General features: G+C 40.7%; 3 protein-coding genes and 1 pseudogene across 7 annotated transcripts; all 4 read left to right on the top strand.

The window, feature by feature from the left end:
• The first annotated feature begins 15,940 nt into the window (after positions 1-15,940).
• Positions 15,941-61,910, top strand: tncb (tenascin Cb). Of its 4 annotated transcripts, none has more exons than XM_047341094.1 (22): positions 15,941-16,355; positions 27,707-28,283; positions 29,716-30,936; positions 32,628-32,891; positions 32,981-33,096; positions 33,600-33,753; positions 38,543-38,812; positions 38,986-39,171; positions 42,938-43,027; positions 44,785-45,048; positions 49,443-49,718; positions 53,189-53,461; positions 54,685-54,807; positions 55,695-55,838; positions 56,310-56,429; positions 56,761-56,904; positions 57,640-57,770; positions 57,855-57,987; positions 58,279-58,430; positions 59,386-59,482; positions 60,762-60,923; positions 61,505-61,910. In XM_047341094.1, exons 2-22 carry the CDS (start codon positions 27,800-27,802, stop codon positions 61,735-61,737), a joined length of 5,037 nt encoding a protein of 1,678 aa, XP_047197050.1. In that variant the 5' UTR covers positions 15,941-16,355; positions 27,707-27,799; the 3' UTR covers positions 61,738-61,910. The 4 variants fall into 4 exon arrangements, with proteins under 4 accessions (XP_047197050.1, XP_047197051.1, XP_047197052.1 ...); XM_047341095.1 differs by having other exon boundaries at positions 27,761-28,283; XM_047341096.1 differs by lacking the exon at positions 53,189-53,461 and having other exon boundaries at positions 15,943-16,355; positions 61,505-61,901.
• A 3,931-nt stretch (positions 61,911-65,841) lies between these two features.
• LOC118114923 lies at positions 65,842-66,841 on the top strand (annotated as a pseudogene).
• A 2,883-nt stretch (positions 66,842-69,724) lies between these two features.
• Positions 69,725-72,131, top strand: LOC118114924 (beta-1,3-galactosyltransferase 5). The gene is given in 12 exon segments (XM_047341245.1): positions 69,725-69,741; positions 71,297-71,346; positions 71,349-71,428; positions 71,431-71,488; positions 71,491-71,520; positions 71,523-71,810; positions 71,813-71,845; positions 71,848-71,883; positions 71,886-71,921; positions 71,924-71,987; positions 71,989-72,060; positions 72,062-72,131. Coding segments are annotated over 12 exon segments (834 nt in total).
• A 7,484-nt stretch (positions 72,132-79,615) lies between these two features.
• On the top strand, positions 79,616-109,735 carry zgc:162952 (PKc_LIMK_like_unk domain-containing protein). 2 transcript variants are annotated; one of them, XM_035166807.2, is made up of 10 exons: positions 79,616-79,814; positions 82,035-82,107; positions 98,942-99,135; positions 99,607-99,728; positions 101,497-101,545; positions 102,249-102,398; positions 105,382-105,555; positions 106,050-106,133; positions 106,882-106,968; positions 107,555-109,735. In XM_035166807.2, the coding sequence occupies exons 2-10, from the start codon at positions 82,077-82,079 to the stop codon at positions 107,657-107,659; spliced, it is 996 nt and encodes a 331-aa protein (XP_035022698.1). In that variant the 5' UTR covers positions 79,616-79,814; positions 82,035-82,076; the 3' UTR covers positions 107,660-109,735. The 2 variants fall into 2 exon arrangements, with proteins under 2 accessions (XP_035022698.1, XP_035022699.1); XM_035166808.2 differs by lacking the exon at positions 82,035-82,107.
• The last annotated feature ends 34,444 nt before the right edge of the window (positions 109,736-144,179 follow it).

Below are 144,179 nucleotides of genomic sequence, written 5' to 3' on the forward strand. Positions count from 1 at the left end.
GTAGTGATTGAGAATGGCAGCAGGGGAAACTGGGAGCAGGAGGAAAGTCGAAGGTCTGGTGGGCGAATGGAGCATGAGAGAAATCATGAAAGGTTATTTTACCATATGATTTGAATGACAACATGGAGTCAAAGAATAACTAGGACCAGCCAACAACTAACAACCTCAGATGGCTACCAGCCTGTGCAGCTAATTTGTAAACTTTTGGGGGTTTTCAATTTTGACCAAAATAGGACACAACATACTAAGGATATGGGCATACACTGATTTGCAAATATAAATTTTACTGCCACTTTGATTACAAAGACATTTTAAGTTTGAACATAGAAATATGCAAATCAGAGGCTAGTGTGTGGCTAATTACCACCTTTCATGAAGCATCAGTCTGGTGTTTTTCCTGGAAATCACAATGACAACACACAGAATAGAGTCCTAATGGCTGGTCCTTGAAGCTGATTGAGAAAATATAATGGATGTGGAGAGCAGAGCATTGCACGGACCTCTTCACAGCTGCTAAATGTGATTTGTCCAGAGCTGCCTCTTAGGGCCACACTCTCCACGCTGTCCAGTGGACCTTCTGCTCCGTGCTGACCCGCCTGCCCTCACCTCTCACCTCTGTCCGTCGCAGCTGCCACAATGTTATGATGGACGGGCATTTTCCTCCAGAGTTAAAGGCTCCCTTCTGGTGCTCGTAGGTGATTTATTCGAGACAGATAGTAGCAAGTAACACAACGCTTTGTGAAATCTTTGTAGGTGTTCCTCGTGCTGTTTTTTTTCACAGCTTGACAGAAGCAAAAAGAAAAAAGATGGGTAAAGGGCGGTTATGTAAAGGTAGCGAATGAAAAGACGAGCCTTTCTCATACTGTGTCTGCCTCCAGCTTGACTGCTGGGTAATATAAACAGTGGAGATTAGCTATAAAAGTTAACATCCCCATGCCACAGTTTCCATTAAAAGACCTCTTTCATTGTATTTCTAACAGAAATGAGCTCATTAAAATTCATTGCACCACAGTTTCTCTCACAGACCTTGGACAGATTGTCAAAACATGGCATTTTTTAATGCTTTCACTGCTGTGGCAAATGAAGATATTGTGGAGGGATGTGGCATTGTGACATGACTGAAACAAAAACCTAATTTCATTCACACTCAGGGACCACCAACAGCCTATCAGAGCCCTGTCCCGAGGTAGGCATCAATCATGGGAGCACAGGCTGCGCTTGTCTTGTGTGCTAGCTCCTTCCAAAGCTAAAGAAAAGGCTTTGACAAGGGCCCATTATTCAGCAGCTCATCTCTTGTTGCTTACACATCACCTGTCAGCTCGTTGGTCAGCCACGTACTCAGAGGTTGCAGTTGGTCATCAGTTACAACTCCAATGTGACATCATTACAGCCGGCCCTAGGCTGTGTGTTCCTCTGTTTAACAAGGTGCTATTTGTTGTCAGTCAGGAGTGCAGGGCAGTAAGGGAGTGTGGGAAAGGTTTAAGAACAGATATATTTTGAGATGAGTTTTTTCATGTCTAGAAAACTTGAACCTCCCTGTGATTAAACCACCCTATTCGTCAATGCTTTTGGGTTGGTTAGATGGGTTGAAAAACAGTAGTGGGTTGATTTTCACATCAAAATAAGTAGACGTTTATAGAGCAACTGAACAAAAGGCCACTGCTGTAGTTTTACAAGTCAAGGCAATCTCAACACTAATCAAAATTCTACTACTACTCCTTCTAATTGGAATTATAATAACTGTTATTTAATCAAACCATATATATGCCCTTGATCCAATTATCAGCACAAGAAATATTTGTTAAGGAAAATTAAAGTAAATATTTAAATGCAACAGATGTAACGTTTGTTAAATTAAACTACCTTTCTTAGTCAGGTCAAATTGATTATAATTGAATGAACATTAGTCAGATTGTTTATTTTCACAAAATTCAGCCTTGCTTTATGAACTACAGGTTTAATCTGTTTCACTAATGTCAGTGCAGGTAATTGAACTAATATGGTTTTAAAATCTTTACTGATTTTAGTGTCTTGTTTCAATTAATGCTGCTTTCATTACTTGTAGTAATAAATATTTGTTTCCCCTTGAATGACGAGTATGTCCATTAATGTGCATAATAAAGGGAAAAAAAACATTCAAAAACAATTTTACATCGTCTTTTCACATCTGGCATTAACCACAGACACCTGTGTGGAAGATACTGGACATGGTTTTCCATGCATGGAATGGACTCACAGGTACACCTGGCTGAAAGTGCATTATAATCCAATGGGCTGTAATGAAGTCCATGTTCAAGAAGGTTGTAAAGGTTTTGTTTTAAAAAGCGACTGATTCAAGTGTGCAAATATCTTTTTCCTCTATTACAGTACAAATTAAAATATATGAGGGTTGGCCAAAGGAAATTGTTCAATAATGTCCACAAAAATAAACATAATGTGCATCTACTGCTTTGCAGCCTAACTTATTAGTTTCTTAGCACAAGTTAAATTAGAATATTCCACCACCACCATGTTTCTCCTGCTCATTTCCTTTCATACTGTACACCGCTCTGTGACTGCCATAAATATCAAATTCGGATTCATCAGTAAATAGGACATTTTTTTCCGGTCACCTACTGTGAAATGGAGATATTGCTGAGCCCACCCCAAACGTTTGGCCTTGTTTCCCCTCCTGAGATGTGGTTTAGAAACTGTTACTCGTCCTCTGAAACCACGACAAGACAGCCTTCTTTTGACAGCCCACTTGCTGAGTGGAGTCTTGCGTTCTTTATTTAGCTAATTCTATATCTGTGATGAAGTTGCTTTTCCATCTCTCAGGGAACTAAGCTTGATGTGTTCCTCCTCTGATGGTTTGGTCACTTTTGGTTTGTCGGATCTGTCTGATCACGCCCAGTGAGTGACAGCTGTTGTTTTAGGGAGAACTAGCCTGCTGAGAAATGACCAAAAGGCATCTAATAATTTGTATTGATCTCTCATCCTATTGAACTCAACACATGTATTTAGATATTTATAGTATACATTTAAAATAACTTACCCATGACATAGAGGTTTACAAATATTTAACTGAAAAGTTCTATCCAGTAAATATAATTTAATGCACAGAAATGATTTGATTTAATGCTCATCTGTATTAGTCAAACCCAGGCCCTATTGAGTTTAATGAAATATATCCAAGTGTACTTATGTGCATCTGCTTCTGTTTAGGTTAACGGTTGCCAATAGAAAAGCCTATGCCATCAATTTAGCATTAGATATGTCATCAATCAGACCTTGACATCCATCATATCAGAAATTGAACACATTGACTTGCCAATGTCTGGCGTTCATACAGGGACTGATAAAATGCATTTGAAAACAACACTGGATGTGCAAAGTATAAAATAGGTGCTTCATATCGTAAAATAGTACATTTCTCCTTGTTCTAATATAAAAGCCCAAATTCTGCTCATATAGGTCTGCTGTAACCTAGCTCGCTGTGTCGCTGCAGGATTAGTGATAAAGGCGAAGGGTTTATAAGCAGGTAGCAGCGGTCAAGGAAAACCACAAGGGAGATGGGTGTGTGTGTGTGTGTGTAACAACTAAAAAATGAAAGTGTATAGCAGCAAAGGTGGGGGAAGGGCAGGATTCAAATGGCATTTGTGATAAGGTGACATTTAGAGAAATCTCATATCAATCTCCTTTGAACGAAAAGGTTCGATCCCTGAAAAAAAAAGGTCGGGCTGTTGCTCACAAGTTGCAGTAGCAAAGGATCACACCATACTACACACCTCATTTTTTAATTTGTAGCATTTGACTGAGCGAAACATCTGATTGTGACTTATTTAGGTCATGATAAAGGATTAAGCACCTACTGCTTGAATAACATTTTTTACTACTGTGATGTTGACTAAAGAATTTAATAAAATTAAAGTAGAAAATAAGTTTTGACTTTGTTGTGATCATCACAAGCCAGTGGTCATAGTTCACTCTCCTCATTAGGGCAACAGCACTGATCAGAGTTAACAGTTGTCATGGAGAAACATGCAATCAGCTGGTGTTTCTCTCCCTTTCACCACGCGTACCCTCCCCTCACTCCCTTCCTCCGCCTGTAGACAGTACAGGCCCTGTTGTTGTCAGATAGTGATGGAGCATGTGCAGTGTGGGAAGGAGGATCTCAGCTGTTCGTCCTGGAGAACTCATCTCCCCTCCCATTCCGGTCCTAGGTGAGCTTCAATACTTCCCCCAGACCTCCCTTTCCTTTTGGCTGCCCTTACCCAAACTAAGCTCATTTGTCCCCCCCAAGAGAACCATGATCTGCCTTTTGTTCGGGCCCCAACCTCCCATTCATGTCCCCCAGGAGAGCAGACAAAAGAGGAAGAGACACTGAACCCAGGCCTGAACCCTTTGCCCAGACAGACTGCGTAAAGCGACCATAAAGAGATGCATGGCTTGAATGGAGCTTTGCTGTGATGGGGAGCCCTTTAGCTTTAACTACATAGCCTCTGTGTCTGGGGTGTTCTCAATTATTTTGTGTATCTTTACATTTCTATGACTCACAGCGTAAAACATGGTGGTTCTGAAAGCTCAATTCACTGCAACTAAAGAAAACACCAAAACAACCAAATGTGATACAAATACATGTCACACAAACAAACATCTGCAGCTTTATCTTATCAGTACATTTATAGTATAACGAAATATAGAAATAGAAAACAAATAGAAATGCCAAAGCAAGGAATCACAAGCAAATACAGCGACAATAAAAATATAGTTGACACAACCAAATAAAGCAAACACATACACGTAAAAACAAAAAATAATGAAATGTTCTGAAAGTTCAAACAATAAAACAGGAACCCTGCATGTTGAACCAAGTTATGTAAAATGTTCGCAGGTATGATCAATACTGCTGAACACCAAGCCACCATCATCAGCACTGCTCTGTGAAGTGATTCTTGTAAAATGGCCACAAATAGTTATGTTAGTGACCCCAAAAATTGCTTTCACACCCACAATCACAGGAAGAGGAGTGATGTAAAGTGGCAAATAGGATTTTCTGACCTTCACATTTATTTGTAAATGTATTACAACATAGAACTCACACACTTTATTTGAACTAATAATACACATATCTTTGTGTTGTTCTTTACCTTATTAAAACATTGTTCAAACAATTACAGTGTGAATTGGAATAAGGTGTTTCAACCCCTGAGCTAATGACATCAACTAAAGCTAACTGGATCAGGATTTAGTAAACCTGAAACCCAACTGGAGTTGTGTGTCAGAGCTATTTTGACTTATTGTTCACAAGAAGCATGTGCTGATGTGAACCAGGCCTCACAAGTTATTTCTGTTGCTCCTCTCACTTGAAGTAGGCGTCCAGCTAAGAAGACTCCAAAGACAAAGCAGAATAATCAGTGAGGTAAAAAAAGAAGCCCACTGGTTTCTTTTTTAGTGAAAGGCTTCATGCCTCTATCTGGTCTGCAGAGCGGTCTAGGAATTGCGAGCAGGTTAACATCTCTGTTCGTGAGTCACCAATACAAATATCATGGTGCATGGTGTATATGGTTTGTCCATAGCATCACACCAGGAAAGAAGTAGCTGCTCTCCACAAAAACATCACCGTCTGCCTGAAGTTTTCCAAAGAGTGGCACTCCACAGTGCTGCTGAGAAAATGTTTTGTGCACTGTTGACATAAAGGTTGTTGGGGAAAAGTAAACAGCATATCAAAATAAAAACGTTATCTCAGTGTTGAAGTACAGATAAGAAAGCATCATGATTTGGGACAGTTTATCAGAGTATCTCAGGGCTGATGCACATAGATAATAATAATAATCAAGGATAATCAGACCGATTTTTGACCCAATATGCTCCTTCCAACAATTGTGGGGGCAAACCCGAATAGACGCCAGTTGGAGCGGATATTCTGCCCAATAGTTTACAAAATAACCTTAATGCTACCAATTGAGTACTACAGAATGACAAAGAAAATCCACCTGTTGAAATCAGAGCTCAGATCTAAACCCAACAGAGAGAGACATTCACACCAGAACATGTCTGAGCTGAAGCAGCTCTGTAGGAACAATGGTCAGATCACATATTATGACAAACTGAAAATGCAGACGTTTGTCAGTCAGACATTTGAAAGACTTTAGGTGTATTGTAAATATGTGCAATAATATCTGAATTATAAAATCTAAATATTAAAACAGATATTTGTGTTTCCTTGTGTTTCTATATCTGGTTGTGTTGGTTTCTTTTTACTACCGCTGTCAAACATCAAAATGAACATGTGTCTGTCTTTTTTCAAAATCCTTCATTGTCAAACTGATGAAGCGGTTTTTCCATCTACATGTGTTATATCTATTTGCATGTGTTTTCTTAGGCTGCAGCGCGTTCAGCTCCCAGGTTCACCACAGGAAACAGTGATGAGTGTGCGAGCTCTGTGTTAGTATGCTGAGGAAGCAAGATACAGGAATTTAAATTCTTTTTGCAGCGATGCAACTTGCTCCTGATAGTAAAATATCAACTCTGGATCCTTGTTGTCAGGTTGAATCCTGCAGCTTACGCTTCTGTCATGCTTTGCGGCACAAATCACATCAAATTTAAACCGTAAGCTATATTACCGTAGGCTTTACAGCCTTGTAGGAATACTATGAACCCCCCGACATGTTAATCTACAAGGCAATACAGTCTGACATATACAGAGGCTGCTTATCTGTCTCCACCTGTTTGATGTTAAATATGAGCTTGGGTTCAGTTAGGAGGCAACGGGTGGGATCTGCCATACCGTTCTATAGGGGCTCCCTTGCACGGCTTAAAATATAAGCGATAAGGACCAAATATCAGCATATATCCGTGCTGTTACATATTATTACAAAAACCTGGTGCGGGCTGATATGTGTTCTGTGCAGTAATGGAGCATGCACGATCATAGGCAGGAAATGTAAGATGTTAAAATGAGATTACCATTAACCATTATTTCCTAAAGGTAGAGAATGCTCAAAATGGTGTTGGCATCAAAGTGTCCACCACCAACAACAAATAAATAATACCTCAGTGTGGCCTGTTCATGATACACACTGCCCTATTTTATATCACAGCAATGTAAGAGGAGACTCACCAGTTTGTACTGTATGATATTAATTCCCAGTGTAGTCAAACATATCACTGTCCGCCCGCAGGAAATTACAAACTCGATAAAAGGGAAATAATCAAAAACTGGTGAAGTAAACTCTCCTACCACACAAGCAATGGCTCATCCCACTCATCACTTAGACATTTCTTAATTAAACATTTTTAACTGGTCGCACTGATGGAAGCCTGCAGCTCTCTACTTGTGCTGATGTTCAACTTTGATGATGTCAAGTAAGAAATATGGAGCCAAAATAAATATATTTCAAATCCTCACGCCAGTCTCACAAATGCCAGTTAGAGATGGAGATTTTCCCCCTGGGTTGACAGATTTTACAGTAAATATGACATGAAATGAATATGGTATACAACGAATACAAGTTGTTTCTAACATTTGTGGACATTTCCATCTACTCAGTCAAGTGATTAAATCTGATACCAAGATTTAAACATGTATAGTTGTGAGAGCATAATTTCCACTGAGGTCCAAGTCAAGTCAAATCTATTTATATAGCATCAAATCACAAATTCACCCAGATATAAAACCATCTATCCTTATTCACCTTGGACACAGGGTCAAAAAGATTTTGATCTTGTACATTGATATTAACAAATAGTCCAGAAGTTTCTAGTTGTAAATCATCCTTTTTAAACATGTGAAATGAATATGCATGAGGAATTCATGTGGACATTTTTGTGGGCATTACTTTACAATCATTGAGCCATTGGCAATGACTTGAGAACCTTATTTGCTTTTTGTTGAAATAGTAAATATTTTTTTATTGCTAGTGATGTATTAGTTTCAAGTGTCACAGTTTTTCTCTTGGTTAGTTAAATGTGCTTTGACTTACATGCTCCACTCACTGAGGTTAAGTAGTTGTGTCAGTATATTGCTTTAGTTAGTCTCTTAAATTTATAGTTAAAATGTAATAAAATAAATTGCATCTTTCAGTGAGCTTTTGGTTTTTGTTTCATTGTAACACCAGCAAAGCAGATGCATGAGATAAGATATCTAACTTGACTAGAAGTGAATTTATGCACCATCTGTAAAATAGACATTTTTTGTTAGTGTGACACTGTCTGGTGCAGTACACTTTACCATCTTCCACACTTTCCACCTTCATTTCAGATTTCTCCTGGCTTGCCCTTGTGTAACCCTGCAAGAGGACAGAGGAGTTGAAAGATGAGATTCGTGTTCCCTGGGCTCACTTGGGTGTCCCAGTGGGTTTGTGTGCCATTGCTTCTCCCTGCCGCTCCTCTGTGAGGTCAGATCAAGAGGTCAACTCACCCAGGGGGGTCCCCAGTTCCTGCTAGACACATTCCTCTGTTTGCTTTCTGAATTCAAGATGGACAGGATAACTACTTTACCTTGGTTTTGCTAACTGTCAATTCCACTTTCCAAACAGAACAAATATTTGTCAAATCAAGTCCATGGAGTGGTTTGGATCTGATTACTTTTGTTTTATTTAAAGTCTGGTTTAGCTATCACCAGTAGAAGATTAGTTAAGTGGTTAGGTATAATTCTTAATCGACCTCAAACATCGAGTTTTCTGTGGACGAAATTGTTTAACATGTTTATTTATAGAAGGTTGGTGCTGTTCATTGGTTAAAATGGGCCACGTACATACCAGTGTTGAATAATTGTGGGGTTTGTTTATATTGCAAAGGTCTTGCAGATTACAGACAGTAAGTATGTGCACTGTCATCTTTGATGGCCGAAGCAGTTGTCGAATGTAGGTGGCAGTCAGTAACAGGGTGCCAACTGTAGCAACACAAAAGGTGGGACTGAGAATGGCTATAGGGTCAGAGGTCAGGGACCAAAGCACAGATACGAGCTCGTGACACTTTGTTGAGCACATTTACTGGCCATTTATACAGATGGGTGCAGCAGTTGTGACTGTGTGTGGTCTGTAACAGCAGCTCCTCTGCCCGAGCATTGCAGTGTGCCCTTCATCTAAATAACACATAAAGGATGACTAATGCTTCTCATGCACAAAAGTTGTCCCACCTCTTCTGTTGTTAACACCTAAAACTTGATTTTGTGATTTTGTGCATCATGTATCCTACATACTGGAGTTAGTACATAATTGACATACTGTCACCCAATGAAAATATTAGACCTAGCTCAGCTTAGTTAAACCAACTCCTGAGGGAGATATCTGTTCCCGCTAACTAGTCGCTAGCATTTTCTGCTGCTGGGCAGGTAGTGTTCTGTGGGTTCATCAAAGCTATACTGAAGACAGATGTTTTATGTCACTCATCTCACTCTTAGAAGGAAAGCAAATACTTGCATTTCACAAAATGTTGAACTATTTCTTTAAATCCAGGTCACTTGCAAGTTGCCTGATTCTACCAGGCGATCTGATGTCTAGACTACAATCCCTCATGTATTAGAGATTTTTCTTTTTACAAATTTGATGCAAATAATAACAGTATAATCAGTGGAAGCATAACCACTTGGTCTCTCTTTGTCTCCATATCTCATGAAAGCTGTCTTGGGGCCCATCTATTCCCTGAGTTATGAATTATGAATCGCTGCTAATAGGCTGCTTCTCCCTTGTTTAACTTAGTGTGGCTCCAGGCTTATCGCTGATGGCTGCTTCTTCTTGGACTGCCTACCTCAGTGCTCATCACTGTATTATTCCTCCCTTCACTGTGTTATTGTCTCATTATTGCATTACTGAGGCAGGGGCTTCAAAAGCTCCGGGAGGACAAGGTAGACTGGGTCTCTGTCCAAGTGACCTTCCCTGAGGACTTAACCCACACCGTCCCACCTTGGTGCTGCATAATGGATGAAGGACAGACATTGGGTGGGAGGGGAGGAATGGGAGCGATGGGCCCTTATTACCTTGTGATTAATTTTTAATGAGGTAAACAGGTCTTTCCAGGTCACCTGCAACCTCACACACCCATGGCAGGTGGTGTGTCTTCTCCATCGGCTGCCTTATTGCTGCCCTCTTTGACATCTTCCATGGCTGCAGGGGCTCCATAGTATAATTAGGTCTCACTGTCATTGACAGAACGTGTGTCATTTCCCACAGAGTCCCTTCTCTTTCCTTCAAGTTAGATGCCATCAATTATACAGTGGCCAGAAGACCCTATTAGCTTCGAGCAACCTTTCCCTCACTCTTCCTCTTGCTCTTGCTGCCTAAGTTTTCCAGCAGTGGGTCACTACACAATCAAGTTAACGTGTATTGTTTCATAATTAATTACGTTGCACGTAACAGCTCATAAATTTGAGTTTAAACAGGTTGTGTGGTGGAAACCTGTTTTTGAAAACATCCTGTCCTCTTGCAGCCTGTGATTCTCTTCAACATTGTGGCTGTAAAATTCAGTGCTGGTGTTCTCTCTTGTATGTTATAGTAGAATTTTTTTCATCCCAGTATATGTTAAATGACAGCAAATAAAACTGAACATTGTTATGCTCTAATGGAAATAAAAGAGACTCCTTCAAGCAGACGTCTGGTTCCAGAGCGGCAGAAATTGGATGACAGGCGAGGATGCACATACGGGGTGTCATCTGGGAAATCAAGCCCGCTCAGTTCACTTGCTCTGAAAGTCAGTGAACAGGTACGCCTTCGCATACGAGAAGGTGGAGAGCTCCCACAGCAATTCTCTGCAAAGCCTGGGGAGGCTGTGAAGGAAGGAGAGAGAAAGAGAGAGAGTGTGACAGGAAGGTGAGAAAAGGAACAGATGGAGAGATGCGGGGAATCTACATTTACAGTCATTTAAAACAGGTGCTATACATAGTACAGCTTTCAACCCATCATCTCATCTAAATGATATCATTACAGCCAGAAGTCATTAAAAAAAGATCGTTTCCCCTGGACTGTATAGATTCCCTCCCTCTCCCCAGGGAGCGGGGATGAAAATGAATTTAGGGCCCCTCAAGTCATTGAATTTGCTTTTTATCACCCGATAGCCGTGCTACATATGTGCCATTGTGCTGTATATAGGATTAGAGAGGATCTTTTCTGCCTGACTGGCTACCAGCTCTCAGCAACAAGATGAGGATCATTTCCCCTGCTGAGAAAAGCTCCACTCAGCCTAGACGAAACACTCAGCACACACACCCCACTGGTGTTCGGTATGGATATTCGCTCACATAACACCAATCTTTATCAACATGTGGGGGATTTGAGACTGGATGTATGTCCCTGAAGGCTGTTTTATATTCCTATGGCATTAAAATGACTCGCTTTGCATCATTATTTCAAAGTTTGCTCAACAAATTCCAGGTTTGCTGAGAAGCTTGTTTATGATTCATTAAGCAAAGGAGAAAACCTTCACATTTTTCAAGACCTTTATTGTTCTCCAGCACCATCACTACCTGCAAAGCCCTGTTTGATCAGTCGAAGGGGTCATATTCTGAATTAATAAGTGTCACGCCATCCTCCACACAGGCTCTCATGGTGGATCTTTTGATGCACATTTCTCTGCCCTTTGAAGCTTGTGTTTTTTTCCTCAGACTGAAGGCTGGATGGGTGCTGTGTGGAGCAGATCCTCCTGAGCTCTTTGTTCCTGTGTTTATTTGAGGAGGTTCTGTCTGTTTACATCAAATTCTTGATGTAAACAGAACGGCTGGTAATTGCAACCAGTGTACATTTGGTACCCTGAGCAAACTGCAATCTAGAGATGGTTCCCTGACACAACTGTTGGATATAGTATGTCAGGTTTCCACTTGGCGGTCCCCGTCTGAGCAGTTCAATGGTTGATTAAATGACAAAGAATTCAGTCAGTACATTGACATACATACAGTCCTGCTCACCATTATTGGCACCCAAGAAGTTTAAGTACATAATGTGGAATATCTCCTGAAAAAAACGAATCAAGTGAAACAACTTTTTTCTATAGAGAATTCGTGTTTGATACAAAAGAGCAAATGATAAACAACAATTTAAAACAATAAACAATGGGGGAATAGAAAAACTTAAAGCTTGCTGTGTCACTGATACTGGCACCCTTTGCTGTAAATCAGTATGGAAACACATTATGACTCACCTGTGGTAAATCACAAATGAGAATCACCTGTGATAAATTGTCTGTGCCCATGTGACATTAATTAGCCAATGAATGATGACTTCTGTGTTTTAAAAAGCCACCTGTTATTCCCTGTTCCTTTGTCACAATGGTGAAGACAAAGGAGCTGTCTGAGGACATCAGAAGGGCTATTATTAGCATACACAAGACCTCCAAAGGGTATAAGGCCATCTCCAAAGACCTTGGTATCCCTGTTTCAACAGTGCGTAATGTTATTAAGAAGTTTGCCAAGCATGGAACTGTCAAGAACCTCCCTGGACGTGGGGGGGAAGAGAAAAATTGATGAGAGAAGTCTTCGAAGGTTGGTGCGAATGGTGGAAAAAACACCACGTCAAACATCCAAAGACCTGAAGGCCAACCTGGAACAGTCTGGGGTCATGGTTTCAACAAGTACCATACGCCGCACACTAAACCAAACAGGGCTTTATGGGCGAAGGCCAAGGAAGACACCATTGCTGAGGAAAAGACATAAAAAGGAACGACTGATCTTTGCCTGGACAAACCGCAGTCCTTCTGGGAAAATGTTCTGTGGACAGATGAAACAAAAATAGAGCTTTTTGGCAATGCACACCAACAGTTTGTTTACAGACGGCGCAATGAAGCCTACAAGGAAAAGAACACCCTACCAACAGTTAAGCATGGTGGAGGATCCATAATGCTGTGGGGCTGCTTTGCTGCATCTGGTACTGGAGGCCTTGACCGTATCACAGGAATCATGAAATCAGAGAATTATCAAGAGATTTTAGAGCGAAATGTCCTACCCAGTGTAAGAAAACTTGGTTTGAGTCAAAGATCATGGGTCCTCCAGCAAGACAAAGACCCAAAGCACACATCCAAAAGCACGCAGGAATGGTTGAAAAGGAAAAAATGGACTGTTTTAAAATGGCCAGCAATGAGTCCTGATCTCAATCCGATTGAAAATCTTTGGGGTGAGCTGAAATCTGCTATTGGGGAAAAGAACCCTGCAAACGTTCAAGAGCTTGAACAAATTGCAAAGGAAGAGTGGGAGAAAATACCAGCTGAGAAGTGCAAGAAGCTTATAGATGGCTACAAGAAACGTTTGGAGGCTGTCATCACTGCCAAAGGGTGTGCAACCAAATATTAAAGAGGGGTGCCGTTATTGCTGCACATGATGTTTTTTCTGTTTCTTCTTTGAAATTATAATATGCAAGTTGAAAAAACAATTTTCTTTGTTAAATTACTTTGGACCTCCAATTAAAAGATCCTGATGATGTAAATTTGGTACATTTCCATTTATTTCTGAAGATATTGTACAGGTTATGCAAAAAATGAAGGGGTGCCAATAATGGTGAGCAGGACTGTATCATCTCAGTCACATCTAATTTTATGACAGCAAGAAAAACTCAAAGATACTAATCTCCTAATTCTTAAGATTTTCCATATTTGACAGCATTGGTACAGATATTTTGTCAGCTGTCACCATTCTATGCTCTTGCATTCAGTAACTGCTTTTCTATAGAATAGTTTTCACTTTGACTAAATCCAGAATTCCCAGTTCCATATCCACACACAAACGATTCACTGCATGTATTCAATGTTCTGCAGTTCACAACAGCTAATTCTGGAATAGTTGTTGTTGTCCATTTTCTTTATGTTGGCATCCAATAATTGAAACGATTGTGGCACGACTAGCGGAGATGGGCATCAGGGATGACAGTGTTGGACGACAGTGTTGGGTCATATCTCTTGAGAACAACATCTTTTTTCGCTTTCTCTGAACAAGCAACTTCTGTGACAGTTCTGTGACATGGCGTCTTTTTGGCAACAATTGTAAACATGGTGACGCTAAAGAGGAATGATGTCTCTTGGCACCACGTTCCCAATCACCTACAGAATTGCGTAAGTCAAGGCAACGATTTTTGTTTCTATCAATCTAAATCTTCAGCCATCAGGAATAGACATTAAAAGAACAAGACCTGATGTATCCTATTAAGCTGGGCAGACACTGTGAAAATTTAGAATTATAATTGTTGAATTCCAGATGACACAATGAGAAAATCGTCTGTGGGGAAACGTTAATGGTCACAATATACGTACTCACACTGTATGGTCTGATCATCATGCTGCGACATGAGGGCTCACACTGTACATATCTGTCGGCCCCTCTGTATTGTCATTGCAGATGTCAAAGTTTGTTTACTTTTACAATAAAGTAATGAGTGACCATATGTGCCATTCTGTATTCCTCTCTGGTATGTTGGTCATGTTAGGATACAAGCCTGGCCTCTATGTGTTGTGTCACCATATCCTGGTTTCACTTTTGCCATTTTGTGGATTGAGAAAAAAAGATGCTGAGTTTGGGGAATCTAAGATATAAATACGATATTTCAACTGTGCCAGGGCTTGAAGATGGCCAACAGTCAAGGTCACATGACTGCTTTGGAGCATCTGATCACTCCATGATACCCCCCATTCACTGCATGAAAAAAACTCAAATATGAATCATGTGTCTCAGAAATCGGGTCAAATCAGGCACAAATCCAACAGTGTATGTCCAGCTTTAGGCTGTGGTGAGTCTACCTGCTGTGAACAGTGTGAATGACCCTTTGCTGCTCCAAGTTGTACAAAATTGTATAAAATTTGATTGATTGATTGATTGAGGTCAACTCAGATACTATTGACCAATACATAATCCATTTCTCATGTTGGGATTGCAAAGTATGTTTATTGCTATGAAATCAGGGTATATTCCAATTCTATGGCCAAGATCCAAGAAAACTTTAAACAGTAAACTTGTTTCAGTGGAACGATACAGTTACTGGATTTACACAGGCAGAGGGTGCAAAAATATTTATCGTCAAGTTCACAAAAGCCTGCAAAATCACACCAGTAATTGCAAAAAAAAGTAAAGTCTCTATCGTCACCTGGTGGCTGGCTGCCTTTTAGGTCATAAATACAACCTCCTCCATATTAATGGATTGGACATTGGCCAAACTAAAATAGGAAAGTAAACATCCCATACATTTTTCTCAAAGATGTTTTCTGTTTAGATTTAGGTAGTTCTTATCATCCTGATATTTGTGCTCAGTTGTCCGGTATGTTTGGTTTTAATTTTGCTATAAAATTGGGTTCCAATGTCATGATTGACTGCTGAGACCAACTCGTGATAGGTCAAACACAGACATCGACAGGACCTTAATTTATCGGCTCCTTCCCCAGACTTTGGCGAGTGATGCTCCAGATGGCAGCGCTCTTATCAAGTATATTTCATCCTCATTTCTCAATAGTGGGAGGAAGTGCAGATGTGTCATCCATCTTAATATACAGTCTATGGTTTGAATAAACTGTGACCTTACTATTCAGTTCGCACTCAAGCTAACTAGCATGTTTATTGACAGCTATGACTGAGTAGAGCGAGAATGTTACTGTTAGTTGGAGTAATTCAACTAGCTCCACTGTAGCCACTATGTTAACAAACGCTAAGAATGACAGAATTTGTTCGGATGAAGTAATTACACTGATTTCGCTGCGACACATGTGACTTTTTCTAAAAACCCTAACCACAATAGAATAAACGGCCAAGTCAACATTTTTAAAACTTTATTTTTGACGTCAGTTTATATTCACTTTTTGGGATCTCACTCCCGGATTTCAATTTGTTCGTACGATATGTTAATGTTGGCCTTGGTCATATCTTGGTCACTAACTACTATCTATCCATCTTGCTTTCCATTGGCTTGGCTACTGCAATTTGCAGCAAATGGTCCAACCCCAACCCCCCACCCCATGTCTTTCTCTCAGTCACTCTCCCTCGTTTCAGCCTTGAGGCGTCCTGTTTCTTCAGCTCCTTCGCTTTCAGTCACAATGCTGTGGAGAGGGTGAATGGGTGGGGGGCATTTAAGAGAGCAGTAGGTGGGAGTGGAGTCTGACCGCATAGGGTCTACTGTTTAAGAGAAAGGGAGTTCTCTCTTTCACTCCCTCTCTCTCTCTCCCTGTCGCTCTGCGTCTCTTTATCTTTCTCTCTCACCCTCACCCTCTTTCTCTCTCCTCACTGGCTGCACATCAGCCGGCTCTCTAGGTAGACTCGAGTAAACACTCTACGAGAACAGAGAGAAGAGGGAAGATGACAGAGCTGTCAGCACTCTGAGAGATACAGACTGGTGAGAACATTTGCCAGGGCTGCCTGATAAGACTCTGCTACTGCTTCGATTTTGCAATCAGAGGAGAGCATTGTGTGTGAGGTAAGTCACCTTCTTTACCTGCATGGAATGAATGTGTTTGAATGGTGAGCAGGGGGAAATGGCTGAGTGCCTTACCTAATTAAGAGGAATGAGAAAACTGAATTGCAGAGCTTGACAAATGTTTAACTTCAACCACATTCTCTTAGCTTTTTTTCTCACTTTTATATAAGTTAATGTTAAAACTTTCAGATTTAATTTTTTTTAGTAATTTTTATGAAATGTGATGTAGGGATGCAATTAATGATTATTTCCATTATCAATGTGTCTTTTGTAGATCAACTGTTTAAGGGTAATATCTTTCAAATGTATCATTTTTTAACAATATAAATATCTGAATATAACCCCAATCAAAATGTGACAATTTTGCTTGATAATTAACACATTATTAATTAGTGAACTGTCAATTAATTGACTGTATTGATTGTGACCGTAGATGCTATATTCCCACTCCAGTGAAGAGTATGGGTGCTTAGCAAATAAAAGCAGCTTCTGTAATTCATCCTCATGTTTTACAAGAGAGGACTTCAGAGACTGGCTTAATTTTGGTCTTTACTGCATGCACCTGGGTACCAATTATGTTTTACTGTCAAAGTTTTTCCTCTTGCCGGCTATTTTCCATTTATTACCAGGGCAGTTAAAAAAAGACTAATGTCTTCAGAGATGGAAGTCTGTGATGATCTACTGAATTATTCTGCTTGCATTAGGGCTGATGCTGAGCTGATGGGTTTGCAGTGGAGAGTTAGTGTGTTAATGTGTGTGTGTGTGTGTGTGTGTGTGTGTGTGTGTGTGTGTGCGGGCTGCTTGTCTGTATAGGTCCAGCTGTACACTTTATGGTTGCCAGCAGACAGACAGTAGGCTTGTGTAACCCAGGAGACAGACAGCTGCTCGGTATTAGATGCCGCTGGTTGGTTCCTCTCCCAGATCTCCAGCATATATGTTGCTGTAAACCAGCAGCCTCACCGGCATATGTGTTACGTGCGCGCACACCCACACCCACACACACACAGACACGCGCTCACCATGTGCTTCCGAGTCTCTTATCTCCAGGTCAGCTTCATTTATTTGTCAGCTGTGTCTCATGGGGAGACGGACAGATAAACTGAAAGATAATCAGACAATTTGACAGAGATGATGTTTGATGGATTAGTAAATAAAGTGAATTCACTGACACAGGGTTTTGACAGCCTATTCTTGATTGCTGCCAATCAATTTTTTCAGATTTTAGCTTGAAATTATTTTAAGTATTAAAGAAAACCTGAGTAAACAGTGGCCTCTGTGGTCACAAGCATCAATGACATGATACGTGTCACATATGGTGTAACAGTAACACAAGTAGTGAGGACTCATAACTGACATGACTGAGTTAGTCAACTAATTAGTTATATCACATACATATGAATATATTTATCAAACATAAGCAGACTTCGAACCACATTGAGCTAAAGGTCATACCGGACCAGACAAGGCTGAAGCATGAATTTTTGGTCTTTATGTTGTTGTCACTGCTCATTTCAACTTTAATAGAAAAAGTTTGCTATTTCTGCTTTCAAAATGTGTCTTGCTTTGAAGATTTATGCCTCCTAAACTACTCTCAGGGTGAACAGAACTGCATTTAGATTTGGAGTCCCAAAATCTCAGCTGGAAGCTAATAAAATTCTTAAATGTGGGTCAGCAGAGCTTAAAGACTGGGTTAATCAGAATTTATGGCAAGTGTCATGGATTTACACTGTATCGCCCTGAAAGTGATTGATGAAACTTGTGTCCTTGTGTACATCGCAGCGTGAGAAGGTTTGGACGGAGGTAGAGAGGAGAGGGAGAGGTGGGTGTGTATGGAGACGTGAGGTGGGCTGTGACAGAGGAGACCCGCAGGATACCAGGGCATCCTGTGCTGGGTGGTATTCGTGTATGTTGAGGAGATGCAGACACAATGGAGTAGTCTGGCTGGAGCTTCACATGCACTGCAGGCATCTGAAATATCTTTTGTTTTATTATTTTTAAATTTTTCACAGCTTCGTGTTTTGCACATATGTCAAGCATGGGTTTGTGCTCACAGGACTGCCTCCTCATGAGCGCGCTACCTGACCCTAGGCAGCAGTGCAGGCTTGGTGCATTAACGTTTCATGATGCTTTGGCTGCGCATATGACTAGCCACTGATAGTGACACTCGGCATAACGATGAGTGGGAAACGTGCCTTTGTTTGGACAGCTGTTAGCTCCCAAGGCTCTGTGCCCTACAAAGCTCGCTGAGAGGGTGACTGTCTTTAACCCCACTTAGCTCCTCCACTGGTGACTGAAAGCAAACAATAATTGTGCGTATTCATGATGACCCACGCTGGGCAAGACTCAGGGGAGATGCAGAGATGTATTGGTTAAACTAAACTAATGTCAACTTTAATTCAGGCTGATCCAAACACCCATCCCTCTTCTTCCTTTTGTCCTTCTTCTTCAGCATTGGCACTGGTTTTTTGGTGACATGTCATATTGGCTCTAGATGATGTAGTGTACACTGAAATTGTTGACATAATGTATGGGTACAGCTTTCAGAAAATTTCAACTGGACTGTGTTTTTCGAAAGACGTGACCACCTGTGGTCCAGATGGTTCTCAGTATGTGAATGTAGTAAAGCCAATGGCACATACAGCACAGGGAAACTGAAGATCTATTGTTCAGAGAGGACTGTGGCACTTGTAGTTTTAGTATATTTTTACACTAAATATTTTTATACAGATATTAATGACTCTCAGAGGATGACATTCCCATCGACCTCAGCAGTAGGTTTTCTTTGTGCTCATTCTCAACATTTTAACACTCTTAACATATTAATCACTCTATGTACAAGTGATGTATTGAGAAATAGTCCAGCCTCACCGATGTGTGAGAATATCTGCAACCCTTTCCAGAAGGGATTTTACCATATTTGGAACATGGCTCATTTTACAAGAGAAGGTTTAGACTTTTTTCCAGGATGTAGCCTATAAATTCACAACATCCAATTATGGAAGACTAATCCTGTTGTGTCTAATTCCAAGATTCTTGACTGAACTTGACGGTTGGCATCACAGAGCAGTATGCTTTCATTTATCCACTAATTTAGAGTTTAAATAAATGATTAAATGACTCATACTTTACAAGTGAGCGTATTTTCCCCACAAAAGTCACCACAGTCTTTCCTGTGTCTCAGTCTGCCCCAGTCAGATTAGCCATCGCCACAGAACAAAGACCTCCCTCAAACAAATCCAGTCTTTTAAGCATCCCAGATGGTTTTTAATGCTCCTCCGATGCTAATGTGTGACGGGAAACGAGTGGATGTCTTGGAGCTGTGGGATCCGGGATGCCTTTGTATTGCCCTGCCCTCCATTGGGGCAGCCAATAGATGAACACATGTGGTAGGTACTTCATTTGAATACTTTACCTCCACCAGTAACTTCGCACATTGGAATGCATGAGCTATAATGTTCTTGGACCATGATGGGGGGCCCTTTTTGAGAGGGGCAGACAATTTAAATTGGGAAAAATGGTAAAAACTGGGGGAAGCCAATGAAGAGACGACCCTGGGGATTCGGGTCATTAGGCTCATACAAGTGTCTGAATGGAAGGCACTCCCAATTTGGACACGGAACACGCTTCAGGCTTTCATCACAGACAAGGGCAAACAGATGTCTGGGTATCACAGCCAACATGCATGCTTCCATTTCTAGTAGAGAGAAAAAAATCCTTTCCATCCTGTTTGAATGGAAATAACCAATAAAGCTCAAGTGCAAAGTGCGTAAATATGCAGCATTTGAAAGGCCTTGAAAACTCCTGAACATATTTACTCAGCATTCTCCCTTCAATGTCTTAATTTACTTTTCTAGTCCTTCAACAACTCAAACATGCCACATAGAAAGGTTGGATTTACTATCCTCTAGTTAAAAAAATATCCTACCTGGTACATAAATATAAGAATCCAGGCAACCCAGGGTCACTAAATATGTTTCTTAGTGGTGTCTTTCAGTCTGTGAACTGACTCATTCGGTCTGATAAATTTGCTCACTCCTCTTTGTTAAGTGTGCTGTTGGTGAGGTTCAGGTTCAAAAGCTCAATAGAGGTGACAATCATGCAAAATAAGCCAGCAAACACTCTGTTGGGATTGTGAGGAGACTGTGCTCTCACCTTGCAGCTCATTACCTGAGCGGGAAGGTGTTAGTTACATGGTAAGTTAAGACAAGTCCCAGAAGCGGACATCAATACCTCCGTGTAGTGTAACGACACAGGCAGTGCCCAGGGCCAATCAGATTTTTATAGTTATTGCAGTGCAGTGTAAATGCATAGGAGAGGAAGTAGGCAGAACAGAGGCCTATGAACTCACAACTGTCTGGAAAAATCAGCAGGTGGATGCGTAGTAAAGGCTGCCAAGCCTCTACACCACACAGGGGTTAGGCTAATAAACAGTAGGCCACCGGTACCCAGCATGTTAAAAACCTCATGAACAATGACTAGCATCTAACCCCTCCATCTGGACCCAGTGAGAACAGCAACGAAGGAGGGAGGCACCGCAGGGGGAGCGCCATAAAGATAATTGATGGGCCTTGCGTCGAGGAATGAGACAGGTCACAAAAAACTGAATTGAGATTTGACTGTCTGCTGTGTAACTGACCCAATGAGCACTGTCGTTCGCTCAACATTCATCTCCTCCATATCTGAGTGTCAAAGTCGGAAATTGGTTTTGGTTGAAGAAACCGAGTTCTTTGGTGCAGTATCAGTCAGACATGTCAACGCTGGCTCCAAATCTCTCTGGCGGTTCTGTGAGCGTGATAGGACTCAGCCTTGGCAGAGCACTCTCTCTGAGTACCCAGATAAAGTGTTTCTACCAGTATCTCAGATCCAGCCTCCCCGTCCGCCTTATCAGCCATGAACACACTTACCCCCACCACTCCCCCGTAATCTGTGTCATCGGATCCAGTGGGGTCACAGCTGAGAGCCAATGTGTGTAGCTCCGGTTTGATGAAACCAGTCTTCTTTTCTACCCTCAAAACCAGTGTATTCCCTATTTAATTTCTTTAACCATATGGGAAATAATGATAATACAGGAGTTGCAGTAAAAATATTGATGTGCTTTATTGATTTCACGTTATTGCCTTTTATCAGATTTGTCGAGTGTGAGTCGGGATAGAGAGCTTGTAATTGTCAGGGCAATGGAATTGAGAGCAACCTTTAGCAAAGGTATAATAACTGTACATTTATCTCATTTTGTGTTATTACCTACTTGAAACTAATCAGCCTGCCTATCTCAAATTGTCATCAGGACATCAGCAAAAATAATCCCAAATCTATTGAGAATTTCTAAGTAGTTCCATTTTGAGTAAAATATGAAAAGGCATTGTAAAACTCGTCACTGCAGACTCTACTTCCCAAGTCATTTTCTTGAAATAGGTGAAAAGAATCTGCTGATGATATTAACAAGGATTTAAAAATATTTCTGATTTCAGAAGTAATTAATTAATAAAATAAGTCCGATAATAGATTTTGGCCACTGGGGAGCTGTAGAACAATTTGTTCACACAACAATGACATATTTTTACCTCTGAAAGGGGTTGGGGGTGATGTGTGGTTATGATTTTCACTAGTGATTAATGTGTTGATTACTTTCTTGATATTTGAATAAAGTTGGTGTGTAACATAGCAGAAAATAAGCTTAAGATGGTTAGATTCACATTTACATATTTTTTGTATGAACAACTGCTGCAGATTCATTTTTTAATATGATCTATGAATCAACTCACTGACTAATGAGTTTAGCTTTTAAGCAAACTATTTGCAAATAGGTGCCTATTTACACAAGCAACAGACAGAAGAAAGCTGCCTGCTGCTGCTGCTGGAAGTGATGCCATGACAACAGTGCGAATGAACTGAAACAGCAAAGTTATAGGAAACAACCAGAGACAAAAAAATGTGATGAGATGGAGATTTTCAACAATGAATCTCTGCCACCATTTTATACTTAAAGTATATTTGTCATTATTAACATGAGAAGTTGGTTCTATTACCGAAAATGACAGAAATGACAAATTTCTGAGCTCAGATCGTTTTTTGTTTTGGCCATTCATGTCGGTGTGCGCTGACCTGCTGAACCCTAACCTGCCTGTGAAATATGCATCAGTCAAACATGGCACAACTGTAAAGACTTTCCGGAGGAGGAGGCCAAGAGGAGGCCTTTCTTCAAATTAGCCGTGTCCTAATACCATGGCGTCACCACATTTCTGCCATGCTGTAATTGAACCACATCTTGAACTCAGCCTTGTCCTCCCTGCTCACCCCTGCTCCCTAATGAAATGAGTCGCAACTAATGGCTATTCAGTCTAGATTTCAAACACTGCAACTCTTCAGCCACCAAAGCGAGCAGTTTGCTTCTTTATGCTACCGACTCTGTTTTGTGTACTTCAGCTCAACAGCGACGGCCACATTGGTCATAAAAGGCAGAAAGAGAAAAATGGCGTGTGTCTTCAGCAGAATGAGGTGATAAAAATTGAAAATCCTTTTCTCAGAAGCGGCAACAACTGCACCATTGATCATGCATCGAGCAGTAAACTCAAGCTGTGCCTTTTCCCGGGAAATTCATTCCTGTGTTTGATGATTATAACTCACAGCCATAGTGCTGTCCTCAGCAACTCGCTATCTCTCTGACCTTGGTGGAAATACACAATCCAAATCAATATTCACCTGCTCTAGCTCAGGACACACTGTATGTGTGAGGTTTCTTTCACCTTGCAGGCAAGTCGATTATAATATAAAACTTTATCAACAGATTGCAGTACCAGTGGATTTGTGACTCTCTGAGTTATGAGATTAAAGGTGCAAGTAGAAAAATTGATGTGGAAGTGAGTGTCCGTGACTAAGGCCCATTTCCTGGTCATTTCCCCCTGTTACAATGTGACAGTATCTCAAGGTGAAAAGAGCCCCAGACAATAACCCTCCATTCAGTCCTTATAGCAGCGACCCAGATTTAGATTCTGTACCAAAGAAGGCAAGCTGAGTTTTTGTCATGGGCGACCTACAAAACTAGGGAAGCTTGATAAATTCTTCAGAATTGAAAAGGGAGACTGAGAATCCTATCAGACCTGTTTAACATACAGTCCTGGGACTTGAGTTGTAGTTGTGGTCATTGAATATTTACAGCTTTTACACACCAAGTGGGGCACACTGCTTCATTATTCAGTTTGTTTGTTTTCAGACGGATGCTGCGGTGTCTGTTCACACTGCTGATTGTTCGCAAATCTTTCTTTCCATTTCAGAAGACGCCCTGACTGCATCTCCATGTTGGTCTACTTTTAAATGAACACTTTGCTGGAGCACACAGTGATGACACTTAATGGTCTTTTGTGCCTACACAAATGACATCTTCATTTTATAACATCTGTACAAATATATGCTGCTGAACTCTTGCTGAGTGATGGGTTTCTGTTGTTTGACCTGCCACATGCTAGCGTCTCTGCGTTTAGGTGAACTACAGTGATGGCTCAGTTTGCCGGCATTGGGGTCCTGGCGGAATTTGAAAGAGATTCTGACTCCTGCATAACATATATGCAATTCTCGCCAATCAGAAAGGCGGCTCATCAATCTCCCACTGAATTGAAAATAAAACTGTCCAAAAATATGGGAGACAGTAGGAGGAAAAGATAACACTGGAAAAGTAATCATCCATCCAGGTTTTATTTATTTCAATTTAACACAGACTGTCCAAGGGGAAACAAGATCAATGCTAAGTGATAGACCACTATAATGAGACAGAGCCTTCTAGCCATGTTGGACTGGTATCCAGTAGCTTATGGGGATTTGTCCTGACTGGACTGTCCTGGTTTTACTCTTATCTTGATCCTCTTGGTCCTCCTTTGTGTGAAATAAATACATTCTCTTGATTTACTCAAGGATTATGGTTTTAGACTTACACAACATGGCAGGGAAACAATAAGCACAACATCTAGGGACATGTTGGAAAGCACTTGACATTCTTGCTAGGACGGTGGGAGTTATTGCGACTTGAACTGGTCAAAAGAGGCAATGTTTTTTACATTACACTAATGGGAATATCAGGGACGTATGAAAGCCAAGACTTATATAAAGACTCTCAGGATGTCACTGTTTCTTTTGGACTTTGTACATGAAGGAGTATCACCTTTTGTTAAGGTTTGTGCATACCACTGACACACATTCATAGCTGTATGTTACACACATAATTTGCATTACTATTGATGTTGAATACTAGTTAATGAGACTTTCATCACTAGAGAAAATATAGCATTACACATTTAAAACACCCCATCTTAACGTGTTCGTTTGTTAATGACCAGTGGCCTGACTGGAACATGCCTCTGCAGCCTCCACTCAAACAAACATGTTGGGGGTCTTTTTGTTACATTCAAGTGTTTTTTGTTTTTTTGGTGCAATTTATGCCTACAATAAGATTCAAACCATTTGCTTTGTTTGATGCTCAGTTACACAAGTTGAGTTGTAGAAATTTGGGAGGTGAGGGGGATTGGGATACTGGAGACTGGAGATTGCTGTTGTAATCCTGTATCCTAACGACAACATTTGAGATTCTTTTTTCCATGACTTAGGTCTTTACTATAACCCAGTAGTTTCAGTAAAGGCTAAACTTAACCAAATCCCTAAGCATGGATGTAACAGATCAGAAAGCAATTATTTACACCATTTAGCTAAATTTTGAATGAAAAAAATAACTTGTTAATGTGTTGAATGTTAAGCCTGATTAATGATCTTGTGAATATAAAGTCAGTAGTGCATTGTATTTTATGGGTTTGGTAGGGTTGGGGTCAAGGGTTCAAGGTCAGGGGAAGGGTCAAAGTTACTAGGGTCGGCTGTCTGATTTGTTACCCCTTCCCCCACTTAAATCTCAAAGCAATAAAACGGTAGAATGATCTGAACCTTTCTGACAGGGAGAGGCCTAATCACGTTTAAAATGGACCCCAAATGGGTCTTTGAAGAATTTACAGCTCTCACTGTGTGAGGTATAAAACTTTAAGTGTCTCCCTTGTATGTCTTGAGAACAAGCTAATGTGGATCAGTTGCACCAGCAGCTTTCCCCTGGTAAAATTCTGCTCACATTTGACCACAAGACAGGCAACAAGCTTTGTTGCTGTTTGAGAAGCTAACTATAGAGCAAAACCAAGTGAGGGAATTACAAAGAAGCAGCAGTCAGACTGTATCAAGCCCATGTCTGTGTTGCCAACAACCAGTCGCATTAGCATAATGCCAGGGCCACAGGGTGGGCACGAAGGAAGTCCAAACAGAGGGATCAGCTCTGTGTTTCTCAGGGTCACACTCAGTTTCTCTTATTGTGATTGTTGTACTTCACATTAAAGATTAGTAGATGGCAGCTCAGGGGTGAAAAGGCCAAATCAAATTATTTCTCAGACTTTGTGGAAGTTTCTTTTCTTAGTTTATCTCTGAGTGAAGCAGAGTTTTGCCAGCGCCACAGATTCTCAGACAAAGCCTGCTTTGGTCTCTCGGGGTTGCCTCGCTCAGAGGTCCATGTGGAGAGCAGCCACCCTTCAAAGTGGGAAAGCCAACCATTCGCCCAAAACTAAAACCTTAACAGCAACTCAAAGCAATTTTCTGCCTATTTTGTGTTTTAATCCCTGGTTTGTGATGCTTGGTCACAGTGGTGTGACTGTGTTTGTGTGTGTGTGTGTGTATGTGTGTGCGTGCTTGTGGCTGTGTCAGTGTGACATAGAGTGTTAGCAGCTGAGTGTGGGGGGGTGGGGTCTCTTTCAGATCCCTGAGGGCCCAGATCCTCAGCTCTCCCATTAGCACTTTTACAGTCTAGCCATCATGGAGGCGCTCATCCCTTCCTGTCAAATCAGGGGGGCTGATGGTGATGGTGGTGGGGGGGTGGGGGGCTTGAAACCGTGCGATCCCTCAAAGCTGAGCTCTTGTCTGCCTGCCTAATCACACATCAGGTTGGGATGAGGCGACCAAGCATCTCTTCCTGGAATATTACCTGCTGACTGACAGACCTCCTCCCTGTTCCTGTACACGTGAACATTCCCAGCCAAGAGGGCCCTGTGTTTTCACTCATCACTGTGACTAGGTCAGGTGTGGCGACGGAAATTAAACCCCTTCATACATATTCCACCACCGGTTTGGAATATGCTATGTATGCCTGCCTGCAGTCATACATTTTCATATCTGCTTATCCAGACATTTTCATGTGGGCTGCTAAGAGCTGCTATTAACCTTTAGAGCTGCCAAGCTACACACTGGTTTTATGAGAGGTAGGAAATGATCGTTGTCAGCATCTCTGACAAGGAGGGGTAAAAGGTGCAATTATATAAACTCAGCCTGAGACAGACACTTAAAAAAACAGGCATGGACTATATGTTCTTAATCTCTCTTTTGGTTCCAGTAGTGACGTTTAATTCATGCCTTTCACCACCTTTCTGCATTTAAATAAATGGAAATCTGATTATTATAGGAACAACAAGCTTGAAGAATCAGTCCTCTCTTTCATAAATACACCTAATGTTAGATGGAACAGTCTCAGACTTTATACCGTCAACCAGTCTGTATATTTAATTCAAGACTAAGATCAAACAGCAAGGTAAAACATCTGGTTTGAAGGTTTGCTTCTATTCCACAACCTCAGCACATTTTTTTCCACCAGACCTTTTAAAAGAATCATGTCTCAGAAGGTGAGCGCAATAAGAATCATGTTACAGTACTAAAAGAAAACCCATTGGCTTATGGGAAAGCAGTGCTGACCTGCCAGTTTGCAGGTTGCAGGAAACTTTGTGCATCACACAGGTCTGTACAAACACAGATGGTGTCCGCTGGCATTAGTCTGTCAGCTACATCTGTGGTCTGGACTGTGGAGTACAGAGGAAGTTCTCCACCATACAGGTGTTGTTGGTGCCAGCCTGTCTCAACATGATTCGAAAAAGGAGGCTCCAAGGTCACATGCCGTCCTGGCAGAAATTGCTGCTCTAGTTACTCAGAGGAATTGTGAGAAGAATGCCCCCATGTCATCCACTACCCTGCTCCACTGGGAGCAGATGGGCTAAAATGGGTCCAAGACAGCAACAGGATTGGAAGTGGTCTTTTGTTAGGGGCAACAGATAAAGGTTAATTGCTTTCTAGTGGGATACTGTAATATTTCAATCCAGCTATGATCCCCTGGTGTGGATGTGTGTGTGCGTGTGGTGGAATATGTTGTTTTATCTCTACCAAATCACAAGGGCAAACTAGACAAATTAATATCCAACAGGATTCTTTGTGAATTCCTGGTAAAACTATGTGACAGTGAAATGTTCCTACAAAGTAAACAAAAAGTAAAAAATTAATCTTCCTTATTGTAGGACTCAAGACCAGGAAACCCATTTGATACCTGAAAAGACTATTCTCCCCTCCAGCTGCTTCTTTACCAGAAGACACGGAGCCAGGGTGTCATCATGTGGATGAAAGGCTTCGCTTTAGGCTGCATGACTGTGGCACTGCTGATTCAGCTTTCCACGGCCGGCCTGGTTAAGGTCATCCGCCACCGCAGAGAGACTCTGATGCCCAAGAAAACGCAGGAGAACCTCACTCTGCCCCACCCTGACCAGCCCGTAGTGTTCAACCACGTCTACAACATCAACGTCCCCACCACGTCCCTCTGCTCTGTGGATCTTGACTCGCCCGTAGGCACAGAGCTCAAACAAAAGCCAAACCCAATGGACATGCAGAACACCGAGCACATGGAGCATACTGTGGATGGCGACAATCAGATTGTTTTCACCCACCGCATTAATATCCCCAAGCAGGCATGCGGTTGCAACAACCAGCTGCCAGACATCAAGGATATCCTGAACAGGCTGGAGATGCTTGAGTCAGAGCTGTCTAGTCTGAGGGAGCAGTGCAACAGCGGGACAGGATGCTGTGGAGCTCAAGTTGCAGGTATAACTTTTACTGTATGCACTGTTGTACTGTACTTTACTAACACCAGTACTGTTCACTTTACGTGCAGTCAACTAAAGTGAAATGTATTTCTAAAGTGCTTCCAGTGAATAATGTTTGAGCATAGAAAGGTCATGAATACAAATTTCTAAAAAAGGTACAGATGCAGTACAATTTTAAAATGTTTGTATGTGACCATAGCAATGGATTTGGATCTTTTAAAGGTTCAGTGTGTAAGATTTAGGTGAAAAGGATCTATTGGTAGAAATTGAATATAATATAATCCTAGTGACGTTTTTTCACTAGTGTGTTTGATCTAAATTTTACAAATTGTTATTTTCTTTACCCTAGAATGGGCCCTTAATATATAAATACTTTATTATCATATTGGGAGCGGGTTCTCTCTGCAGAGGCAGCCATGTTTTTTTACAGCAGTCCAAACTGTTCAAACTAAACACCTTGTGAGTTTTTAGGAGAACTGAAGGCTACTACAGGTTCTCTTTCATGTTTGGAAGGGAAGGGTGAGGTGAGGGGTCTTCAGCTGAGACATGGAACTTCACCACAAGATGTCACTAACTTCTACACACTGAACCTTTAACTCATTAACCACAAATTGGCTGTATTGTATACCACTGCCATCCCTTTTTCTATGCATACATAAGTTAATAGATTTTACTACAAACCGGTAATGCAGCTATTGGCTTTCATTCATTTAATTATATAGTATGCAAATAACATGGTAAATTCCTTGAGATAATTGATCCATTACAGTACATTTTAAGTCATTGAGTGTTTATTGACAGTGGAATTATTGTCAAATTTTTATGGTATCCTGAAACGATGACACTGACTTTTTGTGAAAATGTCCTGTAATATACAACTCTGAGCTTTATTGCAAACCATGGCAAAATTCTAATTCTAATTTCACGGTGTCTAAGTTCCCTTTAGACTTGACTTGCACTGTATATAATACTCCTCTCCACATTTTCTGTCTGTCCTCATTATGGGCGGGGAATCTTTTTTCCCTATCAAGGGTCTTTATAGAACTGCGTCTCTTCAGTGACCTCTTGAAATTGTAGAACTAAGTCAGAAACTTATTTCATACATACGAAAATGCTATGACAATAAAAGTTAAAACATGCCAAAAAACTGATCTGGTCCTGTAAGTAAAACTAGACATATCAGTTACTGACCTAACTCACAAAGTGCAGCCGGAGTAGACCAAGAAGTTCCACATCTCCACTAAATTATGAATTCACCCAGTTTGAATGGCCAGTTTCTCATTCAGATCTAATTCTCATGTTTGATTGAAAAGACTGCTCCTGGTATTTTGTGATATTGCTGAGGCCAGAGCTTGTGTGATACTAGTTTGATTTTTTTTCATCACATTACAATACTTTGTAATCACTTGCCTCTTTTTACCTCCCTCAAGGTGAAGTATCCACAAAGCCCTACTGTAATGGCCGTGGGAACTGGAGCACTGACACTTGCAGTTGCACATGTGAGCCAGGATGGAAGGGTCACAACTGCACCGAACCTGAGTGCCCCAACGACTGCCAGGACCAGGGCCGCTGTGTGGACGGCAAATGTGAATGCTTTGAGGGCTTTGGTGGGGATGACTGTGTTATTGAGCTCTGCCTACTGGACTGTGGTGACTACGGCCACTGTATGGACGGCTCCTGCCTATGTGAGGAGGGCTTCCTTGGTGTGGACTGCTCCCAGACCAACTGCCTTAACAACTGTCTGGGCCGTGGGCGCTGCGTAGAGGATGAGTGTGTTTGCGATGAGCCATGGACGGGCTTCGACTGCTCCGAACTCATCTGTCCAAATGACTGCTATGACCGCGGACGCTGCATTAACGGCACCTGCTACTGTGACCAGGGCTACACTGGGGAAGACTGCGGCAATCTCACCTGTCCTGGCAACTGTAACAATCGTGGCGCATGTGTGAATGGCGAGTGTGTGTGCCAGACTGGCTACAGTGGAGAAGACTGCTCAAAGCTTACTTGTCCCGCAAATTGCAACGAGAGAGGCCATTGCTTCAATGGGAAATGCATCTGTGATCCAGGATTTGAGAGTGAAGATTGCTCCATTCTTTCATGCCCTGACAACTGTAGCAACAGGGGAAAGTGCATTAATGGAGAATGTGCATGTGACTTGGGATACCAAGGTGAGGACTGTAGCGAGCTGTCCTGCCCCAACAATTGCCAAGACCGGGGTCGTTGCATTGATGGACAGTGCATATGCAACAAGGGATACTCTGGGGAGGACTGCAGTATCAAGACCTGTCCAAAAGACTGCATGGGACGTGGAGAATGCATTGACGGCAAGTGTCAATGCTTTGCTGGCTTCACAGGTAAAGACTGCGGTGAGCTGACCTGCCCGAATGACTGCCTGGACCATGGTCGCTGCGTGAACGGACAATGCGTTTGTCATAAAGGTTTCGCTGGTGAGGACTGCAGTGAGAAGACGTGTCCCAAGAACTGTCTTGAAAGAGGTTACTGTGTGGATGGCAACTGTGTGTGTTACGAGGGTTTCGCTGGACTGGACTGCTCCACACTGACCTGTACCGGAGACTGTCAGAACCAGGGACGCTGTGAGAACGGAGTCTGTGTCTGTGACGAGGGCTTCATTGGAGAGGACTGCTCTGAGGGTAAGACAGACCATTAATACTTACTGAACTTTTTTCAACAGGTACATAGAAGTGTTTTAATGGCATTCATATAATCTATTACTCATGGGTATAGGTGTCACAAAAGTCAGATTTACCAAGTCAATACATGCTTCAATCTGTAGCAATCATTCTGAGCCAAAGATGTACATCAAGCTAATAATTACATGTTCAACATTTAATTATCCTGCAAAGTGTAATAGTAATTAATTTATTCATACTAAGAATCAAAATTCAATATTCACTCTCCTTTTAGGTTGGTTTTGGTCTCCACCACAGTGGCTCTAGCTGCTATTTGCTCCACTATGTTCATGAACTAGTTGCTAACATTCATCTGTCTGCCATCTAGTACAGACAAGTAGTGTACAGTAGGTTTAGCTGAAAACAGTTACCTGCTGCTGACAGTGAACCAAACAGTCAGTCAGTGAAATCGTTGAATCACCCTTTTCACAATACACAGTATTTCACCCAATGTTTACATAGAAATACCCATAATTGAAGCTTTTAAGTAAAACAACATAGACACCATAGACACAGCTATAAGCACATGCCAGGTTACACCCATACAAGCAATGTGTCCACACAGGAGGTGTAGCATGAGCAGCACATTAGCAGGGCAGCAGCAGCTTCACTACTCTGTGGCTGAGCCCCCTTGTGCACTTGCTAAATGGTGAGTCTTTGTGGGTACGGTCTGTAAGTGCTGTGAAACCAGGACAGGCTGTTTGTGTCTTAGGATGCGTTGAGGCACAGTATTGAATCCATTGAAAAAAGTACCCGAAATGCCTCCTGTGTAGACATGAGAAGTGATATGACATTCAGAGACATTTTTCAGAGTTCCTCTAGAAAGTTGCATATTTAGGAATTCCTATAGTGAGGTTTTTTAACATCGAAGGCAATCAAATTGACTCCATGTAACATAATATAAAATGTTATACTTTTTTGGGAAAACTCAATTTGATAGGAATCTAATAATGTGCATTGGGTTTCATATCTTATTTTTCTTCTGCCAGAAAAAACAACCATTAAACTAAGATGGCCTTGTCAGATGCCCAAATCTGACAAGGCCATCTTAGTTTAATTCATGTATAATTGTTTTCCCATTGGAAAATATATAGTAAGAACATTTTTACTTGACAGTACACATAATATCACTATTTCGCTATATGATTGGAAAATGTTTGAATTTAATGTGAATGTCAAATATTGACCGACGACTTTTGATCTCTCATTACAACTTAATATGCAGTGAAGCGGCTTGGTTTCGATTGCTCAGCTACTTTCTGCCAAATCATATGGGAAATACTGGAAAACTGCCCTTGTTCAGGGATGAGGGGAAAATCTACCCCAAGAACAGTCATAAATGTTCAAATATTTCAGACGGTGCTACAGCTCGTAGATCAAGCAATGCATGGAAATGTCTGTGAAAACACATTATTCATGTGTTCAGTATGATATCTGTTGTATGTCATTCAACTTTGTATCTATGAACATGGTTCAAGAGTTTATGTTAAATTTATGTACGAATCCCCAGCTTGAATTACCGAAAGTTGAGTTGAGTTGGGCTCATCTTCCTATTTTGAGATTTCTGACAATGCAGTACTTCGAAAAAACTTAATTACTGACATTTTTAGATGTTCAATACACATAACTTACTTTACGGTGTTTCCCCACAGTCTCACCACCCAAGGACCTAAAAGTGATAGAGGTCACCCCTGAGACAGTGGACCTGTCCTGGGAAAATGAGATGCGTGTTACCGAGTACCTGATCACCTACGCGCCCACAGCACCAGGAGGCCTGGAGCTAGACATGCGTGTGCCTGGGGATCAGAAGTTGGCCACCATTCGGGAGCTCGAACCTGGCATTGAGTACCTGATCAGTGTCTTTGCTGTTCTTAGCAACAAGAGGAGTGTTCCTGTCAGTGCAAGGGTGGCCACACGTATGTGATTCCCCTCTGTGGCGATTTACAAAATTCAATGTATTAATATAGATGAATTGTGGATAATCGTTTTGCCTTATTCCTCTCAGATCTGCCTGAGCCTGAAGGACTCAAGTTCAAGTCAGTTCGGGAGTCGTCAGTGGAGGTACAGTGGGACCCACTGGACATTCCCTTTGACGGATGGAACATCATCTTCAGGAACACAGTGAGTCCCGCCATTCATCATGTTAATGGAGCTTCTGTATTCCTGGAGGTGGCTGAACTCTAGAGCCTACCACATACTCTGTCATTATCCACATTTTTCCGATGGTAAAAACCATATATGGACCACTGCTGACTTGCCTCTTCAGATTCAGTTTTTCCCTAATGTGCGTACATGAGGATCAGGGTGATTATCCTGTGGAAAATGGTTTAACCGTGTTAGCATGTTCTGACAGCTCCAGTGACCCCATGCAACACATAGAAAATGTTACTTTGTTTAATGCTTTAGTTTCCTTTTTGAGTGCTCATAGAAACCTCTTCAAACAGTGCTACTGGAATCTGCTCAAAGCCACGCTCTGTTAAAGTGAATACCCTGTCAACTCTTAAGTCCAAACGCCACCCAGAGCGCCATTATGTATTATTTGGATGTCCACCCCCCTATTCCTCACATTATGCCAGGACTAGTCTTTGAAGTGGTTGATGACTGGTGTGTTTTGGTGCTGGCAGAAAGAGGAGGATGGTGAGATTCTTAACTCCCTTGGCCGTCCAGAGACCACCTTTGAGCAGTCGGGCCTGGGCCCTGGCCAGGAGTACGAGGTCAAACTGGAGGTGGTGAAGAACAACAAGCGTGGACCGCCTGCCTCCAAGAACGTCGTCACAAGTAAGTGTACACATTCACGCTGCTAACTGGCTTATCAATCTATTGTTTCAGACTTACTGTGATGGTTTTATTCCAGAAGGGTGAACATTTACTTAGTTTGGAGAGGGTTCTCTGACTTAACCCTTTGAAGCATTTCCTTTTTTTGAAATTCTGTGAGGAACCTGAAACAGAGACGGAAAATCCACATATATGGGGGAAGTATTTCTTACTTCCCCAAAATAAGTGGATTTTCATCCACCTGTTTTGATGTATATTGGGGTCCAAATGTCTAAGAACATTACCTCATTCACTTCAATGCCCACTGTATATGTTCAATTTACTAAACAAATAAAATATAACAAAAAGGTTTTACACTTACAGAGTTAGAAAATGGGATGTATTGATATAACAAAGTACATAATGAAGTAGAATGAAACTAAGTAGAGTACATATCTCCACCCTAGGCCCAACGGTGCCCGTACAAAACCACATATAATTATCAGTCCTCTAAATATACCTGTTTTTTTTTAACAATATCCATTAACTTTTCTCTGGGAAATTGGTAAAAATGTCAAAAAACACACATCTCACAATTTTGAAGAGAGTAATACAAAATTATTGGATCCACCCCTTTGTCCTGATCCACGCCAACATTGAATGGGTTGAATAACCACCAAACCAACAAGCAAACCAACAGGAGTGAAAACATATCCATAGGTAATAATGACATACAGCACATGAAGCTTTTCAAGTTTCCACTGAACGGATGAAACTCTTCTTCAGACTAATACAGGTGGACAATTTTGTTTTTTGGCATCTTGGTCAGAGCTCATATCCATGACTTCTGGTCCATCACATTCTGGATAAATTATTTGCTCTTTATAACAGACACAATGGTCCCTGTGTACACAGACATAATGTAGAGATAAATCCCTCTAAATCTATCACTTGGGGATTCTAGAACAGCTAAATTTCATTTGATATTTTATATCAGGAAAATTTAGTTTTGACCTTGATTTTGTATAAAAAGCAGGTTTGCAGGATAATAAACCTAAACTTTCAGACACCCAGAGCTGCAGATTGAGAATGGATTTACCAGAAATAGAGGTTATTGTGTAATAAAGTGTCACTTGCAGCTGTCAACCACAAATGCAAAAACAGGTTGTCACCTTCATACCTTGTGCAGGTTCATTGAATTCTCCATCTGGCCTATCTGTCTTGCAGCTCCCAGCAGAGTACTGTAAACAGCCTGACATGTCAAACCTGAGAGATTAGCTCATTAGATTTCACTGCATTGTTGTGATTTAGTCGGGGTAGTGAAAAGAGATATAGATTTTAAGCCCAATTGGCAAGTTATGAGATATCTCCACAGCTCTATCAGGCAATAAAGCCCAATGGATTGTAACAGTCCGAGAAACTTGGGGCTTGGGATCGATATGAAAAAGAGAAAATGGGGTTGAGTACGTGACTTCACCTGCCACATCAACCACCAAGCAATTCTTCTGTCTCTTGACTGGGGGGGGGGATGGAGTTAGAGCACAGCTCTGCTGAAGCTGTTAAATGTGTATTTTCTTTAAAAGGGCTCTGTGGCTGGCTGAAACTTAAACCTTTACTCTAACTGTGCTGGCTGTTACCCCTGGGACTCTTCTGTTTCCACAAAGCACATCCAACAAGCGCAGCTATGTTCACCATATATTCAACACTACATTTAATAAATGGCAGCTCTTTCCAGCAGTGGGTCAGGCCACTTCTTTGCTTATTTATAGTATGAGAATGGTCTGCACTGTGCCAGAATAAACAGAGGGATGTGTGGAAATAGCACGAGAGGCCTGTCATATCACCATTTTTCTTATAAACTCATAACTAAGTGTTGGACACATTATGGTGGTGTTATTTTAATTTTCCTTTGTGACTTCTGGAGTTTAGGACCACATTTAATGTATGTTCTGTTGTTATAATGTGTGGTGGTTGAATCTTACTCTTATGAGTAGCACTTACTGTTCAGCATTCTAAGGAAAATGTCCCATACACTTTAAATATTTTATGTTACCCCTTATATTGGTTAAATAATGTAGATGATGACTTTTCTATAAGAAAAGTACATTTAAATGTATTTTTGAAGAGGTAAAACTCTCATTTGATCAAAATCCAGTCAGAGAATAACTAGTAAAAATGTATGTCGATACATAATAAGTAACGTTAGATCACCATATTTCATTGGATTTTAGGATGTTTTACGGTAAATCATAGATAATACTCTTTTTTTTATATAAAAACACATAATTTGAGTACTGATTTAGTAGTGGTCAATTAATTCGATAAACAGAAATACATAGCTAACACTGCACTGAATGGCCCCTATCTAAGAACCAATTGCATCAAAGGTCAGTGCCCTCTTCATTTGTAAAATTTTATGTAAATAACATTTTATTGGAGTGAAAGACTAGTTTCGTCATGTAATCATTTCACCAAGTCAGAGGCTTTTCTTTTTTAAAATTTTTTTTTTAAAGATGGTGTGAATACTAATTTGTTTGTGGTTTCATTTTGAGGACTTAGTTACAGTGTGGCACTTCTTAACCAGTGATGCCTGTGATGCCACTGTGTTTTAGTTTATGTTCATCAGCCTCCTTATGCTCCTGTGCCCTCTCCCATCTTTATAGAGTCTCAAAGCCTATTTTCTGACTTGTTCAGGCAGCTCCTCACAGGTCATAACTGAGGAAGCTGTGACGTTCACATGTTCTTTTATAGCCTTGTTAATGCTGTTAGCCTTTCATTGAAGTCAAAGGGTGTGATCACTTCTGTTGAGGTACTGAGGTTAGAATACTGCAATACAACAAATGTAACAGTTTGTTTTTAATCATAGATGAGGTCAAATACCCGACACTTATACAAGATAATGAGATAATACAATCACTGTACATGCATGGAATGCACAAGTATGTGGAGGAGCAAGGAAATTATGTTCAATGAATAATGTGTAATGAGTAATTGATTATAGTATAATTGGGTACTAATGGAGAGCACGGGAGTAACAATAGTGGCTCAAGAACATTATGGATTATAATTACCTTGTTGCCTTTTGAAGATTAAAAATTGAAAGAGTACCAGGAAAGACACATTACAGTCTTACCTTATTTTTCATAATGTCATTATAATAATTCAAATAATGCTGTTTTAAAAGCCTTTCATATTAGTGCACTTGAGAGAGGCACTTTGTTTTCTTCAGTGTACCTGAGCTCCCTTACTACTACATGAACAAATTTCTTGACTTGAGGACATGACAATACACTCTACATGTGTGTATTGTATCGGCTCCGACACATACAAATTATGTTTGTGTATGAGGGAAACTGCAACATTACACAATACGAATAACGTATGTGGGTTATTTAGTGTGTGACGGTACTACATGTTTTACTCTTTAATTATACAGTAAGAATGAAGTATGCATCCTGCAATATAAGGTATCGACTGTTCTTTGTATTTGACTTTCATTATACAGAATGAACAAGGTTTTTCTAATAGGAAACCATTTTCTTATGTACTTGTAAAACAAGAAACGTCAAACCGGAGGAATATTTTTTATGCCTGCAATAAACGCATGTATTCACTCATACATACGAATATGTATGTGCACGTGTCAGGTGGGTTATGAGGTTCAGAGTTGTCTCTCTTATTGTCCCCCATTACACCAGCCTGCGGCGTGTACTGTGGGATTTGCATGCTGAGGGGCTAATTGTGTGAAGCGGGTCCCTCCGCTCCGCTCCCCCTCACTCCTCCCCCCTCCAGCCCAACCCACAATGTGTGGGAGGCACCAGTCAAGCAGAGGGGCTCATGAGGGCCACCGGCCTCCCAGGAGAATGGTATTGTGACATCTCCTCGGAAGACAAATCTGCGTTAAGCTCAAACATAGATTCCTCATTTTATCAGCCCTGCACAGAGGCTTGACTTTCCTGAAGTTGCTTGTGTGTGACAAATCAATTTCAGTGTCGGTGAAAAGGCGCCCTTCATGGGCACAGGGATTTGATCTATAAATAGTTTGAATAACCTCATAAATGTAAAAGCCCTGTCACATTTTTTAGTACCTGCATTATTGAAATGGTTACATTCACCCATCCATATAACACACTGGTGTTTGCCTCCACACCATACGAACCGTACTCCCTCCACTTGTGCTTCCCACCTTCATGAAATATGATCAGAATTAATTTCCATCAATTACTAGAACAAAGGAAGACCAGATGATAAGTAAACAAAAAAACTAAAATACAAACTGAGACAAAGTTTGTTTCTGACAAATCTAATCAGCTTTCATTTTCACACCATGAGCACAAACAAGATCACAATTAGGAATTGCATTAACAGATAAATATTGTCTGCCTGGACAAGAAAGAAAGAAAACAATCTGATTGATAATTCTATTTCAAAATATGTACAGAAAGGTTTCATCGTGAAAAGATGACCCTCTTTTCACGATGAAACTTTAGGGAAACTTTCTAATTTTCAAAATTCTACAAAACTATTTTCCTTGACAAGGCTCATGACTGTATGAACTGTTACATATTCATGACATATAATTTGTGATTGTTTAATAAATCATTATGTTTTCCACTGAGTTCTGCAAATATATGAATCTTCTTTAAGAGTTGATCAACTTCAAAGACTAACGCACAGGCTACCAAATGAGAATAACTTCAACAGACTTGACGGCCAAAAAAGATCAACTTTACAACGTTCATCAAATACCTTTGAGGACACCTATACGCAAATAGAAAGGCTTTAAATTGACTGTAATTTTTTGCCCTTTTAGGGATTGATGCCCCCAGTCAGGTGGACGTACGTGATGTGACAGACACCACAGCGCTGGTGACCTGGTTCCAGCCTGTAGCCCATGTTGATGGCATCAGCATCTCCTACGGGCCCAGTTCTAACCCTGCTGACCGCAGCATAGTAGAACTGTCCTCCACTGACACACAGTACCACCTGGGTGGCCTCATCCCCGACACCCAGTACGAGGTGTCTCTGACAGCTCGGATGGGAGAAAGGACCAGTATTCCTGTTTATGAAACTTTGCTCACAGGTAAGAATACCATGTGTTTGCTTTGTTTTGTTTTCAAGAAAGAAGAATAACGGATGATGATGTCCTCAAAAGCCTAGATAACTCACCCAACTGTAAATCTTGGCTTCTAAAAGGAAGTACTTAGGGTTCAGACCTAGATGAAAAATACAATTAAAGTCCATTTATGTGTGTAGACCTGGACGCTCCCAGAGACCTGCAGATGGTGGAGCTGACAGACGAAAGTATTACCCTTGAGTGGAAGAACAGTCAAGCTCAGGTGGAGAACTATCGCATCAAGTACGGACCTCTGTCTGGAGGCGATCACGGAGAGATGCTCTTTCCTCCAGGACCCAAAGAAACCACCCAGGCCAAGATCACAGGTAGTGATACACAAACACACGCACAACACATACAGTACAAAATGCAAAACTCCATCCAGGTTGGCATGCTCGCTAGCTGAATGCACAGCAAAGACATAACATCCGTCCACAGGTACAATAACCTTGAATCAGCGTTGACTTACTAAGTTTTCAAGAGCTGTCAACTACATCTCAGGTTCATTATCAGCGGATGTTTGCTCATTTGTCATGGATATCCGTACATATATATATATACACATAATGTAATTATCTTTATAGATACTCTGTTCAAAATATGAACATCTTTTATTCATACTATTTTTCCTTCCTTAGTAAGAGTTTATAAGTTGTAGACAATACTAAATAATTTACTGATAGATAATCAACAAGTTTGATCCTCTTCCAGATAAAAGTCTGTTTGGCAGGTGGTTATGATCGTCTCTTTAGCCAGATTCTCACTGTCTTGTATCTGACCTCCCAATCTATCCAGATGTTGATGAATGGATTTCAGTCCAGATGTTCTTCCAAAAAGTACATGGTCTTAAAGTCAGTTTTTCTGGGAGTCATCCTGGAAATGTGTAAACAGCAGCCAAAGGAAGTTCTCACAATCTGGCCGCCAAAAATATGAAATTGTTATTATCTTGCAATAATAATGACAACAACATCTGCAATTATTATAAATGATTTAGTAAGTGTTAATAAACTACAAATCTTAAATCAAGGATGCTAATTAGAAAGTGGTATCAAGGATTTTTTACAAGCTGGGAATCCAGAAGAAACACTGAAGTGTGACGACCATAAGACCATTAGAAGACTTAAACCATGCAAGAGGAATAATGTGGAATCCCAGTGATACCAACAAGTCACAGCGTATCTGCCACTCACTCACTGACACTGAGACTGATCATTACTTCTAACAGTTTCTGTATTTCTCTAATTAATTATGGCTCCACCTTTACATAGATTATAGGTCATATATGCCACAAAATACTCTACGAAGTCAAATGGTCCATTCGTACCTCATCATTACTGCTGCATACCCTGTCAGTTGAAAGATTTGCATCGTGTCTAACCCAATAATCACTTTACTGTGATTCACCGGCTCATAACTGTCACATAAATAAAAGAACACCTCCTCTCCCATTAGGAAAAACAATCAGGCCAACTTTCCTTAAGGTTCCCTCACCAAGAATATCCTTCTTTGTGATGCATTTTCACAAAAGTCATTAAAAGTGAGATGTTAACATGGACAACTTGAGCCCTGGTCTGTTTCATTCATCAAAGTATGAGATTTATTTTTACGAGCACTTGGAGGTCTGTGTCTCTGAGACTGATGTAGTTATAGGAAGAAGATGACAGCAAAGTCAAAGAGAACATTCCAGAGTTTAAAGTTCCTCCCACGACCATTAATAAAGGCATTTATGACTGCGTATTAGAGCCGTTGTAGGTTAAAAATAAAAAAGACTACGGAGCCGGAGAAGGAGAGGTAATGTTCCGAGTAAAAGACATAGTCATAAATTTATGAAAACAAAACCTTCTAACCTCAAATTCTCTGAGATTAAAGTCTCAGATTTATGACTTTGTGCATCAGGAAGTACAACGTACTGACAGATTCGAGGGTATCAGTGGAAACATCTACACACAATTCAAATGGGATTTATAGTTTTCTCTGAGTAACCTCTAATTTCAGGATCCCTTTATGTTTGCCTGTTGGTCTGCTTGACTCTCTTGTCCACCACACAACACACCTCTCCATAACCAGCTTCACTCAGCCTCCTGCCTCGTCAGTTTGCCAGCTCTGTCTCCACTGACCCGTCCTCCAGCCCGGCGCACAGCTCAGCCTTGTTTGGCGCCGACCTGCAAACCACCATTCCCTCTTCTCCCTCAGCCTTCGCCTGCCTGAACCATCATCATCTCCCCAATAAATCTTCACTTTATCACTTGTAACTGTGTCCTGCATTCACGTTCACCCTTTCAGACAAATATAGTAAAGCATTTACTTAGGTCTATCACAGCTGATGTTTACATGACAAAAATAATTGTTTGCTACCAAATAATAATCTTTACTATCATGGCGTGTTGTGGCCATATTGAAGAAAAAAGTTCTAAGGATAAAAAAGTAAAGTTATAATATTAATATTGTATATTGAGAAGAAAATCGTAATATTATGAGAATAAAGAGGTGAGGTAAAGGTAATCTTCTGATATTACTCCTAAAAAATGACAGACCCTAAAATTATGACTTTATTCGGAAAATCTCAGATTTTTTCCTGAAGTGGCCCAAATATTTTTTTGTACGTGTATATATATATAATTTATTTAATTTTTTGCTTATGAGGGACCTAATATAGCATGACAGCCATTAGTAATACTCTTTTATCGCATGCTACCAAGATATGTTATTATTTATCGAGGCATTTCACTAGGAGCAACATTATTCTGGTGTTTTTCCAATTTCAAAGAATCAAGGACTTTCCGGTTAACAGGGGGCCTAATTAATTTATGGCCCTGCGCTCACTCACTCACTTATTTACTCTCCATGTGACCATGCAATTAGGCCGTGGCCGGTATTGATCGCTGCTTTAATACAAAACAAATATGTCCTGCTCAGCAAAACCAATGGACTGTTTGACCGTGTACTGTACAAACTCAGAGGTTTTATTCCTTTTGTCTGCTTTGAGTCCACAATTAGCTCCTTACCACTTTGTGTCCAAATGACATGTCTGAAAAGCTCCAGAGGAAATAAAAAAAGAAACAGTGTGAGGTGTTTATTCATCTAATGCTTTGGGCTTGTGTTTGAGTTGCTCCGTGTTAAAGGGTCACTGTTTTATTCAGCCTGCTCATCTCCAGAGTGGCTCGTCTTTGTTTGGTGTTGTGAAATGTTTGCCCGTCTACAAAGCTGCCACTTTATTAGAAAACTACCCAGGGGGTGGGGGGAGTGGTGGCATTCAGGTTACCAATGGAATAACACTGTGGATTGTTTCACTGAGAGATCCTGCTCAACCAGAACAAGTGGACGCCTTTTCATCTGTCTGCACCCAAGACATTATGAACCAATGCTGTGAGGCGGATGTGTTTGTTTCTGCACCGTGCGCTGCTGCATGGCAGGATTAGACGCCATGAGAAACAACAAAAAACGCTTCCAAAAACAGGCTAACAGTGTCTTTGTTCGACCCAATTCTTTGTCCTTGGGAGGCCCGTCTCATGGAAATAAAGCACTGTGTCCATTCAGCCGATGTCCCCCTCCACTCCACACACACACCTCAGCACTTCTTTCATGCAGTTATTATCTGTAATTGCCTTCACGCTCATGATTTTATTGATAATGAGTTTCCTGGGCATTAGGTGTAATTTCATGCTGTAAGACTCTGTGTGATGACCTCTGTGGGAGTTAATAAAGGAATTAAAGGCGATCAGGCCGATAGAGGGCTTAATTGTGGAGACCAAAGGGCCACCACAGTCTGGTGTATCATAGCAAGTGGTGTTTCTGCTCTGCGACAAGGGCCCTATAGATCCATCAATGCAAATACAGCGCTGATGTTCCCCGGCGAGCACAGGCTCACCATGAAATGTAATTAGGCTGCGATCTATTATACAATCAAGCCGCATGAGAGTCTTTTTGTGATTTGCCACAGGCACCGGAGCCATTAGATGAAACAGCTGGCCACTTGACTACAGAGCCTCCCCATCGTTCATTTAGTGACACCTCAGTGGACTTGAACAAACCAAACATGACGCTGCTTTTTATTTCCGTGTCACAGTGTTTTTATTTTGTGCCATTATGCAGGCCTGAGACCTGGCACGGAGTACGGGATGGGTGTCACAGCGGTGAAGGATGAGCGGGAGAGTCTACCCACGACCACCAACGCAGTGACTGGTGAGATGCTTTCACATACTCAGTACTCATATGTGTGTGCATGTATATATACACTCTAGCTACATACATGCATGTGTATACACTTACACATGCATGTAAATATCTGTCTAATGAGAATTTAGACTGGTAATATCGCATTCTGTTGCACAATTGTAGCATAGTTTTCCTCACATTTAACAAGCTGCATCCAAACTGTGCAACTCAGCATGACAGTGAGTGTATTATCCTGGCAGCACTGACAGCTACAGTCAACTGAGCCCAGATTTATTTTCACAATTTAGTTAGACTTTTCTTTATTACATCCAAAGGTGCACAGAAATGGCTTCAGGTTTTATTGTAGAACTGCTCTGGCATCCTCTGCAAACTTGTCAGGGAAATGCTTATTGTTTAGTCATAGTTAAATGGCAATGCAGATTGACAGTGGTGGAGGTGGATTTGTATTTGACTGTTCAGAAAGGCAGCCACACATTTGAAATAAATTAGTTTGTATGGAGCTCACTGGAATTTTTCAGGTAGACACACTTTGACATATTAGGTGTTGACGCCGTCACATTTTAAGCAGGACATCATGAGTGATGGAGGCTCAGGAGGTAGAACAGGTCTTCCACGTACCAGAAGGTCGGTGGTTTGATCCCTGGTTCCTTCAGTCTGCATGCCAAAGTGCCCTTGGGCAAAACACTGAATACTTTTTGGATTCGGACAGCTGTTCCGTCAGAAGTCAAAATTACAGCATGTAGGGGTGTTGTATGAATGGGTAAATGTGACTGGACTATAAAGCACTCTGTGGTCGTTAACACTACACAAACCTTATATAAATGCAATCTATTCTCCATATTTCATAATGATGTGACAAAGTAATACGTTCCATTGGGTGTGTGAAATGTGAGAATTCCTTACACATCTGGTCCAAGCACCCATACTGTTAAATGCATGAAGTCCAGACACAGAGACAGCTAGCTTGTACCTGGTGCAGCAAGAATGTTCAACTTTGACCGAGCAGATGAGAAAGTTCACAAACATTGATGCACAGTGTTTGGATACGGAGAAGTTCTAGGATGTTTTTACATTGTTTCTATTCAATTATCACACATCAGGCTAGAAACAGTATTTATAACTCGCATCAGAAAAGTGATTTCACATCCTTTTGCAAGTTTCTTTACAGAAACGTAAAGTGACCTGTACCCATATGCATGTCTTTAACATTGTGCTTTGATGCATGACCTCCCAGAGAAGCTCATCAATCTGAGTAAGAGTTTTCAAAAGCAGCAGCTATGTCGAAATGAATGATCTATTAATGGAAAGTTGGCTGTAGAGTCCTCTTGCATTCTTCACGCTATTCTAGTCTGGAGTAAATGTAAAACTCTTCAGCACACAGTCTTTTATGTCTTATATTTTCATTAATGAAACATTGAGTTTTTGTATATTCTTTGAATCAAAGTCTTTTTCCAGTTACTTTATGTTTAGCTATTAGTATGAAACATATTTACTTGCTTTCCATGAATGTGCAGCCTCTGTCTTTTGCTGCCCCGACCAACTAACCAGTAGTTCATCTTTTTTTAAATAAAGGTGAACATTATGCAAATAGTTGCAGGAGAAGAAAACAGCTTCATAACTATGACTATTTGTTGGATTGATATTGTGCTATTGAAACGACGATGAAAGAGGAATTCATGTACAAATGTCCAGCGGCTTTAAGAAGGTTTGTCTTGGAGATGTTGCTGTGTCGTAAACAAACTCTCTTCTCCCCCTCTCCTCAGCCCTGGATGCTCCCAAGGACCTGACTGTGACGGAGGTGACAGAGACCACTATTATGCTGGAGTGGAAGCGCCCGCTGGCCAAACTCGACTCCTACAGACTGGTCCATGTCTCCGCTGACGGCCACAGGGCTGAGGAGGTGGTCCCAGGCAGCTCTGAGTCTCACACCCTGAGGGGCCTGACACCTGGCATGCTCTACACCATCAGTATCATTGCTGAGCGCAGCCGCAGGACCAGTGCTCCGGCAACCATCTCTGCGCCCACAGGTCAGCACTGAAAACACCCACACACCTTCCATTGTTAAAAGCAATTTGACTGATTTAGCGCTATTGCCTTGCTTGACATTTATAGAGTGAGAAAACGTACATATACAGTCAAACTGACATTTCAAATACCTTGCTCTGTATTACCCAGATAAGATTTCTTTTAGAAGCTATTTTGCAGGATCTCAACACCTCCCTCGTTTTAGAGTATTGAGTCTTCTAAACTACAAAACCTTGTATTTTCGCACTTACCTGAAGTGATAGTCATAGCGATAGTTTAAACCATGGAAACTGTCCTGGTTACTTTAACTCAAAGCCATGATCCTTATAAGAACTGAAAGTTTATTTATCCAGAGCGCTTTGTAGAAAGAGAGGCTGCAGTTTATATATTTTAAAGCTGCACCAATATCTTTACATGAGTCAGATTACTACACACAACCAGAGAGCTGGTAAAACTTTGCCTTTGACTGTATTAGGAGCTAAGCTGAGAGTTGGCATGTGGGATATTCAGTATCTGTGAAATGTGTCAGAGGTGGAGGCTCCCTGAATGCAGCTCACTGTTTCCATGAGCCATGAGAATAAGAGAAGTCCTCAATAACCACAGGTTGGTTTTTTTTATCCTTCAGTGCCGCAGCCAAACTAAAGCAATGAATTGGAGTCATTGTTAGCTGCTGAATGTTGGTCACTCTGTCTCTACCTAACACCCCCTCCCCACCCCACCACCCTTCAAGGCTCATTTATAGCATGTGGGATTTTTTTTTTCTTTCTAAAACCTAAAACAAGAAGAGACAAATGAGGCGATTGTGGCATATTTTCTTTGCTGCGGTCGGTGAGCCTCCAAGCCAACAATTTCACGAGTAAATCTTTCGGTTATGTAACGAGTGACCATTAAACGCACAGCTCCAGGCAAGAATCAATACGGCGCGAGGAAAAAGTTGGTGAGCTTGGGAATAACTGTCTTTTGTTGCATTCTTGTGGATCTGCCAAGAAGAATACAGACTTCTTCCGTGTATGAGTGTGTGTGTGTGTGTGTGTGTGTGTGTGTGTGTGTGTGTGTGTGTGTGTGTGTGTGTGTGTGTGTGTGTGTGTGTGTGTGTGTGTGTGTGTGTGTGTGTGTGGGGGTGGGTGAGTGCGTGCGTGCGTGCACGTGCCTATTCTTTATGTCCACTTGTCGGTGCACTCATGTGTGGCACGTATGATTGAGAGACTGATAGATATTGAGTGAATCTTTGGGTGTGAGTGTGTGTGTGTGTGTGTGTGTGTGTAGGGTGTAGGGTGTGTGTGTGTGTGTGTGTGTGTGTGTAGGGGGTGGTGCAGTTGGAGGCTGGGGGTTTGTATGGACATGTGTGCGCCCTCCAAAATGTTCATTCATGTGATAATTGTTGGCGTAAGCCCTGCTCCCCTCTGGTTTTGTGCGATTTGACCACGATGAACTGTGGGTCTGTCAGATAAAAGGCCACATGCTGGGACTCCTGTTAAAACAATGTCTCGGAAAATCAGCAGCCCTCTAATCCACAGCCTGGCCGATCTGCAGCCGTTATCATCTCCAGACATGAAGCGCAAACACAGCTCACACTCGTTTTTTACAGGAGGGATTGAAGGAAAGAGGAGGGGCGTACGAGGTGAGGTTTGGAGCGGAGGCTGGGGGTTATTCTTGTGCCTGAAAATCGCTGAAGCGATTATGAGAATTGAGCTAAAATGTGACCTGCACCAAACACCCCTGAGGTCTTAAAATGTGATGATCACAGGAGACACAAAGATCATCTCACGACATATGATGAGAGTGCATGTGCAAAGAAAAACAATGAACAGAAAGCATGAACGAAGTAAGATCACTGTCCTGCATGCACTGACGTGATCTGTGCTGCACATGTGTCTATCAAATGGCAGATATCACCATGACAAAGTGATATGAGATCATTTGATTGAGTCATGAACACACATCTTCAGCTGCATGTGACAACATCAACTGAAGCCGAGCTTAAAGAGCTGGTTTCATTGAGTGGTATCTCGCCATGTGGACAGGTTTAGAGAGCTCTGCGTCTGAGATCTCTGTGTTTGCATCAATGCAATGAAGATGAATCCTGTTTGTGTTGAGGTGCTCACAATGTTGAAAAAAGACACTTAGAAAATTGAAATGCAGAATATCTTTCCAGAAACATTGACCCTCTAAAACGTTGTCCCTGTGAAAATGTTTGTGCAAAGTGAGGTCCTCTTTTTTTTTTATTGTTGTAAGCACCACACATGAAACATCATTACATCCATTACAGGTGAACATCTTTAAAGCTCGTCCACTAAAACCAAAATAACATGGCTAGATACCACTGGGTAAGGGACAAAGATGCTTTTTTGGGGTCATTTGTCAATTTACAGATTCAGTATGTAGGATTTAGTAACAGCCAGCGATGATGTTGAGGATTGCAACCAACTGAATCCCCCTCCCCTTCCAACCATGTAGCAGAACCTATGTCTGCCTTTGAGTAATATAAAACGTGAAAGCCCTCTCTAGAAGCATTATGTGGTCTGTCCGTTCTGAGCTACTGTAGAAACATGGCTCTGCAACATGGCAGACTCCAGGAGGCAGAGCAGCCACTCACATTGTAGATATAAAGGGCTTATTCTAAAACACAATTATTCTCAGTTTCAGGTGATTATGCACCATGAATATTATATTCCATTTCTGCCTTAATCCTTCACACTGGCCCTATTACTGACTCTTAAAAGTTGGGAAATGGGAGTTAAAAGCAACTGTTTAACATTAAGTCAGAACGTATTTTCTCACTTGAGCTAACATTAATCTCTTTTTTAGCTATGTTTTATAAAGATACCGAAACAAGAATAGCTATCCTTTCCCTCAATTTCCTATAGCCTGGAACAAGGCTACATAACAATGTTCTTATTCCAAATAACATTTCCATCTCAAGTTTTATTCGGCTTAAAATCCAATTATGTAGCATTTAGAAGCAGTGTAGAAACATTTAATAAAAGGTTTATAATGCACTATACAGTAATATAGAAGTACACAGCTTATGTTTATTAATGTACAGTATTTATGAATAATTCTATATATATACAGTATATATATATATATATATATATATATATATATATATATATATATATATATATATAATTTAATTAATCGTTATCATTATGTTAGTAGAGCAGCCTCCACTTATGGGTGCTCACAAGATTAGTCATTGACAAATACATTACTAAAAACGTATCTGCATACAACTAAATAGGTGTTATAAAATATTAATTAAATCTTTAAAAATGTCTTGAAAATGCTCATTCGAAGGTATTGACCAGTTTATATATATACATTAAAAAAAGGTCAGACTTTATTGCAACTTCAGTGAAGAAGTTTGCAGCTATAATCAAAGAGCTGACTCCAATGCTGCCAACACTTAAGGTTCTAGAAACTCATCAGACACATGCTGCAGTAAATCCATCGTCCTTGTCCATGTGAGCTCTCAATGATCAGCTGATTCTAGCAAACCCTCCCCCGGCCCTCCGACACACCCACACCCCAACCCATCACATTCCTATTGTCTACATCCATTTGCTCTCCACTCTTCCACACGGCGAAAAGAGGATAATGGGAGCCTTGATGTTTACCTGGGCCATCTATCTCTGTCTCTTTCTAATCTACCCTGTCAATGCTCGCACACACAATGGACTCCAATTATAGGCAGCTGCACGTGGCCCTGCATGGCCTTCCCATGGGTTTGAAGTGGACGGCGTACTTCTGCCATACTGGCCGGGCTATGCTGCACCTTCAAACATTAATGGCTAATACACAGCCATTAATGCGCACAAACTGCATCAGCATGTCTGCCTGCCGCTCTCTATCTTTAAGTCTTTCCACTCAAATGGTAATTTAGAGGAGATGGCCATAGGCAGGCACTGAAAATGATGATTGTTCCTGCTGACCTTTTGTAGTGTAAATAAAGCAATATTTCCACTCAGTACTAAGTATAGGTCTTTTTTCTTTTTTACCTCTGGACAGCAACCTTTAATGATTGAAATACAAATGAGAGATAATTTGTTTTGCTGTTATATTCTCACGCAGGATTCATCCACTGTTGAGCAGACGCTCAAGTCTCTTTTGTTTCATATGTTTCACAATTGCTACCAACAAGAAATGGTCCAATACACCAGAGGAATTCCATCAATCTGTGTATGTTTGTGTGTTGTAAGGTAAGACCAATATGCAAAACCAATTCGGGATTTTTATTTTCAAAATTGAAATCTACAGTCTTCTGTCCAGTTCCTGTCCAAAAAGTCCAGTATCATCTTTTTAACCTGTATTGGTCTTACCTTTTTTGTCCATTCTGTCTGTGTGTCCTGTCCCAGTCCTGTAACTTCATGTTGATGTGTTTGTCACCACCCAGAGGAGGAGAAGCCTGTGGTGACCAATGTCACTGTCAGCGATGTGTCATGGGAAAGCTTCCTCCTGTCCTGGTCTGCTGAGGATGGGAAGTTTGAGGCCTTTCTGATCGAGGTTACTGATGCAGAAACGGGTGCTGAGTGGAAAAACCACACGGTGCCTGCTGATGCTCGCATCCTCGCCATCTCTGGCCTCTCCCCTGCCACCTGGTACAGGGCCAATCTGTACGGGGTGTACAGGGGGACCCTCTTAGATCCTGTTTTTGCAGACACCATCACAGGTATCAACGCCGTCATCGCTGGGGTCTCCCTCTTTCCTTTGCTTCCTTCTTCTTCTGCTCAGGCAATAACTTAACCAGTGTTCTTTTTTCCATGTGGACTTTATTCTCTTGCTACTTGCAGTTGCAAAATGGTGTTGGTCTTCTCATAGAGCCCTGGTGTGGCAGTTCATTGCTAATTGGTGTTATAGAGTCAGTGGTTCATATTTGCTTTCACACCATCAGATGCTAATTAGCACTGTTGACTTCCACTTGCAGCTTGAAAGAATAACAGTGTTAAGGAGTCGTTTGGAAAATACATTTTATTTTAAGAATATTGTTGAAGTAAAAGTGAAATAACTGCAGGTGAAGTACTTAATCAGAAAAGCCATAATATGATGAATCTGTGAATTTACCTGTGGGGATGGAGGCTTGATTTTGTTTGTCCCTGTGGACATACACTGATTAACCAAAACATTAAAACCGGTAACTGGTTTTATTGTATTTTTGTCTTAGACAAGCTATAAAGCCATGGAAAATGAATGAAACTATAAAATAAGCTTTAAATCACATCACTGACGCATTGAATATACTGTATATATATATATTCAAAACAGGCCAAAAATACATTCAGTATGTTTTAAAGCAGCCCCCATTCTCCCAGCACAAACTGTTTACTCTCCGCGTTGGGAGCACCTTTCAAAATGGTCTATATAAGCGTTGCCACTACAGTCGAAGTTAATCTTCACAGAGTAAACAAAATATCCTTGCCATTCAGACAGTGTGCACAATCCAAATCCCCAAACAAAACCCCCTCATCAGCCATCCATCATGCATGTATCCCTTTGGGAAATAGGCTAATACTCCGAAGCAGCACGCACACATAACGCTGTCTATGTGAGCCCTGCCACAAATCTGAGTCTGATCCACCTTTAAGCTGTCAGTCTGCCTCTTCAGTCCGGTCTGACACCAGCAGCACCTGGTCTGTTATGGGAGGAGGCAAAAAGACATAAAAAAGGTCAGTGTGCTGTTTAACTGGGGCACAACAGGTGCTCTTGTTTACCTACGTACTACACAAATCATAGTCATTATCAGTGATTGACATGCTGTGAATTACAATGTGCCTAATAACAGGGCTGTGAGCAGCAAAACCGAAATCTGATAACGATGCCTTGTACTTGCCTCTAAGCACCTTCACAAACATAACCACAACAAAATACCTTCTGAGGTCCCTAATAAAACCTTTTTACCCAAACTAAAAGGTCAAAAATATCCAGTTTCATGGTGGTTGACAATATTTTTTATGTCAGCATCTATGCGGACATTATCATTCAGCATTTCATTGATGAGGATCAGTCAAGTGGAAGCAAGATGGGAGGACTGACAGAAGAGAAAAAAAACCCTTAGGCGCTTTTGTCGCTTTGTGTGAGGGCTCTCTTCTGTATGCATGCCCAGTTCCCCCAAGCCTGGACCGCTCTTCATTCTCATGCTGCCATTGCCCCTGGGCTCTGGAGCTGGGGTGCCAGGGGCTTCTGGGGCCACGCAGAATATGGCATGCACTCAACATGGCCCATTGTCTGCATGCTAATGGATATGACGCAGCTTAACAATTTTCATTAGCATCACTTAATCCATAAACATTCCAACTTGTGAATACAAGTGTTGACTAATTTGATTATGTTATGCATGGTAGTCATCCCCGTTCTGCTTGAGGACGACGTTGCAGGGAAAATAAAGTTCTCGGGTAAAAACAGGTTCATTTGAGAGTGGAGGGATATGGGAAGAAGAAGGGAAGAAGTGGTGGTGGTGGGAGGGTGAAATCAGAAGCAAATGAGCACATGTTAGCTGATGGATGTGGCCCTCCCTCTCTTCCACTGACCAGCTAAAGCTGCCCGGCGGCTAATGAAGAGTGACAGCTCCCTGGGATTTGTCTGCTCTGCTTCTCATTTCCACTGCTTCTTCTCACATCAAATGCCTCATGCATTTCCCCTCACAATGAAAAAAGGGGTTTCAGGCTAGTTCAAGGACCCCTGAGACCCTCACATTTGGTGTAGCGTTTTAATGAGCAGTGACGCCGGGCTTTATTGAGGCTTTCCTGAGCCCCCTTATATCTACTTCTATCGAGGCTGCTATAAAGGCTCTGTCCGATCCATGCATCCATCTGTGCCGCTACCGGAAGTTTCTCCAAGTAATTAGCAGCAACAGACTCATCCTCTGGAGAAACAGAGCTTTTTTCTGCAGTGGCTATAGGCTCCTGCTGTCTCTCAGCCTCTATTCCTATCACTGCCATTATTAGCTGTGTCTAATGACTGCTTAATACTAGCTTTTACAGCACCACATTCACATGCTGCCATCCGTATGCACATAGATGTCTGTACTGAAATGATGTTGACTAGTACTTGGGAGCAGGTGTTGTTTGACAAAACCTCTTCACAAAATTGCTCAAGAATGTGATCAGACCAGGGCTGTTTTCTAAGAATTTCAAGCTGTCCCCTCAAATATTTAGCAGTACTGGTGCTAACATCTGTTTCTAAACTGTCCTGATAGCTCTAGGCTGACTACATAAGCAGTTTAGACAGCTGCATTTCCTGACTAAAATGATGTCAATAATACCTTTATCAACCCTGCTAGAAAAAAAAAGATAGACCAGCATAATGGATTGGCTCAGACAGCTATTGTGATTGAGTTGTGCCACCTGACGTACTTGAGTGACGACAATGAAGACACGTCAAGCAGCCTCAGACTTTTTAAAAGAATTTCTAAAAACACTGCTAGCACCATTTAGGTTTGAAAACCCTGGGGTTGTGTTTTAGTCTGAACGGGACGATATTTTTAGGACAGATGATGCAGAATGCGGCTCGGGCCACAATTTTCTGTCCGGGCCCATCCAAGCCAAAGACAAAGTTAATCAAGCTTGAGCCAAAGCTGACGGGCATTCTATTTTGTATCCAAATCCGACTCAAGTCAAACTAATTCCTGTTTACACCAGCATGTGATATGGGTTTTCAGTCTAAAAATGAAAACATATATGTTTGGACGCAACCTTAACTCTTAACTCTCTGGTGTTCCAAAATCCAGAGTTTTAAAAGAAAATGTGGCAGCTCTCATCAGAATAGTTTTTTTCATTAAATTTCCTGAAAATATTTTGTGATCACATTCATGATCTTGATTAAATCAGTTGTCCATCTATTTAATCCTTTATTAACATTACTAACCATGGTGGCTTTATAGTCCATTTCACTAGGTCTGAAATAGGAGCAGTTGGAGACTCTTGTTTGGCTCACAACTTACCCTCTGTTGCCTCAAGTTCATTTCTTCCTTCTGTGTTTTCCACAAAGTCAGGTTGTTTATTTGTTGACTGATGATGAACCACATAACCAATGCTGGTATTTGCACATAGACTGCTACTCTCTCTTTGACTGCCATGTTCCTCAAATGTCAAAGCATTCTTAAGTTCCACAGAGGAGGAAAACTGACTTTCCCCTGTCACTCAGAGGACGAACCGGAGGTGCAGGCTCTCCTAGTGTCTGACGTCGCCCTCGACAGCTTTAAGCTGGCCTGGATAGCTGAAGAGGATGCCTTTGACACCTTTGTCATAATGGTCAGCCAGGCTGAGGGCTCGGACCAACCGAGAGAACTGGTGTTGGGCGGTGAAGAGCGAAGCGCTGCAATGACTGAGCTCACTGAGGACACAGAGTACAAAATTGAAATCTTTGGGCTTGTTCTGGGAAGACCCTCCAAGTCTGTATTCGAGGGGGTGAGAACAGGTATACAGTGAAAGAGTGGACCCGAGAAATCAGAGCTGTGAACTGAAATCTGGACTGGTCTTGTCGGCATAACCAGTGGTGTCAGTGGTGTCTTTTATGGTAACAGCATGAAAAGTTATCGTGTCTCAACATTTGTCTAGTGTTTTCTCTGCGTCTACTAACCTGGTGTCATAGTGTGAGGCTCAGATTAAAAAAAACGGAAAAAGGTTTTGTGTCAATTTCAACACAGACTTTTTGATGACGATCAGAGCTGGAAACGTTGTGTGTCTTGTGTCAACAGCTACATGTCTCAATCTGTCTGTCAGTGCTCCTGAGTGGTCCTCAGCAACAGGACAGTTTATGAACTGCTGGATCAAAATCTGAATTCTTGTAGTTTTATCTGCTTTTGATGCAACCTATTACTAACTACTACCCCAGGGTGGTCTAAATCCTGCTAACAAACATGTATCCATCCTGTAATGAATATCTTTGAATTGAATTTGAAAAATAGCAGCTTCAAAAATAAAAAGCCCAAAGAAAATTTGTAGCAGTCGACCCCCACTCAGGACATTTACTCAGCTCTTTACTCTGCTCCTTTGGTTGTGTTGTCTTCGTTCAGTTGTTCTCCCAGATGTCATTGACTGCCTGGTCCCATGTGTCAGTGTCTCTCCTTTGTGAAGGAGGTGGGGGGGCAGTTGTCTATGTCACATAGGACGGGTGTCGCTGGCTGTGTCCCCTGTCCTCCCTGGGGGTAAGGCTTTACTCTTGGGTAGCACAGCGCATGTTTCACTTTTGTGTTTCCATGAAATGGGGGCAAGTTAATCCCCTCAGGTCTGTCACGCAAGATACTGTGGTTTGCTGTTAGCTGGAAAGGGTTTCTCCATGAGACCAGGCCTCCCCAGGCCCCCTTTGTCTGTCTACCTCACTCTCTTTTACACACTCGCTCTTTTGCTCTGTCCTAAAACGAGTGCCTTTCAGTGGTGGATCTGCCCTGGCTACAATAACAGAATACGTGTGTGTGTCTGTGTCTATGTCTTTTCTTGTCTCCTGCTTAATTCCCATGCAGATATGATATTATAATATATACATATATGCTGCGCATTCATTTAGATTAGTGCCACATATACTGTATGTTCTATTTTCCTCTCCTCACCATGCTAAGAGGGTTATACACACATTGACTAAACCATCTGTTTTTGGTCTGTTTTTGCCCCCACCTGCTGTGTCTGTCTTGCTTGTGCCAGATCTGGGCTCACCCAAGGGCATCCGCTTCTCTGATGTCACCGACACATCCGCCACCGTTCACTGGGCAGTTCCAAGAGCTCGGGTGGACAGCTACAGGGTCACATATGTGCCTGCTCATGGAGGTCAGTGTCCTCATGTGTGGACAACAGTCAACTGACTAACATTGAAGATCTGCCTTGTTACCCAATTAAAAAATCCAGCAAAGCTTTAAAATAAAACCTACGTCAAACATAAAAGTATCAATAACATGAGATTTGGCTCAAACCTAGAGCTCCAGAGGGTTTACCTTCAACTATATCTTTGCTTATATACATATTTCACAGTGTAAACTTTCTATCATTGCTGTTCCATCAATTTAATCGTCCACGATCTGTAGGGCAACTCTTCTCTCTAATGACAGACTGATTCTGCCCCCTAGTGACTCATTATGGCTATGGCTAATGTATGAGGCACAGAGGTCCAGAGAAAATGAAAAACAATCATCAAAAAACCATGTGACGATTATGATGATGATGATTATTAGTATTACTAGTATTAATCATCATCATTACAATCATTAACTTTTCCCAATTTCATCAAAGTTATTTTGAGTATGTGATGCCGTATGTGATGGATAACTCCAAGGATTGTAATTTCCTCCTTTCAGACTCAGCGTCCATTCTAATGAAAATGCAGTGCAAGATTTTAAGTTTAGCTCAGTAACTAACTAGTGGGCAGAGTTTCCTCCATAGTTTTCCTTTATAATTAGTATGGTTTGACACTTAAATATGAATCTATAGCCATGCAGATGACACTTCTTTAAGCACTTTGAATACGCTGAAGTCATCAGAACAACAGATAATGTGATATAAAAAGGAGGCTACTCACACCAAAGTCCATGATATTGTCTCATATTGTTTTTGTCCATTGTGATGGGCTTGCAAGGAAATAAAGGGAAGATACTACTTTACACAATAATTTAGCCTCCACTCTACATTCACTTTGTTGTGTGTGTTGTTTTGACTCCCAGGTAATGCTAAGACACTCACAGTGGATAACTCCGAGTCTCACACCGTGCTGCCCAACCTGACACCCGGGGTCACCTATGAGGTCACTGTTGTCGCTGTCAAGGGTCAGAGGGAGAGTGAGCCTGGGTCAGACAGTGTCACCACAGGTACAGTAACGCTCATGGAAAACCTGCACTATAACACACACACACTATTGTACTTCTATTTTAGGGATGACACTCATTGGCATAATGGATTCCCTAGCCCCTCATCCTAACCTTAACCATCAAAACTAAAATCCTCACCGTGATCCACACCCTAACCCAACAACAACCCTCAAACATGTCCATTAAAAGTGGGTCAGAAAGTGAGGTTGAGCCCTAATGTCCTCACATCTATATGTACAAGTACACACACACATTATAGATGCAACATTTTATATTTTCAGCTTGAAACCAGTTCGCTAAAATTAATCAGTAAAGTGTTTTCTTCAAACAAATGTGTCGTAATTTATGTTCAAAGAGCAGCAGGACCAAAGGTGCAGAGGTTAACTTCTTTCCACACATATGTCCAATGGGACAGACATTTAAGTTTGTTCAACTGCCAACTGTGTGTGTGTGTGTGTTTGTGTGTTGCAGCTCTGGACAAGCCCCGTGGTCTGACTGCCATCAATATCACAGACACTGAAGCTCTGCTGCTCTGGCAGCCCGCCATCGCCACCGTAGACGGATATGTCATCACCTACAGTGCAGACTCAGGTATGTAGCATCGAAACAGGTAGATAAACATGTACCTATAAACTAATATATCAAAGGTTTATATCCTACTTCAATACAGGCATTTTGATCAAAAACAGGTTTTGACAGCAGTGGGTTCCGTCGTTTGATTGGTGCCCTGTTGTCACTGCAGTCAGATTCTGCTCACATTTAATTGATCGTTACTACATTTAAATGAAGAGCTAATGTAGATTGATTTTTAAAGCAAATAATGCAAAGAAAAATCTAATTATTCAGAAGCTACATTCATACATTCTTCTCATACAACTCAACCACTCTCTTATCCTGTCTGTGTGTGTGTGTGTCGTTCCAGTGGCTCCAGTGATGGAGCGTGTGTCAGGAAACGTGGTGGAGTTTGAGATGAGTTCTCTGACGCCAGCGACGCACTACACTGTGAAGGTGTATGCGGTGAGGGACTTGTCCAAGAGCGCAGCCACTACGACTGAGTTTACCACCGGTGAGCGGTCCAATCTAAAACCTTTGTGTCTTTCTCAGACTTGATTGTTTTAGTTTCAAGGTTCAGCTAAATTTCAACATTGTCAGATTCTGAGACAAACAGGAGGAAGAAATAATTCATAAAAGATTCCTAAACTGTAGATAAAGTGTTTTTTTCTGATGTTGAGCATCAGCTTTTTCGTCCATGGGGTCCACGCAAATTATAAAAGACATGACATCAGTAAAGACAAACAACTACAGTATTAAAATCAAAAAAATATTTTGAACACTATTATTTCTAGAAACATATTAGCTACACATTACAAATCAATACAGACAGAGAAAATGTATTCACATATGATAACATATTATTATATTTTTATTCAAACACACTATACTCACATGTAGAAAATGAAGGCATGGATAAGAACTGTCCAATATATCACTATATCATATATTTCTGTACTCAATATATATTCTATTCAAATATAGAAACATATCAAGGCATTTCCAACATATTAACTATTCTATACTTATCCTTTACATAATACATATGTCTATACATAGTGATAATTCATATACTTGTGTTTGCCATATGTAGAGGTAATGTACTCTATTGCTTTGCTCTTAGTTATCAACACTTCCATAGGTCGAACTATCAAGGCATCTTCTGACATTTACCATATATCCATCAATGTATGACATGACATTTAAATTATAGAGTATGAGATTCTCTAAGAGGTTGTTTTGTGTGTAGATGTGGATGCTCCTCAGGATCTGGCAGCCAGTAACATCCAGACAGAGAACTGCATGCTGACCTGGAAGCCGCCCCGCGCTGACATCACCGGATACATCCTCAGCTACGAGTCCACAGACGGCACCATCCGGGTGAGTGGGAACCAGGACTCCACTGATTCTGGTCCTAACTGGTCATGTCGGAAATGAAATGTTTGAACATATTTCTTCCATCAGGAGGTGGTCCTGAGTCCCACTGCTGTATCATACAACATGGCTCAGCTCAGCGCCTCCACAGAGTATTCAATCAGGCTGCAGGCCATCGCTGGTCCCAAGAGGAGCAGAGTCATCTCCTCTGTCTTCACCACCAGTGAGTAGATTCATGAACAGGTTTCATCCCTTGTCGTGTCAACACATCAAACGTATATCTCCCATTGTCAGTAATAAGTGTGTGTATGTGTGTGACTGTACTAACAGTAACCTATACTAACAGTAATGTAGCGTGAGGACAAATACACCGATTTTATTTTTCATAAATACTGTATTATTTAATAATCCACAAAAGAAGATTAGCAAAATTCACAGTGATAGTATCTATGAGAACGTCTGTCGGGTCCACATTATCATTATATTGTGTGTGTGTGTGTGTGTGTGTGTGTAGCTGGTGTGCTGTACAGATACCCCAGGGACTGCTCCCAGGCTCTGCTGAACGGTGACACCTCATCCGGCCTGTACACCATCTATCTGGTGGGAGATGAGAGCCAGCCCATCCAGGTCTACTGTGACATGAGCACCGATGGAGGCGGATGGATTGTAAGTCCAATACATAGTTTCAGTTGGTAGTGGCCACACAACAATTTGGATGATCACAGACCTCTGCACGCTCTGTTGACCAAATCCACATCACTCTGACATTATTGTGGACAGGGATTTATATGCTCAATATGAGCATGGTATTTGTATCACAGTTTCTGACTGTGTCACTCAGAGTGACAAACCTTCAGAGAGTTATCACCATGTGGCTGTGGTTCAGGGGGTAGAGCGGGTTGTCCAGTATTTAGAGAACGGGGGGTTTGATCAACCCCAAACTTCCCTCATATGTTTTCATGAAGGGGTGAATGGGTGAATGTGACCCGTACTGTAAAACACTGTGAAAGGTCAAAGAGACTAGAAAAGTTCTAAACGTAAATTCAGAACATTTACCATTCAAAGTTTATTTTGGGGTCAGTGACTTACATTTGCTACATGTGTATTATGGAAGCCCTGAGAGGGAAGCATTGTGGCAGGACCATTGATTTATTGATTGATTGATTTTGTTTCATCTCTTTGAGAAATATTGTATCAGGATACTTTCATGTCTAGTAGGACTAAAGCATTTACCTTTTCTTCCACGTGATATTTTCGGCCTGTGATCTAAACATAAGATACATTACGTACTCTATTGTGTGTGTATTTTAATCAGTGAAGGTTTGCTGCCAGTAAAGCAGAGGTGGCATAAAGAGCCACAGTCCCCATGTTGAGCAGGGTTTGAATCCTGTTTTTTAGTTTTTCTGGTTAGTTAAAAGTTATTTTCAGTTTTAATTTTGTTTTTGTTTTAGAATTTTTTTTAGCTTTTGCCAGATATAAATTAAATAACAGTTTCACTTACCTCTCAGGGCCTCCGTATTGTCTGCTGGGTGTGTTAAACAAGAATCGTAAATACATCAGCTGATTGTATAAAACACAGTCTGACAATATTCATCAGTTATTATTGTTGTTTCCTTTGCAGATTTTCCTCAGACGTCAGAGCGGGAAACTGGAGTTTTTCCGTAACTGGAAGAATTACACTGCCGGCTTCGGTGACATGAACGATGAATTCTGGCTGGGTAATTTCTATCAAACATCAGATCACTACACACAGTTCCACAATACATAAGGAGCCTGTGATATAACAGTATGTTCAGCTTGTAACAGAGGTGATGTATACACAATGACAGCACTAATGCTGACATATGTATTTTTTGTGCTTATAAATTCATTGAAAAATGTACGAACACAGATCTGTGGACTGACTCATTGTACAAAAGTTCTACATTGATTCTAATATTTATGTGATTGCTGCAGGTTGTCTTTATTTTCCCATTTTCCTCTAATAATGCTCTGCTGGTCCGACATGCTCTCAGCTAGAAACATAGTTCTAAAGCTAAAATGCTGCTCAGATTTAAGGGACACGTTCTAGGACTCTAGGTGCTGATCTCTGTAAGTCATATCTGTCAGTTGATTTCATATGATTTATTAATAGTTTTTTTGTTGGTTCTTTACAAGGAATGAGCAAAACATGATGAAACAACTAAAGACATATCTCAAACAACTATAACAGATCTCATGTATCATCTTTCCATCATTAGCAAACAAGCTTTTGTCAGTGTGGTCAGATAATTACAAACTACTATAACTCTGCTTCATTCAGTTGCAACCAAATGTGGGTAAAGTGTTCAGATAGAGACCAGTCTGAGTCTCATGTAGATTTACCAAGTGGATAATAGTCCCACAGAGTGATGGCTTGAAAGATGATTCCACTTTTAAAATTAATAGCATGACTAGGCTACATAAGCCCTTAAACAGCTCGTTGAAATCTCCCTTAATTAATGAATAATTTTGCATAAAACTCAAAAACTGTAGGAGGACAGAAATGAAATTTGGCAGACAGCACACTACTGGTTAAAAGCTTCACACAGTCAGAAACTGATGTGGCAGTGCCACCATGTGGCCAATTACAAAACTACTTTTCTTTTTGTAGCTATAAATAAGTTTGCTTCAAAAGTGGCTGTTCAGGATGATATGAGCTGAATTCCTGCGTCAATGATGAAAAGGAGTGAAATGATAAGACTGAAATATGAGGCAACTGCAACAGGTGCAGGAGTCAATGCAGATATTGTAGTTATAATAATTTGAATTATGAAATTCTTTTGATTGGATTCACATGAAATACTTATAACATATAAACTTCATTCCAGCTAGTTATCAGTTATCAAATATGATTGAGTTATATTAATACCATATTAATAATACTATATATTTTGTTATCTGAAGATAAAATCTTGTGATATAGTATACATCAAAATCTATATTTATATCATATATGTCATCTCCTCCTTCCCTCAGGTCTGGCCAACCTACATAAGATCACAGCTGGAGGTCAGTACGAGCTGCGGGTGGACCTGAGAGACAAGGGTGAAGCAGCCTACGCTCAGTACGACAAGTTCTCTGTGTCTGAACCTCGAACCCGCTACAAAGTCCATGTAGGAGGATACAGTGGAACAGCAGGTAAAGCTGACTCCTGCAGCCGTGTACACAATGCTTTAGTTCAAGTCCACTGCTTCTGTCTGAAGACAACTCTTAAAACTGCTCACAAATGTATAGATTCATTTATATGTGTTAATTTTTCTTAGGCCATGAGTTGTTTTTTTTCATTCAAAATTTCTAAAATAGGAAATAAGTAATTTTGTTGGACAAATGAATACATTGTCAATAATCCTGTGTGTATTCATGCAAATGAAGGAACTTTTTTTAATGTTATGTGTATTAAATTTATTTTCTATATTTTTTTCTTATTTATGCTATGAATTCTTGGGAAGACTTGGTATCCTTTCAGGATCTTTTCAGGGCATTTAATTTTTTTTTATAAAGCTAACATATAGAAATTTGCATCTATTTGCCCTTATAAATAAATTCGACAAGAAGAAAATATGAATCAGAATATGTTGAAACAGAACAATGTGTGTCTGTTGCACATATAGTGGCCAGGTAGTGAAAAGGTTTCTTGTAAATGCTATGTTTTTGTTACAGTGTTCATCCTCTACCACTGTTCATTTCATCGATGCGCTCTCTCTCTCTCGTGTTTGTAGGCGACTCCATGACCTACCACCACGGCCGTCCGTTCTCCACCTACGACCATGACAATGACATTGCTGTCACCAACTGTGCCCTGTCCTATAAGGGAGCCTTCTGGTATAAAAACTGTCACCGTGTCAACCTCATGGGACGATATGGAGATAACAGTCACAGCAAGGTACAGTTCACTGCTGCTGCATCACAACTTCAAAAACAGAGAGTCACTGAGGATCCTCCATTACTTTAACAGATGAGGGTAGAACAGGATGCCTGAAGAGGGCTCAGTTGTGTTTCCCAACAAAACAAATCTTACAGAAAGGGTTTCTTTGGTCAGCTCAGTATCTGTAGGACTTCTGTCTAATGCCAAATGTTCATTACAGTGCAGGAGGCTGTTTGCCCCTGATGTTTTAAATTACACTGTCTTCCTAACCCAAACCACATAGGTTCTCTGACCTTGTGCTTTGTGACATTGACTCAGCTGGTGTTGAGCTGATGTCTCCTCAGAAACTGTAAAGACGCACCAGGGTTAAAGGTGTGTCCTCATGAAATCTCTGTTAAAACTGTTCAGGGTGACAAGAGTTCATTTTAGTTCAGATGTAGGGTGGACACAATTAAGTAAAAATCCAATATATATTTATAATTATTATGTTTTTAGTGGCAAATCAATGGAAACTAATAATCACTGTGTTTTCATTAGCTTAGAATGAGCCCTTATATATTGCACATGTATGTAGATAGAGTAAAATTGGCTCTGGAAAGGAACTGTCACATTTCTGTCACCTGAAGGCCACTGGAGGTTCAGCTTCACAGTGTGAGATGAGTATTTTAGTTGGTTGCAATATGCAACTTCAACACTAGATGCCACTAAATCATATACACTGACATGTAAAGAAAACAGCCTGTAGTAGAGAGAAGGACACATCTCCCCCATCCTTTGTAGAAATGATACCCTTGTATAGTGAAGAGAAGAAGCAAGTGTAAGGAAGGGTCAGTTATCTTCTTTTTCTCACAAACACACATTTAACAAAGGGAGCGCCTCATGCTTCCTGCGCAGCACATTTATCACTCGCTATCACATTGAATGAAAGAACGTAACCATGGCGACTGCATCACAGTAGTCGCCGGTTCATTAATGAAACAAAGTGAAAACGTTACCAGGATGTAATTCTGCAACTCTGAGCAGTGTTGAGATGTAACAAAGTACATTTACTTTAGTTACTGTATTCAAGAATATTGTTCATGTATTTGTAAGTTACTTAAGCACATTTATTTGCAGGTACTTTTCACTTTTACTCTAATGCATATATCAACAAATATCTGTACTTTCTACTTCACTTCATTTTTACAATGCATTGTGTTACAATTTCAGATTGTTTTATAAATGTTTAATAGTAATCAATAACAAGAGGGGAATCGGTCACTCACTGGTGAAGAAATGGATTTGGACAGCATTCTTTATTAATATGGCAGTCTGCATTTTTCTTGTGTTCTGTAAATATACAGTTAATTATATATTTGTATGTTAGATTAGGGAATAGGCTACACTGAGCAAGTATTATCACTTTAAAACATTACAGTACAGTAAACAGTATATTTAAAAACACTGTTACACAAGTAGAAAAGTTAATATGGTACATTTACTTTTTCTTGAGTTACTTTTTGTCTATTTATTTGTATTTTACTTAAGTCAAATATTTGAGTACTTCCTTCACCATTGATTATTGCAAAGCCCATGGTTGTTCTACCAAAAGGAGAAGTATTAGTCAAAACCTAAGCTGAAGGTATCTATGCTGGACCCTTGTGTCAAGTATAAATTCAGTTTATTGACACTTTTTTATTTGCCATAACCTTAACCACACCATATGTATCACATGCACCTGACAAAGCCTGGGCTTTCAAGATTGTCCAATATAAATGTGTTTGTCTGTCGATGAAGCTGCTTTGCTATAATAGCAACGTGATAAGAAAACAACCCCCAATGACCTGTCCTTTCTCTCCACAATTGACGGCATGATTTGTCTCGTCTTCCACAGGGTGTGAACCGGTTCCACTGGAAAGGCCACGAGCACTCGAATGAAGCCTATGGATATGAAGATCAGGCCCTCTAACTCAGGAACCTGGAGGGGGAGGAGGAAACGATCATAATGACCAACCACTAACAAATAACATCGCTACTTCTGTCTGGACTCCCCTTCAAAAAACCAGAACTGAATACATACATGCACCCATCCATCCACCTGCTAAGCAACCAAAGCCACTGCCAAGAGCCCTGCTGCCTCCTCACGAAACCATATTTCCTCCCATTTGCTCAGAGATCAGCCGTGACTCCATGACACCCATGGTTGTGGAAATTGTGCCGGTACTGAAATCAACGTGCATGTTACAAACTGAATTCAATTCAAGCCTACTGCAGATCTAACTCACGCACCAAAGAGCAGAAACAACTCCACCTCACCTGATTCAACCTCTCATGTTGCAGCATTTGTGGGCAGGCGTGAGTGCAGCTCGGGTATTTTTTTCTATACAGTTCACCATGTCACATCCAAGCCACGTTTGGGGTATTTCAGAGAGGCTGTTTATGGTACAATGTGGTCTTGTTTAGGTTCAGGGTGTCTTTGCTAAAACTGATAACACAGTGATAATTCAGAAGGATTATCATTCTGTTCCTTGTACAGTCCTGTACATGTATGCATCTGATTTAAACATTCGAAAAAGGGATATTCCTCAGATGGCAGTATTCAGATGTCAGATATCTCCATCTAACTTGCCATTTGTTTGTCTTTGTGCGACTTCACTTGTGTCAGTGTCACTTTATCCTCCCCTGGTTCCTTCATCTCCCTCAACACAAGCCAACATCTGAAGTGATAAGAGATGCAAGTGTAAAGAGGAAAAAAAAATCTATATCAAAGTATTTTACTGGCCACATCCCATGTCCACCTGGACGGCAATGTATCCATTCATCCTGTGAGCCCCTGAAGGCATCATGCTACAGCCACAGTGTTGTGTTTTAAAAACGAAAGAACGGAGAAAAAGAAAAGCAGACGTGTTTTCAATTTGTTTCGTTTCTCTCATGAATCCGAAGGCAGGACCTATTATTGAGTATGTAATGAAATGCGGTGATTACGTTGTTCTTTCTTTTGTTTTTGCAAAATGTGAATACAGTACTTACTGTATATGTGCAACAAGAGAATGTTATGTGTTGTTCACACAAAATATGTTGATGCTCAAAACATGAAAAAAGGCCAACTCTGATTGAATTCCAGTTGATATGGTAAAATCTCTATGCTAATGTTGATATAAATAGTGTTTGAACAGGCCCAAACTAGAGAACTAGTTACTGTTTCTACCCCCTCCCCCCGGCACCCACCTGCCCCCTGCCCCCTGCCCCGCCCCGCCCCCTGCCCCCATCCCCTGCTATGGCAGGATACTAAACCACTGACCTTCTAAAGAATGCCTGTGTAAATTAAGTCTGTTTTTATTGTTTTGTTTGTTTATAACTGGGTGAACAAGTGTTTCTCTGTAAGCTGTATTACAATAAACAGTTTGTTTAAAAGGAAGATGTGAAGGAGCTTTATTTATTTCATGTCCATGATGAAGATAAAGAAAAACAAAGAACATCCCAACTCAGGGTCCACGGGCCTTTTAACCACACCACATGGTTTTAGATAGTTTGCTTATTTGCCATTGAGATTCTGTGAGTTGCAATCAAATGTTAAGGTGCTGAATAGAATACTGTACTTCAAAACCATATACTCACTACTACGTACCACCAATAATATTAATCCTACTGACTGCGTGAGTTGATAATGAACTTAGCTACTTCATGGTTGTCTCACAGTGTTACTTGTTGTTATTTTTGTGCCATCTTCAATTTGCAGATACTTCATCATCCAAAATCCACACGTAGCTTCTGTTTCAAGCCAAATCACAAATAATAATAATATAATAATAATAACAATAAAACTAATAACTATAATAACAATAATAATAATAACAATAATAATAATAATAACATCAATACATCCTCTGTTTTAGACTGTATACACTAAGCTTTATTGGCATGACATTATGTTGCTAAAGCACAAATATCAAATGTTATCGTCAAATCAAAAAGAGAGTAAGGAATGTATAAGGAGAGAAAACAACAACCACAGCAGTTGTTATTAACAACATTTGAAGGCCTCTGTTCGATTTCCGATCCACGCCCTCCTGTCGGGAGTGGCCGCCCTCCCTCCCCCTCACTGCAGCGGTACTTCCTGGATTGCCTCATGTTGTTTCTCGTGTCGAGTCCGACTAATGAGTCGCTCACCGGGACGGGGAGCAGATTGTCTTCCGTGGAGGCAATGAGGAGATGTCAATGTGGAGGTTAGTGAAGTTACTCACCGTGTCAGTTGCGTTTCGTCCTGTTTGGCTCAGATCTTAGTTAGTCCTGAGTAAAGAGCAGGTAAAGACAAGCCTCTGTCAGAGCAGGAGCACAGGCTCCTGTCCCCCCACTCATACCAGTACATACTCAACCAGCCACTGTGCAGGGACACCAGCCCCTTCCTGCTCTTCCTGGTCCCAGCCATTCTGGTGACGCTGCAGCTAGGGAGGCCATCAGGAAAACATGTAGCTTCCAGGTCAGGAGCACCTCAAATTGGCCTCTTACATGGGGTCCCCCGAGGGGGCAGGGGTCCGTACCTCCAGGACAAGCTGAGGAGAGAGCAGGGAATATGCAGACATCATCCAGATAAACTTCCTGGACAGCTACCAGAACCTGACATAACAAGACTGTGATGATGATGAACTGGGCTGCGACCCACTGCCCCAGAGCCTCCTAGCACGTCATGAAGGTGGACTCAGATCCTTGTGAACGAAATTCCACCGCGGTGGCTGAGAGCTGCCCACGTCAGGCCTTCAATACAGGGTTGTCAGTGATGTTTTGATGGCAGGCCGAGGAGGGACAGTTACAGTAAGTGGCATTTGTCAGAGGAGGAGTACCTGAAGACAGCTTCGTATGTATCTGAGCTGGGTATGTCCTCTCTGCAGACCTGGCCGCCAGATCTCCTGGGCTCCAGGCTCGTCCGCATGATCTCCATGGAGGACGTGGTACATGGGGTTGTGTCTGCGTGTGCTGGGGAACCATCTCCTGGGTGCTCTCAGTCCCCACCCTCAGGAACCCTTTGAAATCAGGAGACTTGGAGTATGACAGGTGCACCTTCGCCAAACTCATCATTGTGAACTGTAATCACAAGGCCAAAGCTGCTGCAGGTCTGGCAGATTTTCCAAAGGACACAGCAGCTGCTGAGGGTCAACTTACCAAGTGCTTCACTGTTCAGACACATGAGAACTTCAACAAAGTTAAAATGTAATGAAAACAGCTGGCTCTGTTTCATGAAAGAAGCCATTACACACACAGGCAGCAGTGTGGATGTTCATGTTCATGGGCGACAGGGTCGGGTAAGCTGTATTATTAGTATTGTGGCAAACATTATTCAAATATTCAAATGAAACTATCAGAGAATATATCTTCACTCCAGAGTTAAACCTCAACTCGCTCATTTACAATCACAGACTTGTGACCTCAGGCTAAAAGAAAACCTCTCATGTTGATCTGCTGCTTGTCTCTTTAACTATAATATTGTCAATTCAGTATCTTTGTATTTGGACTGCTGTTGACAGAACAGGCAATTTGATACATTCCTTGAAACAGTGGTGGACATTTTCAAATTATGTCAGATTTTTCTTATACTAACTACTCATCTTGACCTAATAATGGATAATGCAAACTAGAGCAGCTGGATATTATAGAGATAGAATGCCTTAATCGATTTGAGATAAATTTCCATCCCAAAAGCTATACAAATATTCAGTTAACTGTCCCATAAGGAAGCAGCAGAAGCTGCAACTGGAGAAGCAGGAACCAAAGATTTCGGCATTAAGTGATCAAAACAAAATAGTTGCAAATAATCAACACATCAACAGTTTTCTGTATGACTTATCATTTTTTGTTAACAAGTAAATGAAATGTAATAAGCTTGAACACTAATTTCTGAATAATGCACCATCCCTGATGTTATATTTTTGTGCGCTTGTGAAGCGCCTACGATCCTTGGATTTGTAAAGTTGCTGACTTTATTCAAACAATGTCGCAAATTATCTGCAAATGAGAAGCTGGAACCTCGTTTTTCACGATTGTAGCTTTATTGACCAGGCCAAATAAAACAAGACAAAATAGTTGCAGATGTTTTTTTCATCCGCATGTCAGTTCAAACTTTTCATTCAAAGTCATATTTTATAGGTATTGTGCCGTAGCGTTAGGTTCAGAGGTGGGGCCAGGACATAATGTATCCTCGAATTTATAATATACCGCCAAAGTTGACCCCGTTTTACTGGCCTTGTACTTAATCTTCAGTTTGTGCTCGATGGGTTTGGGTTCCACGTGGACTAATTTAATTGGGCCACATTACCCAGCAAAACATTTATCTCTCAATCTATCTGTCTGTCTGTCTGTCTGTCTGTCTGTCTGTCTGTCTGTATATATCCGTCCATCTGGGCGTAAAATAACCCACAGCATATTTGTTGTGTTACTGTGCCTATTTATTTACACTGTGTCTTGTGACGGAGTGGCTATTTATATATATGCGTTGTACTTACAAAGGAGAACCAGCTGGTGGCAGTATGTGGCAACTGCTGAGGTGTACTTAGTACACATTTTAAATACAGTTACTCTCTGACCTTTTCACAGGGATCATTATAAGTGGGCAAGAAAAGATGAGTCCTCAGTTTTCCTAAGAGAAGTTTTTTATTTTCATCTTTCTAACAGCAGAACAGCTGATCCTGCTCACTGTGGATTATTTATGCACCGAGCGCCTCATAGATTTTTACCTTAGATTTTTTGCTGCATGTTAGAATGAGAAAATACACAGCATCTGACTATATGAATGTTTGATTTTATTATATATTTCTGTTGCTATATTGTTTTTGCTATTGTCCACATGCCAGAATATATGCTGTTTCCATCCAGAATAAATTAAATACTTGGACAAATGCTGAAAACCTTTTTCATGAGATTTATTCAACATGAATTTACATTTATATTTGTATTTTCAATAACACACAATACAACACGTTACAGTGTGCATTCAAAGGGTTAGTAATCAAAGTTGTAGGCTTATGATAAAACTAAGCACATTCAGTACTTAATGTTGACAAATTTTCAAATTTATTTGAAATGATGAAACCTGATTTTTTTTTATATTAATAACTCAGTAAGGTTTTATGGAAATTAAATTGTAAGGCAGAAAACTCTCATTATTTATAGTACTATGCTTAGAAAAGTTAATATGGTACTTTTTACTTTTTCTGAGTTACTTTTGTCTATTTGTTTGTATTTTACTAAAGTCACATATTTGAGTACTTCCTTCACCCTTGATTATTGCAAAGCCCATGGTTGTTCTACCAAAGGAGAAGTATTAGTCAAAACCTAAGCTGAAGGTATCTATGTTGACCTTGTGTCAAGTATAAATCCTCAGTTTATTGACACTTTTATTTGCCATATCCTTAATCCACAACTGAAAATGCCACATGCACTGGACAAAGCCTGGGGCTTTCTAAGATTGTCCAATATAAAATGTGTTTGTCTGTCGATGAAGCTGCTTTTGCTATAATATCAATGTGTGATAAGAAAACAACCCCAATGACCTGTCCTTCTCTCCATATAATTAATGTAAGATGATTTGTCTCGCCTTCCACAGGGTGGAACTGGTTCCACTGGAAAGGCCAATGCACTCGACGAGTTTCTTATGGATATGAAGATCAGGCCTCCAACTTCAGGAACCTGAGTGGGAGGAGGAAACGATCATAAATGACCAACCACTAACAACATCGCCATTTCTGTCTGACTCCCCCAAAAAAAAACCATCTTGAATACACACATGCACCCATCCATCCACCCAGCAGCAACCAAAGCCACTGCCAAGAGCCCTGCTGCCTCCTCCACACGAAAACCATATTTCCTCCCATTTGCTCAGAGATTAATGCACTCTCAATGAGTCATATTAGGAAATTAAGCCAAGACTGAAACGCAGATAATATAATTAAATTTAATCAAATGTCACTCAGATTCTGGTCTGACAAGCTAAAGAAGCAGGAATTTCACCCGCTTACCTGATTCAACTTCATGCAATGCGGCACATTTATGGCAGGCGAGCATTGTCAGTATTCATATAGTCTACCCATGTCGCACCTAAACCATGTTGGTGTGGTTGCTGTGAGAGCAATGTGGCAATGTCTTGGTTAGTCAGGTAGAGATATTTAAACACCAGTGATGCTAACCAGATGTGGTGGTGGAGAGAGTGCAACAGGAATACCTCAACCTGGCATCTGGTGAAAACGTCAACAATGATTGTTTGGATGGCTGAGTCATAAATATTAACTGTTGATTGCAGTAAGATCCTCTGCCCATCACCAACAAGGTAAGGAAAACTACTAAAACTTTTGACAGGGAAAACGTAGAAACCTCAGGGAAGAGCCGCATGAGAGGGATCCCTCTACCAGGACAGACAGAAGTGCAATGGATGCCACGAGTAATAGGTATATTGTCAGGCAGTCTTGTAGATTTTTTAGTCCGCGATCAGCTGCCACAAGGCTACAATGATCGGGTGCCGCCGTAATCCACTTCATCCATTGTCATGATCCATTGATACTATTGGGATCCATCATCATGGTCCATGATCGCTGCCAACAATGATATGGGATTATACAGAACATATGATCAGTTGAGGTCGATCCGAAGAGGTGATGAATATTCTTCTCAAGACTGGAGGTTCCCGAGGGACTGAGGTCTGAGAAGACCAGCACCCCTGCCCCTGCTCCATCCCCTGCTATGGCAGGATAGTAAACCACTGACCTTCTAAAGAATGCCTGTGTAAATAAAGTCTGTTTTTAGATGAGCCTTACATGAAGATAAAGAAAAACAAAGAACATCCCAACTCAGGGTCCACGGGCCTTTTAACCACACCACATGGTTTTAGATAGTTTGCTTATTTGCCATTGAGATTCTGTGAGTTGCAATCAAATGTTAAGGTGCTGGGAATATGAATACTCTGTACTTCTAAAACTAGTTATACTACTACTACGACTCACTCAATATTAATCCTACTGATCATAGTGAGTTGATAATGAATCCCTCATTAACATGGCTTGTCCTCACAGTTAATTGCTATTATTTTTTGTGCCATCTTCAATTTAAGAGATACTCATCATCCAAAACTAACACGTAGCTTCTGTTTCACAAATTCACAATAATAATAATAATAATAATAACAATAATAAATAATAAAACTAATAATCATAATAACAAATAATAATAATAATAATAATAATAATAACATCATTGACATCCCTCTTGTTTCAGACTGTATAATTAAGCTTTATTGGCATGACATTACATGCTAAAGCACAAATATCAAATGTTAATGTCAAATCAAAGACATGAATGTATAAGGAGAGAAAACAACAAACTACAGCAGTTGTTATTAACAACATTTGAAGTAAGCTCTCTCTGTCTGATTTCCGGGTCCACGCCCTCCTGTCGGGAGTGGCCGCCCCTCACTGCAGCGGTACTCTGGATTGCCTCCTGTAAGAGCTTCTTTCTCGTGTCGAGTCCATAGACTGTAAGTCGAGTCGCTCCCACTGGACGGGAGCAGATTCGTTTCCCGGAGGCAATGAGGAGATGGCTGTCGGGAGTTAGGTAAAAAGCACCATCATGGTTGGGGCTGTGCTCGTCCTGTCGGCTCAGATCTTAGTTGGTGTCCTGAGTAAAGAGCAGGTAAAGACAAGTCTCTGTCAGAGCAGGAGCACAGGCTCCTGTCCCCCACTCATACCAGTACATACTAACCAGCCACTGTGCAGGGACACCAGCCCCCTTCCTGCTCTTCCTGGTCCCAGTTGCTCCAGCCAGGACGCTGCAGCGAGGAGGCCACCACAGAAAACATGGGGAGCTCCAGGTCAGGACACCTCACTGTCTTCTACATGGGGGTCCCTGAGGGGGTAGGTCCAGCCTCCAGGACAAGCTGGAGGAGGAGAGCAGGGAACATGCAGACATCATCCAGATAAACTTCCTGGACAGCTACCAGAACCTGACAATCAAGACTGTGATGATGATGAACCAACAGCACCACTGCCCCAGAGCCTCCCACGTCATGAAGGTGGGATCTCCTGACATCTTTGTGAACGCACCCACCTCCTGGGCGGTGGCTGAGGAGCGGTGCCCACGTCAGGCCTTCATCACAGGGTCAGTGATAAGCGATGGCAGGCCGAGGAGGGACAGTTACAGTAAGTGCATTTGTCAGAGGAGGAGTACCCTGAAGACAGCTTCCCCCGTATGCATCTGGAGCTGGGTATGTCCTCTCAGACTGGCCGCCAGGATCTCCTGGGCCTCCAGGTTCGTCTGATCTTCATGGAGGACGTGGTACATGGGCTGTGTCTGCGTGTGCTGGGGTCCACGAAGGCTCAGCCTGCCCACCCTAGAACCCTTTGAAATCAGAGACTTGGAGTATGACAGGTGCACCTTCGCCAAACTCTGCCTGTGAACGGGTTCAAGGGCCAAAGCTGCTGCAGGTCTGGCAGGATTTCTCCAAAGGACACAGCAGCCGTTGAGGGTCAACTTTACCAAGTGCTTCACTGTTCAGACACATGAGAACTTCAACAAAGTTAAATGTAATGAAATCAGTCCTGCTCTTTAAGGAAATAGAGTTACATTACACACACAGGCAGCAGTGTGATGTTCATGTTCATGGGCTACAATGTGGGTAAAGCTGTATTATTATATTATGCAAACATTATTCAAATATTCAAATGAAACTATCAGAGAATATATCTTCACTCCAGAGTTAAACCCTCAACTGTTCATTTACAATCACAGACGTGTGACCTCAGGCCAAAGAAAACCTCTCATGTTGATCTGCTGCTTGTCTCTTTAACTATAATATTGTCAATTCAGTATCTTTGTATTTGACTGCTGGTTGACAGAACAGGCAATTTGGATACATTCCTTTGGAAACAGTGGTGACATTTTCAAATTATGTCAGATTTTCTTATACTAACCACTACATTTGACCTAATAATGGATAATGCAAACTAGAGCAGCTGGATATTATATAGAGATAGAATGTGCCTTAATCGATTTGAGATAAATTTCCATCCCAAAGCTATACAAATATTCAGTTAACTGTCCCATAAGGAAGCAGCAGAAGCTGCAACTGAGAAGCAGGAACCAAAGATTTCGGGCATTATGATCAAAACAAAATAGTTGCAAATAATCAACACATCAACAACGCCATAATTTATCATTTTTTGTTAACAAGTAAATGAAATGTAATAAGTTTGAACACTAATTACTGAATAATGCACTCATATCCCTGATGTTATATTTGTGTGCACTTGTGAAGCGCTCATTTATCCTTGATTTTAAAAAGTTGCTGACTTTATTCAAACAATGTCGCAAATTATCTGCACTGAGAAGCTGGAACCTGGTTTTACCACAGCTTTACTGACCGAGGCCAAATAAAATAAGACAAAATAGCTGCAGATGTTTTTTTCATCCGCAATGTCAGTTCCAACTTCTCTTCATTCAAAGTCATATTTTATAGGTATTGTGTGCAGTTAGTCATAGAGGTGTAAATAGGGACATAATGTATCCTCTGAATTTATAATATACCAAAGTTGACCCCCGTTTTACTGGCCTTGTACTTAATCTTCAGTTTGTGCCTGATGGGTTTGGGTTCCACGTGGACTAATTACACTGGGCCACATTACCCAGCAAACATTTATCTCTCAATCTGTCTGGTTCGTCTGTCTGTCTGTCTGTCTGTCTGTCTGTATATAATATCCGTCCATCTGGGCGTAAAATAACCTACAGCATATTTGTTGTGTTACTGTGCCTATTTATTTACACTGTGTCTTATGACGGAGGGTTATTTTTATATATATATATATATATATATATATACAGTCCCTGGGACAAGTCTTGTCGCTTGGGTACAAGTGACCTTATGTCTTCAAATATATTTGTAATCAATTTTTTTTTACAAGAAATGGCTAATTTCAATCCCAACAGCTTTTGAAATAATGTTTGGTGCCAAACGAAACTGCTGAAAAGCATTCTAACGCTCAGCTTTGCAAAGCCCACTGAGTCAGTTTGCAAAGACAAAAGTCTTGTCGCTCTGTGTCATATGATGCACCCAATCCTAGATTACAGCCTCACCGTGCGATCAATAATTGATCAATCAATTAGTGGGTGGGCAAAGAACCCCAGCACACCAGACCTTCACATCAATCAGTCCTGACCCTGACAACATGCCTAAGATTCACCCTGAGACCAAAGCGTTGATTATCAAGAGGTGCTGAAGACCAGATCCACTGCTGAGGTGGCTGACACCTTCAATGTGTCTCAGCTAAGTACAAAGAATAAGAAAAAGATTTGAAGAGACTGGAGATGTTTTTGACAAGCCCAGGTCCGGCAGACCCCGCAAGACAACTGCTCTGGAGGACCGTTTGTTGGTCAGAAAATCCAAGGCCAGCCCCTTTCCACTGCAGCAGAGCTCCACTCAGGCCTGGTCACCTCAAGTCCCCGTGTCAACCAGACAGTTTGTAGAATTCTGTCTCTGAAATGGCCTCATGGTCGAATCACTGCCCAGAAACCAGCAATTAAACAAAAGGCAATTAAAAATGTGTGGCATTTGCCAAGGCCTATAGCCTGCTAAAAGGATGGACGCTGGAAAAGTGGCAGAAGGTGGATTTCTCAGATGAATCTTCGTTTGAATTACATCACAGCCGCGCAAATATTGCAGGAGACCTACTGGAGCCCGCATGGATCCGAGATTCACCCAGAAAACAGTTAAGTTTGGTGGCGGAAAAATCATGGTCTGGGGTTACATCCAGTATGGGGGTGCGAGAGATTTGCAGGGTGGAAGGCAATATCAATAGCCTAAAATATCAAGAAGTATTAGCTACCTCTTACATTCCCAACCATACAAGGGGTCAAATTTTGCAGCAGGATGTTGCTCCATCGCATACTTCCATCTCTACATCAAAGTTCCTCGCGGCGAAGAAGATCAAGGTGCTCCAGGACTGGCCAGCCCAGTCACCAGACATGAACATCATTGAGCATGTCTGGGGTAGAATGAAAGAGGAAGCATGGAAGACGAAACCAAAGAATCTTGATGAACTCTGGGAGGCATGTAAGACTGCTTTCTTTGCTATTCCTGATGACTTCATCAATAAATTGTATGAATCATTGTCGAACCGCATGGATGCAGTCCTTCAAGCTCATGGAAGTCATACAAGATATTAAATATGGATCTCACAGCACCACTACTTAATTCACTGATGTTATGCAACATATTTTTGTATTTGAAGTAAATTATTTGTTCAATTTTCACATTACTCTCTGTAGGCGACAAAACTTTTGTCTTGCCAAAATCTGACCTTTCTGTGTTCATTAAATGATCAATCTTTCTTCAGTGAAGCAAATTTATTTTAGTATATTACACATAATTTGGGAGGGTTTTAGCTTTCATATGAGCCATTTCTAAAACCAATGGATAAATTAAAAGTCAGGTTATAAGCTGTTGTTTCTACAAAATGGATAAGTGACAAGACTTTTGTCAGGGACTTGTATATATATGCGTTGTACTTACAAAGGAGAACCAGCTGGTGGCAGTATGTGGCAACTGCTGAGGTGTACTAGTACACATTTTAAATACAGTTACTCTCTGACCTTTTCACAGGGATCATTATAAGTGCAAGTAAGAAAGATGAGTCCTCAGAAAAGCCTATAAGAGAAGTTTTTTATTTTCCTCTTTCACATAACAGCAGAACAGCTGATTCTGCTCACTGTGGTTTACTATGCACCGAGCGCCTCATAGATTGATACCTTCGATTTTTTGCTGCATATGAATGAGAAAATACACAGCATCTGACTATATGAATGTTTGATTATTATATATTTCTTGCTGCTATTGTTTTTGCTATTGTCCACATGCCAGAATATATGCTGTTTCCATCCAGAATAAATTAAATACTTGGACAAATCCTGAAAACCTTTTTCATGAGATTTATTCAACATGAATTTACATTTATATTTGTATTTTCACAACACACAATACAACACGTTACAGTGTGCATTCAAAGGGTTAGTAACTTCAAAGTTGTAGGCTTATGATAAAACTAAGCACATTCAGTACTTAATGTTGACAAATTTCCAAATTTATTTGAAATGATGAAACTTTTTTCATATTAATAAGTCAGTAAGATGGCTGCAGGGAAATACAATTTAAAGGCAGGTAAACTCATTAATATAGCACATGCTTATAAATGTCATTACATACAAGCAGTATGTATGTATGTACTTTTTTATTTTATGTAGTATTGCACAGACAAGTCACATGGAACCACATCTTGTGAAACCAGCCACAGGGGGTAAGGAAAAAAAGAAGCAAAAGATGGGGGATTGTTGAGAATGGGCCAATAATATTTAACTTCAAAGTAGAATAGAATAATAAAAACAAAAAATAAATAAAAATGAACAATGTTACCCTCTGAATTTAGTTTAAAGTAACATTAAATTGCTCTTAATATAGTGTTCCACTAAATTTCAATTAAAATAAAGACTTGTTGCATATGACATCATCCAATTGGATGAGAGCAGAAGGTGCAGTAATTACATTAGATGCAGTTTATTGTCTGCTCTGCAGGCTGATGACTCAGAAATGATTTTAAAGTGAAGCCGAGCGTCATGGCAGCTGCTGGTGTCTTTACTCACACACACCAGACTGACAGAGTGTGTTGTGCCAGTGTTGGCCCTTCATCAAAAAACAGATCAAACACAAAGCACCATCTTGTACCACGGATCTTCCTCAGGTGTTGATCAGTGAGGCTGGAAACAAGTTGAGTTCCTTACATCAATGTGCCTAAACATTAAAAGGTATTTTTTTAAGTGGTGTCTCATAGACACTTTTCCTTGGTAAGTCTTGAAAAGATTGAAATGCACAAACATTTGAATTCGAAAATTATCATTTAATAAAGCAGTTTTGTAAACCGTTGCCTATTTACACATTGATTTCAAGTCGAGCATCCGTCCAAAAAATCTAAACTGTAATTTCTCATTGACAAACATATTCAGACCCATAATCCAATTATTTGTAGAAGCCTCTTTGGCAGCAGATGCAGCTTCAGGTCTTCATGTGAGTCTTCACTAGCAGCTGAGCTGGATTTGTGCAGTTTCTTCCGTGCAGATCCACTCAGGCTGCACCACACCTGTAAAAACCACCTACACTGTGTTCACGCCTCCTTTTCACAGGCACTGGATTGTCCACCATCAAATGACAGCCACATATTATAATAATGAGTTGATAGGTCTAACTGTTAATTGCACAATCCCACCTGCAACGGCAGGTGAGATGCACCATACAGACACATAATTAACACACAAACTGTGACTCCATCCTACTACCACTGTTTGATATATACTGCAAGTATAGTGCACGTTTGTGGCTAAATGTTTCACATATGTTCCTGAAAATGTGACGCAAAATCCTTAAGCCAACATTTGGTCCTCAGAGCCTTAGAAATGGTTTAATACCTTGCTTTGATCTGCAGAATCCATTTCAGTTTGTCACAGGACTCCCGTCAAGATCGAGACACATCTCATGGATAATTACAACAAACAAGCAGGTACCTGACCACAATTTTAATACATTTGCAAAAACTTCAGAAAACATGTTTTCACTTCGACATGTGGATTATTGAGTGTACATGATAGGGGAAATTATATATCTATTTAAATAATATCAGTGACACACTAAAGACTGCAAAAGGTCTTACAATTCCTTAAGCCAAACTAGGCATACCATCATTGAATAACACTATGATCTTAGATTTTGGTTGATACTGTGACACAGCTTATGTTGTGTCTACACCTGTATTCCCCTGGGTTCACTGTGGTCAAAGTGAACAGCATGGGCTCTTCTGTAGTTTAGATCCAAGTAAACATATCACTCATAGGTCATACAGTGGGAAGGGTCTGGAGGAAATCTCATCAAAAAGAACAATGAATCTATTAGAAAACAGAGGACAGGAACTCTCTCATGAGTGTGGGCACTTCATGGAAACTTTACACAAGAAACAGGAAGTTTGACCAAGTGGATTTATTGGCTTGTTCTTTCAGGGAATGAAGTTCTACTTGATGAATTTAAATATTGCAAGTTAAATTTGTTTTAGATATTGTTGTGTGGGTCAGAAAAGTGTATGTGCTCTGTGAAGTGTGTTTTTTAATAAAAGCTATTTTCAATGTTATCATTTTTAATATTGTTTATTGTTGGTGACATCAAAATCCAACGGATTCATAACTGAACTGACTGATGACAAACAGACTCGTTATAGACAATGGCAGTTTATAATAATGTTTAGAAACAAATCCAACCATAGATTGTTCAGTTTTATTTCTTTAATACTACTGAACTGACCTACACCAACACTGGGACCACACTTCATGACACTGAAAAGTGCCCCACTGAATTGGTATTGGCCTGATAGGACTTTTTGTTTTTAGTCCTTAGTCTCAGAAAGATGCTAATCCTACATGTCCCACAATGCATCTGAGTGGATTCTTTTCATTAGAGGCCACTCACATCGTATTAACTACAGGCTTAATGTAATAATTTCATAGTTTGCAAGATGAGATTATTTAAGTAATGTTGTGTAAGTATTTTATTTAGATGTGACAAAGCTCCTCTAGAGTCACATTCAACATGATACAACTGTTTACACTGGCTGAGCAGTGAGCACAGGTCCCCATGACAGGTTCACTAGTTTGAAGTGTGACGTCGGTGGAGTTCCCCTTTAATCATCAAGAGCTTCAGTGAACTCATGACCTGCAGTGCCCCATAATTGTCATACATTATTTAATAGAGCCTATTAAAAGAAAATTAAATTGTAACTTTGTCCAAAAACAAGCTCAAAAACACCAAACACAAGCTAGCACTGATAACTAACAGTGATTATAAAAGTCAGCTTGTTCAGCTTTTACAGACTTGATTCCAACTGAGGTTTGTTTAGACTAGAGAATCAACAACACTGATACTTTTACCTTTCTGATCAGCCTATACTATTCACTGGACCTTCTTTAAAGCAGTGGTTGCCAACCTCAGGTTCCAGGACCCATCAAGAGGTCCAAAAATATATCAGAGTGGTCACCAGACGTTTCTGTCACTGAATCTGTGAGCGAAAATCATTGCCTGGTTGACCTGCTCACAACCATAGCAGGTCATAAGGTTTTGATCTGGAGTCACAAGTACACATTATTTTAAGGTGTCATAAGCAAAATAAAGAGTTGGAACATCTGCCTGAAAATTGTTTATCTCATATGTTAGTTGAAGTTATAAAAACAGCTCCATCATGCTCATGCATATGTGCACTTACTTACAGTACATATTAAAGCTCAGCAGCTTTAATTAGCCTGTACTGTTGTGTTCAGCCATGTAAAGCTCTCCTCCATTCTCCACACTGTGTCCATTTGTCTGTTGTTTTTGTGCCTTCTGTTCGAGTCTATTCATTCCCTACACTGACTGAGTGGGAGTTTAAGCTCGGGGCCCGAGCTCCACATTGTTCAGAAAACTCCCACCCTGTGTCGTGCCGCATCGAGATACTTCTCAGCAGCACAAACAGCTTTCAGAGCAGACTGCACTTCATTTATTATTTTCATTATGAGGCAAATACTAATGTTTGGATGATAATGAAGACGCTACTGCTGTTATTCCTTGAGTGGGAGCCTGATGGGGTCCTGAGAGGATCCACTGGGTTCAGAAATAAAAATTATATATCTATATGCCATCCAATAATAATTATTATTGCCAGTGCAGTTATATGGTAATGTCCTCCAACATGACAAATGAACATGAAATATCTGCACATCCAATAAAAAGCTGGTTTTTTTTATTGACATTGATTGTGTTTTCACGTGTTGTCGGAATAATCGTGAAAAATCGTGCCTGCTGCTCAGCTCCACCCCCACACACCCCCTCCTCCTCCAGTGGGTGGAGCTGCATCCACCGACGTGCTCGTGAGGCTGGTTCCTAAGACAACTCACCAAACAGGCACTCGTGTGGATCAGCAGCCTGGACTCACTGCACACCCACTGCACAGAGAGCTGCAGCACAGAGAGCTGTTCTATTTCCTGCACACACACAGTACACGGATATATGATGCATCATACTTCTTCAGCAGTTTAAAACTCAGTCTATTCTTTCTTCCACCCACAACAACACCTGGGACTGAATCTATGTAAGTACACTATTGTTTTCCTCTGTTTTAAACTGTCTGCTGCACATGTAAAGAACCATAAAGCCTGATGTATAGAGAATTATACACACATATCATGTGAATGTGACTCATGTGAGGGCAACATCTCAACTCTGCTTTGAGATATGATTCCTCAGTGTTCTAAATTTACTACTAAAGACTGAAGACCCAAAACTCATCATTCATTTAAATAAAATTGCTGCAACTCCAGGTACAAAAAGCGTAGACGAGTCAGTACAGTCTTTATATTGATAAGAGACTGTACATATGCAGTGGTTCCCAACCTGGATGCTGCATTTTGTTGTATCCTCTGTTGAGTTAGTGTGTTTTATCCTCATGCAATGAAAAAATTTGAATGTTGATGAAAACAAACAAGCAATAACTCAGCAACACTGTTCACAATAAACACGGCACACTGGCCTATAAGTTCTCAAGTTGACAAAGTTCTCAAACATGTAAAAAAAATGTAATATCTGTGGGATATTCTGTAACTTCAGAAGGACCAATGCTCAGCCTGCTGGTGATACACTATATTCTGTGACCTAGTGTAGTTTACCCACAGCTAACATTAAGTTCTATTAATTAAATACCAGGCATTCATTTAATGCATATGTATGTAATAATAAAGTAGAAATAATATCTTATTCAATGTGTTGTTTTTACTTAAGCTTCTCCGGCTGTTGCAAAACATGAAGTAGGGCAGAGTTAATGAATTAATGAGCACATTGTCAATGGTTTAGATATTATAGCCAATGCACCATACTTTTCTATATTACAAATATCATTCTGTTATTAATATCATTAGAGGAAGCTACAGACATCTATTTTAACACAAAAAAGCAGTAATTTATTTTGTTAATGTGCTGAGTAAAATAAAAAAAACAGTTTTTTTCAGTCTTCACCCAAACAAACAATTTAAAAGATCTAATAAAGGATTTGAAAGGATTGGGATTTGAACAGCACATTCACAACTGGAATCAGATTTGATAAAACTCCCTTCCCCTGAATAAAGTAATAACAAAAAGGCAGAAAAATGACATCCAGACCCCCAGATGAGACATCTCACCAGACATCTGATAAACTATTGATAATGGTTCCCCTAGGATCAGTTAGTACTACACCAGTCATTATTGCTATTGTAAGTCCTGCCTCTTTTTGATTTTGATTGGTTAGTGAGAAAGTGCGACAAGCGTGTTCATGCACCGAAGGTTTAACTGTTTTCAAGTGAATTCATTGTGTGTGTAGTGCACAAAATAGCTACTTCTGTACACTCAGGTTGTTTTTATGCCGAGGACATTGAGTTCTTTCAACCCTAAACTTTGTAGGTTGTAGTGAAACAAAAGATGCGGACAGTGCAAACAGCTGCTTGTCGACACAGGCGCTTACAGTGTGGCTCCTGCATTTTGCCTCATCTTTAACTTGAGGTTTTGTCCTGTAAAGAGCCTTTTGACAAAATCTAGTTTTAATACCTTCAATATTTCATTTGACATTGAGCTCAAACATGCTGCATGTTAATATTGTGTTGGCCACATCAGGGCAGCACATGAGTAACATCTCAATTTATTTGTTTTGGTGACCTGAAGAAACTTCCCCCTCTTTCAGCTCTTATTTGGTCTCCACCAGCTCTCTAACAGATATATCTGGCTCTCAAGATGCCAAATGCTTAATTGTGTTCATCAGCTAGTTGCTAACTTTGTCTTTAAACCAGTTTTGTGCTGGGCAGGGATTGCACAGTGGCTAAAGCAGAGTTTTCCCCTGAAAACAGCTGCCTTCTCTGTTTAGAAATGTTACTGATGAGAGTGAAAGTGAGAGAAATCTGGATACTTCACATCTTCAGGCCTCTATGAAAAGAAAAAATAACTCTGTCATGAGGATTTAAGGTTGGGAACCACTGCCATGGGCCTAAAAATATATGAAGTGAAGTACCTGTAGAGTTGTGATACATATACTGTTTATATGGCATGAGAGCATACTTCTTAAAATATATCACCATAATCTAATTGTAGGAACCTAATATAGTTTAATACAACAGGTGGAAGCTTTCTCACAATGCATGTTGTTTCCAAAACAAGCATTAAACGTTGTCTCATCATGTCATACCAGTCTTCAGCTTTCAATGTTGCTTGCTTGACATTCCACATGTGTTGTCCTGTGTCTGTGTTCTTGCTCATTTGTTGTTGCTTGTATGTGGTTCCTCCTCAGTTTCTGCACAGAGACCTCAGCGTTTGTTCCATCGTCCACAGGATGCATATGAATAGCTTATTAAATCAATGGAGTAAGTACTGAGAGATTCAAACACCTTTTCAACTCTACCTTTACATTGCATTTCTGTCAACTGAGAAACTAAAACACTGTCATTTTTCTTTACATCTGTATGTTTGATGTGTCACATCATAGTTTCATGTTGTGATGTTTTTAAACAAATTTCCTCTTGTTCAGAAAGTCTGTTTTAGGCTAGAGCTCAACTTGGAGATTCATGTAGGAAGTATTAAATGAATACATCACCTTATGATGATGATGATGATGATGATAATAATATAATACAACAATAACTTGAGCATTAAGAATATCTTAAATTATTATGATCAAAATCATTGTTTTGTTTTTATATTTTTCATTTCAATACATTTACTCACATGTCTTCCTTATGACTAGTTTATAATCGACCTCAATAAGTTAATGAAATGCCCAAGTCAAATCATGTGCATCCATGGTAACGTCAAGCATCTGTAAATCATGAGGAAATATGTCAGTATAATTTCTTATTATCTCTGTTGTTTGCTGTTATGAGCACTGGCTCAATGTCTGATTTATCACCTTTTTATTTACCAAGCTTCCCAGGCGGTAGCTTGGGAAGCTTGGTTACTCAGCTACAAGGTTCATGTTTGCAGTGGCTGCGTAGGTTGCTGCAGGCCTTTGAGCCATCTGTGTGGTCTACCTCTATTCCTCACTAAGGACTATATGCAATATTATATTATTCAAATAGGTGTATTGGAAAACAGGGTAGTATACATCATCTTAATTTTGTTAGTGTGTGTATGTTTTACAGGTTGTACAATAAGTTTAGGCCTGCAGTTTGTCTTTCACAAGCTGAGAGGGAAAGGAATGTGTGTGTGTGTGTGTGTGTGTGTGTGTGTGTGTGTGTGTGTGTGTGTGTCTGTGTGTTGCCCACAAACTATTGACAGGTTTACAGTGTCATATGAAGAGCTTTGAAAAATAACTAGTGTGAAAGAAGGAGAGGACGGGGCATTCAACTTCTGACCAATCAGCCTCTCGAAAACCACAAACACGACTGGCTACGTTGTTCACTCAGACGTGACCTTGGGCAGAGATGGGTGATCATTCAAACTGGCTAGATTAAGAAAAGGCTGATGTCCGATTCAGCATCATCTTACATTATGTCGCCATCTTTGGACCCAAGTACAGGCTAATTCATGTAAATGAACTTGATGATAAGATGCAAACTACTTGGAAGCCTATTCAAAGTGTGTAAGACTTCTCTTCATTCAGCATTCAGGGATCTCATGTTAAAAGCCAACTAAACATGTTGAGGCCCACAATTGTGCCGAACCTATAACCCTTTAATAATTTAAAATTTCAATTATTTAGTTAATGTTTTCATAAGTCAGAAATGTAATTGTTTTAACCAGTTGAGTCAGATTTAAAAATAAATTGATGTTAACAGGCTTCACTGAAAGTAATCTAACAAACCTTATGAAGGCCACATTGGTCATTTTAAGGAATGCAAACTTGCAGCTGGTACACATCAGCAACTGATCCAGCTTTTGTTAAACTGATTAAGTTTGCATGGTGGGTCCCCCTTAGAACATTAAACCATTACCACTGATAGATCAAAGATGAAAATCACATAAAATGTTTGAACCATGCAAATTTACATCTGAAAACCTCAGGGCTGGCCCAATCATGTCCTTTTTGTTTTCCTGCTCAATACAATGTTTTAATTCAGTTACAGTTAGGTGTGGGTTATTATAGCAGGTTACAAAATGGAACCACGTTTATAATACCCAGACTTATGTGTTATCACTGTTATATAATCCAATAGTTTAAGGTGTTAAAATCCATGAATATTACTTCAGGTTTTTAATTGAGATGATGTGTCAAGATGTTTACTATCCCTCCCTGCAGCTCCCTGCATGTTAACCATTCAGGAAATACTTGGTCCCATGTACCAGTGTAAGGGGCCCAGTAGATATATGGTTACAGTCAAGCAGTGACAGTGTTTCAAAACCTCAACATATACCTGAACTAATGCATTTGAATAGTTAAAGAGGGGAAGAAGTGATTCAGATTATTTTTCAGTTGAATATGGAATTAATTTAACTTCTTGGTGATTTAATAGGTGTCTACATGCTATGGCTGTTAGAGCTTTAAATATTCTCTGATGACTTGTATTTTGTTGATGTACTTTAATTTTGTCAAACAACTTATAATGGCATACTTGTTCTTTATAGTTTGCAAAATTTGGTCAATTTTAGCAAATAAAACAAAGCTGTTCTTCCTGTTTACCAAAGATTTCAGCCATTGTCTACTTTTATTAGCTTTAGGGAAGGCAATGCTAGTATGTCAGTCTGCCACTTTAATCCAGACATAAATATCTTAACAAGACATTTACATTAGTTGGAGTGACATGTAATTTATTACAGACATGTAATATGGGCCCATGATAACAAAGTGTGACAAAGTGTATTTTATTTTGTCCAGTACTTTGGTTTATGACCTAATATCTGTAAAGCTAATGACATTCCCTGTAATTCATGTGATAAAGCGGGTCGTCCACTTACTAAAAGGTTGGTGGTTTGATCCCAGTCTCCCCTATTCCACGTGCCTAAGTGTCCTTGGGGAAGATACTGATACTAACCCAAATTGCCACCGACGCCTGTGCCCGCAGTGTGTGAAAAATGTGTGATAGAGAAAGGGCACTGTTTAAATGTGTGTGTGAATGGGTGGATGGCAAACCTGTACCGTGAAGAGGTCATCATGACTAGAAAAGCACTGCATAAATAGGAATGTTCAACATCAACATCACCTGTACCTTGTACTTAAGCCTAATTAGCAAATATTAGCAAAACTAAGATGATGAATATTGCAAACATTATACCGTCTAAACATCACTTGGCATGTTAGCATTATTAATGAACGTGTTAAAACAAACATTTTAGTGCTGAAATGCTGGTGCACAGAGCCACTAACATGGCTGTAGGCTTATATAAAAGAACAGTTAATAGGCCATGACTGCTTCCAATACAAGCACCATCCCCAAGGCCATTAAGGGGCTTAAGCGCTTCAGCACATTTCCACAGAAATTCCACTTTTTCTTTGTTGCCAATTTTTAATCCCCAAATGTCTTTTTTAAAATAAATCTTAAATTTCAGGGAAAAGAAGTTGAAAAGATGCCCCCATTCGAATATTTATACTTTCCCTTCACCAAAACAGAAAAGTACCTACTGACTTTTTTTGTCCTGCCCCTTGGCACGTCACGTTCAAATGATCACTCTTCATTCGGTGTCCTGTTTTGTCTTCTTCCTTGGAGTTTGGTGCTGGGACTGCAACAGTAACCACATTACCACTTCCCCATGGTATTAAATGGTGTACCACAGGGCGGAGCACAGAACAGTCAAGACCATAATAACAGCTTTCTGTTGTATCAGAGAGTTTCCATCCTCATGATGCCTATGACTTGGGTGTTATGTAATCAAAATTCCAAATAATGCTGATGATTTGCTCACTATATAAACCTGTTTGTTTGGTTTGGTACTTGCAAAATGTTCCAGTATAAAGTGACAGAGAAAAACACAGTGGCTCATGAGTTGAGCACAGAAATACTGTCCAGGTAAGAGAAAAACAAAACCTATCCTGTAACCTGAGCTTAAAGCAGTAAATGAAGATAGTGAGTGAGGTCAGTGGAGTGGAAGAAACACAAGAAGAAATGTATAATGTATTATTTCCTGAGTGATAATGGATTGTTTGACGTAAAGCCCTCAAAGTGAGCAGGTATCCACAACATCTAAATCTCTGGTTGAATAACTTCAGTCAGTCACATGTTATTATACAGTCATTTCATTAAGTGCTAGCTTTAAAATATTTGCAAGAGATTGATACTGTATCTTCACATTAGCTCAATCCAAATGTGTTTGTGTAAAAATTAAGTGATTTGCGTAAAAAATGTGTGTAAACATATTAAGATGTTCCCTGTTAATTAGCTGTGTTAAACCGTGACTGCAGCATTTTAAATGAGACTTACAGCAGCAGACGCAGCTGCATGCTAACAGACTCAACAAATCTCTTTTGGCTCCTTGAGATACTGCAACTACACTACAACTACAGAATCTGCTTTCGTAACAACCAACAGTCAAAATCCATATCTATGGCCCTGTACACACCAGGTATTAACGTGTGTTTTTTGTGATCCAAATACGAGTGGACAGCTCTGAATGCGTGCTTTCACCTGACATTAAAATGTGGCCCCACATGCGTCTTGTTATCTGATCTTAGATCGGATCTCACATCCCTGCTCTATACAAACAAACACGTACGTCAATTCTGTTCACGAAAACCAAGTTATGTTGTTTTTACCCAGTCTGAGTGTCACAAGTGTGTCAGATGTCTGTCTCTCTCTCTGTGTGTGTGTGTGTGTGTGTTGGCATGAGCAAGCGAAAGAGTGTTAGAGACGAGTCAGGAGAGTCTGAATATTTCTCGTGCAGCTGCGCTGTGAATAAGGATTTTACCAATTTAATGAAAGTATCGATCATTATGTGGTGATCAGTGCTGATATTGTGGCAGTGGTCATAAACAAATCAATGAGAAGAGAAAAAATGTGTTTGATTCATAGTGAAACTGCAGAGGGTCAGAGGACGTCAGCTCAGTAGAAGGTCCTTCCTATGTGGCCCAGGACGCACTGCGTTCACACTGCTAAAATAATGTGGACACATGTGGGCCAGACCACCTCCGAATATGATCTGGCGGGATCAGATCTACAATGCCTATAAAAAGTATTCACCCCCTTGGATGTTTCACCCTTTTGTTGCTTTTATACATGAAATCATGGTCAGTATAATTTGGCTTTTTTGACAAGAATTTGCAGAAAAAAACTTTTTAATATCAAAGTGAAAACAGATTTTTACAAAATAATGTCAATTAATTAAAAATATATAAGGTAAAGTAAATGATTGCATAAATATTCACCCCCTTCAGGTCAGTATTTGGTAGATGCACCTTTGGCTGCAATCACAGCACTGAGTCTGTGTGGATATGTCTCAATCAGGCTGGCACATCTGGACACTGCAACTTTTCTCCATTCTTCCTTGCAAAACAGCTCAAGCTCTGTCAGGTTGCTCGGGGATCGGGCGTGAACAGCTCTTTTCAAGTCCAGCCACAAATTCTCTATTGTATTGAGATCTGGGCTTTGACTTGGCCACTCCAGAACATTCACCTTGTTGTCTTTGAACCATTTCTGTGTAGCCTTTGCTGTATGCTTGGGGTGGTTGTCTTGCTGGAAAATAAATCTTCTCCCAAGTCGTAGTTCTCTTTCAGACTGAGTCAGATTATCCTCCAGGATTTGGCAATATTTTTCTGCATTCATGTTCCCCTCTACCTTTACAAGCCTTCCAGGGCCTGCTGCTGAGAAGCATCCCCAGAGCATGATGCTGCCACCACCATGCTTCACGGTGGAGATGGTGTGTTTGTGGTGATGTGCAGTGTTTGGTGTTCGCCAAACATAGCGTCTAGTCTGATGGCCAAAAAGCTCAATTTTTGTCTCATCAGACCAAAGAACCTTCTTCCAATTGACCTTGGAGTTTCCCACATGCCTTTGGGCGAATTCCAGGCGAGATTTCATATGAGCTTTTTTCAACAGTGGCTTTCTCTTTGCCACTCTCCCATACAGCTTCGACTGGTGAAGAACCCGGGCAACAGTTGTTGTATGTACAGTCTCTCCCATCTGAGCCACTGAAGCTTTGAACTCCTTCAGAGTGGTCGTAGGTGTCTTGGTGGTCTCCCTCACCAGTCTTCTTCTTGCCCGGTCACTCAGTTTGTGAGGACGGCCAGCTCTAGGCAGATTTAAACAAGTGCCATACTCCTTCCATTTCTTAATGATGGATTTAACTGAACTCTGTGGGATGTCCAGTGAGTTGGAAATCTTTTGTAGCCATCTCCTGACTTATGCTTTTCAATGATCTTTTCTCTGAGTTGCTTGGAGTGTTCTTTTGTCTTCATGTTGCAATTGTAGCAGGAATACTGATGAACCAGAGACTGGACCTCCAGACACAGGTGTTTTTATACTCCAATCACTTGACACACATCAACTGCACTCAGGTCATCTCCATTTCACTAATTGTGACACTGCTGGCATTAACTAGCTGGACCTCTGTTGAATTAGGTCAGAAACTTTAAAGGGGGTGAATATTTATGCAAACACTTATTTTACACTATATATTTTTAATTAATTGGCATTAGTTTGTAAAAATCTATTTTCACTTTGACATGAAAGAAGCTTTTTTTGCAAATTCTTGTCAAAAAAGCCAAATTATAATGACCATGATTTCATGTATAAAAGCAACAAAAGGGTGTAACATCCAAGGGGGGTGAATACTTTTTATAGGCATTGTATACCTTATTTAAGTGTGTTCACACCTGTTTTTAGAGTTGTCCACTTGGATTGGATCACAAAAACCACATGTTAATACCAGGTGTGTACTATGCCTATGCAATTTCTTTGATGGTTTCAGCGAAAAACCGTGCAAAAAAAACATTTATTCCTGACTTGAACATATTCTTCACCTAAGTTTAATAACATTTAAATAATTCTGTTCCGGTCAGCTTCTATGATGTTATTTCTTCCTCAGATCTACTTTTATGTCCCACTCAGAAGCTCACTGTAAAAGTTCTTGTTCAGTTGTTTTTCCCCTGGAGGCCGTATCTCCTTCTGGATCCACTTAGAATCGCGAAATCTCACTAACTAACAAGTTATATATTTTTCTAGCTATTGCAGAGTTTATTTTAAACTAAGCTAAGCTAACAGGACAACAGTTTCATATTGACCAAGACCTTACAAACATGGGTTGGTATCAGTCCTTTCATCTCAAGTCACAAATATACTTAGGTTTAAATATAATTTGCACATGCATCGTTGCTGTCTCGGTAATTAACACCTTGTTTCTGTGGGATGCAATTCAGCACATGACCAGTGGGGGTAGAATCAGAACGTAAGGCAGTTTTGGATCACCACAACATGGCGGAAGGTTTTATAGAGAAACTCATAGAACGTGACATAACCCCTCTGATGCTGCAGCTGTTTTTCCTGCACTAAACTCAACATCAGCAAATATGTTCTCCTGCAGCGTTGCCATGGTTTGTATGTTGTTGAGAAGTGACAGTTAAGATCGATAGGTTTTGGTGGAGGACAATTCAGCTCCCCAATGGATTTTATTCCTCTAGATACACAAAAAGTACAGAGGAAAGTATGAGAACAATGAAGCTTGTGTCTTGTTTATTTTTTACACACATGTTATAGTCAAATGCACGTATATATCAGTGACCTAACTCCCGACAAGAATGAAAATAAGCATATCTCACAAATGTTGCAGTGTGTCCTTTAAAGTAGTGGAGTTTCTGTCAAAAATAAAGTGTCAAATTCTTTTGATGAGAAAAAATTGAATTGTTTATCCCAAACGAATAGTTTCTTCCATCTTAATTAACCCATTCCATAACTCAGCTACACATATCCTCCACATATAGCATTATTTCAGTCTTATCTATACACTGATTTCTGAGGCCACAAACACTGACTAAATCATCGAGTACAGGGAGAATTGAAACATGTTTGTGCTTGTTTTTAAGCCATTTGTTTAATCTACTTGAACACTGAAGCCTTTCCAATGTAGGACTGTTACAATGCACCCTAACAGCAGCCTTTCTGGCAGCATACACTTAAACCACATAGAGTAGGACTGATTGCATAACCTGTGGCAGTGTCATGCTTCATTCATTGTCTGAAAATCATGTTTTGCTTCCTCACCTCTAAAGATTACATAACATTATGACTGGTGCTGTGTGGAAGTACAGGAACAATGAGTTATCAACCAGCTTTTGTCATTACTGCCCATTGCATAATGTTAAGTAGACAAATTCAATATTGGGTTAGTTGGAAATGGATTGAAATCTATCGACCTCCCATGAATCCCCTCACACAATCTGCGGGACACTGCATCAGGCTCACAGTGCAGACCAGGAGGATCACTATTAATAAAGCTGTCACCAGAATTACTGATGCTGTAGGATTTTTGGATGGCATCAGCTTTAGGATGTGGTATACCAAATGGCTTCACCAACGTTTTGTTGTCATAATGTGGTAATGCGTCAATGATAACACGTCCAAACTGACGTCAGTGCACTTCAGACAAACACAATGATGATAGGTCAGTGGCTGCCAGCTTATGAAATGGTTATTGAGCACCGCTGCTGACGCCACTGAAGATGTTTAATCAATCAGTCAAATTTGATTTCTACAGTAAATATTTACAAATCACAATTTGTCTCTAAGGGCTTGATAGGTGCAACATCCTCTGCCCTTAACCCTCAACAAGAGTCAGGACAAACTACCAAAAAATCCCCTATTAACAGGGCAAAGATTCATTAGAAACCTCAGACAGAGCCACATGTGAGTGATCCCATTCCCAGGATGGACAGAAGTGCAATCGATGTTGCGTGTAGCTAATCACATCAACAAAATAACAGTATTTACAACATTGGTTTGAAGAACATCATGGAAAGGTGTGTCAATGTGTATGTATTTATACATAAGAAAATGTCTGATAGAGATGAAGGGAGCAGTAATGAAATAGTAATTGAAATTGAGGAGTTATTGTCAGCAATGTTAGAGTATGTGAGTATATTGTATATCAAGCAGTCTTGTTGTAATCATAGTCCATGATCAGCTTCCACCACAAACACAATCCACCACCACTATCCACCATCAGCTGCCACCACGGTCCACCATCATGATCTCTGATCAATGATCAGTATACGATCCACCATCATGATGTTGAATGTTACACATTATGTGAGCTTTAAGCTTTAACAATGGTGCTGGTTCCCATGGGACCACAATAAACAGTGCTGTACTTGAAATTAAACAAATTTACTAACTGAACAGATTTGAAATATGAAAAGATAACCCAACTTAATCTTAACATTGTTATGCATTAACATGAAGTTGTTTGCTACAATAGTGGATATACCTCTTGGAGGAGAATGATATGACAGTATTATGTTTACAGTTTGTTCTGCTGTCTAGAAGTGTAAATAAAACAAAAAATGCAGCTTTGAAAACTAAATTGATACCAACCTAAAGCAATATTTCACAGCTTGTTTTATCCTGATATCACAACTTGATACACACTGAAATAGACCTCTACCTCAGCCGCTGTATTTGGCTTTTTTAAGTATATGCACAACAATTTTAATTTAAGTACTTAATAATCGCATGTATACATCCCAAGAGCTGCATTTCTCGATCTTCCCCTCATTAGATTGAGTGTTATAACTCTGAAGTAAATGGGACATACACTAACCACTGTACTTTTCCTTCCACAGTTTACATTCCTCAGTAGTGACATAAGCCATCATTGCACCATCCACCACAGACTGTGGTCAACAACACCAGTGGGCAGCCACAGCTATGTGTGATGTAGCTCTGACCATCCCTCATTGATCTGTCATCTAACATGAAACACTGATACCCCCCCAGCTGCCACCTCTGCCTTCAAAAAACTGCAGACGAAGGCAGAGTTCTGAGGCAAGCATCAAGTCCCTTTGGAAAATCCATGAAGCAGTTTACAGCTGCTGTGGTATGGCACAGGCCACTTTACTGGCTCAGCTCTAATTCACAGGCTACAGCCAAATATGTTGTGACCAGAGGGCTGCTGTTAAGGCAGACCAATGTTCTGCTATGCTGCAATTGTCTACATACTTTATGCCCAAAGTCACTGAGGCTTTAAAGATTCTATTATCAAACTAAACTCTGACTAGAATATCAATTCAAGACATGATTTAGATTCTTTTCCACTTTCGTGATGGAGTTGGAACTGGAAAATATCTATGTCTGTGTGGACATCTTAATGGGTCTCGCGCAGTGCCTGTCCTTGTGAAAGAACCTCCTGTGATTCATCTGGTTCATTAACACGTATTATGTATAAAAGAAAACAGCAGATTGAGCCAACTCCTCTTTAACGTAGTGTGACTTATATCATTCTGGCTTCAAGTGTGAACTCATGAGTGAGTCACCCCCTTGATGTCACCTAATGACGTGAATCCCCTTTGTTTGGAAGCTGACAGGGTCCTCCATGCTCAGAAGGGTTTGGTCCTGAAGCGTATAAACACACACACAAACACAACATACCCTCTGCTCTGAGCTAACATCACATCCCTGTACAATCTTTTGAAAATTCCTCAGAGAGAATCCTCGTGTTGACAGACGGAAATCTCGCTTAGGCGCAAACTGATTTTTATATTGTGTAACATTCTTTATCAGCTGAGGGGACGTCAGCAGGCAGCGGCCAGCCCTGATATTTCTATTGACTTTCTGTGTGGTCAGACGTAGGTCAAACTCACAGCGGGTTGTGATGAGTGACCTTCAACACAGACAGGCATATTTCCTGCATGTCGCTTGTGCAGCTTTCCAACTTTCACACTCTGAAAAAAAAAAAGAAAAAGTCAGTGCTGGTAAAGAATCAGATCTTTGGAAGAAACTAACAACACAAGAGCCAAGAAAAACAGACAAGTGGGAAATGGGGAGTGAGACACACACTGCAGAGTGCGTCTATATTCAGCAGCAACAGTAACAGTGGCATTATTACCTTCCTTTGAAAATCATGAGATGCAAGATGCAGAATTATGTATTTGCACTAGAAGCTGGAAAATGATTCACACTTTGACTTGTTTTAAAAAACAGTCAGAGCTTTGTATGTATATTTATATTAATATTATTTTTTGTGTGTTTTAGCTCATTGCTTTGGTTATATGGCCTTCAGCTTTACTGTTTTGGTTCAGTCTCTCAGCTCTAAGTATTATTGTTTCCAGACACAACAAGCAACCATTTTCTATCCGGTAGGTAAATGAGAGTGAATATTAACCAGCCTACAAACATACATCACATTCCTGAGCCTTTCCAGATGAACTACATGTGTGAATGACAATGTCAGAACCAGCTCCCTCTTACAAAGTACATCTAATGTCTGATTGGGCCGATGTGTGAATAGAGCAGGTCATTGTCCGGAGAATTTACAGCAAGTGAGTGGACGTCCTGCATAGGAGTAGTCTGTAGGAAAGGAATATCCAGAGTAGGTGTGAACATGTTTCACAGGGAAAACCTCCGGGTATGTGCATTTGTGAAAGAGAAACTCTCAATGATTGTGATCTGAATCTCAGACATTGTCCAGACTTCGGACTTACTGCACAGTTAAAGTTACAGTTAACAACACATTTGTCATGCCATGGACAATATTTCATTTTAGATGTAAAAATAAGTGTCACTTGTCACCACAAAATAATTTATGAGTTAATTGCAGTTTCGATAGCGTTGACTATGGGTATTGAATAAGGAGGTGATGGCAGAAACAGCCTGAAACCATTAATCTATTATTTTCCCTTTCTACTTTCTGGGTGCTCAGTCACATGGCATAGGATGCCGTGATGTGTGTAGCCTATAAACTATAAAAATGTGGTGTTGCTGCAGGGTTTAACAGCACAAGGTTAGGTTGTGGCTGTGTACTTACATGAACAGATCAGCCCACAACAAAGAGGAAGTCGGACATTATACTCTCCTCCCGACACCATTACTCCACCAGTAAGGGTTATAGAGTCGGTGACAGCGAATTAAAGGTTAAAAATCTGGTATATGTAATAAATATTGGTTAGAAATATGCAGTGTCATTAAAAATCCATGCAATTTCCAAAAGTAGCTGGGCAATGTAGTTTTGTCTAAATATTACTCAGAAAGATCTAAACATGGCATTTATTGGTGGACTATTCTCAGCATCCCATTTAAGTAAATCGGCTGAGAGATGCAGCAACAGAGCAGTGTTTTTATGAGTGGTGACTGTTTAGTTGACACATGCTCAAGATAGACAGTATGATTTATGCAGACGGAAAAACAACATGATATAGGCCAGTAGGAACAGGGTAGACAGGAAGAGAACAATAAGACCCTGATCAAACAAGTGCATCAATCATGTATCTGAAATATCACAAGCCTGTCCAGTGGCTTCTAAGTTTTGGTTTTTAACAAAGCAATTTTCCCATACATAACAGAAACTCTGGTAAACAGTGCATTATGTCATTCAGTTAAATGCAGCTTGTCACAGTATTGTTTAATTTATAGTATTGTGTGATGTATCGCTATAAAAAAGGCAGGCAATGTAAATGTTTTGAGTCGTAACAATTATTTTTTAGATCCCAAAGGGAGGTGTAAAGAAAGTTTGTGAACCACAGTCATTCTGTCTCCAGTGCAGAGAGAAAAGAAGTAGTGAGAGATCCAGACGGGAGAATTAGACAGAGAGTGAGTGACAGCTGGATGATAGGGCTGCACTGTAAGCATTCCTCTCTGACAGTGTCAGAGCTGAAAGTGCCGTGATTGTTTAGTCCGGAGCCGAATGAACAAAAGCAGCCTGAATAGCCGGGGTTGATTCTCTCAGCTTGATTGACGAAACCGTGCCAATTGTGTTTGCGTGTCAGCGTGTGCTTTCCACCAACGTCATTGTAAAGGCGAGAGAGGCTGTTGTCATGGGAAACATAAACTTTGACCTGTGGTGTTGTTACACCAGCACTCTGTGGTGGAATCTAGGTCAGGAGTAACTGCTCTATGAGGAACAAGGTTCAAGATTGACTGTGGGAACTGAAGCTACCCTCAAACAATTAAATAATGTTAGGTGGATCAGCACCTCTGTTCACATCTGCCTATTTAAATTGATGATGCCGAGCCAGACTATTGTTACCTCTGCCAAAGAGGTTATGTTTTCATCTGTGTTTTTTGGGATTACCTCGAAACTTGTTGGAAGGATGCAGTATGGGTCTGGGAAGAACCCATACTGCAAATCCAGGAATTTCTTTTTTACTTTCTTGAACATTGCGAGATAGGCTGTTTTTTTTACATTTTACTTGATTTCTGAGAGAATGATGACAAAAAACTGCATATTTAGGGTACTGATATTTATGAATGTATCCAATTTGGTGCAGATCTACGTAAAATCCGGATCTAATGAATTTAAATGTGGTTTCATAAGGGGACTGTTTGGGCCTTGGCAGAGTTATATGCTCTCTGTGCCATTGTAGTTCATCTGCCTCTGATTTGTCCTGTGTTTCAGGAAGACATGTTTATTTTATTAGCTCTCACCTTGGAACCTACAGTGTCCCATTGTCTTCAGAATACAGACCTACTCCTGGCCTGTATGCACTGGACTACAGATGGTGTTTGAAGGCATATAACAGTTAAAGAATACTTGTACTTGCTCTGTTGCCCAGTTAAATGAAAGGACTCTTACTACCATCTCTGCATTAGCTATGGAGCTATAGCCGGCTGGCTGTCAGCTTAGTTTAGCACAAACTCTAAAAGCAGAGGGAAACCAAGAATATTCCTCTGAAGTCGTGTCCCCACCGTGAAGTTGTTTAATAACTAGTTCAGATTCCAGGTAGTTTCTGGCCTGGCCATGAAATTGTTCCATCAAAAAGGTCCCTGTTGATGAATGGTAAATGGTCTATATTTATATAGCACTTTTCTAGTCTTTATGACCACTCAAAGAGCTTTAGAGTACAGATTTAACATCCACCCTTTCACACACATTCATAAAGTGCATTTATGTGCAGCACTTTCTCCATCGCACATCACTCACAGTGCTGGCACATCCGTCAAAGGCAATTTGGGGTTCAGAATAGGACTGGGCAATTAAACGAAAAATGTATCGAAATAAATATCGACATTTATAACCATTAACTGACTTAATCCTGCTCATGTCGGCTAATTTGGTTCATACTTTCCCCGATGCGTGCATTGAACGTTCTGTGCCACATGTCCTCCCTCCTCACTCCCCCGCTGACCATGTTAACAATAAACAACATCACTAATCAGAAGTTATTAGGACACGTACAGGACTTGACATTTAAACACAGTGATTTTAAGTCATCGCCCAGTCCAAGTTTAGTATCTTGCCTAAGCACACTTAGGCACCCAGAATCAGAACCTTCAATCTTCTGGTTAGTGGACGACCCGCTCTACCTCCTGAGCCCACAAATTGTCAGTTTAATAATTTGGATTATCAATTGATTAAACAATGAGTATACAGTTTGTTAATTAGTAAAATTAAAGGTTGCTGGTAGGTGTGTTTTGGGCAAGAGTGTAAGTCTGGCAAGTGTATTTCCAAAAATGACAAACTATCCCAACAGTTCCGTAACAATATCACATGCAGGGCATCTAGTTTTCTGGTCTGGTGCAACCATGACAGCAGATTGGACACATGCTTCCCAATCATGAGGAACAGCAGGATTCACTGTTACATAGACCAAAGTGTAATTGGCATGTCAGTTTTATGAAAATGTTTTCTGATTGTAATAACAATGACAGGTTATACTTAGTGTTATCATCTGCCTATCAACAACAATCATCAGAAAAGGCAGTTTCATGTCATTTTTACAGCTAAAATAAAATAATTGAAGTCAGATTTGATTAATTTTGCATTGCTTGAATTAAATTAGACCAACATACATCTCATATAACTTTACTGCTTCATAATAATTTCCCAGCACTCTTATTCCAACTTAAAACGTATATTTTTGGAAAGAAGCACATATTTAATGCAGGCCAATATGACTCAGAGGGGAGCCAGCTCCCATTTCCTGCTTTGGCTGCAAAAGCGAACACTACAAGGGGAAGGGTGGGACACATCCAGTTCCACCACCACGAGTTTGACTCCCAGAAATTAAAAGTTTGTTGCTCCAAAGAAAAATGCACCTTTAAGTTTAAATATGAGTAAGTTCTGGACATGATAGGCTGCAGCTTTTAAACCATATACAACTAGTAGTATTTTTACAGTTTTTTTGTCCATGTACAATAAGTAGTTTCACAAAAATGTACATCATTTAGACAGCTATAGTATTACAGCTTGCACTCATCCAGGTCTTCATTAGAGGCATCATACTGATACTAGGTCTTCTCCCCTTTGCAGATTTATCAGTTGCACATTCATGCTGCCAATCTTCTGTTCTACCACATCACAAAGGTTCAACTGGAATCACATCTGGTAATTGAGGAGGTCACTGAAAACATGTTCATGAAACCAGTTTGAGACTTTAACTGGGGACATATAGCATTATCCTGCAGGAAGTAGCCATTAGAAGAATATAAACAGTGACCATGAAGAAAACAACATGGTCAGTAAAAATACTCTGATTGATTGTTATATTAAAACCATGGTATAGAAAACATTCCTCACACCATCACAAAAAGCAGTTTGTCTCCATGGATTCATGCTGTTGACTCCAGATTGTGATTCTACATCTGCAGCCTCAGCAGAAATCCAGATTCATCAGACCAGGCTATGTTTTTCAACTGTCCAGTGTTGATGAGTCTGTGTCACTGCAGACTCACATTTCTGTTCTTAGCTGACAGGAGTGAACCTGACGTGGTCTCTGCTGTTGTAGACCATCCACCACCATTTATTTTCAGTTCACAGTTTTAAAGAGTGTTTGTCTGAGTGTTTGTCTGAGTGTTGCCTTCCTGTTGATGACTATATTATTAACTGGCATCATGTGCATGCAATAAAATATGCTGAATAATGAAACAATGATAATTATTATACATATAACTGATACAGAGTCCTTATTGCCTTATAGAAGTCCACCTTCAATGCACATTGACCATCAAACTCATTCAAATAACAGTATGTTTCAATAAGACCTTTTCAGAAATGAGATTAAACCTACATTATGTGTGTTGAGGAAAAACATCTCACTTGACCACTCTGGACAGTGTGTGTTCAGTGTCCAGCCGTGTTATCCATCCATCCGGTCTCTATTTATACCCTCACTTCATTCTCTGTCTTTGTTTCAGTCTGTAAAGTGGAGGCCCTTACTCTCATCTGTGCAACCATAAGTGGCAGAGTGAAATTACACCTTTTGTGAGCTTCTCTTTCATCCAGGGGTTGCTTTCATATAGTTAGATGCATAAATGGGTCTTTTGATGGTCATCCAGTCTTTTGTGTTGATCCGTGTAGCAGCATTGCACAATGGAATTATTTTAGATATTGTTGGATTGATATTGATCAAGAAATGAATATGAATCTATTGTGTTGCAAACTGGTGCCATGCAATGACTGGGATTTTTGTTTATGAGCTGCAGTAGCTTAAACTGCGAGTGGATAAAACTCAATCAGATTGATGCGTGATATTCGAGTACAGTTAGCCCTTCATTAAATTAATTTAGAAATATATATATTTGGAGCATTGGTAGCCAGAGTCTGCGCGGTAGTGATCAGGGAATGGAGCCACTGTGGCTAGCTCCCGCCTACACATTCTCGACCAATCATATACAGTTCCAGCTCTTGGACAAACCTCAGTTTGAAAAAAACGGAAAAAGTGTTTTTTGAGAAAAGTTCTTTTGACATGTACTCATACTTTTTAGATTGACTTATTTAACCTGGTCCATGTCCCATTCATTAACATGAAGGAGGCAGGCTTTATGACCACCAGATGGCGATTGCTTTGGGTTTACTTTTAGGGGGCATCCATTTTTATTTACAGTCTATGATCTCACTTCAAAAACACATTTGTGGGGTGGTTGAAGAAGCTAGTGACAGTAAAACACATAGACATGGCAGCTCTTATGATTGCAGCTGTTAGCATCAAGTACCTTGTGATAGGGTTGGACTTTGGGCCTGTATCTTCAATGTAGTATTTCCTACCTGTTTCTTCTTAATTATACGGAATATCAAATTACAGATAATGCAATTAAAGACACACACACACAGACACACACACACACACACACACACACAGATAGATAGATAGATAGATAGATAGATTATTATGTGTCTCTTCTTTTCCAGTGGACATCTCCAGGATGTGTGATGTGGATGTGTCCCCAGAGCCCACCAGTCCCACCCTGTACGGGGAGTCTTCAGACAAGTACTACAATGTGGACCGCTGGCAGAAGCTCCGCACCGCTGTCCGCAAACTGGAGTTCTGGGAAAACTTTACTGCCGAGCTAATCGGAAGTGGCTTTTTCTCCAAAGTCTATAAGGTATTCCTACTGTCCTCACCCCATTTTCCCCTGTTGCCTGCCTACGTGGGAGCTGCTATCAAAGCTTGCTTTGTTTCAGCATCTAATTGGGACATTCTTGCCATTCCGTGATTGGCCCACCAACTTTGGAGACCATGGGGACGCAGTAGCCAACTCATCTCGAGCTGAGACCTTATATAACTTCCAATGTGATATCGCTGCTGGAGCAGAGCTACAATAAGAGCTGGTTTTCATATGTGTAGGCTTGGTCCACGATGAATTGAGCTAGATTTCTCCTGGTTTGACAGATGTTCAAATGAAATAAATACATGAGCAGCAAACTACTTTACTTTAATTTATAAATTTAGTTAGTTTAATTTAGTTTAAAGCCTGCTGTCAGACTGTCTCCACTGTATCTCTAATAGTCTCTCCATCACCACTGATACACCCTCCACTGCTGTTGCTACTTCTGCTTCCACCAATTTCCTTCAGGTGATGCACAGCACCAGTCGGAAGGTGATGGTGGTGAAGATCTACAAAAATGACGTGGACCAGGACAGCATCGTACGAGAGATCAGCCTCTTGCAGAAACTCTCCCACCCCAACATCGTCAGGTATCTGTCTGCTCGCGTCCCACATCTTACTAAAGCCTCAGAGGTTTGTCTAATGATTCTGCTACAGCAGAAGAAAGGGCCTGAGGATTTCCCTCACAACACATTCTTCTCTGTTGGTACAGACTCAACACCCTCCCACACATCACACTCTCACTCTTGTTTTCCCTACGTCTCAGCTTCACAGTCTGTAACGTGGGAACAGTATTTATACCTTCTATAGTTATAAAGCAATAGAATGGCAATACTATTGAAAAGCCTTCATACTTATGTAAACTATGTCAAATAATTGAACTATTGTTCATATTATAGATACTAAGCAATGAAGAAAATTGACATTAAAGCATGTCTGTATGCAATTTCACTTGTATGCCAATTAGTCAAAACTAAAGGCATCCTGCCATAATAGGAACTTAATGATAATATCTAAATATGCAATGATATGCAATATTATAAATTATTCTGGCATCATCAAAAACATTTTTTTCTGCCGCACAGGGCATCACAATATTCTTATCACCTAATATAAAGTAGATGTAGGGAACATATTTTCTAGCAGATACAACTTGACTGATGGAGGTCCAATATTCACCCTCTTTTTACTCTGTTATAGTCTCCACTAACCCCTGATAAAAAATATCTGGTCTTACAGTATATCTGCTCCTCTGTGTTCAGTAGTTGTTAACTGGGCTAACTTTCCCTGATGATTGGTGCTGAGTAGGTTGGTAGTGTAGCGTGGGTTTATCAGGCAGTTTTCTTGTGAAGACAAGTGGATGAAAGCAACGTGGGTGGGAGCAGTGCGCATGAAGCAAAACCTAGTTTGTCTTAAAACTAAAATAATGAGCAGAAAAACACTCAAATAGCTTGTTAATAGAATGTTAATTTAGGTGCATGTAACATAACTGATGCTTGGCCCTGCTGCAGCTACAGTCACCGTTAATGAAATGAGACCTTGGTGCTGTTGTCGACAGCAGTTACATAAGGCAGACATAATGTTTGCCTAAGCAATCTTATTATAGCCTTGTAGCAAGGTCATGGCAGTAGGTTTATCAGAGTGTGGCATATTGTATCTGCTGAGGTCATACTGTGATTACCTGCCACACACCAAATCCAAACACACACTTTGTGTTAATGAAGTTTGTTGAAGCCAATGTTCTCAGGATGCAACATGAGTGCTATTAAAAGTCAGTGCAGCAGTAAAAATAATGGAAATACATTGGTTTAAAAATGTAAAACAGAAAAGGGACAGGTTACTCAATGTTTTAATTATTGAATCTGACATTAAAGGTAAATATGTCCATTTTTTTGTATGTTGAAAACAATATGTGTAGCAGATTCTATTTGGTTATCTTATTAATATTCAAGCATCTCTCTGCAAATATTTCACTTTCTTAAAACTACAACAAACTACAAGTCTGCTGCGAGCACCTTAAATCTGATGTGTCTTATTCCTCTGTGCCACAGAGCTCCATTGTTAAAACACTGCATTTTACATTATTTAATAGACTTGCGGTAGAGAGCCACTGACAGAGTTGGAAACTATGTACTGACAGATGGACTAACACATTTTTTAGCACAAACACTTTTCTAAAATGACCGCTCTCACGATAATAAACAATATGAAAATATACCATATACATAGGCAATTTAAATAACAAAAACATTCAAATGAATACAAAATATGTACTATATCTACAAATTTTGTTTGGAAAATAAATGTCAGTAATAAAGTTGATGTAGAATTAATAGAATGTATTTTCTCTTATTGTAGATATCTGGGAATCTGTGTCAAAGAAGACAAACTGTATCCTATCTTAGAGGTGAGTCATTGTTACTGTGAATGTTCCCAGGCTAGCTTTGTGGAAATAAAACCACAACAGATTGCATTTTCATGAGCTGATAGGGACAAAGTAATGTTGAGTGAACTGAGTCAGGTGTGTGTTGTGTAACCCGGACCTGGGTCCAGCAGTATTGGCAGTGATATTAAACCTTACACCTTATCATAAAGGTGTGGATAGGTCATTACCTCAGAAATAAAGGCATATATGATAAGAACGTTCACATAGTCTGATATTTTTACACTGTCCTGCTGACTCAACTTTATTAATATACAAACGGGTGACAGAGTATAGGAAAAACCAACATAAAGCGTGTTAGTGAGGTATTGGACATCCAGGAGCTGCCAGAGCAGCTTCAATGTGCCTTTGCATTGATTCTACATTTGGTGATTCAATGATAGTGATGGAGAGCTCTGTTGAACACGTCAGAAACCCTCCTATACAAGAGCGAGCCCAAATCAAGACGTTGAGTAACCTTTTAAACCTGTTAAACCTGGTTGAGCCTGGTTAAGACTGTAAACTGGAAAGGTGGAGCCTCGGGTGGCGGAGGGCAGGGATCATTGAGGAGGACGTCATATTTAAATGGACCGCCTTGAAGTGAGAGTGGCTGTGATAGGTGTGTGACTAATGCAAAGCTTCATTTTTGACACTGTGTAAACATGGTTGTGTGTGTTGTCTGTGTCAGTACGTCAACGGTGGCTGTCTGGAGGAGCTTCTGGCCAGGAAAGATGTTCCCCTGTGCTGGAGAGAGAAGGTGGACCTGGCCTGTGACATAAGCAGAGGAATGATCTACCTGCACTACAAGAACATTTACCACAGGGACCTCAACTCAAAGGTAAGACCCACCCCCAGTCTCTGGCTCACTACAGCCTGTGTCAGTCCAGTGTGCCTCCTCCACACCCCCTACCCCTACAGGGCTCTTTAAAATGTCATCTCATCTCTCATCATGTGCTATCACAACTACAACCTACAGAGACCTCACAGGGGGACACTGATACTTGTCCAACACTGCTCAACAACTAAATTGTTGGACTCCAACATAACACCAGAGCCTGTCTTAATAGGATTTTAATAACTTGCACTGATATGTGACCTGAAACATCCAACATGGATAAAGAAAACAAAGTGCTGGAGAGTCTGAAGAAAGAAAGAAAAACAACTGCAGAGATGAGCTGTAATTGAATGAAAATAATGAATACTAAGAACGATGACAGTTTTCAGAATTGGCTTGAATCATTGTCATTTCTGTCGACACATATGTCTGTCTTCAGATTTGAATGGGGTCACAGGTAGAGGTAAACACAGACCGCAGAAGGAGGAGGGCAGTCGAAATAAATAAATTAGCTGTAGTTTTGGCTAACAGAGATGTCCAACTGTTATTTTGATGATTTGACTTCAAATCGTGTCTTGACGTGAATCTAACCGAAGCAGTATTTGTTTTTAAGTTCAGTTTAACAAGTTGTTAAACATCTGTGAACCTGTCAGGTCCACAACCATTGTTGCCATCTTGTGCAACCCTTGACTTACAGAAACTAGTAGAATAGAGGCTATAGTCTGCAGATGACATCATGATATCACCTCTGTTAGAGAAAATATAAAAGTATTACTTCAATTAAAACAGCTGCATTGATCGTGGAAAGATGACCGCCAGTCCAAATGATGGATTAAATTAAATTTAAAAAAGCATAAAAAATATCATTTCACATGGAAGCCTGTTTGTCTGACATTGTCATATAACGTCATTAAGGTCTTTTCACAATGGGGAGGTTTTTTTGTGGGATGAATTTGCATGTCAATATATTTTTTTGTGTTGTTTTTATCATGAGTACATTGCGTCCGAAGCAGGATGTGAAATGTCCCACCAACATCCTTGGACTGGATCCCACATTGGTTGTTATTTGTCACACTGATGGTTAGATCTCTTTATAATGTAAACACCCACAACCATTAACTGAATCAAGATCCAAAAAGCAGGAATTTGTATTCTTCATTCTTTTAAACCCATTTCGGTTTTATCCCAGCCTAAAAAGTCTGGAAAGAAAGCACACTGGGATTAAGTCGCCCACTTTACCAGTGGCTGGACATGTGAAGATTCTGGCTGTTTCAGGACGTCCAAAAAGCAAATTACATTCCAAAGCCCCCTCGACTAATGCAGTCATTGTGAACATGCCTCAGTAACTCTGCAAGTTAGCTTGAATTAGAGCTGAAGCTATGGAAATTTGAGGCCCCTTTTAATGAGTGCTTACAAGCTGCCTTTTTTTCTCTTTGTAATCTACAAGAGCTTTCCAGTTTTGTTCCCCAAACCTTTGCTTTCCTTGGCACAGACATGAGGGGCCCTGGCTAAATTTAGAGGAAAAGTCTGGGACCAGAGTTTTTCCCAGGAGAGCCTCATAATGACAGGCTACTGTATGGAAAGGGCCTCTGGTGCAATGGGAGCCACATGCTAGGAGATTTACCTTACATACGCGTTTGTACATCTATCTTAGTGAGGACACTCATTGGCAGATTGCATTCCCTAGTCCTTTACCCCAACATTAACCCTCAAAACTAAACACCTAACCCTTACCTTTACCCAGACCCTAACCTAAACCTTATTCTAATCCTAAGCCTAAAACAAGTCTTCAACCTGAAACAGCCCATTAAAAGTGGGTCAGAATGTGAGGACCGGCCAATATGTCCTCACTCTGCAGGTTGAGGAAGCTGGTCCTTACAAAGATATTTGTGTGAATGTGTTTGTGTGAATAGGTGAATATAGAACTGTACTGTAAAAAGCGCTATATGAATTATAAATACAGACCATTTACACACACTTACACGCACACACACACACACACACACACACAGTCGTGTCTCCATGACTTCCGAGGACATTACATGCACTTACATTCACTTTCTGGAGACTAAATCTCATACTTCCTACTTGCCTAACACTTGCCCTCAAATCAACCTAAAGTTACCCAAACCTTAACCTAAACCTAAAAACTGTCTTCATATTAAAATGTTATGATTTATGTTGTGTGGATTTTGATTTAGGTCCCAACAACATGAGTAATACCTGGACCATACACACGCACACACACACAGCCAAATATTTATAAACATGCAACACACACACAAACTGCATTTTGATGTTGTCATTGTCTATCATGTTTTGATTTGTTTTGTGTCGTCATCAACACAGCTCTTCATGTACATTCAAAATTCTTTCTATGGATTTATCTTTATGCAACAGCACCAAACACACTGTATATGTTATACACTCACACACACACACACACTTCAGGCCACCCACTGTTGTTATGCAACATCTCTCCCACTGTCGGCGCCTCATCGCACCTCCATCTCTGCCTGGAAACTCAGGGATCCATGATGAGATTAACTTAATAAAAAAATTAAATGAATTAAAAAGTCAAATATCAGCCTGTCAGCGAGCCTCGGTGATGGAGGCTCCTTTGAGCCACACAGGCAGCCAAACGGACTCTCTTCACATGTGGTGTGGCTGAATTATTTAGTGTGCTGGAAAGGTGCTGACTGATCTATTGAGCCTATTGATAAGTGGAGAGACTGAAGAGAGACTGTTTGTCTGGCAGCTGGATGCTCACTTTGTTCCAGGGAACACATGCACACTTAATGGAAGCACATTAAAAGATCAAAATTCTTTTTTGTTTTAATTAAGGACAAAATGGTAAAAGGAACTGTTGTTGCCGACTGATTTTTATTCAGGCGTCATCAGCCTTACACTGCCATCTGCTGACGAAATAATACATTGCAGTTTCATGAACCTGTGATGCATCTATCTCCTGTTTTTGTTTCTGCAGAACTGTCTGATCCGGGTGTCGTCTCGGGGACGGGAGGCCCTGGTGACGGACTTTGGCCTCGCCCGGGAGGTGGTGGATCTGCCAGTTAAAGATCCCGGCAGGAAGCTCTCATTGGTGGGCTCAGCCTTCTGGATGGCCCCTGAGATGCTCCGAGGGGAGCCATACGACCGCAAGGTAGAGGATAAACTACTATTACTGGTGTTTCAGCTGGATGCAGATTTACTATGTGGACATAATGTGCTGCAAGCATTGTAAACATTAATTCATACAACATGCATTTACTACTTTGCTCTTTAAGTCTCATGCAACCAACCTAGAATATATGTACAAAACATCTTGGGTCTGAAGTTAATAACGATGTTTACTGTTGACTTATCTACTGATTACTTTATTAATTCATTTATTATCCATTTGATAAGAAAACCCTGAAAAGGTCTCCTGTCTCAAAGCTTGTTTTTTCAAAACCCCAAATTATCAATTTACTGTCATGTGAGACAAAGACAAGCAGCACACACTTACATGTAAGAAGCTGCACCTAAGTAATGTTTGTCATTTTTGTTCAAAAGTAAAATTGCTGACTAAATTGTACAAGTCATATTTAGTATATTTTTATTTGGAGTTTGTTTGGTATCAAGCTCAAGGATTGTATCTTACCTAACTGATTCCAGGTGGATGTTTTCTCCTTCGGCATCGTGCTCTGTGAGATCCTGGCCAGGATTTCTGCTGACCCAGAGATTCTACCCAGGACACAGGTACAGCTCAATTTGAAAACCCTTCATCAGCCAGTGTGTAGCAGTTTTTATGTACCTGTAATAACTCCCATGATCACAATTAGTTGAATACTCTTATACACTAAAATTGTGTTAAGTGGTAGTTGTAGTAAGTTCTGAATATTTTATCACACACCAAAGTTGTTGTTGATTAAGTATCTGAACATTGATGAGTCAATTAATTGTTCCAGTAACAGATAATATCTCCCCTCCTTTTTCCAATTCAGTTTTACCTGATGCTTTCTGCCCCTGACAAGCAGCCATTCGTTTGGCTATAATCTGTTTGTACTGGAGAGGTGGAAGTGGAGGCCACATGTTTACTATGTAGTCATAGCAGAAACTCAATGAAGGTTATAACTGGGTGTGGGTGAAGCAGTTCAGCGAGGTGGTCGCTACGCACAGATGAAATTTGAACCTATTTCCCAAAACTAATCATTTAAAATAAGAAACTCAATGATAAGGAAATAATAACACTTATGGATTTTAAATGTAACAAGTCCTTAGCCTTTTTTAATCTCATGTATTGATCCAAAAACACCTCTGAGTCAGACCTCTCGGAATGAGCGTGTGAGCAGCAGCATATGTTATCTTAATGTGTGTTGTTACCAGCTAGTCCCACGCTGTGGTAGGGACACAAATGTTCATTGTTCCACTTACAGCACAGATGCCCAGTAAATGTGTGTTATATTGTGTCCACACTGCAGTGTCTGATGATGTCTGTGCATTTCAGGACTATGGGCTGAATGTGAACACATTCAAGGAGATAGTGAGCGACTGTCCTCAGCGTCTCCTGGACTTGGCAGCCAGCTGCTGTATGGTAGGTGGATAGAGGATGGATTACATTCATGGAAACAGGTTAACACAGAAACAAGGTCACAGCATTGATGAGGAGAATTGAAGAAAAATATTAGACATGAAGTTATGGTTGTTTTAGTATGTAGTTATATTTATATATAGTATTATTTGCATCCATAAGATGTATTCTAAGTTTTTGTTGGTGAATCATCAATAATAGTCTAAATGTTTTTAAACCTGCACTGTATATCATCATGATCATTTTCACTAGTTCAGTTGAGGCAACAGGAGATATGTGAAGGTTAAGATGGTCGATGATGTACAACACTACATTGGGTACATGTTGCTTTGCCTTATAAAAACTGACAAATGTGTCGATTTTATACTTCAATTGTGTTCCCTAATGGATACTTGGATTTAAGTATTTTAAATTTGTGGCATGTTTACTGGTCTTCTTCTTACCTTTTTTTGCTGGGGCATTGCAAAATATCATGGGATATTACTGCCACCTGTTGATCAGTTTAATAATGTGAAACCATAGTGTGCATTGTGTTCATTATGTACCTAGCATGGGCATCCTCAAACACTTGTCTTTTCTCCTGTCTCAGTTGGAGCCCTTCAGACGGCCGGCCTTCACAGAGCTGCTGGATGAGCTGGGTGAAGTCGCTGAGACCCTCGAGCCACCGCCCAAATCTGACCTGAGCACGAGCTGAGCGGTCCATCAGGAAACCCCACCTATTCAGCATCAGGACCGGAGGGTCTGAGGTTAATCGCCACTGTCTTGAGAGGAAACTGGACTGAATCTGAGTAAAGACAACACCCAGTCGGGTGTTCAGGCCTCTCTGGCTTCACTCTCTTCCACTGCACAACACATGACCACGGTGGATCGTGACTTCACTGAGGTGGTGCAGATATACAGATTTAGATGTGTTTTCAGTGGAAACTATCCTAACTTCTCATGGACACTATGCTTTACATATACAGTAAATAGCAGTAAGGCTTGTAGGAGTGAATATAGAGTACGTTCTGGTTTTGTTTGTTTGTTTTTGCTGACGTCTTACTTGACTAAAGTGTTAGTCTGTTTTCCTTCCTGTGTTTCTGCTTTTCTTTGTTAAATATTTTTTCTGTAACCAACGAGACAGACGATTGAGTCTGTTGATGTATTTTCTGCCTCCTCTGTGTGCTTCTGCAGCCCTGGACTCTGCTCTTCAACAGGAAATTGCATTTGTTGACTGAGTGAGAATGAAAATGCGCTGCTCTCTACTGGGACATTGACAAAGGAATCGCCTGACATGAGATATATTTGATGGGACTAAAAGGTTTTCCAGAAAGCACAACAGCAGTGGATCAACACACAGGACTAAGGAAATGAGCTGAAGAGATTATTAGTTATTTTTTATATGTTCTGAATAGTTGAACTTAAGGCAAAAACTTCAAACATGCCGTCAAACTTTCAGGTTCACAGTTAATATTCATGTTGGTATCATTTTAAGCTATTTATTATTTCCATAAAAGTGTATTCATTAATGAAAGCCTCCAACATATCAGCTTTACAGGAACAAAGAAGAAAAATCTTTAGGTTATTGGACCCTTTACTTAGCATGATGACTTTGTATTTGGATGATGTTTTCTCCAAAGAACCATTTCTCAACATGAAATCACAAAAAACAGCCATTTCTCATCTGCATTTACAGTTCAATGTCCTCATCTTTATTCTGCTGTAATTTTTCTGAATATATGTGTTAACTTTGAGTTCAGCAAGCGTGTAAATATTTCTGCCTTTCTCTTTTTGCTCACAACATTTGTTGTTTTTTTAAATTCTGCGAACTGATAGGGATTGGAAGTGTCCACATTCTCTCAAGTTTACCAGTTCTGACTAATTTCTGGTTTGTGTGTGGTCTCACAGTGATTTTTCAGGCAGCTACAACACAAAATTAACTCAGACATGCACCTTTCAGTTACTGCCCCTATTAAAGGGTCAGTGTGTATGATTTCAGGGGATCTATTGGCAGAAATGGAATATAATTTTAATAGTTGTGTTCTCGCGAGTGTAAACTATTGTTGTATATTTGTTACCTTAGAATGAGCCATTCATCTCTACATCCGGAGAGCAGGTCCTTTTAATGGAGTCCGTCATGTTGCACCTCAGCAAATACCAGACAAACTGCAAACTAAACACTGACCTGAAGGTCACCGTAGGTTTTACACGCTTAAAAAACAGGGTGTATTCAGCTTTACATTACATTACATTTAATTTAGCTGACGCTTTTATCCAAAGCGACTTACAATAGCTGGTTGCAATCTGCAACTTTACGTTTAAGTCCAACACACTAGCCCTTTAAGTTTATTCTGTCTTTCAATTGGCAACATGTCATCTAGTTTTCAGACTTTACTTGTAACTTCATACAGTTGATAAAATATTTAAAAAAAGATACAAGATGATCAAGAATTGTACAGCAAAATACTATATCTGCTGGCAGGCTTTTACCCACTTAAATAATGTTGAATTGGAATAATGATTTAAAGTGCCCTAAGACAATGGATCATGTGATTTGACGCTATACAAATAAAATTGAATTGAATTGATTTGATAATCAACTCACCGAGGAGAAGAATGTCTGAAAAGTAGAAACAAATGTAAAAGCCATTTAAATGGGCAGTTTTGTCCATTCAAGGTAAATAACCAACAGCAAATCACAGTGACTGCAAGATTACATGGAAAACTAATGTAACCATGTTATTCATTCAACTAAAATAAAAATGGAAGAATAAAGTTGCATCCCAATTCATTTAAATGTGTTTGTGTGTGTATTACTCCATTTACACCAATAATAAAACTTTTAACAAATGCTCATTAAATGGATTATTTACTGGGATGGATCCATGTTAGCAATTAAACGACTGATACAATCAATTGTACACGCTATTTGTTAGATTCTTTTTTTCTACATGGCCTCTCCTCTCCATGTGATCTTTGAAGATGAAGGTTCTTTTGTGCTGCAGAAACAAATAATGGCAGCAGCCAACAACATCAATGTGCAGAGATGAAATAGCTTACATGAAACACATGTATACTGTATTTTTATCATGTTTTCTATATTGTTTCTGATTGTTTGAGATTTTGAGTTATTTTAATGTCTCTATTTGGTATAAAAATAGTGTTATTGGATGGAAACCTGGTTACAGAGTTGTCCATGTTGATGTTATTCTGTATAATCTCTACCCTACGTTAGCAGCGACAGTACAGGCACAGTGCCACATGCTGACATGCTCACTTGATAATTACTTAACGGAAAGGACATCTGAGGCTGCTGGGAATGTATTTAGTTTTGCAGTATTCAGTCATAAACCAAAGTAAGAAGGGATTACAAGTCAGTTCATACTAATGGCAGTCCTTTTAATAGCTGTTGAGATATTTTAGTCCGGACCAAGGAAGTGGATCCGACTGACTTCCCTACAGTCACTCTGTTAGTGTGGCTACAAAGTAAACCATGGTTCATATAAGCTTGTGTGTAACTGCCTGCTTTGCTTACTAAGTAATCCAGTGATACAAATGTCCATTAGATTCTAGAGCAAATAACGAGCAGCCATCTTAAGTTTTGTGCGCTCTTAACTATCTAACATCTGTTGTTAAGGCCGTTGGCAAACTTCTTTTATGTCTGATTGCTGGAACACTTAGTACCAGAGGCTGCGGACCATGTTAATTGTGTCTTTGAAGCAAAGCATTTTAGCATAATCATTGTGGAAACATAATGGACATATTTCCAATTAATGGACCAAAGCAAGGTTTCCCTTTGAGCCATATGACACACAGAGCCCTGTCCAACCTCTGTAGACTGGAACACACGTACACACACTGACCAGCCACCATGCCTGTGTGACATAAAAGCATCGCACTAGCCCATCAAAAGATCATGAAAGATTCAGTGGCTCCTTTCACAACATGCTCTGTCTGACCTCTCCAGCATCATGAGAATAAAGACAAGGATGATGAAGATCAATTATGTAAACAATGTTGTTTGTTGGTGTGTGTGGTCTGATGGGGGTGATGATAGACTGTATGCAATCAGGGGCAGTGAATAGGTTAGACATGGCAAGAAGAAGGGAAGGTTTCAGATTAACACTATATCACCTCTCTGTTAATGTGTTTGAACTAATGAAACGTTGTCTTGAGTTTTGTGTTGTATTCTGACTACCTTGACATAATTTTGACCCCAAAACAATTTCAATTGAAATATTTGTGATGTAATTGCTGCAATTCATCATTTATCAAGATATAAGTTAGTAAGACGAGACAAAATTACAAAATGAATGAAAATTAAGAAAAAATAAATTGTCATTATTCCATATGGTGGACAAAGTAAATAATAACGTGACTTCAAAAAGGAAGGCACAAATCCCATTGTATTGGATCTGAAGTGTCTGTTGAATATTTTGGGGCTTTGGCACTGGGTATAATTAACATTTTTTTTTTAGCCTATTCGTCTTTGAATCTGTAAACTGTGAAGAAACTTTACAGGAACAGGTGGAGTGGAGTGAGATGGGGCCTTCAGGACAGTATTATCCAGTCTGCTGAATCCCTTCGGTCAGTGGTGAGTCAGAAGAGTTTGTTGTTGTTGTTGTTGTCCAAAACAATCAGGGATTTTTGAGTGTATTAAAGGATGCTGGTGCGTAACCCAAAATCCTTCCAAATCCTCTAAATGATGATGTTGGGTTTAGTTTCATATTATTACTATTAAAACAAGTGTCACAAAAAAAGGTGAAATATCAATTTCCACTGCAAAGCCCCAAATACTCCACTCAATACTCATAATACCTCCAAATCATTTTCTTATAAACATATAACTCAATCGCTAAATATTCATTGTATTCTTTAAGTCTATATCACTCTATTATTAGTAGTATTACCCAGGTAGGTATTAAACATAGATTGTAACACCCTGTCCTAAAATCCATCTTCTTCTCCCAGTATCTCTCTGGAGCATCTTCTATAAATCTGCCCCTCTCTCTTTTTGACAGAAATACAAACGGTTGGAAATCATTGAATCCGAGACCTTGGGAAACAAGCTCAGTGTTTGAGTGAAACAGAAAGTGCAAGTCTAATAAAGTGGACTCCCAGTTTTAGGACCAGGGTTCTACCTCCATGTTCTTGTCTTGTGTTCTCCCCGTGTTTTCCCTTAACCCAGTGTTTGTTGTACGTCTCTCTCCCTGTGTGTGTCTACCTGTGCAGCTGAGATTCATCTCCTCGTCAACTCCACCTCTCCTCAGTCTATAAAACCCCAGCTCATCTCGCCTGTCTTCGCCAGATTGTCCGACCACCAGTGTGGTAACACAGCTAGGCTTCGTGATTGCAACATATATCTTCTAGTGAGTTTATTTGTGCCTTGCTTTGCTGCCAACTTATCCCTTGCTCCTTTTTTTGCCACAGAATCAACTGACTTAGCGTCATCCTGTTTTTTCAACCTCATCTGCTCCGGCGTCAGCCTACAAGCTCCAACCACTTGAGCAATAAACATTTTTACAACCATCTATTACTGGGTTTGTGTTCTGCACTTTGGGTTTGCCAGAAGCAAATTATAACACCCAGCTTTTACAATAAGATATTGATCAGTTGGTTCCTTCAGAGAGCAGCTTTTACTTCATACTTATTCAAAACACAATTCAATCTTTATTAATCCTGTAGTAAAAAGAGCAGGTTGTTTGTTTTATATCTGATGGTGCCAGTGATGACACTGTAGCTGTGTTTTACCTTTTATCTTGTCTTTTTTGTTTTCAATTTGTCACTACTGTTCTCACACCCTCCTGTCTCTCTAGGATATTAAAAACCCATCTAACCAAGCAGTGGTTTAGTCATTACTCATTCGGAGCAGCCATCCTACAGACATGTGCACAAGTGCATGCTTGCACAGACACACACACATGTTTGTACTTATATCTTAGTGAGGACACTCATTGGCATAATGCATTCCCTAGCCCCTTACCCTAACCATCCAAGCTAAATGCCTAACCCTAACCCTAACCCTTAACCGAACCTAAACCTAATTCTAACCATTACACTAAACTAACCAAGCCTTAACCCCCAAACAGTCCCTTAAAGGTGGGTCAGAGAGTGAGGACAAAATGTCTTCACTTTCCCAAAATGTCCTCACTTCGTAGTTTGTAGGCTCAAACTGGTCCTAACAAAGACAGCTGTACAAGAGCAAACACACACACACACACACAGGTGCACACACACAGCCGACTGTCCACAGGGTGGTAGCGTTTGCTCAACCTAGACTCTCTGCAACTTACTGAAGCTGCTGGGGCAGAAAAGTCTGAGCAATCACAATGTTAATGGTAAACTATCATTACTTTGAAAACCAACATTAAATTAAATGATCATCAACAGTGTCAATGCCCCACTAACCTATCATCTTACATCACTGTCAATTGTTCACAGCTTCCACAAATGTGGAAGCTGTGAACAATTAAATAAAATGAAGTCGTTGTCAAGGTGTGGTTGAGTCATGCCAGTGCCACCTCTTGTTGGACTGGATCTTACATGTGGCCTTACATATGAACATCAAGCACACAAGTCTTTCTGCTCTCTAAGTGCCAGGCTTCTTACTGGTAATACAAATGTCTTCAAATTATATCCAACAACTACAAGCTGAGAGAGTGGTTGAAAAGTATGTGGAAGAGCTTGAAAATGTGTTGGGAAAGGAGAAGGAGAGAACATATCAATTGAAAGTCAAACCCATTGAGAATCATCACCTGCTGTATTTGCGGTTCTCCTGAGCCCAATGGAATATTTTAGCATCTCTTTACTGATGATTTTGGTTTTGATCGTAAAAATTTACCCAGAAATGTTTTTCTTTCAGTCTCTCATAAAAAAACGTTTTCCAGCAGTAACAAGTAACTTTTTCCTGTTCAACCCTGAATAGCACACTTTGTTCTGTTTAGAATGTTTTAAAAGTCCTCTCCTGTTCCGTCAAGGAAACAATCCATTACAATAATCTTGGGGAGAGAATAAAAAAGCATGTTCATTTATTTGTGTCACTAAATTATGTCTGTAAAAACACAACTACCGTGTGTGTGTGTGTGTGTGTGTGTGGATATTACAACACCACTTAGGACTTAGGACTCTGATCATGTTACCGGATTTAGCAGCAGAACAGTTGCACAATTTATTTTAAAAAGTGAATAAAAGGTAAAATTCCTACTAGAAAAGTGATCTAAAACTATACCTTAACAGACAGACAGACGGACGGGCGAACCGAGGGACAGACAGACAGATGAACGAAAGGACAGAAAAATGGACGGACAGACAGGCGGATGAACAGAAGGACAGATGGATGGACTCACAGACGGACAGACAGACAGGCAATTAGACAGACAGAATCCTTCATTTATAGTTAGATGATTCCACACCTAGTGATTTAATGAGTTTCTTGATGATGAGACTTTAAAGATTAACCTCCCTTCTGTCTCTTTGAGCTCATTCGAAAAGGCCATATATGAGAGTCTGTTTGAGGATGTGTGGTTGTTTGTGTAACCTGTGAAACATGTGTAGTTTAGTGAGTGAATAGAGTATGTATTACTATTGGACTGTTTGAATGCTTGCATGTGTATGATGTGCTCTATATTCTTTTTCTACACTGTTCTACACTAGAACAGACATCATCCTCCTGTTAATATGTAGTTCATGTGCAGCCTATTTCTGTTGTAGAAAGGTGTTTCTAACCTATTGGGTCTTTTGCATATGTAAAGAAATGATTTTCGGTAAAACAATAAGTCCTTTGTATTAAATAAAGACGTGAATGTCAAGTTATGAGCTCAGAATATGGCTTCTGCTCAGATGCCACATGTACATTACTAGACTTCTAGTACATAATAATCCTAACAACAATCTTCGCATTAATCCAAAAGGATGATGCAAAATGTTTTGCTCATACTGGAATGGATAAAGTTGGACTTGACATCAGATACATAAATGCTTTCAAAGGTAAATTGAATCTTAAACTTAAATGTGTCCTAACTTTTTATCACTTATTTGTTATTAGGTAAATATTTATTTGTTGTTTGGTTTTGTGTATTAACTAGGTCGTGGTATCTTCACCTCTGCTCTGTTTGAAAAAGGAGACTTTGTGTTGGAATATCGAGGTGAACTAATAACCAAGGAGGAATGGGAAAGGAGACAGAGACTTTACCATGACAGCCTTAAGGTGTAATTGTTGTGCATATGACAATAAACTCTTGAATCTTGAATCTTCATGTTTGAGTTCCATTTTAATGGTAAACTGTGGTGGTAAGTATATAATTCAGGGCTAACTCGTCTTAATCCAAATTCCATGACACATTGCTTTTGGTGCTGAACATATACAAATTATTGATAGAAGGCTCTTAAGTCAGGTTAATATATACTGCTCTTGTATGTGTATAAATTAAAAGATTTGTAATTAAGTGTTACTTGTGTTTTTGTAGTGTTGTCGCAAAAGAGGATAGGTCACTCGGAAGACTTGTAAATGATGACCATATCAACCCTAATGCCAAGATTAAGTACTTAACTGTGCCAGGGAAACCCCATCTGTGTTTGTTTGCAATACGAGACATAGGTCCAGGAGAGGAGCTCACCTATAATTATGGTGACTCAGACTGGCTGTGGAGAAGCAAGGTAGTCAAAATTTTACTTTGTGATGTTGATCCCCAGAAAGAAATGCTGTAGAAAACTTCAGCACACAAACACTATGTTCTCCATATAGTTTTGGTTAGAACATGCTTTTTACCTCATTAAATACAATTATTCACATTGTTAGTTGATATAGTAAAAAACAAATATGCTGCCACATACAGACACACAAGACACTGACAGAATTGTTTGTTATTAAAATCTCCAGAAATCTGGAGGGATGTCTTGTGATGTCCAACATGGTGAGGTACCATCCCCATCAGAGCTTTCTATGAGTACTCAAAAGAGGCCAACACATCAGGGCCAAAAAAAGATGCCTACAAGCGCATCAACTGGTCGTCTTGAACGCTGCATATTAGTTGTTTGTGTGCATAAACATAAGGAGGCACACCAACCGACCATCCTCTTCTTGCTCTCATCACTTTCTTCATAAGTGTAATTTTCCTGACCATCTCTTACTGCTTCAGCTACATTGAAGCCACTTTCACACATGCAGTGCAAGCTGGACTTTGTCCAGACATCAGCTGGCGGAGCTGTACGTGTGAACGCAAATGTCCGATTCAGTCGCACCAGACATTAACCGGTCTGTAACCTGCCAGCTCCCTAATACAAAATCTGGGTAATGTCCGATTTAGCTGATGTGTGAATACAGCAGGTAATAGTCTGCAGGATTCACAGTGTGCGAGTGGGTGTGTTCATGATGTTGATGCAGTTACATGTACTTTAACGGCTACTTGAAGATGTTCATTTTGCCTCATTGTCACTGACGAGGACTATGAGTTAAATGGTTCTAACTGGTCTTTTTAGATGTGTAGTCAAGCGTCCAGAGCCCAAGAAATTCCTTGAGACAATGTCTTCCTGTTTGCAAATCCTTTAACCCTATATTTATTTTAAAACATATAAAGAGAACACATCAAATTTTGAAACTGAGAAATGTTGTTTGGACAAGGCAGAAAAATAATATAGAATTGCTGCGATCTTCAGGTAGCACTGCATTAAAAACAGACATGATTCTGTAGTGGAAATCACTGGGCTCAGGAACACTTCTGAAAACCATTGTCAGTGAAGACCGTTCATCACTGCATCCACAAATTTAGTTAAAGCATACATAAACAAGATTCAGAAAAAGTGCCACCTTCTCTGGGCACAGGTTCATTTAAGATGGACTGAGGTAAAGTAGAAAACTGTCCTGTGGTCTGACCAATCAAAAGATCAAAAATCTTTTTGGACGCTGTATCGTCCAGACAAAAGAGGAGAGGGATGTATCAGTTATAAAGACACCATCTGTAATGGTATGGGGGGCATTTGTGCACATCTGTAAAGTCAAAACTTTTATTGAAAAGTAATATTGACTTCAAATTCAAAATGAGCATATATTTTTCAAAAGAAAATCTCAGTTTCAACAGCAAATATGTTGTCTTTGTACAATTTTCAATCAAATATAGGGTTTAAATGATTTGCTAATTATTACATTTTACACAGCATCCCAAGTGTCACAGCCCGGCTCAAGGATTGTGACAAGGAGGGAGATGACATGAGTGGACTGTTGCTTTTTTAGATATTTATTAACAAATTAAATTATACTCAACAACACAACGTGTGTCCAAGAACAAAAACAGAAAAGGATGCTGCAGTCAGGGAGAGACAACCTCGTCCCGCCAAGAGCGCAAGACCCAGAGATGAACGTGGCAAGGCCTTTTAAAGGGCACAGCACACCTGGCCGAGGTGTGCACTGATTAACACTGACGTCACCTCCACCTACAGCTCAGGGGAAAAGAGAACAGGGACACCTAGTGTCCAGGCGAGGGTGGAAGGGGTCGTCACCCCCCATAAGAGAGGGGTTCCCACCGGGAATCCCGACATACATACACATAACATACCAATGTTTTTTTTTGGTAAATACCAACAATACCATCAGGGTATATCATTTCTCAAATAGCTCAAATTAATATTACAAACTAATTTCCTTAACAATTTGACTCTATTTTGTAGTTTACAATACTCACCTCTATAGTCCACTCACTCTGCTCCCTGCCACCCAGCAACTCCCGACGTCTGGAGAAGCACTTTTAAGTGAGGCAGAGGAGACAAATAGTTGACTGAGAAGACAACTGTAAAATACTCAAGAGCAAGGCGCTCGAGACAATGCATCCGCCACAATGTTCTCAGAGCCCTTGATGTGACGAATATCCAAACAGTAGGACTGCAGAAAAAGGAACCAACGCATCAATCTGCGAGGGCAAGGCAAGGAATGAAGAAAAGTAATGGGATTGTGGTCAGTGTATATCAAAATGGGAACACTAGAATCAACATAAACTTCAAAGTGTTGTAATGCCCAGATCAGAGCAAGACTTTCTTTTTCAATAACAGAATAATTGATTTGGTATGAATTGAACTTTCTGGAGAAAAAACTCACAGGGCGCTCCACCCCATCACTGTCACCCTGAAACAACACAGCACCTGCACCTGCAAGGCAAAAGGACGGTTCATGCAGGGTGCCATGAGAACAGGGGGTGAGCACAGAACAGTTCTTACATTATCGAAGGCTTGTTGGCAGGAACCTGACCATATATATTTGGCTCTAGCCTTCAACAGATCTGTTAAAGGAGCAACAACAGAAGAGAAGTTCCTGCAAAAACTTCGGTAGTATCCCACCAAGCCCAAAAAACGCATGAGCTCCTTCTTGGTGGCCGGCACTGGATAGTTTTTAATTGCAAATACCTTTGCCTGAATAGGCCGCACTTGCCCTTGCCCTACCACTTTACCCAGATAGGTAACAGTGGCCTTGGCAAACTCACACTTTGCCAAGTTGACAGTTAGGTTGGCGTCACGCAAGCGGTCAAATAGCCTTTTAATTCGGCAGACATGATCTTCCCAGGTATCACTATAAATCACCACATCATCAAGATACACAGCACACCCCTCCAGCCCAGACACTACCATGTTCATAAGGCGCTGGAAAGTTGCCGGTGCATTCCTCAATCCAAAACTCATCACGGAATAGGAAAACAGTCCAAATGGGGTAATAAAAGCAGAGATCTCTCTCCCTCTCTGGGACAGCGGTACTTGCCAATATCCTCTGAGCAGATCAAATTTGCTAACAAAATTAGCTGAACCAACCTGATCTACACAGTCTTCCATGCGTGGCAGTGGATAAGCATCAGGTTTTGTTATACCATTTACTTTACGGTAGTCAGTACAGAACCGAGGACTTTTATCTGATTTATCCACAAGCAAGCACGGAGACGCCCAGCTGGAAGCTGACGGTTCAGCAATGCGATTGTCTAGCATGTACTCTATTTCTTTCTCCATTACCTTACGTTTTTCCTGAGATATCCTGTAAAACCTCTGGCGGACTGGTTGTGCATCACCTACATCAATGTCATGCTCCAACAAGTGTGTACAAGTTGGAACATCATTAAACAAACATATATAGTTGTTGAGCAAAACAGACAACTCAGCAGACCGTTCACCGGACAAATGGCCAAATACTGAACCCAAATCACGTAGTGACTCTGAATTTTTCAACCGACCACGCAGCCGGCTTTCATCGGGTGGAACCACTCCATCTTCCTCCTGTACAGACATCTCAGCAGCAGGTGAGCGTCTACCAACAGTGTCTGTCATTAGCACAGGTTTCACAGTGTGTTGCGGCACACTCTCACAAAATGGCGACTCACTCGACGCCCTGCACCGATGGTTTCGGCGTCGAGTCTATTTTTTCCGCTTGCCGTGAGCGTATCGCGCCAGGAAACACACTGAAAAATGATTTTAAACGATATAAATTACATATTTTATATGACATAAATTATCAAATATGCATCCCCTTCTGTTGTCCTGGAGTTTTAATTTTCACAATTTTCACAATCACATAATTAAATGTCCCCCTCTGCCCATCCACTACAGTCATATAGATAGAAAGAGAGAGACAGAGAGACAGAGAGAGGGGGTGGCTATAGGGTTGCGTAGTCACTTGTGACTACCTCATTTACCCCCGACACCCGACATTGCACGGAGCAAACAGCGAATGACATAAAGTTGATAATTGAAGTGGAGAAGTACAGGGAGTTGTATGATCCTCAGAACATGTTGTATAAAGACAACGCCAAAAAAGATAAGTGTTGGGACGCCGTTGCAGTTAATGTTGGAGCCACAAGTAAGTATATGCTGTTTTATCGCAGGATGACCGGCGCGGAGAAATGCGTGTCCTGTGTGAACCGCCAGGCGGCTGCGCGCTGTGTGAACCCGGCGTAAGTCCTGAAGGAGGTACAGACCATTTACATTGAATCAATTACACGTCAAAAACCCAGAGCAAAAAGTTTACATGTGCCAGGTAACTGGATAAGCCAGAGGCCTACAAACTACGTAGGACGGCTATTCTCTTTTTCTGGATTAAAAAGCAATTAAATCTGCTTTAATTGCAGGGCTGTGAATACCACACCAACCTTCTCTCAATTTTATTGCTCTGATTTGGTTTCCTCCAACTCCCAGGGAAGATATGTGGCTCGTGAGCTGAACAAAACATATTCTATGTTCACCAGCTGTGATGATTCTGTGTTGTTTTTATTTGTTGTTGTTGTTTTTGTGTTCTCTCTCTCTCTCTCTCTCTCTCGCTCCCCCCCCTTTCTGTTCTTTCTCCTGCAGGGCATGTGTGGCAGAGGGCGAGGCTGGCTTCTCCTGCAGCAGACAAGGCACACCTGCTTCCACTCAGCTCATCAACCTGCCCATAAAAGCCTGTTCTTCACTCCCCTGCTCTGCCAGATAATTCCGTCTCGGTCGGTAGTTGATCTGCATGTGTGTTCTTTGTGAATCAAATTTTTGGAAGTACCATACCAGTGTTTTTTCTCTGTTTTACTCAGGTAGTCCTGTGTGCCTTCAGTGCAGAGTTTTTATTCCATGTGCTCAGCTCTCTGCTTTACAAAATCAAGCTGTCTGAGTACATCACAGTCAGAAGACTCCAAAAAACTTTGTTTGCTGTCTCGGTCAAAGCCTCACCTCAGCATGAAGGTTTTGGTTCGAATCCTGTTCTGTTTGTCTCTATAAGTCCTGGGATACACTGGTGACCTGTCCAGGGTGTACCCAACCTCTGGTTCAACTGGGATTGGCTCCAGCTCCCCTACACCCCTTAGGACTAACCAGTATAGAATACCTCCTGAATAGTGCACCAACACAGTTGATGGTGGTAATGCACCATTACCTTGGTGGCCACCTGCCAATAAACCGAACAAAAAATAAGACTGTAGCTGTGTATCAATTTAGGGGCCGCATCCTTCCTCGTCTGCATTCATAGACCGATTGCGTCACAGCTGCGTGACTAGACTGTCTGAATTCGAAGGCTCCTCCAAATGCAGATGACAAATGTTTTCTTCCACCACCGAGCAACGCAGGCTCATCCGGGTGGATCCCAATCGTCCCAACATATCCCATGATTCGTTGCGCTTCAGAGACAATCTGTGTTTCAAAAGGTAATGGCAGCAAAAAGCGAGGTGAAAACATCAAGAGAATTTATCTTCAAATGCAAGTACTCAACCGAACAGCTAATGGTAATCAACCAAAGAACATTTTCGTCCATAGCTTTGTTGCTGTGGTGATGACAATAACATGGGACCAGCTGGTGACACAATAGTCTCATTTTGGTCTGCTAAAGGATGCAGCTGACGTTCTCTTCTTCATCACATTGTTTCATCAATACATGTTACTGACTTGACTTCTTCCCAGAGTCCTTTTGCTTTATCGTGGCAGATCCATGATCACAGCTACGACAGTATTTTGGATTGTGATCATGGTGGCAGCTGAGTGGGGATTATTATTAGAACTAGATTGCTTCAATATACAATCAGCCTTCTCGCATCTACTAATTTTACAGGCAATATCGCTATAATTACAATTGTCATTGCTGCTCCCTTCATCCCCTGTCCGTCCTGGAAGAGAGACCCTCATCATGTGACTCTCTGAGGTTTCTAGTTTTTCTTTATTTTAATATTTTTTGCTGTTAAAAGGTTTTTTTAAGTTTGGTAGTTTTTTCTCCCTCTTGATGAGGGTAAAAAGGATGTCACACCTTGTTAAACCTGATGAGTTAAATGAATATGGGCTATACAAAAGGACATACGATTGATTTATATTTTATCTGATTATCCCACTAGCTAGCTGCCCGCATCAAACATCTTTTACGCATCCATGGGAAACCGGGAGCATTTTATTTGTACATATACCATAGAAAGAAGTAACTGCATCTTGAACTGTGACTAAGTGTTGCTGATCATTATCGGCATACAATCCATATCATAAGATAAAAAGAATTGCAATGCGAACATTAACTCAAGTTTTAACATAATTTGACTTCAGTTGTTTACAGACTTCAGAATGACAGTCTACTGATTGAATTCTCCCTTTAACATATTTCAGTAGCCGTTCTACCATTGCTGTTTTCTGCATGGCTCATCAACCAACACATGGAGCCTTTGATGGATGAACAGCCTAGAAAGGCCTGAGCCCAGGCATGCAAAATGCAGGCCAGAGGGTTACAGGGGATTCAGCATGGCATCACATCAGTTCCCTGCAGATTCACAACGTATGGCCTAAATGATTCAGGCAGATGAGATGTCTGTGAAATAGTGCATGAAGGTGTGTTGTGGGAATAGGCCTTCAAGATCAATAGTTAGAGATTAAAGAAGATGGGGGGTGTTATGTCAGTGATTGAATGTGCAGGGTGACCAATAACATCCTTTCATACAAACATATTGTCACAAATTATTTTCAGTGTTACATCGCCTGACAGCCAAGATAGCAGTTTGTTTTCTACCCCAAGGTGTGTGTGTGTGTGTGTGTGTGTGTGTGTGTGTGTGTGTGTGTGTGTGTGTGTGTGTGTGTGTGTGTGTGTGTGTGTGTGTGTGTGTGTGTGTGTGTGTGTGTGTGTGTGTGTGTGTGTGTGTGTGTGTGTGTGTGTGTGTGTGTGTGTGTGTGTGTGTGTGTGTGTGTGTGTATGTCCAAAGTAGGCCAGGAAGAAATTCTGGTCGGCAGAGAGGGGACCAGCGATGTCGAGCTTATATCAAAGAATGAAGCACAAATTGATTTTGAAGGATGGATATTTGGAAGGACATTTGTGTCAGACTGAGGCGGTTCAGAAGCCGGCAGTGTGAGCATTTTTGTGTAACCCTGAACGGGCAGCCGGTCTGCCCGTTCAGGGTTACACAAATCTTTTTGGTATCAATTTTCTCTGCACTCAATGCATATATGCTTTATGTTTATCCTCCATATGATAAAAAAGCTGTCTCTGCCATTGGCGGCCCGGCCAAATGGCACAATCGACAGGCTCATCACGACTCTCTCTCTCCGGGCACGCATGAATCGCATGCCCCTCACTACCACATCTGTAACACTTCATGTTCTTAGAGGTGACACGTTCCATATAATCAAAGTCATCCACTCTGAATTGAAAAGAACTTTAAGCTCCTCATTCCTTTTTAAGGACCATTAACACCTGTCTCCTGAAAGGAGATTTAGATTGAGCTTTTTCTCCAACTTGTTTTTCAGAAAAGAGGAGGACATTGGAAATAATCACTTTTTTAGTGGGAGGTGAACATCCTGGAGGCTGCTGATTTCACACTATAATAGCCCACTACCTTCCCCACCGCCAAACTGTACCCCTCCACCGAGCAGCCAACTCCCGGTCAAAATATGACAGCATGCAAGAGAGCTACAGCCTGCAGCCATATCCGTGGCACTCCACAGAAGGCCTGAGCCACTGGACAAAGGACACAAAATGCTCATCGCTACAGCGATTTAATAAGATGCAACATGCACTCAGACAAAGAGAGAGAGAGAACACATCACACACCAAATAAAAAATAAAAAAAAATCTTATGAACTCATGGCATAAACTTGTGAACTGAAGGTTTTTAATCCCTGCCTGTGAATAACTCACTGCCCCTATTATTTATGCTTGGGGTTAGAGCTGTAGCTGACCCACAGCATCCTCTCCTGACTGATGGAGAACAGATCAGTTATGAAAACATCATGTATGGCAGAACAAGGCCATTGTAGCATTTTTTCTTGTAGCTGTCTCGCCACAGATCAATGTGTACATGGCATCATCCCAAATTAACTGCTGGAAAAAAAGCTGGCCGGTTTTGTCAACTTTGCCAGTGGGTTTAAGAAGGTTAATCTGGGCAGTAACAATGCCAGATTACAGCTCATCCAATCTGTGTCTCCGCAGAGACTAAACATAGATATGTTGTGTAGGCCAGCTTTGGCAAAATGAAATGCTTTGAGTGCAGTGAAGTCTGGCATAAACATTCATTGTGTCTGCATTAAGAGCAGCAGGGAGTAGCTCAGGTGAGTTAAAGCTGACGGGTAATGCTGTCTTCAGGGAGAGCAGCAGGTAGCGGAGGAGACTGTAACTAATGACCTGCAGCAGTGATGCTAACTACAAGAATAGTAAGTTAAATGTGTAAAATAATGAAGGGCAGGCTGATGGAGAGAACAGCAGGTGACACTGCAGGTCCTCCAGCAGTAGGTCTACAGAGGGACATTAACACAAATGGCAGACATTTCACACAATAATCAACATGGACTCATTGTGGAATTGTGGAAACCACAGAACATTTCCTGATGTTGATCAATTTATAAACTCTGTAATGATGGAATTAGAATGATGGTAGGACATTAGCAGCTCAGAAAACAGGAAACATGTTGGTAAAAACGATATAGACCACAAGGAGAGGAACAACTCTCTGAAGCACTTTGAGTGGTTTCTCTTTGGCTTTTTGTCCTTTTCTCTTTCCTTTATACTTTCCCTGAGAAGTTTGCAAGGACGAATTTGAAATATAAATGGAGGAAGGGACAGAATTGAGTGAGTTGGTAACAGATGTGTTGTTCCTACAATGAAAAACACATCTCAGTTGAGGAAATGAAACTAAACAAAAGTTCAGTCTGGAGGACCGCTTCTTCTGACGGCACAGTTCCTGCAATCTTTGAGTTCCACCAGCTCTCTCTGTTGATCCAATTATAACCTGATATGCTCACCATGACATCACCATCAACTTGAAGTTGAAGTTTAAAATGTTTTCACTCCTTCCTGTCACTCTTGACCCCCTTCCACCCCTGGTGTGGCCTTCATTAGAGGTCCAATCTTTGTGCTCCATTCCTCATCTCAAAGTCTCCTTCATATCCAAAGCATATTCTAAGGACTGCTTCCATGGCAGTCTCCTTTCCACTGTGGTCTAAGCACCAATGTCTTTTCCTCTGTTAACAATTGATTTTGTTTAAATCTAAATTACCAACTCATTTGTTTCTCTATAAGTACACATGATTTTTGGCGGATGTCTATTTTCAAGTCATGGTTGTCATGATTCTGGCCTGACCCTGAACTCTGAAAGTATATTTTTGTTCTGTTTTATGGACTCCTTACTTATTGACATTTACCTGAGTTTTCCTTGTTTAGATTTGTGTTTAGAGTTCTGTGTTTCCTGTTTTTATTTTGAAGTTCTGATCTCCCTCATGTGTTTCTGTTCCATTAACTTCCTTCCTTTGTTTCCCTCCAGTTTTGATTTGTTTCACCTGTTTTTCCCCACCTGTCTCTAGTTTATCATCAGTTCAGTTTCTATTTCAGTCAAATCCTCAGTTCTGTCTTTTTCGAGTTGCCTGTTTTGTCTCTGTCAGCTTCAAGATCCTTATCCTGCCTTGTTACCTTGAAAAGTTTGAGTTTTGCCTTTTTGTTTCCTGCTGGGCCTGCCCCATATTTTATGTTCAGGTGTAACTTTTATCCATCAGAGACACTGCCTTCATATTCATAAATGTTTTTGCAAAACCTTTGGGAAGAGTAGCACAGCAGTTTCTTACATGTTAAGTACATAAATAGATTAATAAGTAGGCCTGTGGTTTTTTGGTCAGAGAAAAACTTTGGGGATTCTAACCTGATGACTAATGACCTAGTGGGACCTTGGACCTGGCCACACGATTCTACAGTGAATTGTGAAGTGTAGAGAACAGGGACACTAATGTGTGGACATATACTGCAGGGACTTTATGGAGGAATTCTCTCTGGAGCCATGTCTCTCCTTTGAGGACATGTCTACTTCTGTTCAGCAGCTCCACTGCAGCGTGCCTCAAGAATTAATTTACTTCCCGCTGAGTTTTACAAAAGGTTCTGGACAGTGCTTGGAAAATACTTGAAGTTTTAAAAGACTATTTGGACTGCAGACACAGCACAGAGCTGCATGAGAGATTTTCAAATGCTGCTTCCAAAAACGGTGAGATCTGGGACGACTCAAAAAGAGGGGACCAGTTTTACTCATCGTAAAGACTATAAAATGATATTTGCTACCACTCATAATTGGACTCAGAGATGATGTTATCCTCACAATCTCTGCTATTTGATACTTAGTGTCTACAAAAAAATGTTGCACATTTCCAATCCATCGTTAGCGCAGTTAGCATGCATTAGCAAATAGGGATAACCTGGCTTTTTACTAACATTACTGTCGCTGCGAGCATCTCAGCAAACCCTGCTCAAAATAATGAGTTATAAATTTCTATACAAATTTAAAATGTGCATAGAAACAAGCAGATAGAAACACATTCATACATATTTACTTTTTACTGTGAGGTCAACTAAATAAATGTTATAAGGACTTACTTTACACTGGACACAGATGATGTTAAATTCATTGTTTTACATTTTTTTAACCAGTTGGAACTATTGGGGCCAGACCTCTCTCACAGCTCAGGCAAAGCTGTGGGCGCAGGGGTCTCTCTCTTACATCTAATGCAAACACTACTTGGATGTGTCGCTCACCTCTCCATATATAATATATTCTTCCTGCCAATCACTTTCTTATGATTTATCCTCTACTGTTGCCTTCTAAATCCTCCCAACTTGGTCTCTCTTGCCATTATTATTTATTCCTGAAATGTTTTCTATGACCATTTCATGATCACATATTTCTCTCTGTCTGCTAGTATACTTTGCAAAAATTCTCTGTAGGTGATTTGAAAATTCAATAAAATAAAAAAAACTAACTCCAATTTGTGAAAAAGAAACCTCAGCATACAGGCCCTTAGCAGTCAAGCCATTCAGTTGATGGCTCAGGGGCCCCTCATTTGTCTCCCTGTAAATGACTGACCTGTAAAGTGCTGAGGAAGCGGGAAAGCAGAAGGAACGTGCCTGACTGAACGGATAGTTGGAAGGAGACCTCTATAAAGCGTACAACAAATGTGAAGGACATAGGCACACAAGCTTCATCAGTATTCTGGGAGTGCTCTGTTAGGTGCAAATGGGGTTGAACATGGCCGTTGTTTTCTCTAATTGGAGTGTGTCCACTGATGGAGGATTTACTGGTATGCCAATAGCACATGACCGAATATAGAGCAGGACTGGCAGAGCTGAACTGGACTGTCGTGGGCCTTGGTGACAGAGTCATTTGTTAACGGCTGACCACTCACCAAAGCTGGCTCGACGCCGACATGATGGCTCCAGCAAAGAAAATGTGAGCAAACAGTGAGGACGTGCAGCAGAGGAGGATTTCCAAGTGGATAAAGCTGGAAGAGGGGGATGAAGAGGGAATGAGTGCGATGGACATTTTGAACCAAACAGGGTTTGTAAGTGGTCTATCAGTCACAGACAAACACACACATACCCCACAATATCACAGTCTTAAGGTGGATACAAAGGGAAGACGACTCCAGGGACACAGTGACAGCCGGGATTTTGCTGAGCAATCGGAGCAGTAATATAGGAGGAGCTTTGTCTGACTAAGAACTGAATCATTTCTTGGTGAGAAAACTCTGTATGCTGACTTATATAAAATTATACAAGTAATAATATAATATAATAATACAATTATTTAAAAAAAAAAAAAAAAGGAGGTAATACCTCCAAGTTGGTCATGGCTGCCAGGATTCTGGTAAGCTATATGTATGAGAGATGAACTTAAGGGTGAAGTGATATATTTTTTGTACAAAAACACGGAAACTACAAAGAAGTAAGAAATTCAGGTTACATGCATATATGTAACATATAAAATTGTTAGTCACTGTTTTCCCTACCCTCCCAAGGTCATAGCCCAGAATGTTACAAAATGTCCTGCCCAGAAAACAGGCAACATCTACAAATATCTCACTTTGATGGTTCATAGGCCAAACTGTGTGACCACCAGGTCAGAATTTTGGAAAAATAGTAAACGGGGAGTAATTTATTTGTTATCTGCTTTCCACCAAACTAGACATGTGTTTGTCCTATAATAGCAAGGATCCATGTGAATTTTAAAGCCATTTGACTTTGCTAATCTGACAAATTGGGATACCTCAAAAACAGGTTTTTCCTACTCCTCCTAAGCTAATTTACTCTAAATAAACTATTTGGCATATTTTGACCACTATAAGGTGGGCAGGTTATAGGCTATACGGTTTGACCAGATCATGGTCAATTTTAATAGTTCATCCATTTTGATTATGTTCCCGATTTGTTTTCAGAATCACAAATTCAAAATTGCAGGTTTGCACCATATTCTTCTCTTCGGATACAAGATAAAAAAAATGTGTGTGGGCAGTCACGGACCAGGAAAATGCGTCTGTGAAAGCAGTACGCACCCTTTTGGGAAGCCTCTTATCAGGTTAGTCCACAGAATGTTTTGTTTGTGCTACTGTGTTCTTATTTAATTATTTTTGGTTACAATCTCACGTCACCAACTGGATGCAGTATACAGTGAGCTTTGAACCCTAATTAAAACACGATAAAGTTTATGATCAGAAACCATATTAGAAGAAAACCCCAACCCCTTGGACCTGATATATAAAATTATAGACAGTTATCACTTAAATATGTTTATTTCTTGTGTCTTAGAATTTTCCAATGTCGTACTTGGTGTATGGAAAGTATTAATAAGCGTACAATACTGAGAGCAACTCCAGCAGTGAACATGAAAACCAAATTGTAAACATTCTTTTGTATTCTGTCTCCCTTTTATCGACAATGTTGTTCATGACTTCATCCCACCTTAACCGTCTGCTTCACTTAAAAAAAAAAACTCTCCAAGCCATCCAAAGTCCAGGGTTAAATTTACAGTAGCACACACATCATTTTAGGTTTATTTGTAATTATGCAGCACTTAAATGTGATTAGGAAACTTTGGGGTAATAAAGCTGTTACTCCCTTAACAACTGACTCAAAATATTGCTCGTCATTATACTTTTTAATAAGCACAAATTAGATCCTAAACATAAACATCTTACACTGCTGAGGGACCTCATGCACGCCGAATCTGCTTTAGCATTTATTCTCGAACTAGATCCTGTGCTGCTGACTATGTCTTTCATAGGCTTTTGTACACTTACATTGCCATTGTGTACCAGGCGATGTTTAATAATGTGAGATGAAGTACCACCTTGAAATTTACAAGTGTAGAATTAAAATGTAGGATAGTCACCATAATCAGATCTACAAGTTCAAAGTTTTATGTCACCAGACTTCCTTCTCAGTAGAGTGAAACTTTACTAAATTAAACATGTAAAATTGAGAACTACCTTAAGATCTCAGTTGGGCTCTAATACATTCATTGCTATTCTACTATAATCAGCAAGAAGAAGCACAGAGGCCACAGTAGTACAAAATGTATGACCTCATATGCCTGCCCTTCATTAAACCATACATTTTGTACTACTGTGGCCTCTGTCTGTCCGTTTCATGTGCCTATCTTTGTGTTCACTCCTGTGTGGGCAAATGTTTATATCATGGAAAAAAACCTTTTTTCAGATATCACTGGCAGCTATGTAATGTCTGTCTAGGCATTTATTATGAATGCTAGAAATGTTGTGAAATGAGACAGTATCTGTAATTTCCCTTGTGTAATCTACAGGCCCATGATAAAGACTAACACTCACAAATATGTTATAGTGTGGATACTTACCTTTACTCACATGTTGTCAGTACTTGAGAAAGTCATTATTGTAATTATTATTGAATTGAGTGCACTTCCATTGCTGTTACTCACAATACAGCTATATTTCACTTTACATATTCCATGACATGTGCAGAAGATATGTATGTCAATAATTTAACATTAACTAAAAAACTATTTTTCAAACAGTAATGGTTAAAAGAGAGAAGGTCCACACATCCACTATGGTGGACCCAGAGGGAACCTGCTGAATCCCCTCTTCATCCAGAAGCCATGGAGGAGGAGGATCTTATTAACACCTTGTGGTAAGAACGGCCACGTGAAAATGTCTTTACCATAAGATGAGAAGATGTTTGTCATCGACATTTGATGTCTGTTGTTGGGACCGGGTATTTGTGAACTACAGTTTGGCCTACATGTGTAGTCAATGCCTGAGTTCTGGAGACAAACCAGAGCCTCCAGAACTCAGGCTCCCAGGGTGCTTCAACGTCACACAGAGGTGTGAAAACTGACCGGGGACACAAGTTTCAACCACTATTGGTCACTCTGGGCCCCATGACCCATGAGGTCACCAGGCCAATATAAGTCCAGTTACACTATAGCCCATTGTTTGCCAGATTTGTTTGTTGGGAAGGGTTTGGGCTGTAGTGTTTTCAATGGACATGTCTTCATCATCCCCTTTAAAATGCATTTAAGAGTCGATCCAACCAGCAAAGGTTGGTTGGTTGCAGTAATTCTGTTGTCAATTTTAGCGTATGTTTGAAATGTTAAAGAATGCACAACAATGACGTCAATGGGCTATTGCATGTTTGTCATAGAACACCTTTTGATGCTCCCAAGAGGCTATGCTCGAAATTAGTTCATGTGCCCCACATAATCAGTCTCATGACAGACTACAAAAACTGAGAAATTTGCTAAGATAATCAGTGTTTTTTCAACTGCTTGAATCTTTCCTTGGTTTACACTGTACAAAATATTTTTGCCCAGGTGACTGAACCCATTGCTTCAGTTGGAGATTTACAAAATGCCTTCTCCGCCGTCAGATCCTTCGGAGCAAGGATCTGACAGAAGAATGTGGGTCCACCCAATCAATCAGAGAAGAAACGAACATGGTGTCTTTTATCATCTTGTTGCTGAATTGCTCCTCGACAGAGATCGCCATATGAAGTACTTCAGAATGGAAGCTGAGAAGATGGATCATCTTCTTTCTTTGATAGGACCAGATGTAACCAGGCAATCAACAAATTATCGAGAAGCCATCGAACCAAAACAACGGCTTGCTGTAACACTGAGGTAATTTTTATTACTTATTCTCAAACACAAAACCAGGACACTGTTATTAGCATAGTGTATTGAAGCAATCATGTATTAACTATGAAGTAATAAACAAAATGTTGATATTTACAATCACACACTTAAAATATGAATTCAACATAAAGCTGTAATAACAAAATAAACAATACAGAAATATAAAATAGACAGCAATACAGGTATATATATATATATATATATACATATGTTGGTGACCTTTTTACTTCGTTTTTTTTATCAATCAACATGAAAGAATGTTGTTGGAGAAGAGGGGTCCTCCAGCTCTTCAAGTATGGACCTGGGCCTTTTCACACCTCCAAGCTGTTGTTGTGGCATTGGGGGATGGTCCTTGCTGGGGTTGGTGTATTGTTGGGGGTTGTGAAGGACCTTGATATGTTGTCGGGGGTGACCTTGTTGGTTGTGTGAAAAAGACGGATAGGCCTGAAAAGCTGAAGTTTGTGGCTGGCTTGTATTATGTTGCTGCCAATGTTGGGTTGCTGATGAATAAGTAGAAGGTGGATTTTGGGTGCGTTGGTCCTCTTTTTCGGCTAATTCTGTGAGGTACTGGAGGATATGTATTTGTGCCCGTGCCTGGGTCCTAACAGGCAGTCGTTTCAGCTTTGGGACCAGGCTGAGGGCGAAAAAGTACATTTCCTCCTCATCGTTAGGTACATGGGGTGGCAAAGGGACTTTTTCTGCAGTCAGTATGTCTATGAGCTGCTGCTCAGTAGCCACGGCAGATGAAGATCCCCGCCTTTTCTCCCTTCTGCTATGCTGACTGGTGTTAGTGGCTGACCCCGATGACAAGGCTTGCACTCGGGGGTGATGTGGGGTGGAAGCAGTCCTCTGCTCAACCTCTGTGATACGGAGAGGAGGGTCGGGATATCAGTGTGGGAGTGAGTGGTGTGGCAGGCCTTGAAGACAGTGTTGATGGTCCTGCCTCCTCCTCATCTTCCTCACAGCCGAAGTCCAGGGGGCTGTCTTGCCGAGTCTGGAGACTACTTCTTGAGCTAAAAATAAATATAAAATGATCGCAGTTATATAAACATATAAATGCATACCTAAACATTTTGAATAACAGCATTAAGTACAGATGTTTTTAATATGGAATTGTGATTGTTGAAAAGCTATATGTTGCATTTTTATTTTCAACTCCATATCAGAATCAGAATTATTTTTATTGCCAAGTATATTTACACATACAGGAAATTGCCTTGGTGTGGTTGGTGCATTTGGACATAAAAACAACAATCGGACATAAAACAACAATATATACAGAAAGAACAATAAGTTATGTTATGGGCACGCATGTGCTAAGGTGCAGTGATTGGTTCGGGATAGTGCCAATAATATATAAGTTATAAATTATGTGCGGGGGGCAGAGTCAGTGTGATGCAGGGGGCTTGTTTGTGAGCCCCACTGCCATGGGGAAAAAACTGTTCAGGTGGCGCGAGGTTTTGGTCTTGATGGCCCGGAACATTTTTCCAGATGGGAGTCTCTGGAATAGGTGGTGGCCGGGATGGGAAGGATCAGCAATGATCTTGCCTGCTCTCTTACTGGTCCTGGAGTGGAACAGGTGTAGGAGAGCCGGCAGGTCACAGCCGATGACCTTCTCAGCTGACCGAATGATCCACTGCAGTCTGCCCTTGTCCTTGGCAGTGGAGGCAGCGAACCAGACGGTAATTGAGGCGGTGAGGATGGACTCAATGATGGCCGTGTAGAACTCGACCATCACCTTCTGCGGCATGTTGAATTTCTTCAGTTGCCGCAGGAAGAACATCCTCTGCTGGGCCTTCTTGATGATGGTGGTGATGTTCTCAGCCCACCTCAGGTCCTGTGCAATTATAGTCCCCAGGAATCTGAAAGACTCCACTGTTTTAACTGGGGAGTCGCACATGGTGAGGGGGGCGGTTTGGGCTGGGCTCCTCCTGAAGTCTGCTACCATCTCTACAGTTTTCGAAGCGTTCAGCTCCAGGAAGTTCTGGCTGCACCAGGAAGCCAACTTCCTCTCTGTAGGCGGCCTCGTCCCCATTGGAGATTAATCCAATTAGGGTTGTGTCATCTGCAAACTTCAGGAGTTTGACAGAGGGGTGGCTGGAGATGCAGTTGTTGGTGTAGAGGGAGAAGAGTAGAGGGGAGAGCACACAACCTTGTGGGGCTCCAGTGCTGATGGTCCGGGGCTCAGAGACAAGCTTGCCCAGCCTCACGCGCTGCTTCCTGTCTGTCAGGAAGTCAGTGATCCACCTGCAGGTGGGCTCAGGCACGCTCAGCTGTGTCAACTTGTCTCGGAGAAGAGCTGGGGCGATAGTGTTGAATGCGCCCGGAGCAGAAGTCCACAAACAGGATCCTGGCGTAGGTGCCGGGGGAGTCAAGGTGCTGGAGGATGAAGTGGAGTCCCATGTTGACTGCGTCGTCTATAGACCTGTTGGCTCTGTAGGCAAACTGCAGTGGGTCGAGGAGGTGGTTGGTTATGGCCTTGAGGTGGGTCAGCACGAGGCGCTCAAAGGTCTTCATTACTACAGAGGTCAGGGCGACTGGTCTGTAGTCATTAAGGTCTGTGATCCTCTGCTTTTTGGGAACGGGGATGATGGTGGATGTTTTGAGGCAGGCAGGTACCACGCATTCAGCCAGTGAGGTGTTGAAGATGTCCGTGAACACTGGAGACAGCTGGTCCGCACAGTACCTTAGTGTGGAGGGGGAGACTGCGTCTGGTCCAGCTGCCTTGCGGGGGGTTCAGTCTCTTCAGTAGTTTGTTGACATCTCTCTCCTGAATGGAGAGAGGTGTGATGGGGGGGAGGGGGCAGTCTGGGACATAACAATGAACATGCTAGACAAAGGTGTTCCTTTACAAAAATAACAACTAACCTTCTGGACTGCAAGTGTTGATGTAAAAATGACATAATAGCCATATACTTCCATTCCCGGACTGTCCCACCGGCGGAGCCACTTGGGACATTTTTATTTTTCACGTAGCTGTCCCGCAATTGCTTCCACCTCCTCTTGCAATCTTCCACTGTAACAGAGTCATTAACACAGAGTACAATTAAAAATTTGTTTCATTATTTCCACAGATTCCTTGCCACAGGAGAAACCTTTGCCAGCCTGGCATTCCAGTATCGACTAGGGAGGAGCACTGTATCCCAGTCGGTACACATGACTTGCCGGGCTATAGAGAGGCGGATGATGGCAACACAGTTCCCCACGCCAACAGAGCAAATGTGGAGAGACACAGCATCAGCTTTCTGGAGCAAGTGGAATTTCCCAAACTGCCTAGGGGCCATTGACGGGAAGCATGTTACGATAACAGCACCACACAAGTCTGGCAGTTTGTTTTTCAATTACAAAAAGACATTTTCTATTGCCTTGCTAGCTCTTGTAGATGCCGACTACAGATTCATTACCATCCAGGTGGGGGACTATGGCAGATCAAGTGATGGAGGAGTGTACTCAGATTCGGATCTAGGAAAGGGCATGGAAGCGAAAACCCTGAAGGTTCCTGCCGACTGTCCTCTGCCAGGCTCTGACCAACAACATTGTGTTCCGTTCACCATGGTGGGAGATGCTGCTTTCCCACTGAAAACCTATTTGATGAGGCCATTTCCAGGAAAGCACCTTCCAAGATGGAGGAACATTTTCAATTACCGACTGTCCAGGGCCAGAATGGTTGTTGAGTGCGCCTTCGGATTTTGGCAGCGAGATGGAGGGTGCTGTACACCAGAATAAACATGAAGCCAGAGAATGTGGACTCTGTTATTATGGCTGTATTCTACACAACTACCTCTTGAACCCATCAGAGAATCAGATATGGTTGGATGAGGCTGAAGAACAAGGGGAGCACCTGCAGGATGCTAGGAACATGGGGGGAAACAGAGAAGCACATGATGTTAGAGAGAAGCTCTGTGCTTTCTTCAACTCTCCTGAAGGAAGAGTGCCCTGGCAGGACCGCATGTTGTAGTCTGAAAATCTAGTTGAAGCTACAATAAACTGAAATACCTGAGTCCTTGTATGTGGAAGCCTTGTGTATACATCATTTTTTTATTAAACTAAAATCTTTGAAAATGGAACTTTTATTTGACACTGTTTCCTCTGTGTTTATTGTCTCCTTTCAATAACAATTGTTGAAAAACCTCTAATTGTGTTTTATTTATTTTGCAATACTAAAGTACAGGTACAGACTTGGTTGAAGTAGTTATGCTTTGATGCAAAAGTATATAACCATAACTTTCATTACGGAGAATGAAAGAACTGTACTGCCCAGGTGATTAGATTGTTTATGGTATAAAATAAATGCCAACGTTTTACTTGCACTAGCACAGTAACTACAATCAAATTACTTCATATTTCTAAAGAAAGTAGTGTCACTTATGGCTTCATATGTTATAATATTACATACTTTTGCTGTTATGAGCCTACAGTAAAAAACGGCATTTAATCCTTTTTTTCTAGAGTTGGAGAGTGAGTTTTTAGGTGAGCACATTTTTCCTTACAAAGTGGTAATGGCACTGGGGGAGGGAGAAAAATAGGGGCCTCTATGGGCCCTGTAGCCTACTGTTAACGATGTAAATTTGATTACACCGGGTTGATACAGAGGCCGTATGTTTAACAAATATACCACCAGCTATGTGTCATCTGTATGGTATAATTTTGAAAAAATGGAAAACGCACTGCACTTAGGAGACCCGTTGACCCAGTAGTAAAACAGCATATACTTACTTGTTGCTCCAACATTAACTGTAACAGCGTCCCAACATTTATCTTTTTTGTGCTGAGGATCATACAACTCCCTGTACTTCTCCACTTCAATTATCAACTTTATGTCATCCTTCTTCAAGAATTTCTCTACTGTTTGCTCCGTTCAATGTCGGGTGTAAATGACGTATTCACAAGTGACTGACCTACGCAAGCCTATAGCCACCCCCACCCCCCTCTCTCTGTCTCTCTTTCTATCTATATGACTGCTTGTGTGGCTGTAAGTGGATGGGCAGAGGGGGACATTTAATTATGTGATTGGGAAAATTGAAACTCCAGGACAACAGAAGGGGAATACAAAGTATGTGATGCATATTTGATCATTTATATAATAGAAAATATGTAATTTATATCGTTTAATATAATTTTAGACTTGACTCCGAAACCATCTGTGCAGGACGCGAGGCGCCTTTGGCGCTGCGCGGCGCAACGCAGCCGATGTGAACAGCACAATTGTGTAACAGGGGGGCGGAAAGGAGGCGCCTGGCTTTTCTTGGCGCTGCGCGGTGCTTCCGCGTCCGGTGTAAACCCGGCGTAAGGGGAAAGGAGATTAAAAACTAGATGTGATAAATACATTAATAGATTTGTTTTTAAAAAGAAAAGAAAATATAGTTATGTAGTACCACGTGTGATGCGATGAATTTGATTGATTGATGCGAATAGCGCCCGTCAGCCTCATCTTTCACAACAACTGTTGCATGTGGAAGCCATGAATCCTGGATGCCAGATTTTGAAGTGCTTGGGACTCATGATGGATAATGTCACAATCACCGCAGTAATATTGCATGGGCATGCATTCAGCACATCTGATTATAGGTTAGGTTACTTTATTTGTACATGTAGGTAGATTTGGTTTACAGCAAAAAAGAGGAGGCATCCATCCAAACACAATTCAAAATTATAACACACTGACAAGAACACAAATACCATGACAAAAAGTGCTAAATGCTTCGCTATCAATAGAAGATTGGATAAGGTCAAATGTGCAAATATATCTGTAACCTGTTCAAATGAACAATCTAAGCTGGAACAAAACTATTCCAATAGTGTTTCGTTTTACTCCTTGGGACTATAACGCTGGGTTCACACCGGACACGGAAGCACGCAGCCGCCTGGCTGTTCACACCGGACGCGCATTTCTCCGCCCGGTCAGCCCGCGATTCTGCTTTCTCCGCTTGTTGTTGTATGTAACCCGTTCAATGTAGGGGTTCGGGGGCAAATGATGATGGTCTTCATAGCTGCCCCCCCACCCCTCTCTTTCTCTCTCTGTCTGTCTGCTTGTGTGCTTGTAGTGGATGGGCAGATGGGGAAATTTAATAATGTGAGGGGAAAAAATCAGGGAAATTGAAACTCCAGGACAACAGAAGGGGAATCCAAAGTATGGGATGCATATTTGATCGTTTATATCATATAAAATATGTCATTTATATCGTTTAAAATCATTTTTCAGTGTGTTTCCTGGCGCGATACGCTCGCGGCAAGCGAAAAAAATAGACTTGACGCCGAAACCATCGGCCGCACCATCGGGCGCTGCGCGGTGCATCGCAGCCGATGTGAACAGCACAATTGAGTAACGGGGGCGGAAAGGAGGCGCCAGCCTTTTCTTCTGCGTCCGGTGTGAACCCGGCATAAGCCTTTGACCAGAGGGTAGAAGCTGAAATATCCCATGCAGAGGATGCGAGTCATCATTAGTAATGGAGCTGGCTATCCTCTGTAACTCTCTGGTGTACAGGGACTCTAGGCTCATCTGAGGCTCACCAATCAGCCGACTGGACCATTTCACAACCTGACTCAGTCTGTTTCTATCCTTCAAAGACAGGTTACCCAACCATGACACCAAAGAAAATGATAAAACAGACTCATTAAAAGCATGATAAGATTGTGTCAGCATGGTTTTGTCAATATGAAAATAAGATGTTTTCCTTAAAGGGGACATATCATGCAAATTCCACTTTGTTAGTGCTTCTACACGTTAATTTGGGTATCTGGCATGTCTACCAACCCAAAAACTCTGGAAAAAAAACACTTGCGCATTTTGTTATGGTTCCTCTAAGTCAGAAACGTCATGCTTGAGTGACTGGAATGAGCTTCCTGTGTATTGTGTTGTCACAATACACTGGAAGTCTCCCTACATGGCCTTGGCCCACCCCCCCACACTCGTTACGCCGGGTTTACACTGGACGCAGCGAGGCTGCGAGGCAGCGCAGCGCCGTTCCCAAGCGCGCAGCCGCCTGGCTGTTCACACGGGACGCGCATTTCTCCGCGCTGGTCAGCCCGCGATTCACTCACATGTGGCATTTGTCTGGATCGTTGGGACTGGGAGGCTGCAGCAGTTGCTCGGGCGCGACCGCTTGCTCTCCCATGCGTGAGCTGGAATTTGTGTCAACGCCACACAGCCAGCAGTGTGGAAGACTTCCGCAGTGTTCAGCACTACTGTAACACTGGCACAAACACACAGAGCCCCCCCACTCGTTACGCCGGGTTTACACCGGACGCAGCGAGGCAGCGCAGCCGCCTGGCTGTTCACACGGGACGTGCATTTCTCCGCGCTGGTCAGCCCGCGATTCTGCTTTCTCCGCTTGTTGTTGTACCCGTTGAATGTCGGGGTTCGGGGGTAAATGATGGTCTTCATAGCCCCCCCCACCCCTCTCTTTCTCTGTCTGCTTGTGTGCTTGTAGTGGATGGGCAGAGGGGGACATTTAATTATGTGATTGGGAAAATTAAAACTCCAGGACAACAGAAGGGGAATACAAAGTATGGGATGCATATTTGATCATTTATATCGTTTAAAATCATAGGGGGAGGGGAGCTGGCTCATTAGCATTTAAAGGAACAGGCACTCAAAACAGGTCACTCTGTGGAGGGCTGTTTTATACAGGGTAAAAAGGGTGCTGTTTTAAATGATCCTTGTGGTATTTTGACCAAAGTATGTTACAGACATTTCATTAAGACCCCAAGGAATCAACTTGTGGTAAAATGGGCATGCTATGGCCCCTTTAAGGCTTGAAAGCATGTGCACACAAAGGAGACGATGACAATCTGGCAGAGGGTAAGTGGAAACACAGGGTATAAATAGGGCAAGCATAATTACAAACAAGGTACAGGTGTGTGGGGAAACCTACAGGAAGTAAAACTAGAAACTATACAAAAGAACCGTGACAACCAAATAAAACAGGAAGTGAATACAAATAGAAACAGACTGAACAGATTATCACAATTGTAGTGTCAATGTCAATCACCACTAATCTAAGGCTTCTTAGTCCCCAATGGACATGTGAGTCTATAAAATTTGGTCAGGTTACTATTTTAGGTGTCATAATATATGACACAAACACATAGACTGACAGCTTTCACAGTACTATGGAAATTGCTGAGATAAAATGTATAGTGTGTTATGTGCATGGTCCCTGATAAAAAAATAAATACATTGTTGCAATATTTCATACCAAGCCCCAGTTTGGGTCTTGTTTTTTTTTAATAAAAAACTGAAATTGCATGCTGTTGTTTCTTAATATCATCTGCCAATTATACATATATCCATTGATGAGCATAGGTTAATGCAGCTGCCAAATACAGTCAGTCTTCTTTTGGTGGCAACTGCGCAGTTAGAGGCTGAACACCTTGCTCAAGGGAAATTGATTGGCATTTGTTGAAGAGTGAGGTGAGAAAGTTGAGGTTGTATTGAGATGCAAACACTTCTGTTTAAGTCTGAAGATGCTCTGCTTAATTATGGCCTGCCTTCCTTATTTTGCAATATTTCATAACAATCAAAAGCCATTTTCTTTCAGCAATGCCAATTTGTAATATTGAACTAACCACGTAAGTTTGATGATGGGGACTTGATAGTTTGTGCAATAATGTCTCCACCGAAAAGGTTCAGCAGGTTGAGATTTTCTCCTTTTTTCACCTAAGAAGGACAATTTAATCTAAGTAAAGAATATAAAACCATACTGTGGGCACGCAGAGCACCTCCACCTGCACAAGAGGATTAGTCAGCGCAGCCGAGGGCTGTTAGCAGAATGATTCTCTGGTACAAAAGGCAGCAGTAGAGCTGCCAGACGGAGACACGTGGGAGAGACACACACTAAGTGAGAGGAACTTGGGAGACAAAGACAGAGACTGAGCAGCCACGACGCCAGCAGAAATTGCTGGCTGCTTTGAGTTGAGTTTGATTTATGTTTGCTCCGTTATAAAGAATGCTGAAAAGCGACAGTTTCTTTTTCTGGCTGTGTTTAGAGACCAGGTGGCATCATTGATTGCCACACATGTAGACTCACTGAGCAAATAACTTAATGAAAACAGAAAATGGAACAGGATTGAAAGTGTTACAATACCAGTGTGTTGAGACAGTTTGTGAGAGTTTTTGCTTTTGAGCATCTCATCAAGGTGAGACTCTGCACCATCTTCTGATGACATGGTACCTAAACATGGTACCTAAACCATACATACAGATTAAACATGACAAAGCCGCAATATATGATATGGCCACAGTAGCCAGGCTTTCATAGTTCTTCAGTCATCAAATCTTAGAAGTTACATGTTACCTAATCACATTACCAAAATTGATGGGTTTAATGGTAAACGTTTATCAATGAAAATGTTTGTTAAGGAATTGGAAAGATATAAATGCAGCAGTAAGTACTTCCAGTCTGAAGGCCAGGAGCGAAAAAAGCATCGATTACATTTTGCTTGGAGGCGCACTGATCTTTCATGTCGCTGCAGATTTTCGTAGGAATCTATACGTAAATTTGTGTATAAGTTTTCATAAGATATCATACAAACAGTTTCATGAGACTGATATGATGAGAGATGAAAAAATCTGTTTAGGCTTGTACATTCATTGTGCTTATATATTAGATAGCCTAGATAATATCATTATATATTATATCCAGTATTTTAATATTATATTATATTATTACATTGTGTTGTATCTATGTATTTGTAAATGGACTTTGGGTGTTAAAGGTGCTCTTTAAATATATCATCATTTATGTATGTTTATGTAGAAAATTATTGATTTTGAATGTTGTGTGAAACATTCAATAGAAATTAGGACGGAAGCATTTTTTCATTGTACCAACTAGGGTCACTGACCTGTTTAGGACTTGGGGTCCAGAGTTAGACTGCATCAAGTTTAGAATCAATATTTTCTTCTTGGTCACCTTGCCATCACTAAAATGCACATCTTTAAATATAACGATGTTATGTCTAGATGTGTTCAATGTGCAGAGTCAATTTTCCAGTTATCAAGGTAATTTCATATTATTCAATTTGACATATATTTATACACAGGTGAAGCATAGCAGACCAAGGAAAATTACCATTTTCTTAGGATCAGCCCCTCTCCAGGACTTTTGAATGACTTTTTTAAATTATGAAGTGTTCTGTCTGGACAAGTCATTTCCATGTGTTTAAACATTGGATGTGTCTATTTGGATTTACAGTTTGTGGAGGTCGCTGGGAGAGCACCTGCACCGGAGGATCAATCAGCGCAGGTGAGAGCTGTTAGCTGATTGATCCTCAGGTTTGAAAGGCAGCAGCGGTGCTGCCTCAAAAAGACTCAAGGACACAGAGACTGAACAGAGCGGAACCAGCAGAAAGTGCTGGTACTTTAAGTTTAGAGTTTTGATTTTATAAAGTATGCTGAAAAGCACCATGTTTGTCTCTGGCTGTGTGTGGTACAGCCCAATGGCATAGCAATTGCCACACAGTTGTTTGGATTTTTAACTTCTTAGTTCCTGTTACTCTTCAGTCATTGTCTGCTCCGTCCTAATTCTCCTGTGATCAATTATCTCTTTGACTATCCTTTAGTCTCTGTGCTCCTCAGTCTTCTCAATTAGTTTGTCTGTGTTTTGCTATTCAATTTGCCTCTTTTCCTACTGCTTATTCAGGAAGTATACACAAACATGCACATCTGATCTAGGTGCTACACAGAGGTGCCAATAACCAGAACAAAAGAAATGTCCACACTCCAGTTGAGGCTACCACAAACCTTTCATTACCTCCTGCAGAAATTATTTTTCTTTTTGACACAGGCCCTTAAAGTATTCAGGGAGCCTCAACTGGTGTGCAGACCTTTCTTGTCCTCTGTTCACCCAGCTTGTTCCCCAGCTTCTGGTTTCTATTCTGGAGTTTTGCATGATTGACTTTTCAGTTTTTAAATCTGTTTTGTCCTGTGAGAAGACATCCTATTCACTATTGTTCTTCATGGCCATCTGAAATAGTTTTACTTGACAGTATTAACTTAATTTCCAGAGGTTCTATCACTATTAACAACTTGCATACAGTGGTCCAGGGACTTAAAGAGTTGTGTTCAAGAACTTTACTTGTCCTGTTCTCTGATTATTGTTGACTGACTCTTACTCTGTTATTCCAGATCTGTGAAGTTAAGAATGAAAATCATCCAATTAAAAATTTTCCATCCATAGAACCCAGTGATTGATACTGGCTCAGCTAGGCAGAAGTGTTTAACAGTTATCTGTGGTGAAGTGTTAATTGTGTGGGTGTTCTGTACATCTCTTCAGCTAGCATCTGCAGAATGCCACACTTCATGCCTTGTATAACTGACATGTGCACCATCTCTCAAATATATACTGTATATATTGGGTTTTCCTGTCTCTGTCATACTCTCCACCTCTGCATAGACTGCAGTCTCTCTCTCCCTCTTTCCATCTCTTTCTCTGAGTGTCTTGCGTCTGAGTGGAGTCAGGTGTGATGAGTCGGAGCAGATGTATCATCCTTTTAAAACTAATGCTCTGCCTCTGTACCACCCTGTTAGATCATAGCACATTGTCAGACAGTCTGCGTTCAAGCCACTCTGGGATGTATTTTGCTCTATCTCTGTTACCTCCTGCTTAACCCATTCTTTCCCTGCTGCTATCACTTTGCTATAACCTCTGTGTCCAATCCTTTGTGCTGTCAGTGCTGATCTTCTGTTCTGGTCCCTGCTCAGCCTCCCGTCCGCTGGAAAACCCTGCAGTCCCCATTCAACTCAAATCCCAATCTGTTAATCCTGCATTAAATATTCAACTAATCATTCTGCTCAGGTCTCCTCACCTTCCGGTGCTCTGCATGTGTGTTCAACAGTCTCAGTCTGTATTCAATATCAACAGAGAAATACAGCACCTCAATTGTAAAGTAATGGGTCTCGTGAGGTCTCCTCAATCAGCTCTTTTATAACAAATTAGCTCTCATTCTGTTCCATTCAGGATTGGTACCTCAGTGCTGTAGCACTGGCTGGTTCATTGACTATACTCAATGTTGAAATGTTTTGATCAATGTGTCATCAACAGAGGGGTTTGCACAACAGCACTCTTCTGTAGAACTGTCACGTCCACTGATGTCATAATGGTTTACACATGAACATGCTGTTTCTTGGTTCCAGCTTTTTGGTTTACCATCAAATTAGTTTTTCAGTTGTAATGTTGCAAACTGTTCAAAAAAGGTTTGAATAGGAAAAGAAACTGGAAAAGGGCTGGGTCTAATACCATGCAATTATCTCTCAACCAAGCAATACATTAAGAATATAGTACGAGATGTTAAATATCCCTTGTATGTTTGAAGGTCTTCTGCACAGTTTAGGTTGCCAACTACCAGTCGATGTTAGTGGCAACCAGCGGATGTTAGGGACATAACTGTGCACCTTAGCGCCATCATGTGTTTTGGGCTTGTAATCAATGATACAGGCCGAACTTGAGGGTACGCTGAGGCTAAAGGTAAATCTGACTGGCTACTTATGAAAGCCATGTTAAATCAGTAGATTAGACATCATTACCAGCACTCTGGTCTGAAGATTAGACATCATTAACTCTATGCCTTTTTAAACTCAACACTTTCCCTTTCTTGAACATAGGACAAGATGGAGAATACTTAATGTAGATTCTGTCACACTTATTAATGCCTACTGCCAGTTGACTTAATTACTAACGTAAATGTTAGTAACCACCTGCCGATGTTATCAGGTGTTTCAGCCTTTTAATCACGAGACGCCCTCTTCTAAGGCAGGCCCACCGCAGGTTGATCAGACCTGGGTGCATGTCCCTAGCATCTTGGGGCCCATTTTGGATCTTTCCTCCGGATTTAGAGCCATTGGCTGCAGTGTTCTGAAGTGTGCAATGTTTCTTTTATGGTCTGGCACAGGACTTGTCCATGGATCCCCAGGTCTTTGAGCAACCTGATGGATGTTGCAAGGAAACCCCTGCAGCCAACCTCCCCAGGGCAAACTATTGCTTTTCAGCCCAATGCTCTACCTCAAATGCCATGTCTCCGCAGCCTTTCCCTCTCATTCGCTTCATCAACATTATCCTCCAAGGGTACTGTCAATTCTACAAAGTACACGACACGCAGTTGGACCAGAGTATCAGGTCAGGTCTTAGGGTGGCATTGACTAGGGATGAGTGAGTACACCATTATTTGTATCTGTTCAACCAACTATATTATAGAAGTGGGTGGGGCTTAAATTTGAAGTGGGCGGTGTCTAACCGGAAGTTGGTATTTTAAGCCTTACCTGGATATGGGTTGATCAGAAGTTGCTATATTCATTGTTTATTAGAAAACTGTTTACAGAACAGCCGTGGAATTGAGCTTCAGATCAATGTTTTTGATCACAAG

This window comes from Hippoglossus stenolepis, chromosome 9, assembly GCF_022539355.2.
Source record: "Hippoglossus stenolepis isolate QCI-W04-F060 chromosome 9, HSTE1.2, whole genome shotgun sequence".
NCBI lineage: Eukaryota > Metazoa > Chordata > Actinopteri > Pleuronectiformes > Pleuronectidae > Hippoglossus > Hippoglossus stenolepis.

Bases quoted from the DNA above. Each gene is read 5' to 3' on its own strand.
- tncb (XM_047341094.1), top strand. From the start codon at position 27,800: ATGTGGATGAAAGGCTTCGCTTTAGGCTGCATGACTGTGGCACTGCTG. The intron at 32,892-32,980 runs GTATGTGATTCC...TATTCCTCTCAG, and splicing joins CAGTGCAAGGGTGGCCACAC to ATCTGCCTGAGCCTGAAGGA. The intron at 57,771-57,854 runs GTGAGTGGGAAC...TTCTTCCATCAG, and splicing joins CCACAGACGGCACCATCCGG to GAGGTGGTCCTGAGTCCCAC.
- zgc:162952 (XM_035166807.2), top strand. From the start codon at position 82,077: ATGCATATGAATAGCTTATTAAATCAATGGA. The intron at 101,546-102,248 runs GTGAGTCATTGT...TGTCTGTGTCAG, and splicing joins AACTGTATCCTATCTTAGAG to TACGTCAACGGTGGCTGTCT. The intron at 106,969-107,554 runs GTAGGTGGATAG...CTCCTGTCTCAG, and splicing joins TGGCAGCCAGCTGCTGTATG to TTGGAGCCCTTCAGACGGCC.